The sequence below is a fragment of the Cimex lectularius genome, unplaced genomic scaffold, assembly GCF_000648675.2.
Source record: "Cimex lectularius strain Harlan isolate CLEC.00 unplaced genomic scaffold, Clec_2.1 scaffold320, whole genome shotgun sequence".
NCBI lineage: Eukaryota > Metazoa > Arthropoda > Insecta > Hemiptera > Cimicidae > Cimex > Cimex lectularius.
In genome coordinates, this window is record NW_019394176.1 from 353,403 (window position 1) to 458,633 (window position 105,231).

The following is a 105,231-nucleotide window of genomic DNA, read 5'->3' on the forward strand; positions in this document are numbered from 1 at the left end:
GCAGCTAGAATGTGTGTTCTTGGAGTTTCCGTTTTGCCTGATATTCATTCATTAGGAAAAATCCCATTTACAACTACACACTGACATTTTACAAGGTTTATCATTAACAAATTTACTTTTCTTTACATTGTAGAAAATTTTATTATTTCTGTTAGAGAATTTTGTTAACAACATATAGCGAATAACATTCGCTGGAATCTAAATGTCAGCAAAGAGTTCAAAATGATGTGGAAAAACAGGAGGAAATGTAGTTCATAGTGTTTAAACAAGAAAGTGAGCCTTGAGGAACAACATAAGGGACAAAAAAATCTTTTTTTTATCACTAAAGATAATTATATAATTTATTCAGGATGAATTCATGGAATATTTTATCTTGGTACTTTGGTTACTGAATTTTGTCAAGAATAATCGATGCATTCTATTGACATGAAGATCTATTGTCAATTAAGAGTGTCAAATAATGTGGAAAAACAGGAAATATTGTTTATAAAGTGTGTAAACAAGAAAGGGCCAAGAAGTGAGCCTGGATCTATACTTAGGATTTTTGTGGAAAAAACAAAAACGCCTAAAGACCACTGCCATGTAAATTTACACCTCAATCGGATATATTTACTATTTTTCAATATTTGGGCAATAAAGAGTAAATAGAAACTTCAAATAGTCTGAAATTGCAATAGCAAAGCCAGGGTCCAAACCCAGGACAATTTTGGTGCAAAAAAAAAAAAAATCTGCCCTAAAGACCCCTGCCAATCAAATTTATCCCTCAATATGATATAGTATTAGTTAGTTAATATGATATAGTATTGTAGATATTTTGGAATTGATAAATTATTGACTGTAATATGTCTACTTAAATATAAGAGAAAAAACAAAATTTGCATCCCTTGTATATGCAAATATATAATGCTTAAATACAATAAAATACTTTTAATGTATTCCTTGGAAAATGTACTAATATATTCCTTTGGAAAAATATATATTTGTTATGATATTAAGAACACTCCGTATCAAGGTATGGTCTTGAAGAAGAAAGCAAATTCAGTTGTTACTGCCAAGACCTATTTTAAAGTCATCATCAGTGCACAACTATATAAAATATTTCTACGGTTTGACTCAAGACAATATTCAATACTGTCCTTGGCAATGTTGGGACTGAGACATTTTTCAAAATTTGAGATCGCCTGTAAAAACTTAAATCTGTCATTCTGTTCACATATTTAAGATTGTTTTAGCCTGACGCTAATCTTAAAATGTCAAACTTCATTTCCTGCTCATAAGTGTACTATTATTGTTCTATTTGCTTTTTCCAATGTATTCGGTTCTGTAAATCATAATTTATTTAGAAACTGATCTTTTTTGTTTTTCTTCTACTGCTACTAATATCATGTCCTCCTAACTGTCTGGCAGAACTCAGAGAGTTAAAGTTTCAAATTTTATCTCCTTTTCTCTCTCAATTTCAGCTGGTGTACCCCAAGGCTCTATTCTTGGACCTTTACTCTTTTCTATGTTTCTAAATGATCTTCTGTTAGTTCTTAATTTCTCCCAATTTCATCTTTATGCCGATGACAATAAGTTTTACATCAAATGTCATATAAGCAGCATCTCTGAAGCGTGATTTTCATCCTCTCAACCAATTATTATTGCCAGCCTTCACAGAAACATAAAATGTGTTCTGCAGTCTCCTCCTCTTCTGCAGTGTTTCCTTGCAGCACAGCGTTTCTTCTGTCTGTACTCCTCGGTGCTTGTGCTTTCTTAAGTGGGAGTGCCCTGTCAGGAGTCCAACCAGAACCCTGGTTCGGTTGATTTCCAGTAATTGCATTGTAAGTTTTCCAGATGGTCCTTCTATGAATCTCTTCGCGTGCCTCATATCTGTGGTAATATTCCACCAGGTTTTGGACTCATTAAGGATCCATTTTAAGATGTATCCTCTTTTGTGGCAGGCTGCTAAGCCACAATAGTGTTCAGGGCCCAGAGACCATGCTTTGATCCGGAGTGAAAAACTGGTCGATATTTCTAATTCTGAAATTAGGATATCTTCCGTTAAATAAATTAATAAAAAGTGAAACTAATGAGGGAATTTATCAGTCAAAAAAAGAAAATGGCGAGCGGCCCCTCCATAACATGGATTTAGGGCTGTTCATGTTTTTTTATGAAATTGATTGAATTGATTGGTATTAATTGAATGTTTAAATTAATTTTTTTGGGGAATATTGTGTTAGAGGGAATTTAGTAAAAATGTACGTTAATGTTTGTCTTGAGTAGGGTTTTGAATTCGCAAGCAGTTTTTTTTTTAAAGATTTTGTTTTAAATAAAAGTTAAAGGGTTAAATTCTCTTGTGGTTTTAATAAAAAAGAAATGTGGGAAAGAGGTTTAAAATAATATTTAAAGGTAAATGTTGTTTTTGTAGTAGTTGGAGGGACGGAAGGGCGGTAGGTTGGCCAGACTGCTCGGTGTACTAAGTCGTTCGTCAACCAGTCGCAAATATGGCGTCGGTCGACTACGCGGATGTTGAGATTCAGCCGGACATCCAGGAGATCGAGATCGAGACGATCCCGGTGGAAATTCCGTGCGAGACGGTCGAGACGACGATCGAGTGCGTCGACGGGCCGCAGATGATCGCGCTCCAGGGCCTCCAGGGCGAACGGGAGGAGATCATCCTCCACTCCCAGGAGGAGATCGTCGGCGCCGTCGACCCCCTGGCCGTCTACGACCAGCACATCGTACCGGTCCAAGAGGCCGAGCTTTACGTCGACTCCAGCCCCGGACCTTCAAAACGTGGCGTTAAAAAGCCGAAAAAAGCCCAGCGGTTCCGCGCCTCGGACCAGTTCGCCGAAATCACAGAGACCAAGACGAGAAAGTGGGAACAAAAACAGGTGCAGATAAGGACTTTAGAAGGTGAATTTTCCGTTACCATGTGGGCTTCCGGCACAGACGACGGTGAGTGATCCATGGTTTTTTTTGGTCTTTTTAAGTATTTCGTAGGTGTTCCGGAGACGCTTTACGTCACGGATCGATATCCGGCCGAGTGCCTCTGGCTCGAGGGCCCGGTCCACGGTCCGACACCGTCTTTCCGCCCGGGCCGGCTCTATTATTTTGATTTCGGTTTGTTTTGGTTCTCGCCCTCATGAAGGCTATCAGGAGGCTGCCATTATTATTTTGCAATATGGCTCCTTTATAAAATGTAACATGGCCGCTTCGCCTGCCATGGCGGAACGCCAGGCGAACGACGCCATCTTGCATACGACCCAAACGGATCGTCATACCAGACGCTTTTCCCGTCGAAACAAATCAACTACTTTTCCAATGAGGAAAATTAAACAAAAAACATACAAAAAAATAATAATAAAGTGAACAACATATTAAAAAACATTAATAAGACAAAAAAAATCATCTGAAAAAATCTAAGCTAATCAGAAGGCATAGGGTGGGGGGAGAAACAAAAATTATCGTTATTTTATTTTTATGGGCCAAAAACCCATTTCTTAAAAAAAACAAAAAACGTACACAAGGATAAAAAAAATACAATACAGTGCTTGTAACTAACTCAACATTAATATAGAATAAAACATTATACCGTACATTTTTAGCTTTTTTTTTAACTAAATAAAATTATTATCGTTATATTAAGAATATTTTCTGATTTGTGAGGTGACAAGGAGGTACATAAAATTGTTTTTATTTTTACGGGTCAAAAATCCATTTCTTAAAAAAAAACAAAAAAATACAAAAGTAAAGAGAAAAAATATATGCAATGCAATGCTTATAACTAGCTCAGCACTAATAAAGGATAAAACACTATACATCAATGAAATCGTTATAAATAAAACAACATAAAGATTTAATATTTTCGTTTGTGATTGATCAGCCTTCTCAGCAAGCAATATTTTTCTTTCCAAAAGGTAGATTAGGGATGAAGCCAGGAAGACAGAAAAAAATTTAAATTTAAAAATTTAAATTTAAAAAATGAATGTTGTGTCTGTCTTCGTGGCCTCATCTCCAATCTACCTTTTGGAAAGAAAAATATAAAGATTTAATTAAACACCTTGACTATATAATAATGACTAGGAATTATACAAAAAATATATATAAAAAAATATGTATAATAAAATGTTATAACTACATATATCGTACATTTTTTTAGCTTTTTTGTAAACTAAATAAAATTATTATTCTTATATTAAGAATATTTTCTCATTTCTGAGGTAGCAAGGAGGTATATGAAATGATCGTTATTTTATTTTTACGGGTTAAACAACACTAATAAATAAAAATACACTAACATCATTGAAAATCCGTATAAATATGAAAATCAAAGATTTAATTAAACCCCCTGTCTATATAATAATAACGACTAGGAATTATACAAAAAAATATATGTAAAAAATATGTATAATAAAATGTAACTACATATATAGTACTTTTTAGTTTTTTTAACTGAATAAAATTATTATGCTTATATTAAGAAGATTCAAGGTCAAAAACTAATTTCTTAAAAAAAACATACAAAAGCAAGGAGAAAAAACAAGTACAATACACTGCTTATAACAAACTCAATACTAGTAATGAATAAAACACTATACTATACATCAATGAAAAAGAAAATAAAAATCTTATAAATAAAACAACATAAAGATTTAATTAAACACCTTGACTATATAATAATAACGACTAGGAATTATAAAAAAAAATATATATATATAAAAAAAATAAAACATAACTACATATATCGTACATTTTTAGCTTTTTTTTTTAAACTGAACAAAATTATTATGCTTATATTAAGAATATTTTCTCATTTCTGCTGTAGCAAGGAGGTATATGAAATTATCGTTATTTTATTTTTATGGGTTAAACAACACTAATAAATAAAAATACATTAACATCATTGAAAAAGACAATGAAATCCGAATAAATATGAAAAACCAAAGATTTAATTAAACACCCTGTCTATGTAATAATAACGACTAGGAATTATACAAAAATGTATGTAAAAAATATGTATAATAAAACGTTATAACTACATATATAGTACTTTTTAGTTTTTTTAACTGAATAAAATTACTATGCTTATATTAAGAAGATTCAAGGTCAAAAACTAATTTCTTAAAAAAAAAAAAAAAAAAAAAAAAAAAAAGCATACAAAAGCAAGGAGAAAAAAACAAGTACAATACACTTCTTATAACAAACTCAATACTAGTAACGAATAAAACACTATACTATACATCAATGAAAAATAAAATAAAAATATTTATTTAGAAATCGTGAGATGCGGTCTGGTGTGATGTAGTTTTCAGAAAAACATTTTCTTTATCGTGCCAACGTTTCGATCTTTATTGAGATCATCTTCAGGGCTCAAAGTGTTTGTCTTCTGTGTAATTGTGCCTCAACTCTCGACACGACACACAATAATGGCACAATTACACAGAAGACAAACACTGAGTGAGTAGAAATACTTTGATTGAATATAAAAAAATATATTTTGTATTGTATAAATTCACTTTTTTCCACTTCCTAAATGTATTTGTTAAATGTAAAGAATGTTTGTAAATCCCAGGCCCTGAAGATGATCTCAATAAAGATCGAAACGTTGGCACGATAAAGAAAATGTTTTTCTGAAAACTACATCACACCAGACCTCATCTCACGATTTCTAAATAAATATCGATTAACGGTCACTAATCACCACACATAAAATAAAAATCTTATAAATAAAACAACATAAAGATTTAATTAAACACCCTGACTATATAATAATAACAACTAGGAATTATACAAAAAATATAATAAAGCATTATAACTACATACATAGTATATTTTTAGCTTTTTTAACTAAATAAAATTATTATGCTTATATTTAAAATATTTTCTGATTTCTGGGGTGACAAGTTGGTACATAAAATGATCGTTATTTTATTTTTATTGGTCAAAAACTCATTTCTTAAAATAAAAATAAAAAAGCAAGGGGAAAAACAAGCACAATACAATGCTTGTAACTAACTCAATACTAATAAAGAATAAAACAATATACCATACATCGATGAAAAAGACAATAAAAATCTTATAAATAAAACAACATAAAGATTTGATTAAACACCCCATCTATATAATTATAACGACTAGGAATTATACAAAAATATTTAATAAAAATATAATAAAGCATTACAACTACATATATAGTACTTTTTAGCTTTTTTACTGAATAAAATTATTATTCTTATATTAAGAATATTTTCTCATTTCTGAGGTAGCAAGGAGGTATATGAAATTATCGTTATTTTATTTTTATGGGTCAAAAACTAATTTCTTAAAAAAAAAACACAAAAGCAAGGAGAAAAAACAAGTACAATACACTGCTTATAACTAACTCAATACTAATAAAGAATAAAACACTATACTATACATCAATGAAAACGACAATAAAAATCTTATAAATAAAACAACATATTTAATTAAACACTGTCATACATATATAGTACATTTTAAGCTTTTTTTTAACTAAGTAAAATTATTACGCTTATATTAAGAACGTTTTCTGATTTCTGAGATGGCAAGGAGTTACATAAAATTGGAGTTTATCAAGGATTTCTGGGGAATTTACACAATTATTAATGAATTTGATAATAAAAATAATCTTAAAATACTTTCTTGAACAGTTAAGATCAGAAATATGGAATGAATTAAATCGTATGGGAGACTTTTTTTTTATTAAAGAAAACAAATCAATACAATGGAATTAAACATATTTTTCAACATAATTAATCATTTATAATGAACTGCTCAAAAATGAACAGTGATATTGCCATAATATAATAAAGTATTATTACATACATAGTACATTTTTAGCTTCCTTTTTTTAAAACTAAGTTATTATGCTTTAAGTAACTGACATTTGGACGAGGAAACAGCAGTATTAAATAAATTAACAGTATCGCATGTTACATTCTATCATCATGCGATGATAAAAATTTGTTCCTTTATATTCAATAAAAAATATTTTATTATTTCTGAAGTGACAAGGAGGTCCCTTACAAAAATTCCATATTTTTGTTCATTTTATTTACATAAAAATAATTAATACTGTATATAATGTTCTCTGTTAGCTAAAAAAATAGAAATAAAATAAAATGAAAATAATAATAAAAAAATTAATAAATAAAATACCTGCCAATGTGATCCCTGGTTTGAGGGTTGTATTCCGATAACTTTTTTAAAAATTTGTTTTACGGGTCAAAAACTCATTTCTTAAAAAAGTAACAAGAAAAAAAATACAATACAATACTTATAACTAACTAACTCAGCATTAATAAAGAATAAAACACAATACTACACATCATTGAAAAACACAATAAAAACCTTATAAATAAAACAAAATAAAGATTTAATTAAAAAATATTTCTTGGAATTATAGAAAAAAAACGCATTATAACTACATACATAATACATATAATGCTTTATTATATTATAGTTTTTTTTTAGCTTTTTTATATAAATAAAATTATTATGCTTATATTAAGAATATTTTCTGATTTCTGAGGTGGTTAGGAGGTATATAAAATTGGAGTTTACCAAGGATTTCTGGGGAATCTAGACAATTATTAATTAATTTTAAACTAAAAATAATCTCCGAATACTGAAGTAAGATTTAATGGGAGCATGAGATGGTTTATCATTGTGACAGTTCAATTTGAAATATAATCTATGAAAGATGAATGAATTAAATCGTATGAGAGACTGGTAAAAAAAAAATATATATATAAAAATATCTAAACATGTTTTAAAGAAAAACAAATCCGCACAATGTAAATAAACACCTTTTTCATACACGACCGGATCGTTTATAATAAACTGGGCAAAAATGAACAGGGATGTTGCCAGTTTTGTAGTATTTACTTTCCCTAGCATTTTTATTTTATTATTATTACAAATTACATTAAAATTGATTAAAAATTGTTTTTTACTGAAGGAAAATTTAATTAACGAATTTGGAAAAAACAACCAATATTTTTTTAAGCAATTAATACCTTATATAATGTTCTTGTTAGCTAAAAAAATCCCTGTCAATGTGATCCCTGGTTTGAGGGATGTATTCTGATAACTTTTTTAAAATTTATTTATTGGGTCACATTTCTTTAAAAAAAAGTAAGGAGAAAAAATATACAATACAATGCTTATAACTAACTCAATACTAATGAAGAATAAAACATCAATGAAAAAGACAATAAAATCTTTATAAATAAAACAGCATAAAGATTTAATTAAACACCTTGTCTATATAATAATAACAACTAGGAATCATAAAATATATATATATATAAATAATATAATAGAGCTTTATAACTACATACATAGTACATTTTTAACTTTTTTAACTAAATAAAATTATTATACCTTATGTAACGGACGTTTTAATGAAGAAACAGAAATATTAAATAAATCAATAGTATTGCATTCTATCATAATGCGATGCATTGGTGAGGTAGTGAAAAATTTGTTCCTTTATATTTAATAAAAAATATTTTCTGAGTTCTAAGGTGGCAAGGATGTACATAAAATTGGAGTTTACCAAGGATTTCTAGGGAATCTATTAAATTATTAATTAATTTGAATCTCAAAATACTTTCTTCAGCAGCTAAGATCAGAAATATTGAAGTAAGATTTAACAGGAGCATGACAGGATTTGTCATTGTGACAGTTTAATTTGAAATATTAATATTCAGTATGAAGGAATTTATTTTGAACAATTTGAAAAAAGTTTTATATCAGTGCGGATTCCCCAGATGATTGAGGCGTATTCAATGTCGAATGAGTGAATTATATAGCTGGACATAGCAAGAAGGATTTTAGAAATGTTAGGCACTTTGGATGATCAAGACAAGCATTTTAAAGGAGCAATTTTTGATTTCTTGTAAATGTAGATTAAACGTAAGATTACCATCAATGATGGTTTCAAGATTTCTAATGCAAGTTGCTGTGTTTAACAAGCTGTGATTAAACATATAAGAGTGGAAAATAGATTTTTGTAAGAAAAAGTGACAGTAAAACATTTAGAATTATTTAAGAATAGTTTGACGCCAGTTGGAAAAACCTTTCCTTTTACTGAAAATATTTATAAGAATCAAAAGCAAAATAAAAAAAAATTCTGCTCCACAAGCCATAGCTGTTTATTTACTTTTTTAATGATTTTTTTTTTGGGGGGGGGTTATTTCTACTGGCAAGTTTTCGCCAAATCAAATTATTACTACTTATTTAATTTGTTAATTAGTTAAAAAATGCAAATAACCCAGAACAAGTTCCTACTGCTCTAGGTTTTTCCTGTAACTCCCTCAACCAAATTTAATTTAATTTTATTTTTTTAAATTTAATTTTAATTTAATTTAATTTTATATTCCCTAACCATCCCTAAACTGTTTTCTTTCATGAAGTCTGAAAATATACTTTAAAAAAATTGTGATTTTGAAAATACGTCATTCCTCTCATGAAAAATTAATTTTCCTGTGGACCAGAATGGGTTAAAATTGTCCAGAACAACTTGTTTATATTCGACGAGACCCTTTGCTATAGGGGGAAAAAAAAAAAAAAAAGATTGGTAATAATTTCACAAAATTTAAACTTTATAATACTTTTTTGTTTTTTCCTGCAAAATTTGAAAAGTTGGAGGGTGGCCCCTTTTCAAAATGACTGATTCAATTATGTCGGGAGCGCGCAAAGAAAATGTTGAAGTGAATGTGGTTACCGGGCAGCGTGGGTGTTTGCAACTTATAATAATAATAATAATAATGTGTAGTGATTAGTGACTGTTAATTGATAATTATTCAGAAATTGTGAGATGCGGACTGGTGTGATGTAGGTTTCAGAAAACATTTTCTTTATCGTGCCAACGTTTCAATCTTTTTTTTTTTTTTACATCCGACCGCATCTCACGATATCTGAATAACCAAGTTTCAATCTTTATTGAGATCATCTTCAGGGCCTGGGATTAACAAACATTTACATTTAACAAATACATTTAGGATGGGAAAAGTGAATTTATACAATGCAAAATATATTTTTTATATTCAATCAAAGTATTTCTACTCACTCAAAGTGTTTGTCTTCTGTGTAATTGTGCCATTCTTGCATGTCGTGTTGAGAGTGAAGAAGATGATCTCAATAAAGTTCGAAACTTTGGCATGATAAAGAAAATGTTTTTCTGAAATCTACATCACACCAGACCGCATCTCACGATTTCTAAATAATAATAATATCAAATTAATCCGTATTTGCTTAGTGGTCATAATTGACCATATTAATTATTCCAGTTAATTATTCTTTTTATCTAACGTTTTTGGTTTAGATGAAAAATTGGTGTTACGAGCGGGATTCCGAGGAGATAGAAGTCACAGTTAGAGCAGCAGCGACCGAAGGTCGTGGGTTTGAATTCTGCTCGTGACACTAATTTTTCGTTTCAACCGAAAACCTTAGATAACAAGAATAATTATTGAACTAATAGTTTATTTTGGGCAAAGTTGATTGTTAAAAGTAGTAAAGAGTTCTGTTTTTGTTTTTAGACGAAGCCAGCAATCCAGACCCAGATCCTGATTATGAGGATTATATGACAGATAGAAAAATAACAAGTGGACTTGAATCGATTCCAGGCCTCGATCTTTCAGACCCCAAGCAGCTCGCCGAGTTTGCCAGGTAGAAGCGATTCTGCCAAATCTACTAGTTTTTTGTGTGCCTCGATTGCAGAAAAAAATTGTCTTCTTTGTCCATTCCAGGCCCGGCCATAAACTCAAAATGAAAAAAGCCAACGACGGGATAGACAGGACGATCGCGTGTCCACACAAAGGCTGTACGAAAATGTTTAGGGACAATTCCGCGATGAGGAAACACCTACACACACACGGGCCCAGGGTTCATGTATGCGCCGAATGCGGGAAAGCGTTCGTAGAATCGTCCAAACTAAAACGCCACCAGCTAGTTCACACGGGGGAGAAACCTTTTCAAGTGAGTTGAAGGTAGTACCCTGTAGTTAATAAGTCGATAATTTTTTCCCCCCGCTTTTAGTGTACTTTTGAAGGCTGTGGGAAGAGGTTCTCCTTGGATTTCAACCTGAGGACGCACGTTCGTATACACACAGGTGACCGCCCATACGTCTGTCCTTTTGACGGATGCAACAAAAAGTTCGCCCAGTCCACCAACCTTAAATCTCACATTCTTACCCATGCGAAGGCTAAGTAAGAAGTAAAATCTCTATAATTATTGAAATAAACTCATTAAATTATTTTTGCAGGCCAAGAACACCGATGAGGAATAACACCACTATGCAGAGCATGATGTCTGCCGAAGATCCTCAGCACCATTATGTTAAAGTAGAAATGGCCGATGACCAACAACAGTTTATCGTTTACGCAGATTAGTGTGCGTAGTTGAAATTTAGATTTTGTAAATTTTATTTAAACGGGTATCCTTTGAGCAGGTTGAGATCGGAATTTTGCACACATCAACCAATGTACCTGCGCCAGGACTGCGCCATCCTGAAGGAGCCCTTCGTCGTCAAGCGGCCTCAAATCTATTCATAAGAGGAATATAAAAAAGAAGCAAACCTTACATTTCTCCTTTAGACTTTTAAGGCAAATGAAGAACGGGAATGATCTTCTTTTTTTATTTGTCAACCAAAATAAGAATTATATTGTGTAAAAAAAAAGTTTTAAGAAAGGATCCCTTCTATGTAAATATTTTGACAAGAATAATAAAGAAACGGGGATTAACTTTTTTGAATTATTGAATGGACAAATTGAATTTTGATGTTTTATATTAAAATAATCTAATTTGGATTACCATAGTACATTGACTGAATTATTTAAAAAAAGAGAGAGAGAGAAAAAATAAAGGATTAATTGTTTTTATTAAAGAGAAAGAAAAAAGTGATAAAACAAAGAAAAATCCATTTTATATCATAAGAAATCTATTCTTAAAAGTATGCACTTTTTTTATATATTCACACCTTCACCCCTAAAATTATCTTAGAATAGAATCCTAGAAATAAATCCTTTATTCTGCCCAGTGTGGATCTACCAAACAGACCGAACCTTTACCCCTGCAATCAATTGAACAATTTAATTAATCGATATAAAATAATTAAAAATATCAATGTTTCGATATTGCAGAACTTTAGCAGAATGGATATGGTTTTACTTTTTCATTCTATTATCCCGCTTGTGAGATTTCTCTGTCTTTAAAGCGAGTTATTAGAAACCTGGTCGTAACCAATTATTTCAGTCTGTTTAGCCTCGCTGTACAGTCAGATATTTTTCAACGTTTTTGCAATTTTCAGTTGATTTTTGTTTGGTTTGGGTTTCGTTTGGTCGAATAACTTTTATAAGTTGCATGGGAGGAATAGACCTAGTCTTCGGTATAGAGGGTTTGTTAGTGTTTATTATGGTCAGGGATGGTTACAGATTGTTTGGTACATTAGGGATGGTTTGTATTAGGTTAGAGATTAAAGTTGGTTTTGGGAATGTTAGAGATGGTTGGAGAATGTTACAGATGATCTGAAAGGTTAGTGATCATTTGGTACTATCAGGAATGAGACGGTTAAGGAGGTTCAATTATCGCTTGGCATTGTTTATTACAGAAGGTAATGAATGGTAAGAGGTGGTTAAGTTTAATCAGAGGTGGTTTGGTACTGTTATGGTCAGGAATGGTCGAAGATGTTTGGAACAAGATATTCTTCGATATATGGTAGATGATTGGCAAGGTTAGAGATGGTCAGGGTTAGTCAGAAATAGTTTGGTAATACCAGAGCTGGTTTGATACAGTCAGATATAGTTAAGGATAGCTAGAGATAATTTGGTACTGTTATATATTTTTGGTAGAGATAGAGTGGTCAGAGATTGTTCGATACTGTTAGAGATGGATTGCTATTGTTAGAGATGATTTGATACAGTCAGAGATATCTAAGGATATCAAGAGATAATTTGGTATTATTAGAGATGGTCAGACATGGTTAAATAGGGAGATATAATTTGGTACAGTTACATGGATGTTATGTGGACAGTGATAGTTTGGTGCTGTGGTGCTGGTTTAGTGGTATTGTAGATGTGACCAGGATAGGTTGAAAATGATAAGGGAGGTTAGAGATGGTTTGGTAATGCTACAGCTTATAATGAACTGTAGGGATAGGGATAAAAGAGGTGGCCACAAGACCTACTGCACTTCGACCTGAGCAAATCTACTGTGCTACACTGTTTTTTTTTTATAACAAAATGGCCAGCTTCAGGTTGTTAATCAACCTCCATATCCTTGACAGTGGCTCCTTAGAGTAGGATCTTGCTGGTGGCTTTTCCTGTCCTACTTGCAAGAACCTGCACCTACATAGACCTTCCAGAAACATAAAATGTGTTCTGCGGTCTCTCCTCTTCCTGGCAGTATCTGCACAGTGTTTCTTCTGTCTGTACTCCTATCCAGTACATGTGCTTTCTTAATTGGCAGTGCCCTGTTAGGAGTCCAACCAGAATTCTTGTTCGGTTGCAGTTTCCTTCCAGTATATCCTTTGTAAGTTTTATGGAAGGCCCTCCTATGAATCTCTTTGGCAATGCCTGTGGTATTGTTCCACCAGGTTTTGGACTCATTAAGGAACCATTTTGATATGTATCCTCTGGCAAGATGCTTGGCCACAGTAGTGTTAAGTACCTAGAGAGTCCATGTTGGTTCTCTCTTTGGCCAAAATGTCAACTTTTCATTGCCTCTATGCCCCTGAATGCCTGGGGACCCATCTCAGGGTCAGGTCATTAATGTCACTTCCGTCAGGGCTTCCATGCAGTTCCAAACACTCTTTGCCTTTGTCTCGCATGAGGCTTGGGCCCTAAGTGCTGTCTGGCTGAGAATATTCCTAGCCTTTTTATTTTGCTGACACATTGTTGAATCGCTATGATTTCAGACTGGAAAACTATATCATATTTACCTTCAGTTCGGTCTTTGAATTCTTCCCAAAGACTCCATCCCCCTTGTTGGTTTTGAGCCGTCAATGTACGAGTAGGAGTGTGCCTTTAGCCGTGTTCCATTGGCCCACTCTTCCCCTTCTGTTTTTCCTTGCATTTTTTTAGTAAAATTGTATTTTGGAATAGTGGCATTGATTGACTTGTCTAATATGGCATCTGCCTGTATCTACTCCCTCAATTTTCATTTTCTATTACATGGCCTATCCTTGCATCTAGTTGACCATTTATGTGCTTGTGGGCTACTACTCTTGCTTCTCCTTGGGTTAAAATATAAAGTGGTTTGTGTAGTGCTCGTGGCTCAAATGACACTGAGACAAGCTTGTTTTTGGGTGCCACTTAATAGCTGAGTGCTTTGGCCCGCAGAATCTTGGTCCACCATACCACTGACCCAAATGTCAACATCGACCTTAAGGCGCAGGTGTATAGCCATTTTGAAGGTTAATTCCCAGTGTTTGGCGCAGAGCCTTCTTCCACTCCCCCAGGCAATTTTGGCTATCTGGGAGAATTTAGGTAAATGTTGATTCCGTATAGCTGCTGGTCTAGTGTGATCCCAGGCTTCCTTGAAAATGGGACCGAGGTCTCTCATAGTTTTAAGGCTTCCTATTTTGTGGGGCTTTCCAATTTTTGGTTTTGTGGGGCTAATAGTATATAGCTCCTTCCTTTTGCACCACATATCAACCAGGTTGAGGACTCGTATGCGATCCATCACGATGTCTTCAAGACCTTTACTGCAAGGTCGTCCACATAGCCTAGACAATAAAATTCTTCTTATTCCAGTTTGTAGTTCATCTACCAGCGTCATCCACAGTAGGGATGAAAGAACCCCCCCTGTCCTAGCCTGGATGGTTGCACTGCTCAAGGTAATTGCGTTTATCCTGTTCCTCAGCTCCTTTTTCACCCATTGGCATATCTTTTCCGAAACCCCTGCTTTTTGATTGCATTGAAAGCTCCCTCTATTTTCATAAAACAGTGTAACAGCTATCTCCTTGTCTGTTCATGGACTTGATTGGCACAGGTCATCCAGGGCTAGCTGTGTGGATCACCCTGGTTGCTATGCGAATCGTCGCTCATTGAGAAGTTTGTCCTTCAGTGCTGTTTCTCGAATGTGGTCCTCTACCTTTTTGTTTTTAACATGAATGATGAGGTCTGCACGAGTTGGGCTCGTAGTCGATGGGTCATACTTTTGGTATGTACACCACTCGTATCTCTCACCATATTTTAGGAATGTAGTTCCACACTAGGCAGGCTCTGAATATTCTCATGGAATATAGGAATGGTTTGCTCTTTTTAAGGATCGGATCAAAACAGCTCACTTGAATTTTCGAATGGGCCACCAGCCAGGTGATGGTATCGGATCTTTTGATCCGCTCTTGAGCGGGGTTCCATATGGTCAGAGAGTTGGTTATGAACGGTAAGAGATGGTCAGAATTGGTTAGTGTTTGTCAAAGATTGGAAAATTGTTGAAGTTCGTTTGAGATGATGTGGTACTTTAGAGATGGAGGATCAGGACTTGGAGAATACATTCAGTAAATTCAAAATATTGGAAAACAAGCCCTTTTTCTTCTCTGCCATAAAGCAAAGGGTTTCTAACAAAAACGAGAGAAAAACATAAAAAATATTTATTAAACATTTCTTTAAACCTACAAACCACAGGAGTTAGTCCACATCGGCTTTCATAAATCAACAATTATTTAAATAAAATGACATTTATTAAATTCACATAAGGCGATATCACTATTCCAATAAGCGTTTTAACATTAAATTATAAAAAAAAAAATCTATAAAATATGACTAGACCTTATTTACATGTTATTCTTTTTATTCGATAAAGCGATTTTTTGTTCAATCACCGGGGTCAATTAATAACCTGAAAATAAATTTTTTAAATTTTTTATAAAATAAATAAGTGTCCTGCACTGTTCTTTTTTTTAGAATATATAATTCGAACAACATGGTTTTTAAACCAAATAAAATTTTAATATAGAATTTATTTTTCTTTCTGGCAGAAGCTTGGCGTCTGCCGTTTAAGGAAGTACTGGGATTTTCTGTGAAAATCCAACCTTGGTACTTGTTTTATGTACCGGGCTGATCTGAATAAAAAAACAAAATTCGGATTGTTTTTCCGATAAATCTTTTACAAAATATAACGTGAACATGCGATAACATCTTCTAGAAAATATTTACTTTTATAGTATGAATTTTTGTTTAAACATCTTTTTTTCCCCAATAGATAAAAGGTATTTTGTAACTAAAGCTCTTTTAAAGTCTCTCGAGACGGTTTGCTAAAGACATTAGACCCCCTAGGGTTTGGTGTTCTTTTTTGGTCGGGGAAGAGTTTTTGGCCGTTCTAGGGTTCAAAAATTGTCCCGAACTACGTGATTCGATTTTAGTCTAATATGCAGGCCAGAGCTCGGAAGAAATAGTCGAAAACGCAAGTTCCGGTGCACGTTTTCGACGAGCTCTCTTTGTCGTTCTTTTTTTTCTTCTTCTTGACCTCTTTCCACTTTTTCTTGTCCTCCGATTGCTTTTTTCCCAGTTGGATCCTCGACACTCTCGAAGGGCGGCGTTTTTCCCGGAACTTTTTCAGCCTTTCCTCCGTGATGGTAGCTGCCCAAAAAGAATGCATAGTTGAAAATTCGTACATTAGTCAAAACTAACGACTACCTGGGACAAAGGTGACCGGCATTTTGTGAAGGTGTTCGAAGAGGGCGGTCACTTCGGCCTTGGTCAAGAGGTTCCCTCGCATCGGCCCTTCGAAAAATTCCCTCTGGGTCATCAGTAAATATCTAACGGAGAAGAGTATTTCATCGCCGAGTATCGATCTCAAGTTGTCCGGCGACAGTTCCTGACATAACCTTAAAAAAAGCACAATCGGTTTATAAAAAGTTTTTGCTTAAAATTAAATTTTGTATAATTTGGTCGTTTCCGATCGTTTTTTGGTCTGTTTAGACGCGTTTCGGCTTCTCGCCATCTTCAACGCTGAGTCTTCAGGACAGCCTTCAGATTGTCAACGTTAGCTACTTTCAGCATTCGAGGACGATACCGTCGGCATGGACAAAGGTATTCCTACGAACTCCGATGACCGCCACTAACAGTGTCAAACCATCATTGATTAGTTATTACCCCAAGCACCTTTAACAGTACCAAATTATCCAACTATCACCAAACTTTCCTAAACATCTACGGCCATTCTTGGCCATATAATGGCACCAAACCGCCTCTGACTATCGATGTCCATCAATAACGCTTACAATCATCGCTGATCAATATTACCGCCCAACGCATCTCTAACAGTACCGAACCATATCTGGTCATTCTTGTCTCCATAACAGTACCACAGCATCTCCAAATCTCCTAAGCAATTGACCATTCTTGACCACATCTAATAGCACCAAAGTATCTTTTACAGTATTAAACCATCCCTAAATTTTCGTAACTATCTATCACCATTACTGGCCATATCTTGTAGCATCAAACTATCTTTTACAGTACTAAACCATCTCTAAATTTTCCTAACCATCTACCACCATTTCTAACCATATCTAGTAGCACCAAACCATTTTTGACAGTATTAAACCATCTCTAAATTTTCCTAACTATCTACCATCATTCCTGGTCATATCTAATAGCGCGAAACCATCTCTGACAGTACTAAACCATCTCTAAATTTTCCTAACCATCTACCCCCATTCCTAGCCATATCTAATAGCGCCAAACCATATCTGACAGTACTAAACCATCTCTAAATTGTCTTAATGATCTATCACCATTACTGGCCATATCTAATAGCTCTGTAACAGCACGTAACGATCTCTGATAGAATATAACCGTTGCTGCCTATACCTATCCATCTCTCATCAACTCTTACAACATAAAAACATTTCTGACAGTCTCAGACCTGGCCATGTCTAGTAGCATAAAACCATCGTTGACATCTCTAAGTTATCTTTAACTAATTCTAACCCGCTAACCGTTCTTGACTATCTCAAATAGAACCAAATTATCTTTGGTTATTCATAACAGGATCAAACCAACTCTGCACTACCGTAGCCATACATAACAGTAGAAAACTATACTACCATTTCTAATCATATGTACGTCAATCACACAGACCCGTCACCGAAGATGGCAAAATCAGTGAGGATTGTTAGATCGAACTACAGATCATCACCACGCAGCACAACACTCTAGACGGTTTAATTTCTGAGAGTATTGAACAATTTTCACCTTTTGCATTCTAAACTCGACCATCTTTCAATGGCGGCATAGATGATGTGCTCCGGAGCGTTGAGGGTGTCCCTTTCGACGATCTCCCACAGGGAGTCTTTCGGAAGGTCCTCGAGCCCTTCCTGTACGAGTATCTGTGCGGCGTTGTTGTCGATGAAAAGGAGGCAGTTGTGCAAGAGGGACTTGCACAGGGTCGCCATGTCTTCGAAGTCCTGGTCCGGGGGCAGGTCGAGGTGCTCCATCGGAGGCGCGCTCGCCTTCTTAGACTGGCCCGTGTAAAAACGTATGTGGACGAATATGAGGAGAGCGTTGTTCACGTCCAGCGACTGGTCCAGGTAGCAGATGCAGTGCCTCATAAGACCGGGGCACAGGTACTTCTGCGCAGCATAGAGCGTCGACAAAGCCGTCGACACGCTCTGTATATGAACGTCTTCCTTATACAAATACCTGGAAAAAAATTATTATTGAAAATGTAAAGCCATCAATAAACAATGGATAGCACTAAAGACTTCAACAAAGGCGGTGTACTTTCAGATTTGTAATTTTTTTTAACGAAAGGGGGTTTAGACTTAAGAGCAAACAGGCAATATTAATAATGAATAAGTCAAAAAGTAAACCTCAGCAACAAATCGAAAGCTTTCCCTTCTACGTCACCGATAGGGATCACTCCTTCCGGCGATGATGCGTGGAAATTCAGCATCGCTTTAAAAACTGGGTTCGCCTCTGACAAGACACTCCTGGAAACAAAAAAGTTCGAAATATTTTATAAAAGCGAATGGATCAGGGGAGGCGAGTTAGGCTAAACCGGCAATTCCGAAAGGTCGGGACGGCGAGTATCCCTTAGTTTTTCCTCCTTTTATAGAGTGTACGAGGTAGGTGCTCAATCCGTTGTACAATTATTAAATTAAACATTACCCACCTGTGACCGGGAAATCGCCACATGTCTTGACCGTGGCCGACGAGGAAGGTGACATCGCTGCCTGCCTCCCTGTCGAACAGTCTGAAAAAAAATTAAAACAATTAACACTAATAACACTTGTATAGTTCAAGTACATACCTGTTCTGCAGTGGCTGGAAGCTCGACGGATTCTCGCTTGGGCACATCCTTCTCCTCCGAGCGGTAACTAAGTCACCCTCGATGATCTCATTAAGGTCTCTGATCCTTGGCCGACACCTGAGGAAAAAAGAACACATCAAACCAATGTATTGATCCACTCGGCTCAAATATGATTAATAACATTTAAAAAAATGAAAGAAGTCAGACAAGGGAGAAACGAGTCATATAGTCAGATGTACTTTAAAAAAAGAAAAACCACAACCCTAAAAAATATTCTAATAAATATTATTCACACACCAGACTTCATTCAGACTGCCCTACTCAACGTGATATTCCTAGGGTGCCGATGGGTCTAGCCCCTTCATTCGCGCTAATAAATTCTTTCATTTATTGATATAACTAGAAAAATATAAACACGAAAATCTATACTACTCAATAAAACTAAAAATTGATATTAAAGCGAACACAATCATACCAAACAACTCTTTCATTGTATGATATCATGAATATAACCTCCACTTGGTTATCTTAGCTAGTATTCACAATCCATGAGGTATTGTGGGCTGTAAATGGAAGTTAATGGGCTTAGGTGTTCCCAACAATTGCCTAGGTTGGTGAGGATTGAAAATTCCGTGAAATGCTCTGGTTGGATATGAACTCCTATGACCATCGCAGAAACTAACAGCAGAACTACTAAATCTAGGACGTGAAAAAAAGAAAACCACACCCTACATAATATTCTAATAAATTATATTCACACCCCAGACTTTATTAACACTGCCCCAGGCTACGTGATATTCCTAGGGGACCGATGGGCCTAGCCCCTACATTCGCGCTAATAAATTATTTTTCAATAAATAACGACAAATATAGACACAAGGAAATCTATACTGCTTAAGAAAAGTAAGAATTGATATTAAAGTGAACACAATCGTACCAAACAACTCGTTCATTCCATGTACATCAGGAATATAACCTCCACTTAGTTATCTTAGCTAGTATTGCCAGGTATGAGGTATTGTGGGCTGTAAATGGAGGTTAATGGGCCTCGGTGTTCCCAAAAATTGCCTAACCAACAAATGCTCTAGCTGGATATGAACTCCCACGTAATCAAAGGACCATCGCAGAAACTAACATCAGAATGACTCAATCTAGGACTAGAACAATAGGTGGACTGCTAACTGGACACTGCAGACTCTGGAGTTGTTTAGAAAAAGCCTGTGCAGATATTGCCAAGAAGGAGAAGAAACAGCGGAACACGTCCTCTGTTGGTAACGAAGGCCTAGGTAGGCTGTTTCCTAATCCTGGGAGAGGTAAAGCCAGGGCCTGAAAGTTACACACGGGTTCCCTTGAAAAAGCTTTGGGGTCTGGTAAAAAGTCTCTCGTTAAACGAGAAGCTCTAAATAAATAAAAAATGGACCAATACTGCACAGTTCGTAAAGAGGCCAGATCCTATAAAAACTAATCTAATTTGATGAAGTATTGTGCATAGGTTATGTGTAATGTCGAATTTCTTTCTCTGCTCATTCAATTTTACACAAAGGGCATGGCCGTGTATTCCTGGTATGACCTTTTTAAATAAATTTATATATTTTTTAAATATCGTTTTTGTTATTCTATTTAAATTAATTGAGGTTTTTAATTGAGATAAAAAAGTCAGTGTCACGAGCGGGATTCGAACCCACGACTTTCGGCTAAATACGCCGCTACTCTACCACGTGAGCTATCGTGACTTCGATCCACTCGGACACTAACTTCCATCTCAACCCCACCTTTTGAATTTTCACTCCTTCTATTTAAAGTTGGAACTTTGATGAAGTTAGTTTTAACTTGATCGTTCCGTTTTGACCAATTGTCCATTGTAGGGTTTTTAAACGTTTCACACCATTGGCTCTTTTCAACCGGGAATATCGGCAATTTCCACGTTATTTTAAAAGATTGTTGGAAAAAACATTGAGGATGCATCAATGAACGGCTGGCACGGTATCGATTGCAATGTTGTGCACGCCCTCCATAGTGACCAATCAACCCAAAATCGCTACCTAGTTCAGTTTCGTCCCAACTGTATATCATTTTTTAACTCATCAACATAATTAAATTAAATTTGTAAAGCAATCTTTTCAATCGGACAGACTTGATTTTTTCTTCGTCCTGGTATTTGACTAAGAATTGTGCGATTGTGGGCCGGACCGAAAAGGAAAAGTTTTTTCACGGAAAACCCGGAAAATTGGGAAAAACTCGCGAAAATTTATTTCGGCCGAGACATTCCATCAGGTTATTGAATTTATTAGCAATAAAAAAATAATAAGAAAATGACAGATTATTGAAACGTAAACTAGTATGATTGTGTTATAAACCCGGTTTGGATTTTCGTCTTTAGGGCAGGTAAAGGTTTGTGAATGGGATTCAAGAGGGGGATTATCGAGTGAGTGTATTTCCGGGGTTCCACCAGGGCCTGGCGTGAATGGGACCCGGGCCAATTTCGGTTAATTCAACTTGTCTTTTTTCCCCCTTCACCTTTACCGGTGGAGATGACGATTCGGATCTTTTTTCCGTCGAGTTACGACCTGTGAAAAAAGGATCCGGTGAATTTCCTGGCGGTTTTCGACCAAAAACACCATTGGAAGTGATCGGTGGTGATAATGGAACTAAAATTTCTCTTGGATAGTTTGATTTGGTCTATTGATTTTTAGATTTTTTTTTGGCCTTGCCCATTTAAACCGATAACCAAGAAGAAATCTTACAAACAAGTTTGAAAAAAAAAATTTCTTATAAGAAGTCAATATTTTGTGTTGGCTTCTGTTCGATTTTTGAGGGAATTTGATTGAGAATTTAATTTTGGACAGCGTTTGAATTAAAACTTTCCATTGACGCAATTTTCTTACAGAACATTAATTATTTTTATCAGGTGTAGGCGGTTATTTAACAGGCAATTTTGAGAAATAATTTAAAATAATTTTCTAACATTTTCATTATAATTTTTGGACCAAGTGTTTTATTTATATTATCATTTTGCTGTAATTTCATCTCATTTTGGTAAAATGAAAGAGGCAAATTTTGGATATGTTATGTTTGGACATGATGCTCAATTCTTACCATGCTTTTTAATTTGGATCAGTTTCATTTGAAATAATCTCTTTGACGCAATTTTCATAAAACACACATGGTGGCGAGAAATTTAGCATTTTTGGCAATCAGGAGTTTATTTTCAAATTTTTGGATATAATTTTTTAAAAGAAATCCTTTCAGAGGAAATTAAGTTGTTTTGTTCAGATGAAACCGGCATTATTTTTAATTTGCTCCTATCGGTAATTTTTGAGTGAAATGCTTAAGTTTTTTTTTCTTAATTCGGACAAATCCTTTTTGAAATAGTGAGACATTTGAGTATTTTTGAGGTATAAAATACATTTTTTATCGGGAATTGTTTGGATACGCTATCTTTGATAATTTTTGGAGGAAATCCTCAAATATTTTTTATATTGTTTGGCTACCTTTGACGTTTTTTCTGAAAAATTCGATTTTAGCAATGGTTAAATTTTTGGAGATAGATTATGACTAATTTTTTGTCATTATCTTTAGTCCTTTTTTAGTTATTTGGTGGTTAATTTTTTTTAAAAGGAAATTAAGTTTTGTTCAGATAAAGTGATCATTTTTTGTTGAGGAAAATAAGTAGTTTTTCTCAGATGAAGCTGGCAAAATTTTGGATACGTTTGCATCGATAAGTTTTTGAAGACTCTCCAATAATTTCCGTTCCTTCTTTTAAATTTGTACCACTCAAATAAGCAATTTGGCGAATATTATCTTCGAGGTAGACAAGGTGTTTTGTTCAGATGAGGCTGGCTATTATTTGGATCTGTTAAAAACCGATAATTTTTGGAGAAAATTTCCAATGATTTCATTATCCTTCTTTTATAATATACACAAATCAAATCAGTACCTTGGCAGTTAATTTTCTTAGAGGAAATCAAGCTGTTTTATTCAGTTAAAGTTAGCTAATTTTAAATCTATTTCCATCAATAATTTTTACCGAAATTCTCAATAATTTTTAAGTTGTTTTTCTGAGATGAAGCTGGTAAAAGTTTGTATATATTTGCATCGATAAGTTTTTGGAGACTCTCCAATAATTTCCGTTCTTTCTTTTTAATTTGGACCAATCAAACAAGCAATTTGGCGAATATTTTCTTCGAGGTAGATAAGTTGTTTTGTTCAGATGAAACTGGCTAAATTTTGGATCTGTTAACTACCGATAATTTTTGGAGAAAATTTCCACAAATTTCCCCTCCATCTTTTTAATTTGGACCAATCAAACAAGCAATTTGGCGAATATTTTCTTCGAGGTAGATAAGTTGTTTTGTTCAGATGAAGCTGGCTAAATTTTGGATCTGTTAACTACCGATAATTTTTGGAGAAAATTTCAATAATTTTATTGTCCTTCTTTTCAATATGGAGAAATCAAATCAGTACCTTGGCAATTAATTTTTCAGCTTTCAGATAAAGTTTGCTAAATTTTGAATCTGTTTCTATCAATCATTTTCCCCGAAAATTCTCAATAATTTTCTTGTCTTTCTGTTCAACAGAACTTGAAATAGGTCCGCAGTTTTCTTTTTAAAAAAAAGTTAGTTTTGAGGAATATTTTGTACGATTTTTTTTCGGATTAGCTCTCGTCGGTAATTTGTGAACAAATCTTCGATAATTTCCGGCCATTATTTTTATTTTGGATAAATCCAATGCAGAAAATAAATCTATTTTGGTTTTAGCCAATGCTAGCGATTCGATACAAAATTCTCGAAGAAGCTTTTGGCATTTATCCTTCACTTTTGGATTTTTGGCATACACGACTTACAGCCAATTTGAATATACCGATGTTTGTACATTCCGATGAGTCCGATCCAAATCCGTGTGAAACGAGGAGAAGAGATCTTGGAATCTATTTTCTAAGTTTAGAGTGCATACCGCCTTGCCAATGCTGGCGAAACGTGTCTAATTTTAGACGGACAACTTCTCCCCGATAACTGGGTTAAAAGGATCGTAAAAGAGATTTATTTACAACCCTTTTCTGGGGTGAAAAGCGGCAGGTGCGACGGACGATAGAACGGACTATCAGCGATGTTTACTTTCAACCGAGAAAAAAACAATCATTCATCAAACAATCAAATTTAAAAAAAATTAAATTACATAAAGTCGTAGGAAATTTGAAAACGTACTGAACCTCAATTCTCTGGAATTTTCAGAAATTTTGAGGTTGATTTTTTTTTGATCCGGATTTTTAGTAGTTTTGAGCTTTGTTTATCGTTGAAACGCAAAATCGGCCTGTTTTTCTCATGATCTCCGACGTGCTAAACTGAAAACCCTTGAACTTGAGAGACCGATCAAATAAGTCGTGATCCGCCGTTTCTCACAGTCCCGGGTCCGAAATCCTTCGAAACCGAACCCATAAAAGGCACGTTTTCCCGACTCTGAAACACGTCCATTCCACGCTTCCAAGAGGGTGGAAATGTGTGAGATAAGACCGACTGTATCGGTATGTCCGGGGATTCAGCTCAGAAACGCCTATTCAGTTAATGGTACATTTGCTGTACGAGGAGTACCAAACGGTCTTTCGCTCTGCTACACCTCCACCGAAAGGGTTTTTAAAACCCAACCGACGGTGACTAACGCGGGGAGAAATCGCAAGACCGCTCTTCGGATAACGAGCTTTGGACTTTAAATCAAGCCCTCATCCCTGAGACGTTCCGACTCCAACGAAGTCACACACTACACATCAGACGTTTATTTCTACTTTCAAACAAATTGTTATATGCTTAAATCGATTTTTTTTGCCAAGTTGTTATAAAAAAAAACCTCTGTCCTGAAATCTGTATTTTCCCTTTTCCAACATTTGCACACATTACGCTTACAATTTTATTGTAACTCGATCAGAAGAAGATAGTTTAAGCCAAATTTTGGGTCCGTCTAGTCTTAAAAAGGAAAAAGAACACAACAAAAACGCTATAAACACGGAATAAAACACAACAAATCTACACCCACACGAACTCAACATACTATATAACTTAGCACATCAAAAAATACGACATAACACATATCCATACACACAAACACAACAAAAAATAAAATCAAACACGTATGCCCACACAATTACAACGCACATAAAACATACACACAATATAACTCAACACAACACACATCCACTCATACAATCACAACACAACACACTTACAAATATAAACACACTATATAACTCAGTGGAACAAAAATACAACATAACACAAATGCACCCATAGAAATACAAAACACTTACAAGCACATTCACGCAATATAACGCAACACAACTAAAATATGACACAACACACTCACAAACATATACACACAATATAACTCAACACAACACATATCCACCCATACAATCACAATAAACTTATAAAAGACATGAACACAATATAACTAAACACAACTAAAATAGAATGCAACACATAAGCACCCATACAAACACAACAAAAAATTAAATTACACACATCACGAAACATTTACAAAAATGTACACACAATAAAGCTCAATACAACACATATGCAATCATACAAAAACAACCAACTTACAAACATATAAACACAATATAACTTAACACAACACCCATTCATACAAACAAAAGTTACCTACAAAAACAAACTCAATATAACAACGCAACAAAAAATACAACCACACATATGCACCCATACAAACACAACAAAAATAAAATCAAACACATGGACCCTCACAATCACAACACACTTAAAACATACACACAATATAACAACACAGCACATATCCACCCGTACAAACACAACACACTTACAAATATACATACAATATAACTTAAGACAACAAAAAATACAACATAACGCATACCCATCCACACAAACAAAACTTACTTACAAACATATACACTCAATATAACTTAACACAACAAAAATACAACATAACATATATCCATCCACACAAACATAACAAAAAATACAATTAAACACATATGCACCCACAATATTACAACACACTTACAAAAACGTACACACGATATAACTCAACACATCATACAACAGAACACAAAACATATGCACCCATACAAACACAACAACAACAAAAATTACACACATATGGACCCACACTATTACAACATACTACAACACGTTTTTACAACACAAAAACGTACACATGATATAACTCAAACATCATACAACAGAACACAACACATATCTACCCATACAAACACAACAAAAAATTAAATTACACACATATGGACCTACACAATCACGAAACACTTACAAAAATGTACACACAATAAAGCTCAATACAACACATATGCAACCATACAAAATCTACCCACTTGCAAACATATAAACACAATATAACTTTACACAACATCCATCCATACAAACAAAAGTTATTTACAAAAACAAACTCAATATAACAACTCAAAATACAACAACACATATGCACCCATATAAACACAACACACTTACACAAACGTACAAAACATATGTAATACACATATACACACAAGCTTTCCAACGAAACATGCAATATAATAAAAAATATTTAAAATTCTAAAATTAATTTTAATTGTTTTAAAAATAAATCAAATGTAAACTTCATTTTTAATTTCTAATTGCTAATCAAGGTTACAATTACCGTTTTCTTGTGGTTGTTTTTTCCTTGAAATAAAATAACGGTGTAACTTGTTAATGAAAGTATATAGTATAGCAATATGGAGCATATTGCAAATAAAGTATTTCAGATGCTATTCAGATGAAAAACATACAAAATATATGCACCCACACAAACGACACACAAACACGTTTTGATCACTGGTTTTCAGTCTTACAGTGTCTTGGACAACACTGAGGGCAACACTGGAAAAGAGAGTGAGGTTGTTCAGTTTGTGGACAGAATTTTTTCATGTGGAGTTAAAATTTGGAATTGTGTATACAGGGTTTTTCCTATACGTTTCAGACAGAATTTGCCATCTTACAGCAATTGACGTTTTCATCCCTGGTTTTACATGCACTCATTCAACCTCAACGCAACAACACAAAACACTCATAAATAATCCTTACATTCATAAATAAAATTCAACAATGTATATTTTAAAATAAAAAATAATCTATGTAGGTGTATTATTGTTATAGGTATTGACGATTAATAATTAAATTAATTAAAAAATTCCTTCGATTGTGTGTAATCAAAAATTTCATCTCTCACCGAACCTGATCTCTCGTCAAATCTCTCAAACTAATCCTTTCTATTATTAAATATAATTGGGAAAAAAAATCCGACCCAGAAGTGAAAAAGCGAAGATGAGCGTACTCAGGGGATTAATTTTCCAATAGGTTTTTTACCAAGATTATTTATTTTTCCGACTGATAAAAATTACATATATCGTAGTACAAAACAGGAAACAGCGACGATATGCGTACCCCGGGAAATTTAATCTTTTAACGCCAAAATCATTACATTTTTCCTCGGAAGTATCTTCTTTTTTTTAATTTTCTCGATGCGCTATCTGCGGGATGTACTGATATTAAAGTTTACACAACATTGTAAATAAACATTTGTTAAGAAATACTTCTGAGCCAAGAAGTAAAACAAATACAGTGGGCAGGTCTAAAGATCGCAGGCGATCAGGGATGATTATATTTTATGAACTGGGCTTTCCACAGGGCTTAGATCACTTCTCTCCCTCGTAGACCCTCGTCTATTTCGAAACAGCCTTTTCAGCAGGCTTTTTTGTCCCTGGGTTACAAACCTCGTCGCCTTTTCATCCAGTCTTACGATAAAGATTGAACTTATTTATTATTCTCGAATCCCTTAAAACAACAAACAAAACAAAAATACGGAAACAACGAAAAAGGCAAGCCCATATGTCAGCTGGAACTTTTTTAAATAAAATTTCGAAGAGGAAAAAATCACTATCGACCAATGAATAAAATCAGTTTATTTAAAGATAAAAAAGGAAGGACTGGGAAAATTAATATTAATAAGTCAACCTTCGGAACGATAGTCATATCGATGGGTAAGAAAATTCCCAAAAATCAAATTTTCCAACAGAACAAAAAGTTGAAAACAATTTTTTTTCTTCAATATTAATCTGGAACAGTTGTACAAACAGTCAAATATTGACCAAAGCAGAAAATTGAGCAGTACGGACGAAGTGAATCGCGGTGAAAAGTATTTTATTTGTATAATTATTAAATTGTACGGTTTGAAAGTGTACAACTATTGAAATCAATTACTCCAATTGGTTCCAATTAAGAAATATCTATGGAAATCATCGTGATTTTCAGGTTTGGCTGATTTCTTCTTTCTCAAGGCGTTTTATTTCATTTTGGAAAAAAATTATACGTTATTACCGGGTGTAAACCATAGAAATGAGTTCTCCTCCAAGCCGAAAGAGAGTGAAGAAAAAACTTTTTCAAAATCTACTATCCTCTCGATTTTTTTTCCAAAAAGAAATGAGAACCAACAAGTTTTGGAACTCACCTCCTCATACGTACATTCAGAATGGTCCGAAAAATCCTGGCAGAATTTATTGTCTTACGGTGAAGGCCTTTTGGTCCTTTTTCCCACCTCGATCCTCTGTTTTCGACAACACTGGGGGCAACACTGATTCCGGGAAGTGAGGTTGTTCAGTTTTTATTGTTCGAATTTTTTTTATAGTGAGTTAAACTGTATATGCAATATTATATATACAGGGTGTTTCTAAAAGTTCCAGACATAATTTTTCTTGGTATTTAATTTTCACTCTATTTTCCCCTACTTTTGGTGTTTTAAGCGACACTCAGGGTCACTGATTACAGGGGACGAGATTGTGCAATTTAATGTATTGAATTTATTCATGAGTTAAAGCGTATTTGTAATGATATACAGGGTGTTGCAGGGTTAATGTCAATACTGCCACGGTGGATTCACTAAATAAATCATAATTCTATGCCATCAGAACGATGTCCCTATCTCGACTCTTACCCGAGATATTAACGTTTTTGTGATTTTTGTCTATTTTTTTAAAACATAAAATCTCTTTTCTTAACATAAAACATAAAATTTCTCAACTTTAGCGTCACTGAGTATAAATCTGACCACAAACTACAATAACTTTCCCACAAAAATTCACGCTTCCGAATACACCGCTGAAAAAATAACAAATGGCAAAACCTAACGTAAATTTATTGAAATTTTTCTTTTATTATGTACACTTTAAGAGAAGAATGTATCTAATTTTAGTTACCAACTAATAAATGTTTTGTAAAAAAATATGACATGTACGATGTTCCTGTGTTGCTACTTTCCTTTGGTTCAATATCACTTCTTTTTCAACCTTTCAAATATTTCACTGACCAAACTTCCAAAAAATGTAGACCAAGGTCGTTGCATATTTATAAAATAAGGCAATTTTGGTGAAATCCCTGAAAGATTTGACGGGAAAAGTCATTGCAGAGTCAAAACTGATTATGTCCAAAAAACATGGGTTTTGCGATTTCTTATCATTGAGCTAAGGTGTATTCGGCAGCGCGATTTTGTCAACTAAAATTTTATCCTGTGGGAAATTTAATGTAGTTTGTGACATAAAGATCGATTTCTACTTTAATGACATTAAAGTTGAGAATTTTATGTAAAAAAAATATGAGACAAAAAAGCGCAAAAATGTTAATATCTCAGGATTGAGTCACAATACTAACATCGTTCTGGTGGCGCTATACTACGTTTTATTTATTGAATCCAACATGACAGTTTTGATATTAAATCCTGTAACACCCTGTATACAGGGTATTTTCAAAGGTTCCGGTCAAAATTTCGTACGATTCTATACTTTCTTCTATTTTGCCTACTGAACCATCTCTCCGAATCATTTCCCTGTGTTCCTCAAGGGAGCATTCTAAGTCTGCTACTTTTCCCCGAATACACGGCGATCTTTACTCTCTAACACGCTCACCTTTTTGCTGACGTTATCTGTTATCTACAAACCTCGATTTTGTCCTAGCGGTTTGGTTAGCCATGGTTACATACTTCCGTTTGTCTGAAATTCTACTTCCTCACGTCAAATACTTGGACTGTACAGAATGATTGACATGGAATCCACATACGCGAAATAAATTGGCAGAATTGAAGCTAGGCATAGGTTCTATACGGCTTACGGTTCAAACAAAAATATACGGGAACCGTATGGGACGGATTTCTCATCTTACAGTAAACGGAGTTATGACCGCTGTTTTCTCTCCATCCAGCGTTTTGAGCAAGATTCCGTGTAATCATCTCGTCTTATGTACAGGTGTAAGATCTCTTCAAATAATAAAAAAAAAAAAAAAAATTGGAAGTGGAGTATGACAAGGAAGCATCCTGGGTTCTCTCCTATAAGCATAAACTGCTGATATCGCTCTAAATCCTAATACATTTTGACCAACAAAATCGCAAACGACACAAAAAGGAAATTAATACATATACAAATCTAGCCAAAGTATCCAGGAAGAAAACGTGTTTTTTTATACTTTAATGCAAATAATTCATTAACTATGGATTTTTTTTAAAGGTGACTAAGTAAAAGTTAATTAGAAGTAGCTTTTCTTTAAAATGAACTAAAATGAAATGGGTAAGGTTTTGAGGTTTTTACTGTTAAAATTGATGAAGTTTTCAGTGTTTAATTTCGGCATGTATAAAGATCGTTCATTTTATCATATGTGACGCTGTATTTTTAGTTTTTCTTTCTTTTACGTGTTTTGGGCTACACTGGGGGAACCCTGATTTGAGGGAGATTTTTTCAACAATGCTTTGAAATGTTGAAAGACCACCTTAGAACCATAAATGAAGAATAAAACAAAATGTCTTGGAAGCTTTAAAGGTGGTTCGTTTTAAATAGAATCTAATCCTCTACAAAATTTACATCGTTCTTTTTTAAAGAAAACTGAACAGCTTAAACATATGGAAAAACATATTTCTTGGCCTATAAAAATTAAGTATGTTGGTAAATTGGTGATCTTGTCTGTAGTGAAGGAGGAAAACCAAATTACTCGAAACAAGGGATGGTCAGTAATCCAAAACAGTCCGATTCATCCCTTAAACCTTTAATTATATAAAATAAAGAGTAAAATATATTAAAAAAATATATAAATTAAGTTGAATTTTCTTGTTTGTCACTTTGTCTTGTTTGTTTACGACGAGGGGGGTGACCCAGTTTTCCGAGTGTCCGATCGATGAGAATGGGGTGAATGAAAAGCCCTTACCTCCTTGGTTAGCGACCAGCATGTGTTCACCCGGACCACTGAGAGGCTCAGAAGCGAGGGAGAAGCGAGAGAATAGAAGCGCATGCGGACTTTGCGCGCTCCCCCACTACTGCCTTGCATTTATTTCTTGTACTAGTCTTTGTTTTTCTTTTTTTGTATTGAAATATCATGAAATTTTCAATTTGGAAAGGCTGGACTTTATGGTGGGAAGGATGGAAGTTCAGGGAGAGCCGGCCATCGGGCATTAAGCGAAGGGGTTGTACACCCCCGACCTAGCCTAATTTTAAAACAAGCGGGCTTCCCATCCCCCCATTATTCATACACCCGTATATAGACATTACATCAAAACTTGGCAACTAAGCCGATCTAAACTTAATTCAAAAGGTAGAAAGACGTTTCGATGTAGCTTAGACATACGACAAAACAACCGTGTTTTTTTCTATTAATTTTTAAATTAATTTTAATTATTCGACCATTTCATGCAAGGTGCAGATAGGTTACAAGGAACATAAATGGTGTGTTAAGCGTAAATGACATCATCGATGATCAAGCCATAAGGCGAAATCAAAATGGCATAAACCAAACGCTTAATGTGCGCAGTTGGTCGCGAGCCCAGAAGTTTTTTCCTTTGATGGTAGGCTGGGGGTTGTTTTCATTTTGTTATTCACCAATGGAACCATAGTTCTCAGGTGCTCTTGGAGGTATGCAAGGAAAGGATCGAGGATTTCTTTATTATCAGCAAAGGTTTAGAAAAACAGAAACATTTCAAGACAACTGAACGTCAGTCCCTGGAATCAGTGTTGCCTCCAGTGTTGCCCAAACCACGGATTTGAGGGAAAAACTATAACTACAAGTTGATTACTGTAAAACCAAGCAGTTATTTTATTGGTCTTGAACCTGTAAGTTCCCTTGTCCATGGTAATTTGGCAAGTTATCCTTCTTCAGTACTGACAAGGTCGCCAATTTACCAACATATTTCATTGCTATAGGCCAAGAAACATATTTTTCCATAATTTTTTGCAAACATCTCAGAAGCTGTTGTCAAAAAAGAACGAAGTAAACTTAGCAGAGGATTAGATTGTACTTAAAAGGAACCACGTTTAAAACTAGAGCAAAGCATTTCTTTGTATTTTTCATTTATGGAACCGTGGTTCTAAGATGATCTTGAAGAGATCCAAGGAGATGATAGAGAATTGCTTTATTGTCAGCAAAGGTTTAGAAAGACAGAAAATATTTCTACGCTTCAACTTGATCTCCCTGGAATCAGTGTTGTCTCCAGTGTTGCCCAAAACACAGAATTGAGAGAAAAATTATAACTACAGCATCAATTACGATAAAATGAAGGATCTTGATACAAGCCAAAATAAACGGTGAAGAACTTTATCAATTTTGTTAACAGCAAAAACCCTTGGTAAAACCTTAACCCCATTTCATTTCATTTTAGTTCATCTTTAAGGAAATCCAATTCTTAATCATTTTTACTTAGTGACTCTTAGTCACTTTTTTTTTTTTTAAACTCAATAGTTTCTTATATTCTTGCATCAAAGTATAAAAAAATCGTTTTCTTGCTGGATCCTTTGGTTAGATTTGCATAAGTATTTTCTTTTTGTGACATTTGCTTATGTGTTAGATCAAAAAGTGTTAGGATTTAGAGGGATATCTGCAGTGTACACCCAGGATGCTTCCTTGTGGTACTCCAGCTCTTTCACAGAGACACAAGCGAACACCCAGCATCAACTCTAACCCCTGGGTAGCTGTCGTGTTTAAAAGAAAAAGCCCATTTGTAAATACTTGGGTTTGGATTCAGGGCCGGTGAGCTTCGATGCAGTGGCCACCAGCCCTCAAAAATAAATTTATTATTTTTATCGTTAATACATTTGTTTTTTATGTTATGCGTACTTTTTCCTTGAGAAATGCTAAACCTAGAAGGCCAAGTGTCTCATCAGAAAAACGATGGCAACATATTAAAAAAAAAAAAAAAAATTAAAAAAAAATTTGGTCAGTACAAAACTTGCTCACATTTCTCAAAAACAAGAAAAAAGAACAACAATACAAAAACATTTTCTTTTTATTCAATATTTAGTCAACATTGATTTAAGAGAGAATGAAAGAAAAAAAAAGAAAGAAATGTGCAAACATATGATTTTATTACCTTCTTTTCTTTTATTAAGTCAATAATTTTAACTTATCTTTTAAAAAAATAGAACTATTTATTTCTTTTTAAAAAATATATAAAAATAAAAATAAAAACTTAGTCAGGGGGACATGACAAAAAGGATCGTCTGGGACAAGTCGAGTCACAGCAGGTGGAGATCGGAGTCTGTCGAAAGCGACGTTTCGATGAGCAACTTCCAAACGCCAAGAGAACACCGACATCACCGAAGAAGAGATAGCAACAGCAGAACTGTACAAAGCGATCCACGTTCAGACCCTGACAAAGAGAACAAACCGTCAAATCATTCCATCAATACAGTTGTGAGTAATATATTTTTATTTCTTAAAGGATTTAGAAAGTTTCTGTAAGATATGAAAAAAATATAAAATTTAATTGTTTTGCTTTCAGAATTCTTGGGAAATTAATGAAATCAACGGTCAAAATTCAAACAAAGACTCAATCGTGAGTAAACACAGTTATTTTTCCTGAAACAATATTAAAAAAAAAAAAATTTCTTGCAGAAAAGAAATAAGAAGCGACTCAAAAAGAATGAGATAAATGGTCAAAAGTTAAAAATACCCGTGTCAATACCATATCCCCTGAGACCGAAGATCATGGTGTCAATACCTTTAGAAAAAATAAGCGTAAATACTGAAAGGGTTGTGAAAGAAGAGAAAATCCCTCCGATTAAAGTAAGCGCATTGCTAAGGGAGAAGAACGTCAAACTCAACTCGAAATTTTCAGAGTCTTCAAGTGACGATTCTTCGTATTCAGAGTCTGAAAATATTGACTGCATAGGCATACTGTTAAAAGAGATGGAAGACTCTGAATACTCGACTTCGAGTGAGTTTGATTTTTCTGAGGAATCTCGAGTTGATTTCCCGAAGGAAGAATTGCCGAGGGTTTCCGAGACGAAGGTTCCTTTTATAAGCAGCTCCGTTACGATAACCCCTGTAGTCGTAAGAGCAGATGAGAGTAAGTTTAATTTTTTAACACAACAGGAGAGGTCGCCGTGGCCAATTGGAACTTCGACTCCACTCAATACACAAATTTTTCCGAATGAAATCTCTCCCGTTGTGCCTCTTAAGAGGCCCAAGCCTTCAGTCGTGGCAGAAAGCTCTCAGACCACATCGCACGATGTCAGATGTTTGTTCTCCGATTTGGACTTTTCAGGCCAAGCGAACAAGTTATTTGACAATCTGACATCACTCGAATGTGGGGAAACTCCTGTCGACAATATGCTCATTAATGAAATCGACCAACTCCAACCGTCGAACATGAACGATTTCGACCCGTTGCGCTGGAACATCCAATTCAACGATAATCTTAACCTGCCGATTGAATCGGACAACTTCGTGCAGACTTGGCTCTCGACGAGCAACACGGATAGCGGCATAACGTCGACAAACTTGGAAAACTCAAACAGCATCGAAGGCTGTGTCACACCGGCGACTCTGGAAAACTCGGGTGCCATTGGCGCTTGGCCGAACCCGCAGTATGGCGCCAAGATCCTTCAAAACGAAATCCTGATGCTGGAACAAGGATCGCAGACCAGCGCCAACTCTGGAAAGCCTTTCACGAGGAATTTACACTGGTGTTGCAGTTGCGATAAAATCTGCCACTGCAGCTTCCAACAGCATCACCACTGCTGTAAATCGGTCCACTGCAGTTTACATGCAAACACAGTCAGCAGATTAGATGCATACACGCAAACCTAAAAACTTCCGAGCATCGTTGCCTTCTCAAAAGGGATATATGTGAATATTTTAAACTTTTTTTTTTACATAAATAAAACTAGTAACAAATTAAATTTTATTCTATTAATTAGTAATTTAAGAAATATAAACATCTGTATAAAATTAATAAAAAACGGATATACCTGAGAACAACAGACTTAAGACCGTAACACCAAAAGCACCATCACTGACGACGAAGAGCAAATCAGCCGAACTCAATTCTGTCACTTCAAACACTTTTATTCCATGCACCTTATTTTTAACTAGATCAAAAAAAATGTTAAACAAACATATGATTTACAATTAACATGTGTTCTATTGGTGGTGTGCAATGGCCTCGATAAAAATCTGTTCTTGTGTAACTACAGCTACAATATCCGTGTTCTGTACTGAAAAAATATACAATTTAGACAAACAATACATAAATAACAATGAAATCTGACGAGTAAAAAATAGATAATCTAAGGAAATGGTAAAAATTGATTTTATGGTGAATGAACGTGGCTGTCTCAATATAAGTTAAAATTAATAATAGAGAAAATATTTTTTTTAAAAATTTTGTACTCCAATGTTTTTTTGTTAGGCTGTAATTGGGAAAGCAACAAAGTTTAACTCTCCTCCTCAAGACATTCACTGTGTCAACATGATTGACAAATATGTATCAGAACATTACATAATCTATCATTGTGCAGATAGTAATAAATATTATAATATAAATAAATTGGATATATAAATATAAGGAGTTGTAATAAATGAGATGATGCCTCATGAACCCAGCAGGAAACATGCTATAAGGAATTTATCCAAAAATCTGTAGGATTTAGAAACACAAGTGAACAAATAAAAAATAAGAGTTATTTATTAAGCAAAAATTTTCTTATGAGGACATGGCTCATCAAGTTAGGATCACAATAAATTTTGGATCACGTTGACCAGATTGGCTTTTGTGAGCCGACACTGCAGGACAATTGACAAGACAAGGGGCTGCTTTGAAGCTCCCCAGGAATTATGGGGTGTTGCAAGAAATCAAAGCTGACCCTCGAAATAAGGAGTTGACTGAGACATTGAGGAGAGGATTGTACACGCAAGTCATTGAAGAAACAGGGAGAAATGAAGTCGAGGAGGCAATGAGGCTAAGGAGAGTCGAGACTAAAAAGTTAAGTCTAGGATAGTCGATACTGTGTAGAGCCAAGACTAGAGTAAAAGCAAAGAAGTCAAGGAAAATCGATTGACAATATCGTCCCAAAAAAGAGAAGGAAAACGCAGCAAGAGACTGCTCTGAGTGTCATTTATAGTTCTTTTTGTAAATAAGCTCACCCCTAGAGTTACTGCGTATGTAAATGTAAATTAATTAATATGTAGGGTATGTAAATTGATCAATACTTTGACGGTTTGGAGAAATGTATCAATAAATGCATATCAATATCTTTCTGGATTTTTATTTTTTGGATCGGTTCCTTCCAGAGAAAAAGTAAACGAGCTAGTACGCTAAACATCCTCGACTCTTTTAGCGATATAGTGTATGCTGGTTACAGGGTCGCAAGTCTTGATTAAAAAAATCCAATAAATAGAAATGGTTTAGAATATATTTCAGAGATCCAGCTTACAAACTTAAAATTTTGGATTCCATTGATATTTTAACTTAGGAAGTTGTTAGAAAAGAAGACTTGTCCTCATCTTCCTTTATTAACTTATGTTCCCAAACTCTCCAGAAACATAAGATACTGTTCATACCACCCATAACACAAATTAAAAAAATAAAGTCCCACCAAAAGGTTAATACACACAGCTAATGCTTATACACCTCTCATACCATGATATTAGCATTTTTAAAATCAATCAAAATTAATTAATTTCTGCCCTCATGATATAAATGTTTAGATCAATTTATGCACTTTTCATATTTTATGTAGGTCTCATTGTTCTGTAAAACATAGCTCTGTTTAATATTTTCAATTATATATTGCTGAATTACTCTTATGCTAGTTACCTTGAATATTACTAATAATTATCTTTTTCAGTTGTTTTATTTGTATTCTATCAATTTTGTCATATTCACAGCTGTTTTATTTTATAACAAATAATACATACGTCCGATTATTTGTTATTGTATGTAATTCTAATTCTTGTTTCTTTAATTAACTATTGGTATTTTGTAACGAATGTCTTTATTAGCTCTCTTATGTATATTTTGTAACTATTTTATAATTTTAATAGGCTTTGCCTGTAAAATAAAGTCCCTTATCACTAGATAAGGTTGAAAATGGTCTTATCTTGATTTACATGTTCGTAATGTTAAGCCAATTTTTTTTTACGCACTTGGCTTAGGAGTTAGAAATACATGGAGCATAAGCAGAAAATAAAGGGTGATAAAATCTCTTTTCTTTAAATAAGCAGTTTTAACATAAAAAAATGCGTCAAATAGATATACAGACGCCGGGTTGAGTAGAGTCCGTAGAGTCTACAGACCCATGTCGGTTCAACGTATGGTCGTCGACTCGCAGACCAACATACTTCTTAAATGTATTTACTGTATATAAGAGTGTATAAAAGATTAACTTAACAGTATGTTTTAGTTAAATGAGTGCCCAATTATCCATACTGAACAGCCAGCTGCGTAGATATCGATACGAGTGAATTTCCACACGGAAGAGATACCTGGCTTGTAACTGAGGTATCTCTCCCCCGTGTGTTACTTCACAAGTAATCGTCCTCGTTTAGACCATCACATCCTTGACAGAAATTTTTCGAATAAAAAAAATGTGTAAAATGAATATGATTGTTACAATAAATTTTTCGTTTTCGAAACAATCCAGAAAAAGGACTGAGCATGCAATAGGACGATGAATTTATTGGAGACTTGCTGGAAAAGAAAAAGTCATGTGCTTCATCTAGTTCGAACTGTCCGGAGATTTTTCCACCATTCTCTTGCTCCCTCAAAACTAGGCCGGACTGCAAATTCAGCATCTGGAAAGAGATGAAACACATATTCGTACAATGCTGTTCACGTTGCTCGCATGCTTTATGCTGATTAGTGATTACTCTAGTTAAGAATGGAAGAACTGGGCGGGGAGGTTACTCCTTTTCGCGGACTGTTACATGACAATGATTCATTCCAGTCAATTTCCCTCGATTTTGTTTTACTATTTTTTTTATTAAATTATAAAAGGCGATCAACCGCTTTGGGTCATTTTCCGCCTTAAAAAACTTTCAAGCTGGTGAGTGGGCCACAGCTCAGGAACCCCCCCAATAGCGGAAACTAGGGCCCCGGCAGCATCACACGCCCCGGACACCCCTTCACAACCACCACCAGATGGGCACCCAAATCGCACCCCAAGACACCCCCAACATTGTGTGGATTACAGATTATTGCATACTGAATGATTTTGTATTAAATTATTATATCATTTTATCTTCATTTTCCGAAATTAGTTTAGTTTTTTAAGGAAAGTTACTAGTTTGTCTATTTGGTCGAAGTTATCACCAAGCGAGTCTTTGATGTTGGTTGGAATTTCCAACCGATGTCTTTCTTCTACATATTTTTTGCAATTTGTCAAAATGTGTTTGACTGTTATTCTTTCTGTGCCAACATCATAAGTCGAGATAGAAGTGAGATAAGAATGAGTAAGCCTACAATGACCAATTCTGAGCCTAGCAAGGACAGCTTCTTCGTGCCTGGAACCTCTATGAGATGAGGCCCAAGGTTTTACAGTTTTTTATCTCTCTAAGTTTGACATTAGAAGTCGTTTCCCACTCTGCCATAACTGCCAAGACTTTCTTTTATGCTAAGATGTCACATCGGATTTTGGTGTTTTTGTAATTTAAATCCATTAAGGACGGTCTGCTTTGCCAAATGGTCCACCTTCTCATTGCAAAATATTCCGCAGTGTCCAGGAATCCACATGAAAACTACTCTATTTCCCTGATTTTGCAGAGATTCAATGGTAAATAGGATGTCTTGTATCAATGGATGTACAGAAAAGTTGTTTTTAAGGGCCAATAGAGCCGACAAAGAGTCAGTACAGATGACAATCGTTTCCCTGGATGGGGCTAATGTAGTTAAGCACTTTGCTATTGCTATAATCTCAGCAGTGTAGCTGCTATAGGTGGTAGGGTAAACATATATTGTGCATTATTATTATAAGTGAAAAAGGCAGCACCTGTCCCTACATCATTTTTTGAGCCATCTAAAACATAGTGCGGGATTAGAAAAGATATCTATTATTTTATAAAATTCTTGACTGTACATGTAGGGGGAGTATTCTTCTTAGAAACTTTAGTAAGGTCTAAGCATAGATTAGGTTTTGGAAGCAGCCAGGGAGGTTTAGGCGAAATTCCAATTTTATAGAGAGCATTTATTAATTGTAAATGTCTAAACTGGACTATGGGAGTTGTGCATACGGCTCTGCTAGTGACAGAGCATTGTCCATGATTGAACCGATACAAAACACAGGTTTGCGTCTAGCCATAGGTGCATTTAGATCTAGTCCATCTATTAGTGTGCATGCTGAAGCCGGAGAATGGCCCCTCAAACATCGAAGATTAAGACTTGATTTGAACTTTGCAGTTAAAATTCTCTCATGCCCTTCCCATCCTATAGTGTCCCTTTTTCCATGTGAAAACTCTATTCCGTTTGAAGATACCCTACGTTGTCAAAGAAAGCATTTTCCATCTAGAGTGGCCCTCCAGATTAAAAAAAAAAAACAACGAAATTTTCTTCTGATAATTAACGGATCTTTTTTCGAGCATGAAAAGACAAACGATAAATATCAAAATCCTTCGGAAGAGCACTGACACGTTGGTCTAGACAGACTAGAGTAACAAGGAGCAATATGGAATTTTAGATGGGATAAAAGATCCAGACACAGGCTGGGAATTACAGCAATAGGTATAAATTTGGGTACAGTAAATTTCATATTGGCAGTGTCGTGAAAAAAAAGTCATCATGAATGCTAAGCATGCAATAAGATTTGGTGTTGAATTACAACTCATTAAGCCTGTATCGAAGTGATGGATGTATGGCCATTTTTGTAAACTTAAAAGCATCGGCATATTAGACATACCCGCTTCCCACGGAGAGTCTGCAGAACCTCTGGCCGTCTATCAATCGATTTTGGAGGTGTTGGAATGAACCTATCGATGAACATATCGTAGCAATCTGCCACTTAAACTGGACAAACTATACACGGAATGACCAGCTGTATCACAAACAACTGTCAACAACAGCGGGCGTTCACGTGGCATACGCTCTTACGGCGATACACCAATAGTCATGTTTGGGTGTATTAGCCACGGAACTTAACCAGTGGCCAATACCTGCTGAAGTGGCCACTTGTAGCTACCACACGTTACCGCTAGATGCCACTACGACTTATGGAATGTTCTCGCCCTCCCCTCTGCAGCCAATCAGAGTAGAGCTCTTCCCTATATAAGCAGGGGCACTGCCTCGCTGGAGGAGACTCGTCAACCCGACGAGATCTCACAAATCACTAATGTAACCGACATCGGCAACAACGACAGCAGACTCGTCAGCCCGACGAGGTCTCTTACATCACTAATAATCGACTACACTAGACTCGTCAACCCGACGAGCCATACTAAAGGATCACCGTCGACGACAGCAAGTGCTCGCAGCATTAGCCTGATCTCGCCTTCTAAACTGCCAACTTGGCCGTAAACGCCAACTGCTGCCCCTCGGCTGATTGCTATACTCCAATACCTTCGGCCTCTGTGGAGTCAACCGACTCACGGCTCCCGGACCTCAGCCAACGGTTTACTCATGGTCACAGACCACCACCAACGGCGCCACGCACACGGTCTCGGCCTCGATTCATCGTCACGCCTCTACACAACACCGACCCTTTTCAGGGCCACAAAACTCCGTCACTAAACCTGCATTCGCTTCGGAACCATCCAGAATAACCCCTGCCGGACGAAATGACGCTACCAGTTACACGATAAAGCTATTCTTAAGATAGTGATCAAACCGTTCAAACTTACTCTTGGTCATCGCTCTGTATGGACGGTAGACTCAGGGGCTGAAAGCGTATTTCTCGGCAAGATGCATGAGTTGCGGGTTCCATCGATGCTTATCGGGGCCATACACATCACGTTCAATCTGCAGAGTCCTGACAGGCGTAGAACTTAACGAAGGTGGCTCGTCTCCAATCTAGTGTGGCGACGAACCCAGTATATGGTTATTTCCCTGTCTGATAATGGTGAAGTCAACCTGCATCTGCTTACCAGGTTCAGGCTCAAAGCGGACAACGTCCTCAATACCGGGTTGCTTCATAGGATGGAGAAAAGCGGTTAGCGTGCTGTAGCTGCCGGTGTATCCCTGCTCCTGAATCTCCAGTAACAATACGCAGGCAGCTGTCCCGTTAGGTCGTCAGGTCTAGCCGCGCTTACCCGTTCCAGTGGGGGGCCAATAAAAGTCAATAAAATTGATGCAACTTGTAGAAGAAGAGCAGAACAATGTTGAATCTGTGCGTGTATAGTCAGTCCAAGATCACCAAATACTCCAGTCCCCCATTGGACAGCATCTGAGTCTTCAATAAGCTGCTTCATGTGTGCTGGTCGTACAAGGTTTTTATATGGGAAAAGTAAGGAATATTTATTTGTTTACATTTAGAATAAAGGAGAAGTCGAAATAAGAAGTTTGTGGCATGGGCGATCGAAGTCACAGTAGCTCAAATTAGGCCAAGGTTGGTGCAGAGGCGTATTGAGCCGAAAGTCGTAGGTCAGAGAATTTTCATTTCAAAAAAATTCTGTACAACTGAGAATATTTATTTAATATTACTTCCACAGTTATAGGATACAGTTGAAACTATTGGCTTGATGAGAATATAATGTAGTTTTTTGATGTTCAGTAAAATTAGCTACAGTTTGACTTCAACAAAATATATTTAATCGAAATAACTTCCATTACTATCTAAGCATTTTTGCCAACGCACAACCAATGCTTTAATCCCAAAAGAGTAGATCGTAGTAGGTCTCTGGGATCGACGAACTCCCGAAATGCATTTTCAAAGTCAGTCTGGCTTCTTAACCGTTTCTCGCACAAAAAGTTGTTGAGATGTTTGAAAAAGTGACAATCTGTTGGAGAAAGATCCGATGAGTATGATGGATGTGGTAAAGCCTCGTAACCCGACTCATGGAGCCGTGCCATCCGTTGGGCGACGTGTGGGCCTTCCATTGTCGTGAGGAGGATAGGTTTACGGTTCATCTCATTAATTTCATTACAGTACTTTTCAATAATGATGGTTCCCGGATTGGGGAAGCATGTAACGAATGAGAGATGACCACCAGACAATGGCCATAATTTTTTTTAATGTAAGCTTGGCTTTGGGAAGTGCCTTGGTTTTTCACTCTTATCCAGTCACTGTCTAGGACGCTGTCTATTGTCATAAAATAGCCATTTTTCGTCACACGTTACTGTGCGACCGAGAAATGAATTATTTTTGTTGCTTAAGGAAAGCATTGAACAGATTTCATACCTGCGAGCCTTTTAGATTTCGCTCATGCAGGACCCACTTGACGAGCTTCTTTGTTTTCCCAATAGCTTCCAGATGGCGAACGATGTGAGCCTTGAGAGACCAAATATTTCAATATTCCAGGGGCAAAATATTTTTTGTAGACTAAAGATGACATTTTAACACCTTGTGTTCTCCCATTTACATTGGAATGAAACCATTTCAGGAGAGAAAGCGTAGGATGTGAAGTCCAAACACGAGTGCTTACTAATCAGTGTAGCAGCGACCTCCAGATATTCCTAGGGGTAAATGGGACAACCCTTCCATCACGCTAATAATTCCATTCTCACATTCATTCAAACTAGACTACCAGACCATAAAGAACCTCAGTAAAAGCCCAAAAGGGGCAAGGTGCGGCACAATGCAAAAGACCGGTGTGGGTGACCCTTATAATCGCGTTAATAAATTACATTCACATACCAAACTTCGTTCGCATTGCCCCAGAGTACTCGATATTTCACTAGACAGGAGTAAGTAAGTAACTGTTGTAAGTAATTGAATCGCATCTCAACGGCAACGTTCTAAAAGGGGCAAAGGGTCCTTGTCGTCGATCATTCAGCAGCGGAGCTCACGCGCCGTCAATCTCCTTGTAATTCCGAGCTAACAGGTTGAAATTGATCCCATTTGACCCCTAACAAACTATCAAAATAGCACGGGGAACGGATTTAAATTGTACGCATACGCACCGAGGGATTTGACGAGAGAATAAAACCGAAGGGTCGTTTCGCCATCGGCATCTCCGATTTCCATTCACTTCTTTGGCAGTACGTTTTCATCTTGCTTCCTTTATATTTTTCCATTTCTTCCGCCCATATTTGTCGCGTTCGTCCAAACCAGACGATTTGAAATTTTAGCCTCCACTCTCTAAGACGTTAAAACGGTTTTGAACTCTATAGACATACCCCGATCAATTCGGTTTTAATCTTCTAGGTGTCCTCACGACTTTAAAGGAAAACGCTTTCTTCTTCTAAAATATTATACAAATTCGCCCACCGAAAATTCAGGAATCAATGTTAACACAAAATACCCCGATCGATAATTATGTCTCTTAAGACTGTCATCACAGCCTGTGGAATAATATAAGTTACTTCAAGGCGCCATCTTTTCTTCTATAATGACTCCGTCAAACAGAAGTCGATGAACAAGCAGCCCACTTTTATTTCGATAGGTGGGTTGTCACAATATCATTCACTAATGGAACAAGCATCAGAAGAACAGCTCAGTCGCATACATCGTTTACCCAACAGCCGCTTCAAAGGGCCACTAAAGCTGTTGTGAGATTTCCTCTTGGGGTCTGTAGTGTGAAAGTGCAGTTGCATCATCGCTATTATGGCCTGACAGTTGGACTTTTTTCCAGCTTGAGAGCTGGACCTGTACAATACCACATCCGTGATCATCACGAACCATCATAACTTTCTCTACCCATTCCAAGACCATTCTTGACCACCATCAATCTTCTAACAATTCCTGATCTTCTTACAAATCCCTAACAAACTCTAAATATCACTAACAATACATCATCCTTCTCGGCCATTCCTTCTCACCTTTCACGAATTCATAAAAGGGGCTGGACTAAACGGAAATCACACGTCTGACATGCCAAAACCGGAAGAATAGGCACAAGGTCCAAACAACAAAAGGTTTGAAGGAAATGGTTCTGTAAAATTTTCCAACAGATCAACCTCAGACGGAGTGTTAGATAAAGATGAAAAACATGGGACACTAAGGACTTTTATTGGGATAAAATAACGTACTATTTTGATAACTAGATTGATTGTAGTTCAAGACCAAAATGCCTATTCAACAATAGATTTAAAATTGTTTCAAATTTCGATTGTTTTTGTATTATAATTGCAAAAATGTAATATAGAAGAGTGGTTCCGACAGGTCAAGTTCGCCGACAGTTAGCAGTAGTTGGCACCTCATCTCTAACTGCCGGCACCTGGGTACTTCAGGTAGAGAACATTTTCACCTCCTTTAAACATAATATTTGGGTTTATTTAAATAATTATAAAGCAAACGTTGAAGGACTCCGAGAGAGCGCCCCGAGCGTTGGCTGGGGACGAGGTCGCTCCCACTTTGACGCAATGCGAAGGAGTCCGCGGGTCGTCACAGTGGTCATCGCATTTCAACATATTTCAACGTCCGTCCGGATCCGATCGGAAAACTCAGCCGAATACGAAAATCCGGGCCGTTTTCGAATTTCCCGGCCGAACCCGGGTGCAATTCCACGATGATCTTGAGGACCGTCGTCATCGCGGTTGTCCTCGGTGCAGCAATCATCGGCGTCCTGTCCACAGACCTGAGACAATTCAAGTAAGATTAACAAAATAAGACCAGCACTGGACTAACTTTGGTTTTATTTTTCTACCGACTACAATTGGAACAAAAACGACTATTGTCCCTAGCGACCTCGCTCAGGTTTTGCATTACGAAACATTACTTTCTCCACTTTCACTCTTTGAAGAAGGATTATCAGGATGTCGAAAATAGTGCTGCAACAAATTTACAATGATAATTAAACCGGCTGGAAATTTCAAATGTACGCCTTCTTTACAGTGAATCATCGTATAACGTACAACCATCCTCTAATTGGGCTTAAAATGCGCAACATTGCCTGATAAATTTTCTCTCTCTACCAGATAACCAAGCGTAACAATCAAATTTATTTGGCACGAATAAATTTTATTTTGCATAGTGTCCGTTGGATCTCACCTTGTCAAAAATTACCCAAAACCTTCGTTTTAGTATGGTTTCTTGGGGGTTCCGGCTTTTTCTCGCTTAATTGTAAAAAAAAAAATATCATTCGTCTTGTGTTGGTTTAAAGTTTTGACGACTTCCATCAGTCGAAATTTGATTTTTAACCTTCTTTAAAAAAGAACTTACCAATAGTGCCCTTCGAACCATTTCTAACTATATACTTATAAATATTCATAGTCATAAGCGATGATATTAAATCTGTAACAATAACCCACTACCTACAACCATCTCTAATCATTCCTGACCATCTTTAACGATAAAAAATATCTCTAAGCTTTTCTAGTCTGTCCTGGACACAACCAATCATATCTAACCACTACTAACCATTTCCAACCATCTTTTACCGCTTCTTACCATTCCCGACCATCTCAAAGCTTTCCTAATTAGTCCTGACCATTATCAAACTATCTCCAATTACCTTTAGCCATTCCTGACCATCTCTAAATTAAAAAACTTCAGCCTTTCTAATGCGTCCTGACCACCACCATTCGTCTCTAACCGCTTCGAACCATTTCTGACACTCTTCAACAGTACGAAACCATCCCTGATCAATAATACAATTTCTGACAATCTCTAACAGTACCAAACTACCTCCAACCACCTCCAATAATTCCTGACCATCTCTAAGTTTTCCTAATCCGACAATCCATCTCGAAGCTTTACTAACAGTACCAAACGACATTCCTCCAACTACCTCTAACCATTCCTGACACCTCTTACAATAAAAAAAAATCTCTATGCCTCTCTAATCATTCCTGTTTCTCTAAAAATACCAAACTATCTCTAAGCCGTTCTGACCATCTCTAACACTATCAAACTATCTCCAAACACCTGTAACCATTCTTGACCATCTCAAACCTTTTCTAATCTGTCCTGACCATCTCTAACACTATCAAACTATCTACAACCACCTGTAACCATTCCCGACCATCTCAAAGCTTTTCTAATCCGTCCTGACCATCCCTAACACTATTAAACTACTTCTAATCACTTCTAACCATTCCTGACCATGTTTAACGATAAAAAATATCTCTAAGCCTTTCTAGCTTGTCCTGGACACAACCGATCATACCTAACCACTACTAGCCATTTCTAACAATCTTTTACCGCTTCTTACCATCCCCGACCATCTCAAAGCTTTTCTAATCCGTCCTGACCATCCCTAATACTATCAAACTATCTCCAACCACCTGTAACCACTCCTGACCATCTCTAAATATAAAAATCATCAGCCTAAAATACCTGACCATCAATAAGTTTTCCTAATCCGACAATCCATCTCGAAGCTTTCCTAACAGTGCCAAACTACATTCCTCCAACTACCTCTCTAATCATTCCCCTTTCTCTAAAAATATATACCAATCTCTAAGCCTTCCTAATCCATGCAAATCTTTTCCATGCTTTTCTACCCCCCCCCCCCAAACATCTCTAACAATATAAAACTACCCCTAATCATTCCTGACACCTCTTAAATACGACATCATCTCTCAGCCTCTAACATCCCTGACTATCTCTGTCATTACCAAACTATTTTCAACCACCTCTAACCATTCCTCTTATTATACGAAAAAACATCTCTCAGCCTCTATAATCATTCCTGACCGCTCCTACAATATCAAACATTTATGCCTCTATAAAATTATTTCTGACCATCTTTAACAGAACTAAACTACTTCCAACCTCCCCTAAACCGTTCCAGACCATCTCTAATAGTATCAAAGTTACTTCTAAGCCGTTCTAATCCTTTCGAACCATCTCTAAGTCTTTACAATTCGTCCTAACATTACAAAACTATCTCTATCTTCCTGGCACCTCTTATAACATCTATCTTTAAATTTCTATCATCATTCCTGGCCATCTTTAACAGTGCGATTATGAAAACATCTCTAAATGTTTCGAATCCGTCCTAATTATCGTTAACTGTACCAAACTATCTGCAACTATTTCCAACCATTCCTACCTCTTACAATATGACATAAACATATTTAAACTTCTGTAATCATTCCTGATCATCTCTAACAAAACCAAACTACCTCCAACCACCTCTAACCATTACCTAAACTACCTCTTACAATATCAAGTAATCTTTAAGCTTCTATCATCATTCCTAACCATCTCTAAGTCTATGAAACCGTCCTGACCATTTCTAACAGTACCAAATTATTCCTAACCATCTCCAACCATACCATAACCTAACCTTCCTAACCTCAAGCAAGTTCCAGTCCACCCACCTTTCACGAAATTACGAAAGGGACTCGATTAAACAGAAATCACGTGTCTGACAGACCAAACCTGCGATGACGGTCGGACAAAAATCATCAACGGAACAACAAAAAATACCGCAGGCCCTGTTTATGTTTTAGAATTTTCCCCGTTTAAGAAGAAATCTTTTTGTTGTATAAAGAGTAGACTATAAAATTACAGTTTTTATCCTATCGTCAATTTTTCCCCTTTCATTTTTAACAACCGCGTCTGCCAAGGGCAATCGTTACCCGCCTAATAAATTTAAAACATTTATCTTATCTCGTTTTTCCAACTTTCCCCCGTCTTTATACGGTAAAAGCGGCTAGATTGTCTCTTTACTATTGCAATGAGTCACTGCCTCTTTTTCAGTCTAGTGTCTCCTCTCGGGTCGAAGTGCTCTGGACGTGAGCAAGAGCAAAACATTCGGACGTTCATCCCATCGAATTGTTTATGCCGGAAAAGGACGAGAAAGTTCGCTTAAAGTAAGCTTACAGCGTTTTTATTTACTAAATCTTTATATACCATATTAATCGTTGTTTATACGAGTAAGAGCCTCCGCTGTAAAAAAATAAGCTATCGCACGTAAGTTTGTGTCAGCAATTTATAGCTGCTTGTTGTTTCGTTTCTTCTTATATCTGTGTATATGTGCGCTTTTTTTCTTTTTGTCCGTCTCTATCTCTCCTCCGGTCCTAATTTTTTTAATATTTAATCTGTATGTACTGTCGTTGTGTGGTCTAAGCCATATAAGAAAAGTTAGTCAAATAATTAAAAAAAAAAAAAAAACAGATTTATTAATAAAAACAGTTTTCAAATTTTATAAAAATACAAATCAATAGAGCAACACATACATTCATTTAACTGGTTTACAAGCCTTGACGTTGGCCTTACGAGTTGATATATTTCTTCTTGACCGTCCTTCTTCCCCCCGAGCCTTATTTGTCGTCAATTGAGCCATCCTCACCGACCGTTTATCCTTGATTTATCGCCTCACCTAAAGATATCGATGACTTGTGAATGATCTTTACTCGGAAATCGTGACAGTTTTCATAAATTGGATCACGCAATAACACTCGAGATATATACTTTTATGATTTTATTACTGGCAAATTGATACAATGTTCACCCGGCAATGTAATTATGTTTAAAGAGTAACAATATATCAACATTAAAAAACGTTTAAAAGAAATCCTTTGTAAACTTGCTTCCTCGTATAAAAACAAATAAATATAAACTTTCGTTATAACTGTATTATATAATGAGATAAAATTTTTTGATAAAAGGAGTTCCAGTGGATCTTTTGACAATAATAATAACAGAAGAAAAGGGGATAAGAATAGCGGGTCCAGACGGACCAATGAAAAATCTAAACTAGGTTCGTAAAGATCGATCCAGGTCATACGTGACGGTCCTTTATCGTTTTGAACAAACAAACAAAAAACGTGATAACGTGACGTTTTGACAAAAAGGGAAAAAATAATAAGCGGCATAACTCGACATACATAAAATTGTGTGAAAAGTAAAGAACACAAGAATTTTTTTGTGTCTGTATGGGCCTTGTTTTGTACTAGGCTGGTGTGTTTCTTTATCCATGTGTGTTATGATTTTAGTATGTGAGGGTTTTCTATGTGCGGTTTGTTGATTTTTTGTATAGGTGTGGGTGTTGCTGCTAGTTTTTTGTCCTGACCATCCCTAACAATACAAAACTACCTCTAACCTTCCTGACATCCAACACTACGACATCTCTCAGCCTCCTTAATCATCCCTGACCATCTCTAACAGTACCAAACCACCTTCAACCACCTCTAACCATTCCAATTCTAACAACATTAATTTATCTCAAAACCGTTTCAATCTTTCCGAACCATTTCTAACCCTATTTATTCCGTCCTGACCATCGCCAACAATACAAAACTACCTCTAATCTTCCTGACATCACATAAAATATGACGTCATCTCTCCAAAATCATCCCTGACCATCTCTAACAGTACCAAACCACCTTCAACCACCTCTAACCATTCCAGACCATATCTAACAACATTAATTTATCTCAAAACCGTTTCAATCTTTCCGAACCATTTCTAACCCTATTTATTCCGTCCTGACCATCGCTAACAATACAAAACTACCTCTAACCTTCTGACATCCCATCCTACACTACCACAAAATCTCTCAGCTTCCATATTAATCCCTGACCATCTCAAACAGTATCAAACTACCTCCAACCCTTTAACCGTCTGGGCCTTTTTGCCACTCTTAAGCCATATCTGGCTCTTTGTTCTTGTCTTGCGCTGCTATGTAGCTTTTTGGATTATAGACATCTTTCTTATTTCTATTAGACGGTCGCATCTCTACTCCACCTGGCGAGCTCTTTGTCACAGTTTATTTCACTGCGACCGGAATAGGCCTCGCGGAGACGGCTTGCTCGGGATGTTCAGGTGGAGGAGGTATAGGCATGTCTGATTTCACATTATAGTCTTTTAGTCATGTCTGCCATCCTTTATGTCTCATAACACTTTTCCTCATCTTTTGTGTTACGTTGAAACCCGCCCTTGGCTATCGCTGTTTGCTCTTTAATCTCGAAGAGCTAGCGTACACGGGGAACGATTTGGTTTTCGCATCTTAGTAAGACGTGTTCCGCCGTTTCTTCTTCCCCGCACTCGCACATCGGGCTGGGTTTGAGTCTGAAGGCATGGAGTTTTGCGGCAAAATATCCCTGTCCTGTCAGTAGCTGAGACATGTAATGGTCAATAAATATTTCATCTTCAGTCGATCTTCTATGTTAGGGAGGAGCAGGTTCGTGGGACGTCCCTTAGATGAATTGTCCCATCTTAGCTGTCATTCCCTCACCATCCACTCATCTGCTTCGAACACGATAACCGGGATGCAAGGTGTGCGTCCATTCTTTATTTCCCATTTGGTGCACATAACTTTCGCTTTCAGGTCGATAGGCGGTCGGCCAGCAATGACTTGTAGGGCTACCGTGGAACCGGCCTGTCCAGGATGACGGAGAGCAGGGCTGCGCGCTGGGCACACTCAAGCATTCGCCCGCAATTCACGAGTCCACGCCGGTGGCGCGTACAGTATTACAGACTCGCACAGCGCTGTGTAGTAGACCTGTCTCGTTTTGAACGAGACTACGTGGCACCACCTAAGGAGCGGGTAGCTGCGATCCTTGTAGGCACCCTAGCTTTTGCGCTCAGGGCATTTGCGCCAAACTTTAGACCAGGTGTCATTCTTACTCCCAGATACGACAGGGTTGCAGGGCTCTTTATGGTCTCACCGCCTAGACGAATTCTTCAATAACATGTCCCACCGTCTAACCGTTCCAGACCATATCTAACAACATGAATTTATCTCAAAACCGTTCCCATCTTTCCGAACCATTTCTAATCCCATTTATCCCGTCCTGACCATCCCTAACTATAAAAAAGTACCTTTAATCTTCCTGTCACCACTTACAATACATCATCTCCCAGCCTCCATAATTATCCCTGGCCATTTATAACAGAACTAAACTACCTCCAACCATCTCTAACCATTCCAGACCATATCTAACAATATTAATTTATCTCAAAACCGTTCCAATCTTTCCGAACCATTCTAACCCTATTTAATCCATCCTGACCATTCCTAACAATACAAAACTACCTCTAATCTTCCTGACATCACATAAAATATGACGTCATCTCTCTAAAATCATCCCTGACCATCTCTAACAGTTCCAAACCACCTCCAACCATCTCTAACCATTCCATACCATATCTAACAACATCAATTTATCTCAAAACCGTTCCAATCTTTCCGAACCATTTCTAACCCTATTTAATCCATCCTGACCATTCCTAACAATACAAAACTACCTCTAATCTTCCTGACATCACATAAAATATGACGTCATCTCTCCAAAATCATCTCTGACCATCTCTAACAGAACTAAACTACCTCCAACCACCTCTAACCATTCCAGACCATATCTAACAACATCAATTTATCTCAAAACCGTTTCAATCCTTTCGAACCATTTCTAACCCTATTTAATCTGTCCTGAGCAACCCTGTAAATACAAAACTTTTTCTAACCTTCCTCTTACAATTTCAAACAGTCTTTAAACCTCTATAATCATTCCTGGCTATCTCGAACAGTACCGAAACATCTCTAAGTTTTTCGACTCCATCCTGACACATCCTTTCATATTTTTTTGTATTTCCATAATAAACTATAAAATTCACGGTTATAGCTGGTTCTGCAACAAAATTGCCCCGTTTAACTGTTCTATTTCCACTATGGCGCCTGAGACATCCCAATTATTGTGGTGAACTGTCTGGTCATAATCAACCATCGCATTGATATCCTTTCGAAATAAGAAACAAACGTTTTAATTTATTTACTTTCAGAATTATGAGCGTTATATCAGCTATAACGTAAAACGCATCGTACGATATAGTCCTGTAGCGTTTGGTCATCCTTATTGAGGATAAACTTTAAACTCTTTCGAAAACCCTTACATTGCCCATATCTGTGAGTAGCACTGGTACAATTACGCCGTCATACATCTAAATGCTTCAAGTCCCAGGCTCTAATCAATTTTTGTCGATCTTAATAGAGCCTTACTCATTTTAAATCTAATTGATAATTGTAATTGATACCTAAGGATTGTAAATATTTACCTTTTTTAATCTTTCTCGATCTAAAAATATTGATATATCATATAGTGTTATTGTACAAATCCAGTAAATTTGATTTATGTTTATCACATTTATATTTTTTTAACCTCACATTAATTGCTCGTGGTGTTGCATTGAACGATAATCGCAAGATAAAGTCAATATTATCTTTCGCGTGTACTAGTGATAAATAATGCAAAAGCATGTGTGTTTTTTTATGTAGGTGGGGTGTTGGTACAGAGTGGAGGGATTGATGTACAGTTTAGTTTTAGAAGTGAATCGTATAGGATTATCCGAAAACCACCCGCATGCTGAACCTTGTGGACAGCCCTTCACAATCGGTACTTTGTTTTAAAATAAGTTTTTGCTATTATTGGGTTGTCCGGAAAATAATGCAGGATTTTAAGTTTTCATTAAAAAAAATCTATATAAAATATTCTGTTTACGTTTACAGGATTACTCATTTGTATGAATGTCAACACTTATTAATCCTCTTCCAAATGATATTGTTTGTTTACCTCTGTAGCATTCCGCTACTTGGAAATAATTCAGTCATCCTTATAATGTCAAAGCGAGAATTTCGTACGATTTTCTTTTACGAGTTTAAACTCGGCCGAAGCGGAGCCCAAACGGCTAGAAACATTAACCAAGTCTGGGGCGAGGGTTGTGTTAATGAGTGCACTGTGCAAAGGTGGTTTAAAAAATTTCGGGAGGGAGATTTCAGCCTTGAAGATGAAGAAGGTCGTGGAAGGCCTTCCTCTCTTAATGATGATGTTCTGCGATCAGTGGTGGGTGCAGAGCAACTCAAAGTCAGTAAAACGACCGTCGCTGACCACCTCAAGGCGATTGGAAAAGTGAAAAAACTCGAAAATTGGGTTCCACACTCATTAAACGATCGCCAAAAAAATCAGCGCTTTGATGTTTGTGCATCACTTCTTTGTCGAAACAAAAATGACCCATTTCTGGCCAGAATTGTTACATGTGACGAAAAGTGGATTCTCTACGATAACACTAGACGTTCTGGACAGTGGCTCGACAAAGGAGAAGCTCCAATACATTTTCCAAAGCCCCCAACTCATCAAAAAAAGGTAATGGTTACGGTATGGTGGGCTTCATTTGGTTTAATACACTACAGCTTCTTAAATCCTGGCGAAACCATCAATGCTGAATCATACTGTAACCAAATTAATACCATGCATCAGAAATTGGCAGTAATGAAGCCCTCTTTGGTCAATCGGAAAGGGCCCATTTTGTTGCATGACAACGCTCGACCACATGTGTCACGTGTAACGTCACAAAAATTATTGGAGCTTGGCTATGAAACTTTGCCTCACCCACCCTACTCTCCGGACCTCTCGCCTACTGACTACCATTTTTTTAGACACCTGGACCACTACTTAGAACATATAATATTCAAAAATCAAACGGAACTGGAAAATGCATTTATTGACTTTATCAATTCTAAAAATTCTGAATTCTACTCAGACGGAATTAATAAGTTACCAACACGTTGGGAGAAATGTATTGAGAGTATGGGAAATTATTTTGATTAAAGAACATTGCTTTAAAGTAACTAGTTTCTTTTTTTTTGTTTAATACCAAAATCCTGCATTATTTTCCGGACAACCCAATATAATAACTTCTTTTTGAGAAAAATAAATTTTTTCTAAAATTAGATTGTTCGAATACGAAACGAAAGGCCGTCAAGCAGCATTAAAATCTAAGCAATTAAATTAAAATGTTCCTTTTTATCTCTCCATCCAGTCTACTGGCCAACATGACCATATAATTGTGTTGTGTGTTTACTTTTTATCCATTTATGTTTCTGTTTTCTTCTTAGGCGTGGATGTGGCTTCTGACTTTTTTTGTATGAGAGTGTTCCATGTGTGTTGTTGGTGTTTTTTTTGTATATATATTTGATTTTTTAAATGTATGATTACGAGTGTAAGTGTGGTTTATGTGCAGTTATGTTGTGTTTTTTTTAAGGCGTAGATGTGGCTTCAGGTGTATTGTTTATTATGTGAGTTCCATGTATGTTGTGTTTTATTTTTATGTGTGTAGGTGATGTGTTGGTGCGAATGTGTTTTTTTGTTTAGAAATTTTTATATGGGTGGTGTTTTTTGTTCATACATTTGATTTTTTATGTAGGATTATGAGTGTAAGTGTCGTTTTGGTGCAGGTGTATTGTGTTTTTGTTAAGGTGTGGATGGGCTTCTGACGTATTGTTTTTTGTGTGAGTGTGTGTCATGTGTGTTATTAGTGTTTTTTGTTCATACATTTGATTTATTTATGTAGGATTATGAGTGTAAGTGTGGTTTTGGTGCAGGTGTATTGTGTTTTTGTTAAGGTGTGGATGTGGCTTTAGACGTATTATTTATTGTGTATGTTCCATGTGTATTGTGTTTTATGTTTATGTGTGTACATGATGTGTTGGTCCAAATGTGCTTTTTGTTTATACAATTTGTGTTGTATCTTGTGTGTAAGTGTTTTGTGCGTGTTGTGATTGTTTATCCATTTGTGTTCACATTTTTTGTTTAGGTGTTGAATATGGACGGTTCAGATGTTGCGTATGTTCCATCTGTGTGGTGTTTTATGTGTGTAGGTATTGTGTTGTTGCAAATGTGTTTTTGTATATGGGTTTGAGTGCAAGTGTGGGTGTTGGTACAAATGTGTTGTGTTTTGTGTTTGTTTACCCATTTGTGTTGTTTCTTGTGTGTGATGTTTGTTTATCCATTTATGCTTACATTTTTTGTTTAGGTGTGGAATGTGTCCGTTCATATATTGTGTATGTTCCATCTGTGTGGTGTTTTATGTGTGAAGGTGTTGTGTTGTTGCAAATGTGTTTTTTGCTTTGTTGTGCTTGTTGTTTATCTGGATTGAGTACGAGTGTGGATATTGGTACAGATGTTTTGTGTTTGTTTATCAATTTGTGTTATTTGTTGTGTGTAATTGATTTGTGTGTGTTGTGCTTATTTATCTATTTGTCTTTTTCCTGAGTAGGTATGGCGGTTGGTGCAGGTATGTTGTGCATGGGAGTGTTTGTGCGTTGTGTTCTTTTGTGAGGACTACTACACCTCGATTAGTCCAACAGCCCAGATTTCATATGTAAACTGCAAAACTCTGGAAATAGATCTGGGGTCGCGGATGAAATTATAAATACATATTACATAAATTGTATTTCAAATCAAACCATGACAATACTGCTTTAAGAAGCACGACAATTTATATGCAAAGAAGCCTACGATAAACAGTTTATGATTTATAAAGACTGAAGGCCAAATATTATTTATTATTATTATTAACTTTAGTTGTCTGATTGGTAAATTTGAATTGATAAAATTTTATTTTTGACAGGATTCACATAGCAACTTGGAACGTGAACGGCCAATACCCACCGGAGAAGATTGACCGACTGCTCGGCTTAGTAAGTCCTTGCTTTGAACATATTATATGCTATATTGTTTAATTACGTAGCCGTTAAAAAACAATAAACTTCAACCCTTAATGGTTTAGGAGGCGATTAAAGAAAGCGGCAAACCGGACTTGGTCATAGTTGGAATCCAGGAGATATCCGTTTCTGTGCGGGACTACTTGTCAAACTTGGTCTCGGGGAACAAATGGTCGGGAGTGATCACAAACACTCTCTTGGAACATGATTATTTCAAGGTGAGTCAGGGAAAAACGCACAGACACAAAACAAAAGAAACTGAAAGAGTGTAAATGGAAAATTTCAATGTCAAGAAAGTCGGGGACCGCGGTAGCCGAGTGGTTAGCATGAGAGACTCTCACGCCGCGGTCGTGGGTTCGATTCCCACCGTCGCCTCTTAACCCCCCCCCCAATTTGTACACACATAAGAATTCATCACCATGGCTAATATGCATAGATCATAAAGCAAAAAAAAAAAAAAAAATAGCATCGCATTGTTTGCTTCGCTTTGAAAAAATTTACAGTATTTAAACCTCGTTAGGGGCAACGTTTCTGTATGTGCCAAATCTGTCAGTATTTAAAGAACCAAAAGAAAACTTACTTAAATTTTCAAGAGGAACTTTGTNAAAAAAAAAAAAAAAAAAAAAAAAAAAAGATACCAAGCATAATTTAATTTAAAAAATAAAAACATAAGATAATATTGTCGTTCATTTTCTACTGATAACTTGATTTTGCTATTTAAGTGACATACACAATACAGCACAATAAACGCGCAAACACACAACACACCCATTAACACAAAAAACACTACCTACAGTTATCAAAAAACAATATATTTGAACCAACAACCACTTTTTAACAAAAACACATCACATAAGAAACACACCCATAAAACATCACACTCACTAAACACAACAGGTATGAAGCACTCATACCAAAAACAACACCGACTCACTACACAACTCACCCTTTCAAAACACATCGTATTTCTAGACAAAAAACACATTTACAAAAAAATACATCTGAGCCTACATCCACTCTACAAAAAACACACAATAGAAATGTAACACGCACTTTAAACACAGTAACACAGAAAACAACACAAACATACACAAACACTTAAAACAGAACACAGCACATCTGCACCCACGCCTACACATACACACAACCCACATTACGAACCCACCCTTACAAAAAACATCGTATTTCTACTCAAAAAAATATATTTACAAAAAAAAAACATTTGAGCCTACTCCACTCCTTAATAAAAAACACATAATCTATGTGGTACTCCCTCAAAATATAACACACACATTAAACATAGTAACACAAAAAAAACACACAAAACAGAACACAGCACATCTGCACCCACGCCTACACATACACACAACCCACATTAAGAACCCACCCTTACAAAAAACATCGTATTCTACTCAAAACAATATATTTACAAAAAAAAACATCTGAGCCTACATCCACTCCTTAATAAAAAAAAAACACAATCAGTGTGGTACTCACTCAAAATATAACACGCACATTAAACACAGTAATACAAAAAACAAACACATAAAACAGAACACAGCACATCTGCACACACGCCTACACATACACACGACCCACATTAAGAACTCACCCTTACAAAAACATCGTATTTCTACACAAAAAAATATATTTACAAAAAAAAACATTTGAGCCTACTCCACTCCTTAATAAAAAAACACAATCAGTGTGGTACTCACTCAAAATACAACACGCATATTAAACACAGTAACACAAAAAACAACACAAACACACAAAACAGAACGCAGCATATCTGCACCCACGCACAAACATATACACAACCCACATTCAACAACTCACGCTTACAAAACACATTGTATTTCTACACAAAAAAATTCTGAGCTTACATCCACCAAAAAACACACAATTTATGTGGTACTCACTCAAAATATAACTCGCACATTAAACACAGTAATACAAAAAACAAACACATAAAACAGAACACAGCACATCTGCACCCACGCCTACACATACACACAACCCACATTAAGAACCCACCCTTACAAAAAACATCGTATTTCTACTCAAAACAACATATTTACAAAAAAAACATCTGAGCCTACATCCACTCTTTAATAAAAAAAACACAATCAGTGTGGTACTCACTCAAAATATAACACGCACATTAAACACAGTAATACAAAAACAAACAAACACATAAAACAGAACACAGCACTTCTGCACCCACACCTACATATACACACAACCCACCCTTACAAAAAACATCGTATTTATACTCAAAAAAACATATTTACAAAAAAAAAAAACATCTGAGCTTACATCCACCCTTAATAAAAAAAACCCAATCAATGTGGTACTCACTCAACATATAACTCGCACATTAAACACAGTAATACAAAAAAACAAACACACAAAACAGAACACAGCACATCTGCACCCACGCCTACACATACACACAACCCACCCTTACAAAAAACATCGTATTTATACTCAAAAAACATATTAAAAAAAAAAAATCTGAGCCTACATCCACCCTTAATAAAAAAAAACCCAATCAATGTGGTACTCACTCAAAATATAACACGCACATTAAACATAGTAACACAAAAAACCACACAAACACAAAACAGAACGCAGCAGATCTGCACTCACGCCCACACATATACAAAGAAAACAATACACATTAAACACACTGACACAAAAACTTACTTATAAAACGCTTAGGAGTACTACCAGTGGGTAGTTTCTCCACTCTTGTTTTCTTAATTACATATTCATAAACTATTACTAGATACCAAAATGAAGATAGTTGTAATATACAATCAAAAGAAAAAAAAAACTTATAAAACGCAACATACCTGCACCAATAGTTACACCTATACAAAACTATTTCAAACAGAATAAATGAAAAATTAGATTTTGTCGATGTCATAAGCTGTATTTTGTTTTCTTCGTTACCATACTTACTTTTTTTAACTGGTGATTAATTAATTCTGTCGAATAGTAATTTTTACAAGGAATATTTTGACTCAATAGGGTTTGTTTTGGCGGAATATTAACTACCCCACAGACCCACCAAACAAGGTTAAGATGTTGAGCGTTTTGTGTTCTTGAATGATTGTATTTATTAGCGTGAATGGTTGAGGTATGGGTGGGCTTCCTTCAGAAAGATCGCCAGAGGCTGGAGGGCCAATACTTTTCGTTATTTAAAACAAAAGATAAGTGAAAAATGATAGTAGCAAACCGGCTGAAAAAATAGGTCTTGTTTTTATTTATATTTATGAGGCATTGTTTTAGTCGGTTGTCGTTCAGTCCAAACTTGGGAGGGCAAAAGAGAAAAGAAAAACAATTATTTATTTGATGAGATTTAATAAGCTTTATTTTCCTTGTTTGCCCTCATGGGAGTGCAACATTTCTACGCTTACACTTAATTAAAAAACAATTGAATTGTTTAAGATTTAATTAGGGTTTTCTTCTGTTTAAAGAGTACCAATTGTCAACAATGACATTTTATAAATTCCTTTATGAATTTATAAATAAAAAACAATTCAGCAGTTATTCGGGAATTTTCATTCGATACTATTGCTTTTCTACGAGCTTGTATCTGAGCGGCGCATCTAAAAATGGGCTTTTGAAATTTGAAACATAAATTAAGCTTAAGATCGCTTAGAAAATAGTAAAAATTGGAGCACTTTTTTGGAAAGGAGAGTAGAACTTTTCTTTTTTCTTTTGAGTTCTCTCAGGTTATGGACTAAACTAAGGACGGACTTGACCACAATGTAGATATCACTACTTCGATGGTGTGACTTATTTACTTTTTGGGGAGGGAGTCTGGAACTTTTATCTTTTCTTTTGAATTCTCTCTGGTTACTGACAAAAAAAGATCGGGCTGCCACAGTGTAGATATCATTACATTGATAGGTTATTTTTTTGGAGGGGGTTAGAACTTGGCTCTTTTTTCACGGTTAGGTTTTTGTTGGGATAATTTGTACAAAAACAAAATACAGCAGGGTTTTAATTTTATTATCAAAAAATCCTACTTTACAAGGAGCTTCCTTGTTCTTTTTGCTTAAGCTTCCTTTCAATTGTCTCTAATATCTTATCTCTCAATTATGAAACAATTTAAGCTTCTTCAGCCTTCCAATGATTGAAATACAGATCTGTTAAAGAGTTATGTAATTCGCAGTTATGTTTTCTCTCTAGGTGAATTCTTTTACGATGATCGGCATCGGTCTGTACGTGTTCGCCCTGTCCAAACACCAGTACGCCCTCGACGTGACGAGCGTCGAGGAGATCAAAGTGAGGACCGGCTTCGGCGGGACCCTGGGCAACAAGGGTGCCCTCGTCCTCAACTTCCGTTGGTTCGAGACCGACTTCTCCGTCATCAACGCCCACCTCCCGGCCCACGACGACGGCAACGCGAAGAGGATCGAGGACTTCAAGACGATCGACTCGTCCCGGAAAAGTTCCTGCAGGAAGCCGGCCGACTTCCTATTCTGGCTGGGCGATCTCAACTTCCGGCTGGACGACCTGGAAAGCCTCGACGCCAACAGGATACAGCACATGCTCGCCAAAGGACAATCGGCGGCCCTGTTGGAGAAGGACCAGCTGAAGACGGCACAAAAGGAAGGGGCTGCGTTCGTCGGCTGGGCCGAGGACGAGATCTCTTTCAAGCCCACTTTCAAAATGGTACCGCGAACCGGACGGTTCAACTTGAAAAGGAGGCCTTCCTGGACGGACCGCATCCTGTACAAGTCCGACAGCCTGAGGAACATAACCCAAATCTCCTACGAAAGTTTGACCGACTACGTCCTCAGCGACCACACTCCCGTCATCGCTCAATTTTACATCACGTTGGATACTGATCGATTCTAACTTGTTAATAAAATTACACTTTTATTTATTCAGTCATTTAATATATATTTTTTTAAATGTACATATTTATATTAACCATTGTGTTCATAGAAAATTAATAAACGTTATTGTTCATAATTTATTAATAACTAGTTTTTCCATCATTTACACTAAACCACGGGAGTATCATCGCGTTGCGCATAAAACAATCATTTGTAACATGGATATAAAAATGGACCTGGAGGACATGCATTCAATATGACGGATTAAGGGGCATGGTGATTGTGATGAGGATACTAGGAAGCATGGTTTCTGCTCCCCAGGCACTGCAACCTTCTGGCTTGTTATACCTTCCTTGTTCTCTAGTTCAGTGCAATAGTCTCAATCCTTCTTCTTACAAGTATCGGGTCATTGACTGTCGCTGCTACAATTTCATCCCCTAGGGTTTTACCGTACTTTAGGTTAAATCTCCATTGAGCTGTTGCTTCGCATTCGAAGATGATATGTGTCGGTGTTTTTTCCTCCTCATTGCATAATCTGCAGAGGGGTTCATCGTTATGCCCATGTTTTGTAGATGTTTTCTCAGATGCCAGTGAACGGTTAATAGTCTTAACACTCCTCTGAATCTAGCCCTCTCTAACTGCAGCAATGAGTTTGTCTGTTGTCAGTCTTGGTGAGGGTTGTTTTAACACAGGTTCACGGTGTCTAGCGCTGACAGATTTTATCCAATACTCCTTTTGTTTTAGTTGGATGTATTCTGCGATGGAGGATTCTACATTTGTTTTTATCTCAAGTATAGGTTCGGGACCTACGTGTGTCTTGCAGATCCTCCTCTGGCCAGAGGGATATGATGGTCTCGAGTTCATAGGAGACGTGATAATTTCTAGGGATGGAAAAGAGTATAAAACGTTTGGGCAATTAGGTTAGGATGGATACAAAAGTTTGTGTGGAAGTTTTGGAAGCGGGATCAGATCACCTCGTACAAAAGGAAGGTAGAGGTCATGGATGGAGCGGTTAGCGACGTAATAAGGACAACTTGTCTGAAGTCCGATTGGCAGGATTCGGTTGCCTGGAGGAACTCCACCGTTCCGTATGTGTTAAGTGGTCGCAGTTTTGTAAAGAGTAGTTGAGATTTGTCGTATCAAAACAGTTTAGTCTTAACTATCTGACTTGAGTGGAAGTCGTTCCTTATTGTAGAAGTTCAGCTTTTGATAAAGTCCGTGTTTTTTGAAGTTGGTAGTAGCTTGGGTAGGATTCAGGTTAGAAGCGGTAACATCTGGATAGGAGGTACTGATGGTATTGGGGTGAATAGCATAAGACAGTGGAATAAAGGTACAATATGAAAAGAAAGAAATATACTGACGCAAGGAAAAATCACACGGAGGTATGAGGTTTGGTTGACACGTCACAAGTACGAATGCCCCGATTCTGGATTGTCCTAGTTCATTCTGACCTACCTACCGCTGGTGTTTTCTTTCAAACGCGTATTGTAATCTTCACTACTGATTCTGTACCATACTTAATCATTCCTGGTCAACTCCTATCATTCCTAAATCATCTCTATCTATCAGTACACAATTCTAACCACCTCTTATCAAACCTGGAACCTGGAGATCTCTAACCAACCATGCCCAATCTTCATTATGCCTAATACCATCTAAACATTTAAACCTCCTTTGAGGTCAGACCGTTCCGGTCGTCCACTAGCAAAAGGTCTGACCATTTGGAGAGGGCTCAACCTAGACGACTTAAAGGGCAGATAGTGGTGTCGTTTCTTATCAAGGATACAAGTGATAACGTAGCAGACTTCAGGAAGATATTTCCCGACATAAAGTCTTCCTTTTTTCGTTTTCTTTTATTTCGAGAAAATGTTGAACGACTATCCAATTCCCAGCTTGGAATATCTAAAAAGTGATTGTTCAATATTTAAAACGTAAAAATTGTACATTTGTGTGCGCAATAATTGTCAAAACACATTATTTGGCGTAGGTCTTCATGAACCCCGCCCAGTATTTGCTTTTGTACGATACAATTCAAACAGTATAATTCAAAAGCGTATTGTGTAGTGTAAATTTTCCAGATTTTACGTGCATGCCTGTTTCTGTCTCTTTCTTTTATACCGTAATTTGTGTACACAGTTGTAGCCAGTGCGTTTGTCTTCCTGTGAACCCAGGTGTCGAGTACACTCACATATAAGCTTTGACGGGAAACAGAAATACAGTCATTTTACAATGCATATCGTAACGATTTTTGTTGCCAGCGAGTTGTTAATCGGTGTGTTATCTGCCACCGTCACCGAACTAAAGTAAGTCGATTACTTGTTCAAGAAAACCAACATCTCTTAGTTAAATATTTTCTGTGGTTTGTTCGTTGTGAATTGTTTAAAATACAATTAGACTTAAAGTAAAAGAGAAATCATGGAAATATCGTTTCTTTAGAGTTCACGTTGGCACTTGGAATGTGGACAGCAACGAACCTATGGAAGGCATCGATGACCTGATCGGCCTCGTAAGTCGATTCTAATAATAATATATAAAATGTAACAACCGTCTTACTTGTAGAAACCTAGTCAACCAAATCAACAAAACGATCTGATCCTACTAGGATTCCAGGAGATGGTGAGCCCTACGGTGAGTGGAGCGCTTCAAAAAGTCGTTCATGGAGAAAAATGGACCGGCGATCTGGAAAATAAGTTCAAAACCAAAAATTATATTAAGGTATGTTGGTTCTGCGTATGTTTGAAACATTGTTTACATTACTTTTGCTTTTATCAGGTAAAGGGACAAACTATGTTTGGTATAGGCTCTTATGTATACCTCCTGAACACGCACAAAGACTCACTGGACAATTCCAGCGTCAAGGTGGAAGAGGTGAAGACAGGTCTTCTCAAGCAAGTCGGAAATAAAGGAGGTATCGTTACTTCTTTCAAATTGTTCGGAAAGGGGTTCACAACCATCTCAGCTCACTTTCCCGCTCATTACGAGCAGAACGAAAAGAGGATCTCCACTTACAACCGGATCCTGACCAAGACCAAAGGGCTGACGAATGATTTCATGTTTTGGTTAGGCGACCTGAACTTCAGGGTGGACAAAGAACGAGAGGACATCGTGAAGAAAATCAATGAAAACAAATTGTCTGAACTTTTAGTCCACGACCAACTCAAGGCATCTCAGAAAAACGGCACGGCGTTCAAAGACTGGAACGAAGCGGAAATCACCTTCAAACCGACTTTTAAATACGAAAAAGAGTCTGATACATACAGCGACAAAAGAAGGCCGTCCTGGACCGACAGGGTTTTGTATAAATCGGAAACCCAGAAAACCATTACATCCAAAAAATACCAACGCTTGGAACACAAGTACAGCGACCACAGGCCTGTCACTGCTGAGTTTACTATTAAGTTGTAGATCAAAATATTATGTAAAAAAATATATTGTCATTAGTTGTTTCAATAACTTTGTGTTATATTCGACCATCGAATATTCAGAAACACTTCTTCAGAAACCAGCGGGGCAGGTCGGACTTGACTTGGCAGCCGACTTACTATCAACTAAATTTATCAGTGTTCATAAAACGGCAGTGCAACAAACGAGATCCGAGATCCCTTGCAAACCTCACCTACAAAAGAAAACAGGTAAAAAACTTTGTTCCCCCATTTACTCTGTGACATTATTATCATAATCACGATTATGGGTTATTTAACTTCTCTCTTAAACTTAATTTTTCTTACCCCTTTATGAGGGAGATTGGCAAACAAACAAACTAATCCAAGAATACCAACAAGAAAGTGCCCCAATACCAGGCATTGGTTGTAATTTACCGATAACCCTAAGAATATCAATCTACAAAACCAATCTGGCCCAAAGACTGGTTCACCACATAAAACTAGACAGAAAATGAATCGAGAAATTGAAAACTCTATCGGCATCGAAAATTGCCATGGCTCAACCCTCAGTATATCCAAGGTTGCTGGTGATAATGACACAACACGTCCGTCAACCTCCCATTTTACCCCAAATATCAAATCGCCAAACAAATTGCAATCGATGACGAAGAGCCATCCCAAAATTCAAGACAGACCTCCAACACCAGACCTGTATTAAGAAAGCTCTCCCTGGCCATTTCATTTATCCCCGAGAATCGAATAGATTACACGATATTTGAAAATGGCAAAAAGGAGGGAAAATTCGAAAGGTGGGGTTGAGTTGGGAGATTAGTTCCGAGTGGATCGAAGTCACAATAGTACAAATGGTAAAGCAGCGGCGTATCTAGCTGAGGGTCGTGGGTTCGAATCCCGCTCGTGACACTGACTTTTTTATCTCACCCCATACCTTACATAAAAATTAATTAATTGAAAAAATTATTCGGTCAATCGGACCACGAACTCTACTGAATTATGTATAAATATATTGCCTTCAATAATTTAGTATTATATTTAAAATCGATTATTGAATATTCAAAAATGCGTATGATATACAAACCAGCGGGGCAGGGCGGACTAGCCGGAGATAGCCGACCTAAGTTTTTTCAATTAAGTTCATCAGTGTGAATTTCACTGTCAAAGTAAAACTAACATAACAGACCTGAAATTAAAAACGATTGATAATTACATAAAATTCAAACTTGAGTTGGAACAAGGGAACAACCATGTGATTACCACGCGTACCAATTAAAAATGGAACGTGCGTGCATAGAAGTACTCACAATTCTCCATCTTTCGATTCCACTTGAAGAAATCAAGGAAGAACTGGAGGATCTTAGATCCTGTTTGTCCTTTTACCGGTAAACAGATTGTACTATCTCTTTAATCCTTATTAACTCAGGGAGTATAATATTATTTTTCGTACCGAAATCATTTTCTTTTTACACCTACTTTTCAATTAATTAGAAGTATTTTATTTTAATTTTTCAAACTTTGCTTTATTATTACTATTGTGATCCATATTAAAAACTGATCCCCCGGCCAAAGATTTATTTATAAAAACTAAAATGAAAGGATGAAGAAAATTTTTCTGATGTCCTTTTAAGTTCTGTTGTAACCTGACCATGTTGGTAGGTCACGGATTAGAACCAATTTTTTTTAGTGATTTTATAGTCTTAAATAAGGGACCGTATCCGCCACTTCTTGTGAATACTCCATTTTTCTGCATATTTTAACAAACAATCTGTGAGCAAAGTACGTCGAAAATTGCCAAAACTTGGATTTGACCTCATGGTAGTGATTCTAGCGTTATAAAAACTTTTTTTTTACGAAGATTCGCAACAGCAGAGGTTATATCAACCCTCGGGGTGGCGGTGTTTTTGATACAAAGCCCATTTGTAAGTATGTCGGGTACGAATGCAGGGCCGCTAGATTCGAACCCGGGTCCTTTATTTAACACAGCGACGAGCGTTGTGTCAACGCCTACCGTTGCGGCCACCGACGGCCCCGGTTTTTTCCCTTTGGGCAACCCTGGGAGCAACACTGGTTCCGAGAAGTGAGAACCATTTCCTACATTTTTTCAAATATCTCCAAATATATTGGACTTATTTGAAAAAAAGTAAAAATTGTAGATAATTTTCTATAAAAATGAACCCCTCCAGGAAATGAAGCGGTTAAGAATTATCCAGTGGTTTTTGGTTGGATTCAGGAGTGAGAATAATCGACATTGTGATCATTATTTTTCCCTTATCCTTATCCTTATAGCATTTTACAGTACTTTTTATGTTGATTGCAATAAATATATAGTAAAAGCTATCAAAGTTTATCATAACCGAAAAATTTTTTAAAAACCAAATTTTTTTCAAGTAAACTAGGTTGTAATTTTTTCATGAACCAATGAAACTCTAGAGATCCCTGAATATAAATTTTTGTTTTAATTTAAATTTATCGATTTTTTTAACTCCTAAAATGTTTCACTTTTGAGAAGTCGCTATCGGAAAATCTTAATGAAACTGCAAAAAAATTTTAACGGCAAATATACCGTTTGAAAGAAGAGCTTATTAACGACGTATGTACTATAAAAATATATAAAATATTTTTGTAAGAAAATATTTGTGTCAGAAATTAACCTCGTTTTTCAAATGGAAATAATTCCGTCGGACTTTAATGGTTGATGCAGTTAAACAATGCACTTGACAATTTCTTTAAAACGAATTCTCATCCATGTAAATCGGTCTTCCAGGGTTTGAGAAAAATGGTATTAGAACTTCCACTACGAATGTTAGTCTGGAAGAAGTCGAAATTATGAGTTAAAAAATTAATTTAATAAGATTGGCAAACAAACAAACTAATCCAAGAACACCAACAAGAAAGTGCCCCAATACCTCACCCCAGTCAGTCAAAACCAGACTCACCTCAGTCAGTTAAAACCAGAGACTCACCCCAGGCAGTCAAAACCAGACTCACCCCAGCTTTGGAAATGCAGAATTCGTGTTCACGGTTGGGCCTCAAAGACCGGCTGGATAGTTTTCTCCACGAGGACACCAATGTTCCGGGAGATGATCCAGCAGAGCTCGGAAGTAAACTCACCATACGAAGTATCCCGCGACCGTTTGTTCGGACGCGATGCGGATTTCCGAATTCTTCAGTGCTTACATAACCTAATAATTGATACATAACCATTCTTGACCAATTACCTACTCTACCACCTTTAACAATTCCTGACTATCTCTGGCAGTGCAGGAGTATTTGGACCTGGAACCAAATATTCAGAACCCATGGGAAATTACACCAGTATCTTCCAAGCTGAGATTCCTGCAATCGAAAGATGTACCCAACTCAACCTAAGTAAAGGGTACAAAAACAAGAATATAGCTATCATGTCAGATAACCAAGCAGCCATCAAAGCACTAAGCTCAAATATCATTAGTTCAAGGATGGTGCTGAACTGCAAAACCAAACTAAACATACTAGGTACGCAGAATAAAGTCAGCCTCTGCTGGGTCCCAGGACACATGGGAGTAGAAGGCAACGAGAAAGCGAACACCCTTGCAAGAAAAGGGGCTACTACACCGCTGATAGGACCTGAACCCTTCTGTGGCATAGGAACCCACTCTATTAACGAGTATCTCAGACAGAACGACAAAAAGAAAATGAGGTAACTTTGGAATTCACTCATTGGACACAGACAATCCAAGAATCTTCTAACCAATTTTGGAAGGAAAGAAATTACAGAATGTATCAAGGGAAGCAGGAACAAACTGCGAATCCTAATAGGATTCCTAACAGAACACTGCAAGTTAAATGGACACTTAAAGAAAATTGGAATAATCCAAGATGGCACATGCAGATTCTGCAAAGAGGCAGAAGAAACACCAACACACTTACTAACAAACTGCGGAGCTACATTAGCCCGCAGGAGGAAGTGTTTTGGGATGTACAATGTGACCATAGAAGAACTACAACCACTGAAACCGGGCCTATTAATCAAGTTTCTTGATGAAATAGGACTCACCGATGTGCTTTAGGCAGAGCACGGGGGATACAATAGCTCTTAAAGAGCGCAGTATACTAAACCCCGAAACTATATCTACATCTACATCTCTGTCAGTATCGAACTATGTCCGACCTTCTCCAATCATTACTAATCATCACTAACTTCATTAGAGGTTAGACCGTTTCGACCATCCGTTAAAATAGTCTCACCATTTGGAAAGAGCTAAGGAACGAAGGCTTTTTCATCTGGACGACCAAAAAAGTTGATAGCTGGGTCGTTTACTATCATGAAAGACTGTAAACCTCAGGAAGGAATCTCACAAGTGTTCTTTGTCCGTTGTCTTTTATTTCGGGAAGACGTTGAACGGCTATCCACCGAAAAATCAAGTCTTGCCGTTTTGAAAGGGCTATGGAACGAATGCCCTTCCAGCCTAGGATACCTAAAACGTGACTGTTCAATATTTTAAAACGTAAAATTTCTGTATTTGTGTGCGCAACTATGTCAAAACACATTGTCTGACGTAGGTCATCATGAACCCCGCCCAGTATTTGTTTTTGTACGATAAAATTCAAACAGTATAATTCAAAAGCTTATTGTGCAGTGTAAATTTTCCAGATTTTGCACGCCTTTTTTTCTGTCTCTCTCCGCTATTTCGCAATTTGTGTACACAGTTGTAGCCAGTGCGTTTGTCTTCCTGTGAACCCAGGTGTCGAGTACACTCATAAGCTTTGACGGGAAACATAGAAATACAGTCATTTTACAATGCATATCGTAGCGATTTTTGTTGCCAGCGAGTTGATAATCGGTGTGTTATCGGCTGCCGTCACAGGCAAGGAGATAAAGTAAGTCGATTACTTGCTCAAGAAAGCATCTCTTAATTAAATATTTTCTGTGTTTTGTTCGGTGTGAATTGCTTAAAATACAATAAGACAGAGTAAAAGAGAAATCATGGAAATATCATTTCTTTAGAGTCCATGTTGGCACTTGGAATGTGGACGCCAAGGGACCTAGGGATAACGTAGATGAGTTGATCGGCCTCGTAAGTCGATTCTAATAATAATAAATAAAATGTAACAACCGTCCTACTTGTAGAAACCTTCTAGTCAACCGAACGATCTGATCCTACTAGGATTCCAGGAGATGGTAAGCCTTTCCCTCACTGGAGCTTTTAAAAAAGCCATTCAAGGAGAAAAGTGGACCGGCGATCTGGAAAATAAGTTCAAAAACAAAAATTATATTAAGGTATGTTGGTTCTGCGTTTGCTTGAAACATCCTTTACATGACTTATTCTTTTTTCAGGTAGAGGCACGCACTATGTTCGGTATAGGCTCTTATGTATACCTCCTGAACACGCACCAAGACTCACTGGACAAATCCAGCGTCAAGGTGGAAGAGGTGAAGACAGGTCTTCTCGGCAAAGTCGGAAATAAAGGAGGTATCGTTACTTCTTTCAAATTGTTCGGAAAGGGGTTCACAACCATCTCAGCTCACTTTCCCGCTCATTACGAGCAGAACGAAAAGAGGATCTCCGTTTACAAACGGATCCTGAACGCGACCAAAGGTCTGACGAATGATTTCATGTTTTGGTTAGGCGACCTGAACTTCAGGGTGGACAAAGAACGAGAGGACATCGTGAAGAAAATCAATGAAAACAAAACGTCTGAACTTTTAGTCCACGACCAACTCAAGGAATGTCAGAAAAACGGCACGGCGTTCAAAGACTGGAACGAAGCGGAAATCACCTTCAAACCGACTTTTAAATACGAAAAAGAGTCTGATACATACAGCGACAAAAGAAGGCCGTCCTGGACCGACAGGGTCTTGTATAAATCGGAAACCCAGCAAACCATTACATCCAAAAAATACCAACGTTTGGAACACAAGTACAGCGACCACAGGCCTGTCACTGCTGAGTTTACTATTAAGTTATAAATCAAAATATTATGTAAAATAAATATATTGTCATTAGTTGTTTCAATAATTTTGTGTTATATTTACAATCGAATCGAATATTCAGAAACGCTTCTGACAGACAAACCAGCGGGGCAGGGCGGACCTGGAGATAGCCGACTTCCTATCAACTAAATTTGTCAGTATTCATAAAATCGAAAACTCTATCGGCATCGAAAATTCCCATGGCTCAACCATCCGTATACCCAAGGTTGCTGGTGATAATGACACAACCCGTCCGTCAACCTCCCATTTTACCCCAAATATCAAATCGCCAAACAAATTGCAATCGATGACGAAGAGCCATCCCAAAATTCAAGACAGACCTCCAACACAAGACCTCATGTATCCATTGAGAATATTTTTGACTATGCACATTCTACAAATGCCTCATTCAACTACTGGGGAAAAATGAATTTGACTGTCAAACAAGCACTAACATAACAGTCCTGAAAGTAAAATTGAAAATTACAGAAAACTCATACGTGAGTTTACTGAACAACCAGATTACCACACGTACCAATTAAAAGAGGAGCGTGCGTACATCACAAATCTCCATGCTTTGATTCCACCTGAAGAAATCAAAGAAGAACTGGAGGATCTTGGATTTAAAATGCGAAATGAGTTTGACATCCAATCTATATCCCCTAATCCTACCATCTCCAATCATTCCTATCACAAACAATCTCTAACGTATTAAACCATCTCCAATCTTTCATAACCATGAAAAATCATTCTTAACCACCTCGAACCATTCCTATCACAAGCCATTCCTGACAAGCTCTGATAGTACCTAACCACCAATAACCATCTCTAACAACAGCAAACCATTCTATTCTCAACTCTGCCCAATTATAACAAACAATTCACGCATAGCTCTAACATTTCCTTTCCAAGATCCAATGGGTGTGGGTATCCACCACTGTAGTGGGAGTCTGTTGCAAGCAAAGAGACTTGTGCGTCAGGCAGCCAGTTTTGGGAGGACTGAATTACAAAATTACATGGGAGACAGGCAGAGGAAAAAAATGGTTCGTATATTGTCGACTAATTTATTAAGAAGTGTAGGAGGCTGCAACTCTAGGCATTGTCACAGCGCTTATTACTATCTTTATAGATCTACGGAACCTTGGTCTATATTGATTGAACCTTTATATACATCTTAGAACCTGCGCTATTTCTTATAAGACTAAGATTTTCCTTGGTGCTTCTTTGTGCTAATGCTTCACATTCACAAAGGATATGTGCTGATTTCTCTCCTCTGACAACATCGGCTTGTTTCTATCTCTGCTTGTCCATCTTCTTTAGGTCATAGTTAAAAGGGCAGTAGCAATATAGAGGCCTATAATTTTTCTCAAATCTGCCTGCTGAGAGAGGGGAGTTCCTGCCCCTTCCATTTTGAGAGATTTATAAATCTCTTAGCTTGCCTCATACTTGGTGTTTTTGCCCATTGCTTAAGTTTTTATTTCTTAAGCCATTTTTCCATTTCTAACTTAAGCACACACTCAGGTGCACCTAGTTATGGTTCTGGTACCATGGGTGAGAGGTTGCCCCTTTTTTGGCTATTTGATCAGCCTGTCCATTTCCTTCTATACCTTCATGTCCCGGAACCCACGTTATTGTCGTTTCCTGGAGCCATTACGTAATTTTGGCTCTCCCAGACAAGTTTGATGTTGAAAGCGTACGCATTTAGAGCCTTTATAGCTGTCTTTTTGTCTGAGAGTATGTAAATCCGTGCACCTTTCATATTTTTTTATTATCTCCTGAACAACCAGATTACCACACGTACCAATTAAAAGAGGAGCGTGCGTACATCACAAATCTCCATGCTTTGATTCCACCTGAAGAAATCAAAGAAGAACTGGAGGATCTTGGATTTAAAATGCGAAATGAGTCTGACATCCAATCTGTTACTAGAGAAAAACTGTTGTTATTTTGTTTAGATGCCAGCTCCTAACAGCAAAGACATTTTATGATTACTAATTTATACAGTTGTCACATTAGAGTGGAGGGGCAGTACAAAATCCTAAAGTTGGCACAGTGCAAACGTTGGCTGGAGTACGGTCACACCCTGCACCAAGATGTGTAAGTTACTTGGGTTTTCTCTGGAGTGATCCATGCCCAAAACCATTAGATGTAGCCCATTGTAGCCTTTACAAAGGAAACCAATTCTGCAAACTAACGTGGGTGCGTGACTCATAAGGAGCCCCAGAGGCTGAGAAGATGAGACTATTGGTGGGTAAATCTCGAGGCCTGCCTTTATTCGCCTTCTATTCATTGTAAATAACAAAAGCTAGAATTGCATGTGGACTTCGATAAGTGATAGGAACAACTCTATACTCTATTACAATTAATTAAGATTTTTAGTTGAGATAAAAAAGTCAATGGCACGAGCGGGATTCGAACCCACGATCTTCGGCTAGATACGCCGCTGCTCTACCTCTTGAGCTATCGTGACCTCGATCCACTCGGACACTAACTTCCCATCTCAACCCCACCTTTTGAATTTCCCCTCCTTTTTGCCATTTTTCTATACTCTATATATATTCTATACTCTATATGTACACGCGTGCGCAAATTTTATATAAATCAGTCACACGATGATAGCAATAAAACCTATAATTAGTAACAACCAATACGGTAGCAGAATTATAAATGATTGTGCTATTTCACAAAACGATCTACGGGGTGATAAATCTGAAATTTGGTTAAAGATGGTTAGGCATGGTTTGCTAATGTGGGAGATAATGATGGTCAAGAATGGTAAGGATGGTTACTGACGGATAGGAACTGTTAAAACTATTCATGAAAGTTAATGATGGTTTGACATAGTTTTGAATAGTTAGTCATGTTTAAGGATGGTTTGGTATGCTTTGAGATAGTTGAGATAGTTTGCTGTAGTTAGAAAATGCCAGAGATGGTTAGGTACTGTTAGAGCTAGTAAGGAATGGTTTGTGATAGTTAGGAATGGTTGGAGGTGGTCAGGAATGATTTTTTTTATTGTTATGAAAGATTGGAGATGGTTTGGAATGTTAGAGATGGTTAGGCATGGTTTACTATTGTGGGAGATAGTGATGATCAATAATGGTTAGGATGTTTAATAATGGATAGTAACTGTTAAAGCTATTCATGAAAGTTAATGAAGGTTTGTCATAATTTTGAATAGTTGTGCTATCCTGCCCCTTCCATTTTGAGAGATTTATAAATCTCTTAGCTAGCCTCAAGCGGCCCATACACGCTCAATATTATTGCGCAATATTTAGGTTTGTGCAATATAGTTGATCGTGTGTAGTCGAAATTGAAAGGTTGTGCAATATATTGTGCTAAATTCAAATCCTTGAAAATATATTGTGCAAACGGGAAAAGGTTGTGCCGTCTGTAGGCAATATTGCGCAATATCCCATCAGTCAGTGGTAGAGTACGCGTCGTCATGGCTGCCAAGGAAGCTGATAGGCAATTCATTTTCGAATTGATTGACGTTTATCGTGGCCTTCCAGCTCTGTGGGATGTGAAGTGTTAGATTATACTAAGATTATACTAATCGTAACTTTTCCCTATCAATTAGCCACTGTTTGGTCCATTTTCTGCCTTTTTGCGAGCTCTTCTTCTTTTTCGCACTGGCACCCACAGCGATAATCACACAACACACATCACTATCACTCAACATGGCTTCACTACATGAAATTCTTGTTGGAACTAATTGCACAATATGTTGCCTTGAAGGTTGTACGTCTGTGCTCGCGATTGTGCAATATATTGCACAACCATCAATATTGCCTGCATACGATACAATTTATTGCACAAATCAAAATATTGTGCAATAATATTGAGCAGTGTAGGGCCTCCGTCAAAATATTGTGCAACTACATTGTGCAATAATATTGAGCGTGTATGGACCCCTTCATACTTCACCTAGTTGTGGTTCTGGTACCATGGGTGAGAGGGTTGCCCCTTTTTTGGCTAGTTGGTCAGCCAGTCCATTTCCTTCTATACCTTCATGTCCCGGAACCCACGTTATTGTTGTTCTCTAGAGCCATTAGGTAATTTAGGCTCTCCCAGACAAGTTTGATGTTGAAAGTGTACGCATTTAGAGCCTTTATAGCTGTCTTTTTGTCTGAGAGTATGTAAATCTGTGCACCTTTCAAATTTTTTTATTATTATCTCCTGTGCACAGAGTTGTACTGCATGGACCTCAGCTCGGAATGTTATTGAGATTAGTCCAAGGGGCTTTGACAAGGTATAGTTAACCCTTTTACCCCCAACCCCTTTTCCATCTTTGATCCATCTGTGTACCCTTCTTGAAATTTGAGGCTACCTTTCTACCAAGGTCTCTTCTATCTGTGACCACTTGGAAGGGCTGTCAAATGAGTGTTTTTATCATGTCAGGTACTGATATGATCTTATTTTGTGGTGGCTCCTCCTTAGATCTGGCTTTATTTCCTTTTATCTCAGGAGTCTTTTCGCTCTCTCAAAACCCACCTTTAACACATAAAAATGTAATTCACTATTTTTCGTGTCTGCTTGACCAATAACAATAAACCATATACCAAACTTATTTTAAGACATGGAAATTCATAATTTATACAGAAGATGGTTGGCCTGTTTCAAAACTTTAAAAGTGTAATGCTAGTATTGATCATCAATAATTTTATACATATACTAGTCCGAATCCATCTTAACTTTCTGAATCCATACCACACTACTGATCTTAAAAAATGCAATGAAAAACACGATTTAAAAAATAAATAAATAAAGATCATTAGGTCATTATTAAAACTAGATTCAAGTGATGGCTGAAACCACTAGGGTAAAAATTAGGCTGAAAAAGATGCTTGTATGTATAGTGGTTGGTAAATGGCATTCAGAGGGATCACTTTCACCTGACTAAGAATAGGCCATACAAGTCTTGACAAATAAACTTATAGATTAGGCTCAAGTAGGCTGAAAATTTGGCTGAAAAAGAAGCTTGTATAGTGGTTGGTAAATGGCATTCAGAGGGATCACTTTCACCTGACTAAGAATAGGCCATACAAGTCTTGACAAATAAACTTATAGATTAGGCTCAAGTAGGCTGAAAATTTGGCTGAAAAAGAAGCTTGTATGTATCAAGAGTGGTTGGTAAGTGGCATTTGGGGGGGATCACTTTCACCTGACTAAGAATAGGCCATACAAGCCTTGACGAATAAACTTATATATTAGGTCCCAGTGCAGGTTGAAACCACTTGGTTTCAAACCATGATGCTAAAAAATAAATAAATAATTGGCTGAAAAAGAAGCTTGTATGTAACAAGGGCGGTTGGTAAGTGGCCTTCGAACAGATCATTTCACCCAAGACCAAGGATGTGTACAGCATTTGGTGAAATTTTAATTTCACTTTCTGTACAGGATGATGCAGTATCGCGCATAATTGAAGTGCAAGATATCGAATGTCAATGTGATTAACAATTTTGAAAACAAAAGCCAAATTATAACTTAAAAAAAAAAGAGAACCTACAAACAAAGTTCAAGTTTTAAGTAATATATATTTATTTATAATTGTGTTTAAATAAAATCAAATTTGACATGAGATAATAAGCGTGTAAGTGGGTAAAATGGTTTCAAAGGTAAAAATAAAAAGCGGTAACTATAATTATAGGGACGGAATCAATCGAGGCCGATGAGTGTGGCGACCTTAGGTTCTGAAACCTGAATCGGCTTCATATCTGTGATGAGCTCCTCAAGATATGATTCTTTCTGTTCATCTTTGTCTTCTTTCGTCTGAAACTGGCCGTCGATCAATTGGCCTATTGCAGGCTCTTCTTTCACCTCGACACCGTCCTGAATCAACTCATCATCATCATCTTCATACTACAATTTAAAAAAATATAAAAATAATCTTGTTTCAAAATTAATAAATTTAAAATAAGCACTTGGATCTGCTGGTTTGTGCTGCTGTATTGAAAAGCAGATCTAGCCAGGTCCATTTCTATTGGGAATAAGCTGTTCTGTGCAAGGGTTTCTTTGACTTCTTCATAAAACTTGGCAAAAGAAGATGCAAAACGATGCAGCTGCCTTACGACATCTTCGACATGTTTGGAATCGAGCAGTTCAAGTTTGACTAACACATCTGATCTTAAACGGGCAAACCTAGCTCTCGCATCTTGCCTGCATCTCAGTATCAATCTTAAAAAAAAACATAAATAAATAAAAAGAAAAAATAAGACAATAAAAAAAAAAGAAAAAAAAGTTTTAAAAAGTCAACCTGTATTCATAGTTGCCAGTCTCAACTCTGTACAAAGGTTCCTGTAGCTGCGCATATGAGTACTCCTCATCGTCCATTTCCTTTACTTTCAAGCAGTATGAGAGATATTCAAATTTGGCATCTGCATATTTACGTATTGTCAGTTTTGTATCAGGAATTGCTTTGTTCAAATAAGTGCCAAGGTCGGATAAAATCTGTAATGTACAATTTTTACTTACTATCGTGACTTAGTGACAAATATAGAGTCAAAACGCTTCATTTTAATTATTATATATCAAAAACATGTTTTTTTCCTTTATATTTGTTAATACTTCAGCAACTAGTAACTTTAAAAAAAAAAAAAGTGTTACAGTAAATGTAGAAAAATAATTTCTTCAAAATTAGAGACTTTTTTAATGAAAGCATTTCAATTGTCATATCATTCCATATATAAGTCATGTCACCAACTTTATTTATGTAAATTTTTGTATAGTATAATTACTGGTTTTATTGTTTTAAGAGTTTGAACGCCGTTCTTCTCCATTAATCTGTGATAGTCCCCAAAAGCCCTGAATGCTTCACTGGCCCTCGGCTGCGGCTCACGCACACCGATTCCGGCAAACGCATCTCCAAACGCTGAACAGAATATTGTTAGTTGACAATCAAATTTACATTTAAGGAAAAAATTGATTTAATTACCATCTATACAAATGTATACAATACATAATGAGATACAATATGATTTTATCGTTTAAAAACATCCTGAGGGGAGCCAGCAACCATTGTTAACTCTCAGTTACTACATACTATTCATAAGGAGGTCCCAGGGCCATCTCCGCTTCGTCACCTTACTGGATTGTAAGGGATAGATAATGTTGGATCGTTTTTCGTAAGGATGTGAGGATAGTTTTTCATATTATGTAAAAAATTAGTTGAGGATTAGATTTTTAACGAAGGATATTTGGAAGTTATTGTGAAGGGCAGTGTTGTAAAAATAGTAGGAACATTGGCAATGGTTCTTTGGATTGGAAGGATTGTATTTTTTGGATGTAGGAACACTTAGTGGTGCCCCGGGCTTCAGCGATGTCTTATAAATTGTTAGTTTGTTTTTCATTGATACGTATTCTTCTTGATAATAAAGTACTCTGTTTAATTCTTTTCTTTTAGTGTGGGTATATTGGTTCTAGGTTGGACGAGAGTCTCAATAGAATCCAAGGTAACACATTCACTTTTAGAAATAGGAGTATTACTGAGGAATATTGTATGATGGGTTATGTTTCAGAAGGTAAAAGCAATATGGGTACAATTACTTTTGCTTATTTTAATGTGTAAGAATTTGCTCCATTTAGCTATTCGCAATTTGTGTGCCTGGAGCAACTCTGAAGTATGGGGGATATCTGAGGTACAGATGAGATACAAGATTGATGCGAGGACCCTCCCACTTCCAGAAGGAAATCTGATCCTTGACAAACTCGTTAGAATAGTTCTGCTATGTAGGAGTGAAGGATTGGGTATAAGATATCTGGAAGGACATGTGGAAGAAGACCTTTGTGTGACATGCAATCAAACGTTTGTGACATGCCACGTAAAGCCCCGATACAGTACTGTTTACACTCAAGGGATGAGGACATATGATCCATAACACAAAGAAGGAAATGTGGAATGTTCAGAAAGAAAATCTGATCTAGTGATCTAGAAGAAGGTTGAGGGAGTTTAGTCTAAGTATCAATTGATTGAGAAGAAGGGAAATAGGCTGATTGGACGGCTTTTGGAAAAAAGATGCTATTGAAGTATTGCCAAAGGAAAGGGAAGTTAATGGTGTAGAAACTATTGTAGATATATGTCAGTAGGATGATGGGTTTTTTTTGGGAATTCATATAGGATGATGAGGTCCAATCCAGGACTTGATTTGGCATCCCATTCACGATAAATTTTACCTCTGAAGGAGTAACCGCTTTGGGTAGTTTTGTGTATTGTGACAAAAACATCGGTTTTGTCAAGAGTGGACATTAGTCGGAAATGTGATGCTTCAGGATTTTTCTTGCTAACCACAAGAACCTATCTGATGTTAGGTTTCACAGGTAGGAGTTGAAGATTTGTGTATTTTTGAGGTATGGGATAATCAATTGAGGGCTTGGCGGAGGGTTGCCGAGGCCTTTGCCAATAGGCTCTGGTTTGGTGTTTTAGGGGCTGTAGGTTTAAAATATGGGGAGAGGTTTGGATTTTATAGGGGTCTTGTGTGCTGTCTAGACAGCTTGATGTATGGCAGTGGTAAAGAAGTTCGCGGCCTTGTTGAGTTCTGTGGTTTTTAAAAAGATACGGAGGTTAATGGAATTTTCAAGTTGGGTGCACGTGTCCCAATAAGTCCTTAGTTAATTAGGTTTTCTAGGCTATATTTCAGAATCGGATTGGATAAAGTTAGGAGAATAGGACTGTGGCCTGGAGAAAGATCATGGAGGGTGGACTGAACTGTGACATGGAGTGATGTTTTTTAAGAAGAAGAATCTATATTGGGGATGTCTATATTGGTGGTATATATGGCAGGTATCTAAGTGTGTTAGGGGAAAAGTAGAGGAACTGAATGTGGAGAGAGGCTCCCATCAAATTTACAATGAATTTTCACAAAGATACCTTTATATACTTGTAAAAGGCCATAAAATGCTTTTAACACGCGCTTCGTGTGATCAACCAGGCCCCTATACATCGCCTCGGTCCCATCCAACTCCTGCAGCTTTTTGACGAGTGTGTCGTTGCAGAGTATGGCCCTAGAAAGGCCGAGTGCGTCTGCTGTTGACGTGCTCATGTTTTCAACCAACCTGTGTTTCACCTTTTTCAGGACGATGTCGAGTGATTTGCCTTGAGTGGGATCGGCATGAAGCTTGTTGTATTTTATACTGACTTCATCCTGAAATTACAATTGCTGTCTAATGTTTTGATTTGTTGGGGTGTTAAATAGTTTAAATAAAATTTAATACTTGCCTTAGAGGATTGTATCATTTTAGCGACTTCGACTTTCGTTTTACCCTTAACCGATTGACCGTTGACACCGACAAGCTCATCTCCGCTCTGCAACGTGCCTTCTTTTGCTGCTGGCGTGTTATCGAAAACCTAAACATAATATTATTTAAAACATAAATAAACAAAAATAATTCAAGGCCAATTGTTAGTGATGTTAGTAACCTGGACGATGTAAAGGCAAGGGCAAACTGGTGCACCACCGCCTATGCTTATCCCAATTAAGTTGGAAGTATCTTTTTTAATCGTCGTAACCCCGGATGTTACTGTCATTCCCCTACAACAGTTCAGTTTTTTATTGGCATGCAATGTTAAAATAATTTATCATATTAAAAAATATATATATTTGTCTATGTAAAGGAAAGGGCTACAATGATTGAAAAATAAAATAAAAGAAGCTTTATTTTTATCTTTCTGGTATAACAATACAGGGTGTAATAACAATATCATGCTGATGTTTATCAAAAAAAGAAATAAAAAGCACAAGCTAGTACAACAATAACAAAAAACAACTAAAAACTATTTTAATTAGTTTTATTATTCAAGGTGGAGGTGATCATCAAACTAATGTGTCTACATTTGCTATTTTGGTGCAACTATTTGTGGTGTTTTTCCTGCAACAAAAGGTAAAGAAATTAAAAATCCAAGGACACAAATGGAAAAAAAGCAGGTGGTTGTGAGCCATCGACCGTACTTACAGGCTGTCTTGAAACATGTAAAGGCTCTGCTGGCCTAGCAAGAAGGCATTCTCAGAAGGAGGCTCCCTGATTAATAACTCATTAAATTTATAATCAAAAATAAAGAAAAGAAAAAAACAATACAGTGAAGAAAGAAACTTACTTGCCTGTTGATGTACCCTCGGTGAGAACGCGGTCTTCTTCGAGGGATTTTTCCAGCGGAACGAGAGGCAAAGGCTTGTGTTGAGCTCTTCAAAAAACAAAAACCCTATCACATCTAGAACTTGTTTCTCATCTGTATATTTTTTTGTGTTATTCGCATTGGTAGAACATCAAAATATATTGGAAATTATTTGCAATGTTGGCACAATGATCAACTGAAGAAATCAACCCTTCATCTAAAAATATTCTTGGTCAACCCCTAAGCGCATTTCGAATTCTGCTTAAGCTGACATTTCACATAAATTTATTTGGTTTTTTTATATTATATAGGTCCAGATAAATTATTTTTAGGGATCTATTTATAAAATCACAGTACACAGAGAATCAAATCAAACCCCATATAGAAAATAGAGTATCCGGACTCAAGTAAACGTCTGACAGAGGTATAATGTAAGGAAATCTGATGTGTTGCCCATTTGGTTGGGAGAAAAGAAACGTTTCCCACAAACATGAAAGCCAAGGAGTAATTTGAGAAGGTTGCCACAGCCACAGTTAAACAGCAGAGGAACGCCATAAATTTTGGGTCATATCAGCCGATAGGCATTGTACACTTGCCGTATGTCCATCAACATGGGAGAAGGCTGCATAATAGAAACTCCTGATAATTACGATTATCGTGTGGCCAACTCTTACAAGAAAGAAGTTGGCCACCTGGCACAATATTTTTTACTTTTCCTTTCCTCCTTTACCCTGGCTGGAGAACCCATATATGATGATTTGAAAAGCAAAGTCAGCCAACCTGAGAACTCAGTCAAGCAGCCATACTCGACGGGACTCAGTGGGAGGACTCAGACAGCATGAGTCTGCAAGGACCTAGCCATTGCGACAAGTTGAATAGAATCGACTGTTGACAATCCAGGAAACTGTATGAAAAATATCCTGGAAACGCTACAAGCTGTGGAAGCTGGTATTGGCGAGCATCGTTTGGGGTAATAAGCTCAGCCCCAGAGCTAGAGTTGTGGTTGATTTGCCTTGTTTGTTTGACTTTTTTTGTTGTTACTATATTAAGACGGTCCGGTGTATAAATAATTGTTTCTGAACCCTAGTTCTCCAGTTTGTTGTATCTTTGAACCCTATCTTCCCTTTGCACAAAAAGTGGTTAAGTGGTTCTCATTGTTTAGCACTGACGCGTACTTATAATGTAATTGAAAGAAATAAAGTGTATCTAATATATAATATGCATATACTGCAAATATGTATTCAAGTATGGTACATACACCTAAGTTCCTTAATTATTTAAAATAAATCATTTACAATTTGCTTTTATATTTCAAATAAAATTAGCGGAAATTCTTCAAAGATCGACTTTTCAGTTTGGTGAAGAAACACTGTTTAAGTCTCGACTGTGTGTACTGGCATGAAAAAGTTCAAGGAAGGACATGGTCAGGTGGAAAATGAGGAATATAATCCTCATCCTCGGACCAAAATTACAGAAAAGAATACTAGCACAATTCATCACCTTCTTGAAGGCGATCAACAACTTACTGCAACCAAAATGGCAGAATGAATTGGAATAACCTATAGGGGCAGTTAAAACACCATGACAAAGGACCTGGGGTAAAGTCTGTGCCACATGCCTTCACCTTTTGACAGCAGAACAGAAGTCGAGATGTTTGCTGGTTTGCCAAGAGCTTTCAGCATGCGTCGACCATTCTTCTTTTGGTCCTGTGATTTTCACCTCTTTGGGCCTTAATAAAAAACACTAGTACGACAGTGAGCTTTGAGCAATTGGCTCTTGGAACACCCTCTTTTATTAGGCCTGAATTTAAATTCTCCCAATCCACTGAAAAAATCTATTTCCAATGAGGGAAATTATCTTGAAAAATAATTTATCCATGGTTATTTTATAATACCAGAAAAAAATCATTTGTTGTAATTTTTCTCCATGTCTGCAGGGTGATGAATCACTGAAATTTGACCATTTCTGATTATTTTGGCCTGGCATGTCCGATGACCACAGTTATTGAAGGTAAACGACATTTTAATAAAACCAAAATGTCAGAACAAGTCTGAATAAGATACAGGGCTCTCAAAGAACAAGGCAAAGGACCTAGGATTTTGTAGTCTTTGCCACATTCCCACACTTTTTGGCAGAAGAATGAAAGTCAAGATGTTTGCTTAGACCATCTTCCCTACAGACCTGCCATTTTAACTAATTTGAGAACTGAAAAACCACTAGGATGACAGAATTCTGAGACAATGCAGGGCCTTTGTGAGCAATTGGCTCCTAGCATGATCCCGTTCATTTTATAATGATGGAACTTCTAAAACCTCCCAATCCACTGGAAATAATGTATTTCCAGACGGAGAATATCTTAAAAAATTATGGTTGGTTATTTTATAACACAAAACAAAAACAAAAAAATTAAATAAAATAAAAATCTCGTTATTGTGACATTTCTCCATGTTTACAGGGTGATGAACCTTAAAATTTAGCCATTATCAATCATTTTGGCCTACCATGTCTGGCAACCACATTTCTTAAAGGAAATTGACATCTTACTCTAATTGCAGAACGAGACTGAATAAGCTACAAGGGCTTAGGTAAAGTGTGCTAGATTCCCCTGACTCTTGACAACAGAACAGAAGTCAAGATGTTTGCCAATCAGGAGCTTTCTACATGCCTTAACCATTCCCTTTGGTCCTGTGATTTTCAAAGCATTGGACGCTTAAAAAAGCACTAGGAGGACCAGCGAATCTGAGACAATGTGGAGGAGCTTTTATAGGCAATTGGCTCCTGCCACAACCCTTTTCATTTTACGATGCTGGAATCTCTAAAATGTCCCCGTTTCGGTCCTGACTAACAAAATATACATTAAAAAGATCATCAATTGAATCGCTTTCTTTTATTCATTGTAAGGCCAATCTCTCATGACCTTTGACTTGAGCTGGTTTGAAAAGCTTCTCAAATTGCTGTTCTGATTGATTACATTTATTAAAATAAAATGCGAAAAATTTGTATATTTAGGAATAACGATGGGACTGTGGGTCATTAACATGTAAGAAAGCGTTTCCATATGGAAGCATTTCCGATTTATTTAGTTAACAGCAAATGTTAGAATTTCAACGATGAGGTTCTTAGCTTATATCTGAATGGTTATTTTTGTAAGCAATACAGCTAGATTTTATGATTAGTAATAAAAAAAAAAGTACATACAAAGTGTCTTCAGGAAAGAACATCCCTGTACATAGTTGGTCAAAAACTGGCAAAGGTGTGTAATTGTTGATAAATCCTTTGTCCATCTCTTCGGTTAGAAACTAACGAGAGGAAACAACAAACGAAAAAAAAATTAAAAAACTAAAAAAAAAAGAAAGAAAAAACAGAAATACGAAATTAAAAGGCCAGGAAAACAAAATAAAATCGAAAATTTTTAAAATAAGAAAAAATAAAATAAAAAGGGCCCTTACAGTTTGTCCTCCTCTGGGAAGTAGTCCTCATCCATGTCCAACATACTAAGCCCTTTTCGTCAATCAATTTGCAAGCATTAATGCAAAAATAAACTTAAAAATAAATAAAAACGGCACTTTATCGCAGATTTTACTTCGTGTCTACTTAAAAATTGTACAAGATAATGTTGTCAAGTTAAGAGTTGTCAGGAGTGGTTATCAAATGGGTGGCAGACCAGCCAGGTCCAAATATCCCTTTTTCCCCTTTATTATTCAATTTATTTTCCCTACATTACAAATGTATAATTTAAATACATAAAATATACAATTTCTTACATAATTATACAACACTCTGACAAAATGTTCTTAACAACCACAAGGGTAAAAATTACGATGAGATATTTGTTCTTTGCATACTGAGAATCTTTATGAATTTAGTTGAAAAATACTTTTCTCGAAAGCTTTCATTATAAACAAATTATTTATTAATTAATTTATCTTGTATTTTGGTTAATAATGATATTCAATTTTTGGGAAAGTGGTTTGCACTTTTAGGTTTTGTTACTTGAATGACACTTTAGGACAAGCAATCAACTTTTTTTAAGCATCAGCATATCTCGATTCTGCACTATTAAACATAACATCCTGCATTGTTCATCTATGGTTTTGATCAAAGTATCAATTATGTGTTATTTCAGGCTCGGTAGTGCATTCATAAAAATTTTACAAAATGTTTGACAAGTACTTACTTTTTAAGGACTAATTGTAAGACTTTTTCCATGACAATACTGCTGTTACAGTATCAAGAATATTTGAATATATGCTAGAAAATTTAGGTTGAATTGGTCATTTCGCCATGATTTCTGGAAACTCATTATCACAAGCAATTGTCTTTCTTTTATGTTTGTTAAGCCCTAGCATATATCGATAAGTCATCAAGTTACACCCTACATCATTCATCAATGGTTACAAATTATCAATTATGTGTTACCTGAGGCTCTGTAGCTCATTCTTAAAATATTTTACAAAATGTTTGTCAAGTACTTATCTAAGCTCTAAGACTTTTTAATAATGGATGACAACCAAATCAAATCGACTTCCCTGTTCTAAACCTGGTGCCACAGATAAGAAGAAAGTAGAAACTACTAGGATAAATAACAATAAATTATACCTGGTGAGAGATCAACAAAAGAGGAAATAGAAATAGTGACTATACACAAGTACCTAGGTTCTCATACCATATCTCTGCCGTCTAGTGATAGACATGACATATGTCACTAAGCTATGAAGGAAGTAGCTACCCAAACATTAGGCTATATACAAAGACTAACAAACCTATGTATCACAGGGGCAATGAGAACAACCCCTACAAATGCATTAGAAACTCTGCTAAACATACCTCCACTGGAAATATTTATACAAGGAGCGGCTAGGAAAAGCTCACTTAGGCTTCAGAAATAATTAAATTGGATAGAACTAAACACTTCGGGCGTACAACCATAATCAACAAAATCAGATACCCATTATTAGAAATGGGGACTGACTATATGATCCCGAAAACATTCTTTACAACTTCCTACAAAGTCTCAACGGACTATAAAGAGAGGAAGAACACAGGAGCATCAGATACAATGATATGGTATACAGATGGCAAAACAAAGGAACCGGGTCGGGTGTTTTCTGCACAAGCCCAAAACATGAGCAATCAAACTCATTAGGGAAGTACACTTCGGTCTTTCAAGCAAAAATACGTGGCAGTAATGCTTGTGCACTGGAAAATCTAAAAACAGGTTACACTGGCAAAAACATCCTCATAAGATGTGATAGCCAAGCAGCCATTAAAGCATTAGCATGTAAAAGAATCACATCAAAATTAGTCAGTGAATGCATCCAAAATCTCCAAAACCTGGGGAAACACAACAACTTAGTGATATCTTGAGTGCCAGGGCACAGGGGAATTTTGGATAATGAGAAAGCAGACAGTCTGGCCAGAGGAGGATCTGCAAGACCATACATAGGCCGCGGGCCTATACTTGGGATAACAAAAACAAAAATAGAATCCTCCATCGCAGAATGGATCCAAACAAAGCAAAAGGAGAAGTGGATAAACTCTAGTGGCACAAGACATAGTAAACTTATGATGAAAATACCCTCACCAAGGCTGGCAAAATCATTGCTGCAACTGGAGAGGGCCAAACTCAGAGGAGTGGTAGCACTACTAACCGGTCACTGGCATCTTAGAAAACATCTACACAACATGGGTATATACAAAGATTATCCCATTTGCAGATTATGTAACGAGGAGGAGGAAACAGCCACCCATATCATCTTCGAATACAAAGCAATAGCTCAATGGAAAAATTTAACGAAATTAAGAAATTTAACCTAACGGAAAAAACTTAAGGAATCAAATTGCAGCAGCGACAGTCAATGACCTGATACTTCTAAGGAGAAGGATTGAGTCTATTACACTGAACTAAGAAACTAGGAAGGTACAATAAACCAAAAGGCTGCAGTGCCTGGGGAGCCATACCCCGCTTCCTAATATCCTTTTTTACCATACCATACCATACCAAACTGTGAAGGCTAGATGGGTCATTAGAGATGGGTCAAGGAGATGCCTTATCTTCTCCAATCTTTTGATCCAACCAAACTTTTGATGGGTTGTTTTTAGAAATTTTTTAAAACGAATAATTAGCTTAATTTTTTTAAACAACCGCATATCTAAAGGAAATCTATTGATACTCCATGTTATTGTTAGCCATTTCCTATAGAGAACAAAAGAGCATTCTCTCTTGTATACTTTTGCTCGTTAAGTGTAAGAAAGGTTCATGATACCTAATTTTGCCAGCTTTTATAAATAAAATATTCAATATTCAATTAAATTCTCTCTCTCTCTCCCCCTCCCTCCCTCTCTTTCCCTCTCTCCCCTTCCCCCCTCTCTCTCTTCTGTCTCTCTCTCTCTCTCTATATATATATAATTTATGTAAGCTGCCATTTCCTATAAAATCTAAAATTTTTGCACTGATTTCTCGCCTGAAAGTAATGGAGAAAAATTAATCTAACCAATAAGCTATACAGCATTCGTTTTTCTACTTGATGTAAGTTGATCAGAGTTGAAAGAGACATTTCCATTTATGTATGTTTGCTAGTTTCACAACTTTTGAGTCAATTTTTTGATAAATTACTTAGAACAAGCAATTAGCTTTATTTTTTTAGTGACATCACATCTTAAAGACTATCTATTAATACTCCAGTTGTTAGACATTTCTCACAAAATGCTATATGATTGGGTCTTTATTCATGGAGTTTCTTGGAAAATTTTAGATTTTTTGCACAAATTTCTGGCCTAAAATGTACCTACAATAAAATTGCCAATTTGCAGTAGTGTTTTTTGTTATTAAAAGTCAATAGTTAACGAGACAATTGCCCTGAGGACTTGTTTTTAGAACCTTTGATAGATTGTGTTTCAATGTGTCTTTTATTTTTTTATAGCTTTATTTTTAAGCATCTTCTATCTTTTTAAAGGCAATCTGTTCTACCCTGTTTGCTGTTAGCCATTTCACACTAAACTAATGAAAGAGACATTTCCACTTATGCATGTTTGCTAGATTCATAACTTTTGAGTCAATTTTTTGATAAATTACTTAGAACAAACAGTTACTTTAATTTTTTTTAGTGATAGCATATCTTAAAGACTACCTATTAATACTCCAGTCTGATACATTTCTCATGATGAAGAACTTTAATGCTTGAAATCCAGATAATTGCAATAAAAAAATCTGTGAAAGGACATCGGGTGACATAAGGTAAGGTACTGGGATCCAGTGGGTCTGCATTAGAACTTGACAACTCACAAATGGGCTTTTTATTCTTCAAAAAAACACTGGCACCCTGAGGGTTGATATGACGTTTGCTGTTAAAAACCCCCGTTTAAACTTTTAAAAAATCTCTGAGTAGAACCACATAATCAACCAAACTTCATCATTGCTATTAGCTTTAGTTTTATGATTCAGCATAAAATTAAAAGCCATCTGCTGATTCTCCAGGTTGTGTTAGGCATTTCCCACTAAATCTGAGAGTTTTTAAAAAGTAAAATTCTACCATTTCCCGTTTTATTAATTAAATAGACATTTGTATTTGATAGTTTCATAATTTTGGAGTCAACTTTTGACAAATTACTTAGAACAAGTAATTAGCATTATTTTTTTTTAGCAACAGCATATTGTAGACTATCTATTAATACTCGTCTGTTAGTCATTTTTCATGATAATAAGTTTTAATCTTGAAATCCAGATAATTTTATACAAAAAACTGAGAAGGGACATCAGGTATTGCAACGTAAAGGTACCGGGTTCAATTCAGCGGCACCACATTCGAACCCGACATACTTACAAATCCATTATGTTTAGTGGTCTAATTAACCAAATTACTTATTTAATTATTATTTTTATGTAAGGTCAAGGTTGAGATGACAAAGCTAGTGTCATGAGTGGGATTCGAACTCATGGCCTTTGGCTCAATATGCCGGGATGAAGTCACGATAGCTCAAGTGGTTAGAATAGCGGCTTAGGTCGTGGGTTTGAATCGCTCTCGCGACACTAACTTTTTCATCGGGTTTGTTAGTCATTTCTTATGATAATGAGCTTTAATGCTTGAATCAGAAATTGTAAACAAAAATTCTGTGAAGGGGAAAGTGGGTGTTGCCAGGTAAAGGTACTGAGTTCGAATTATGTTTTAAGGTTCAGCATAATATCTAAAAGCCATCTGCTGATTCTCTAGGTTGTTAGCCATTTCCCAATAAATCTAAGATTACTTGGTACATCCAGTTGGCTTTATTTTTCAAGCATCAGATATCTTAAAGGCCATCTGTTGATACTGCAGGCTTTTTGAATAAATTTATGTCCTACCAAGTAATCAAAATAATGTTTTTCATAGCCAAAGTTTGTTACGGAATTTTTTTTTCAAAATAAATCATGCTAATGCGAGGAAGATGATTGCTATCGTGGAAGGGTTTATTCGAGGGCTTTGTTTGATAATTCTTAGGTCTATTTATTTACCTTTTGCCGTAAACATTTTTCAAGGGCTTTTTGACCAGTTTTTAAAATAAGTCGGAAAGAAAGCTTGGAAAAAAATATCCATTTGCCTTGTGTTGGTGGGGGAGATGTTTTGACGGGAAAGGTCAGGATCGGCTGCGTGTCGCGGGGAGGGGGCGGAAATCTGGGTCAAAGGACATTAATCGAAGTCTAGACGTCTAGACGTCAGTTGGCAGCCCTGGTCGAGTTTGTAAACTAAAACGTAGCCCGATAGATAACTAGTTTCCAAATCACCTTTAGATAATAAACACGGATGATAACCGAGTCGGAAACCGGGGTCCGACGCGCCCTCGTGACTTCTACACCTCTCTATTATTGAATTTAAACAAGTTTCCAGGGTGCGAAAATGTTCGATTCCGGGTCTAAGGGCGTCCTGGAACTGATGAAGAAGCCAGGGAACGACGTCTGTGCGGACTGCGGGGCCAAAGGTCAGCCTTTTACTTTACACATTTACCCTTCTCTCAGGTGATTTGAACATCGAAGTAACATTTCGACGTTGTCCGCTACTGGAAAAAAATAATAACAAACCCAAAACACCTAAATTCTTATAATTTCTGCACAGGAAGAAAACAAAAAACTAGGCCTAATCCTACAAAAGCCGTTTTTTCAAAGTCGATGTTGGCTGATGAATCGACCACCTTATCCTACTTACGAATCATCAGGATCTAGATATAGTCAAACCGCATAGAAAAACACTGCCAATTTTATTTTTTTGTCATAAAATCCGTTTGTCTACATGTTTTGCCTAAGTCTGAATGACCGCCTAACAGTTTATTAACCAAAACGCCTACTAAAAAAACGCGCAATAGGCATTTTTTTAAAGAGAATCTTTTAAATTAATACGAATAATCTATCTTCAGACCACTTCGAATGTACCCTGTGTCATAAAAGGTCAAAAAGATCTCATGCCTTGAGTGAAGTAACCTCAAGAACCTCCCCGAATATTGGCCATTTCAATTCAAAACAATAAATATTTACGTATACAATTTAAGTTTATAACAGATGAATTGATGATTTTGAAAGTCAAAGGAAACATAGAATTGTTAATACGAAGTAAAATTTATTCTTGGGCGGTTGATGAAGCGTGTCGTTTTAGATCATCCTCGACTGTTCGGTCTGGCACAAAATCCCTCAAACCTCTCATTTCTGAACTAAAACCATTAAAATCAATCATCTGTTGTTTTAATTTTTTCAGATTGATGAAGATTTTCTTTACACGTTGAATTGTCTTTCGTTAGGTCTGTCTACTCCCGCGGGTCTACATTTTGGTCAAACTCGTTTCGGCTTTCATGCCATACTCGACGAGCTTTCCTCATTATATTCCGTTCCAAGTTCCTCGTTGAAGCCAAAGCGCATTTGAACTTCACAAAGATCATGCATGTATTCATCGACTTGCAGACCAACATCCAACTTTTTCTTGACTTTATTTTTAACATTTTTATTGCATTGGTTAAATATCCGGTTTGTACAACTTTTTACGCTTATTATTCTAATTAAATGAATTATTGGCAATTTTTATAGTTTGCATTATTTATTGGGTTGATTGTTCAAGAGTATCTTCCGGTTCATCAGCTTATCCCTTGAATTTTCATGTTATAAATGACAGTGATATTACAATCTGAATGTTTATAAAAAGTATTTTGTTTTAAAATAATTATTAAAGTGTTTTCCTCGATTAGAATTGTATAATTAAAAACTTTTCTGTTGTGCTTAAAGTAAATTGATAAAACATTTGTTCTGTTGAGCCAGAGGACACGTGTTAAATTAATCGACACTTGATCACTTTGTTTACTTTTCTGTTTTGTGTGTTTATTTTCAGTGAGAAAATTAAGAATGAAGTTGGGGCGAAGAGGAAAGGAAGCTATGACTGTCGCAAAAGTGATCGAATGTCGGATCCGTTTTAGCATGTTTATGTAGATGGCAATGAATTTTTCTTGTATTCTTAGTCCAAAAAATAATTTACAGAATCAAGCCTTGAATTCTGATCATAAATCTGCAAGGCTTGTTCTCATTCATTGCAGAATTGTGCACATTTTCGCCACTATGAAGTCCATTGAGGTCTTGACTTGTCAAGAAACGAGTTAAATTTCTGTCTTTATTCCTTCCCCCTGAATATCTTTCAATAAAAATCTTGTATGGAAAGAGAAATGCAGTTTTTTTATAGGCATTTCAGATCTTTGAGCTAAATTATTTCATATAGCAGCTTGGCTAGGTGACTGTCTTTAATTGAGTCATTCTTTGCTTTGAAAAACAGTGGTTAATATCTGTAGTCTTTCATTTGCAATATACTGACTGGTCATACCTTCTCTGGATTTCAATATTCTTTCAGATTATCTAGGTAATTCCATTCTTTAAGACAAATTCTCATCATGCCCATGATACTCTAACCGTGAAAAGTTATGTGTATTGTTGTATATTTAATGCTAAATATTTTATAGTTTTAGTTTATAGTAGAAGTATAGTTATTTTAGTAATCTATGCTCCGGTGGGTTTTCGGATGTGCACAACAGTCTGTATATATGTATGGAGTTGTATATATTCTATTGTTGACTACCTGAGGTAGAAGTGAGATATGTTAGGCAAAAGGCAAACAAATAGACCTAAGAATTATCAAAACCCTCAAATCCATCCACAATAACAGTCATCTTGGTCACAATCAACTTGAATTTAAACAAAAGTTCCCTAACTTTGGTCATGACAAAACATTATTTTGATTACTAGCTGGGCCAGAAATTTATGCAAAAAATTAAGGTTTTTTAGTTGAGATAAAAAAGTCAGTGGCATGAGTGGGATTCGGACCCATGATCTTCGGCTTGATACACCGCTGCTCTACCACTTGAGCTATCGTGACCTCAAGTGGTAGAGCAGCGGTGTATCAAGCCGAAGATCGTGGGTTCGAATCCCATTCGTGCCATTGACTTTTTTATCTCAACTGAAAAACCTTAATTAATTGTAATATATTAATTGGTCAAGCGGACCACGAAATTAGTGAATTTGTGCAAAAAGCTTGCAGTATCAATAGATGGCCTTTAAGTTATCTGATTCTTGAAAAATAAAGCTATCTGTAAAGTCTAAGTAATTTGTCAAAAATTTGACCCAAAAAATATGAAACCAGCAAGTAGAAATGTCTTTTTCATAATCAAATTGCTCTTGCTTACTGCTAACATTAAAACTTTATTTCAATTAAATTTTAGGAAAAAAAATCTAACCAAAAAATCTTCGTTTTAGTATAAAATGGCTAACAACAAACAGGGTATGAACAGATTGCCTTTAAAAATTAGAAGATGCTTAAAAATAAAGCTAATTGCTTGTTCTAAGTAATTTATCAAAAAATTGACTCAAAAGTTGTGAAACTAGCAAACATACATAAGTGGAAATGTCTCTTAACTCTGATCAACTTACAACAAGTAGAAAAACAAATGCTTTATAGCTTATTGGTCATGTTAACACTTTATGTCAGTTACTTTTTAAGCGAAAAATCTATGCAAAAAAATCTTAGTTTCAGTGAGTAATGGCTAACAATAACCTGGAGTATCAACAGATTGTTTTTAGAAAGTATGCAGATGCTGAAAAAATAAAGCTTAACAAGCACACACAAGGGCAATTGTTTCAACTATTGACTCCCAATTAGAGAATCCACTCTATTTCAAATTATTAATATCAACACTTTATTTTGGTTAGTTTTTTTGTACAAAAAATCTTGAATTTGGTATGAAATTCCACATTTCACTGGTTCACTGGTTTGTGAGCAACGACTAACAGCCTGGAGTATCAATAAGCGTTTAAAATATGCTGATGCCTAAAAATAAAGCTTTTTGTTCTGAGTAATTTGTAAAAAAATTGTAAAAACAACAAAAATTGTCAAGACAACAATGGAGTTGCATAACAGATCGATACTGGTCGTGATGCACGGGTCATAAAGAGGCCGATTCATTTTCTAATCTAATCTAATTTAAGACTTGGGCAATACGCATTGTCTTTCAGGCAGAGACTGAAAAGGCTGAGTAGGCTACTAAAGACTGCCATAAACTCAACACTTTAGGCCACTACCTCCTCGGTAGTAAAGTCCAAAGCAGTTTGGGATTTTATAATGCCGTGCCAGACATTGGGCACAACAAGAAAATTACCTTTGATTGGGCATCAGGGCAGAGGGGCAAAAAGAATTGGAAAAGTTAAGTTCAATTAGGACATCTATTGCCCCTGAATCCTTTTGTGGCATACCAAACTGCCAAAACCCTGAATTGTAGGCATGTAAAAATGTGTGTCAAAGGGCCATTGCAGAAATTAAAAGTATATATACTTGGAGTGGCAGGAACAAGAGTGCCAGGACAACGGAACATGTCCTGAGTTGGTGCAAAGGCTTATGCAGGCGAAATTCAAAGGCCAAGGCATGAAGGATACACACAGGGGTCTTTGAAAAAGGTTTGGAATTTGGTAAAAAGCCTTAAACTTAATGAGTAGCTTTAGATAATAATGGAGATCGCACAACTGGCCAATATTGTTGATGGCTCGTAGACCATGAAAAGGCCAACTTCTAATCTAAATAAAATCTAGGAGATGGTTAGGAATGATTTGGTATTGTTAGAAATGGTCAAAAAATGGTTAGGGGTGGTTATAAATGGTTTGGTACTGTTTGAGATGGTCTGGAATAGTTAGAGCTGGTTTGAGTCGGTAGGGTATTGTTCAGACCCAGCACTGTTGATGTTGAAAAACCCGGGCTTGAAGGATACACACAGGAGTTGTTTAGGAAGTGTTGGGATCTGGTATAAAGCCTTAAGCTTAATGACAAGCTCTAGACAACAATAGAGATGCACAATAAATGAATAATCATCCTCTTTCTTAATCTTTGACAAGTGTTATTTTACAAGTAAGAAAATAGTTTTAGACTTGTATAGCTTTTTTTTTTTTTAATTGAGTGGTATGTTAAGGCACCATGGAAAATCCAAATTGTTAGAAAAAATATTCTGTTCTGTATCATTTTATTTCATTACATAGTTCTGTTAGTTGTTATTATTTAATGTAAAAGTATAATTAAAATAATAATAACATGATTGACAGGGCGTTTGTAGGATCTCAAAATTTTTGCATTTCTTGAAAATCTTATGATAATTAGTATTATTGAATTTGGCCACTGGTAAAAAAAAAACATTCTAGAATAAATCATATTTTTGTAGTGGTCAACTTCAATGAAATCATCTCCGTGGAACTGTCTCTCAGTTTCTAAAATTGCAACGATCAGCCGGCCAGGTGCAGTGTCTGCTGGCACTTTGCCTCTCCCCGTTTATCAAGAAGGACAACATTTGGCCTTTTTTTGGTAAATGCCGCATTGGACGTTGTCCAAATGACAGAACGAGTTGAATTAAATGTGGTGTAATTCTTTTGAAAGTTAATAAATCACTTGTTGCATTAAGAAGCTTAAGAATTTTTCGATTTTGACTAAAGCGACATAGGGAGGTTCACGAAAATCGTCCCTTTTACAATAGAAAGTAAATATAAACTTGTATTTTTTTTTTTTTTAAATTATGAAAATATTATTAATGATTGGACTTCTTTTTGTATATTTATGCCTGAAATTTGATGAAACAAAATTAGGTCACTATAATCAACACTGACTTTGAACAGCAAGTTTTGCCATTTTCATTTGACTAGCTTTCTCTGTTTATAATGTTGTTTGAAACCTAAAAATGCTGTCGGCTTGTTAAATTATCGAAGCGTGTCACGACCTGAAAAGTTATCTGACATGACCTTATTTTCGACCTAAATATCCTATTTAGTCATTGCCAAAAGTAAAAACAATCAACAGTGGGGGTGTTTACAACTTTTGTAATACCATAAACAATAAAAGTCAAAGTAGAATAGATAAATATTGCTAGTTTTAGGGTTAGTAGTTTTAGTGGTGCATTTTTGTTTGTATATACAATACAACCATTTGTTTTTATAAGTCTTTAATCTTTATGACCAGATAAGGTTTCAAAATTTACGTTGACTTTTTTCCCAATATTTTATTACAATTTGCAATTTCTGATACAACATGTAATTTGATGATTCAAAGATATTTTTACATTGAGGGGAGCAAATAATCGATATTATTCTTCCACTTCACTTCATTTTATTAAATAAACTGAACTACCTACTCCTTAGAAAGGAGTACACTTGTGCCACATCAAGAAAGGCTCCCATGCTATGTTATTTTAGCTCAAGGGAGGGTGATATATGGTCTACAACAGTGATCCCCAATCTGTGTGCTGGAGCTACAAGGATGCCGTGAAAAAATTCTATAATAAATATTATTTTTCTATTTATAAAAAAGTCTAAAAACCCCCCTTTATATATATATTTGCTATTAAGAGCGTAATCACTTTTCAAAAGGCAAGTTTTTCAATTTCACAGGAAAGTCAGGAGTTTTGATTATTTATTAAATAAAATTGCAGACAAAATAAGAGGTTTAGACATATCAATGCTTTTCTGGATTGGAAATGAATTACTTACTACTACTATCATAAAGATAGACAATTGTTTTGACTTCAGGCGCCGCAGAAACATTCTGATATATTAAGGGTGCCAGAAACAGAAAAAGTTTGGGAAGTGCTGGGTCTACAATGCAAAACTGTGGAATAATGGGGGCAAAACCCAAATTGATGGTATGTTAGAGAATGTTAGAGGAGTTTAATTTTGGGAATAGTGTCTTTTAAGGAAAATAAAGGTTTTTTTAAACTGATTTGCCAGGTTCCAGGAAGTGGATGTAATGTAGGTTTATGGTATCTTTTATCCAGATACCTTCTGAGAGGAACAATAATAAAAAAAAATATATTTAGCAGGTCCTTGCGCAGTGAAATAATAGAAATAAAATAAAACACGAATTACAATATAGAAGTAGAAGTTGAAGTCATAATAGCTCAAGTAGTAGAGTAGCGGTGTATCAAGCCGAATGTCGTGGGTTGGAATCCCGCTCGTGACACTGACTTTTTTATCTCAACTTAAAAAAAAACAACACCTTAATTAAATGTTATTAATTGGTCAAGCGGACCACGAAAAATAGTGAATTTACTTTGACATAAAATAGAAAAATCTCAAAAAGAAACAAAAATTTTTTTTGCCAACTTGTTAACTGTTTGATTATACAAGAAGTAGACACCATGACTGCTCTCAAGCTACTACTTGTTATGGCAAGAGCTTCGCTAGTTTTTCTAACAATTTGTTTGGCAAATGAACTATTTACATTTTTATATAATGAAAACAAAAATAACAAAATTTTGTTGACTTAACAAGTTTAGACTAATACAAAGTAAGACTTTTTCTAAATAAATAATTGTTTGTTTGAAAATAAAATAATATTTGCTTCATTATAAATAATAATTTAACTTTAAAATTACAATATTAAAAAAATAAAAACGGAATGTTAATCAATTAAAAATTGTCGTGACTTTCATGACGAGGATGATGTTCGAATGTTTCTAGAAAAAGGGAAAATGAGTAGTGCGGAATGTAGAATTGTAGGTTTATGTAAAGAATACAAATTGCTTTTTGAGTGAGTTGGAGAATTTGGGATGTAATTAGGTCAAAACCAGGACCTTTGCAGTTCGGAAAGCGTAACAAGATACATTTGACCTCAGTGGGAGTGACAGCTTTCAGGTAGAGGACGTAGGAAGGGGAGATATATTGAAACATTGTCAGGCTCAGAATGAGGAGTGAGGATTTTGAGGAAATGTTGAACAAATATATCAGCTTTGACCCATGATCCATTATCTTGAATGTGGTGTTTCAAGGGTCTTTTCATGGCTGTCCAGAGTGATTTATAAGAGAGGGTAAGTTTGGATAGGTAGAAGTCATAGTTTTATTGCAGCGGATTTTTAATCAAACGGGATAATTTATTAAAGGATTGGAATTGGTCAGAAGGATGCCTGGTGTTTTAGGTAGGTTTACAATGTGTGATGGGAGGGGTTTGGATAATTTGGGGGTTGAGTTGTGCCATCCTAACCGCTTGCTGGTTAGCAGTGGTGAAGAGATTCACAGCCTCAAATTTTCTACTTATTGACAAGTTTTATTTTTGTGTAAACAGGACCAGAATGGGCGTCTTACAATATAGGCATTTTCTTGTGCTCTCGGTGTGCTGGGATACACCGGGGCATGGGAACGCACATCTCAAAGGTGAAACACGTCCGGCTGGACCGGTGGGAGGATTCACAGATACAGAGGATGAGGGAGGTAGGCAATCTCGTCGCGAAGGCCAAGTATGAAAAACGGGTTCCTCCGTGTTATCGCATCCCAGTAGAGGGCGATCAAGAGTAAGATAAAATCCGAATGAAACTGTTTATTTTCTATTTATTTAAATATATGACTGATTATATTATTTTAGATCTCTTCTTGAAGAATGGATCTGCGCTAAGTATCTCAGAGAGGAATTTTCAAGGCCGGAGCGTCAAGCCTTCATGGCAGGCCACATGGAAGGCTTCCTCATGAAACGGGGCAAGGAAGATCCTAAGTATTACCCAAGGAAGTTCACCCTTTCTGAGGTCGATGACACCTTAAAATATTATGTTGATGAGGTGCTTCTAGTTCTCAAATAATTATATGTTTCAGTCCTATTACATGGTCACGTTTGTGCAATTGTGTGATCATTTTTGTTTTCAGAGGAAAGACCCGAAAGCCGTGATGCGAGTGTCTGACATCAACGTCTCTTTCTCTCCGGCAAAGCTTCAGAAAAAGAATTCATTCCAAATCAGCTATTGGAAAGACGGTTCAACAAGGCACTTGTACGTGTACCACGACGACCCACAAACCATTGTCAATTGGTACAATGCAATCCGATGTACCAAATTACACCGATTGCAGATAGCGTTTCCCACTGCAAGCCAAGCACAGGTATAAGAAAAAAACGGAAAAAAAGAAGAATTTTAATAAAACTTTTTTTTCCAGCTGGTTAGTTTTCTTACAAAAGACTTTCTCCAAGAAGGCTGGCTTTGGAAGACGGGGCCTCGTCCAACTGACGCATACAAGAAGCGCTGGTTTACACTTGACCAAAGAAAGTTCATGTACCATGAAGATCCATTGGTATTTTGCAATTATTTTTTAAAATTAATAATTTGTTTGTTTTTCGTATGGAATATGGAACATTTTTTATTGGGAGTTTTTCAGTGTAAATTTTATTTTCAGTCAGCGCATCCAAAAGGCGAGGTATTCCTAGGGCACATGTCAGAAGGTTACTCGGTCCGCGTCGGCGTCCCAGCAGGAGTACGTGACCAGGGCCATTCGTTTACACTTAGGACGCCCGGCCGTTGGTACTACCTGGCAGCCGAGGAGTCCTCGGTCAGAGATAAATGGATCCAGACTATCAGTTCAGTACTGGAGATCCCCCTGTCCACTCAGGACAATGCATGTGAGTGATTATTTTTTTCTGCTCTACTTTTCAAAAAAAAAATGCAAAAAAAAAAAAAAAAAAAAAAAAAAAAAAAAAAAAAGTATTTTGTTGTTTATTTCAAATTATATGTATTTTTAGTACTCGCTTTGGCGGTACATATACTATATGTATTTTTATCGTTATATTGGACCAGAAATTCACCAAAAACCGGAAAATCATTTTAGTAATAGATTAAAATTTAACTAATAATTTATTGGACATCTATCATCGGTCAAAGCATCTGCCTGAGCGAAATCTTATTGTCTTAACCCCACTTTTGAGAAAAAAAATTTATTACTCAAATTTATTGTTTCATCTCAGAAAACAATTTAAAAAAACCAATTAACTCACTCGTCAAGTTGGCTCTGGAAAACATAAAATTGAACTGATTTATTTTTAGTCAAAAGAGTGTAAAAGGGTTAGTAACACTGTACAGGTTAATAACAAGTTATTAATGTTGTGTTTATATTGTAAGTGAACTATTATTCTTTATACCTATACTTATTTTTTTACATTTATTACTTATTTTATATTTATTTATATTACATCTTTATTATTATGAAAAATGAACAAATAAATACGAGTGTTTTTGTTCTTTTAGTATATAATTTAAAATAAATAAAATAAAAATGGTTTTTTGTTTGTTTTAAATTAGTTGCAGCTCGTCTCGTTAGAAAACGAGGAGTGACAAGCAGCCTGAACATATTCTCGTCCAGATGACGGCGAAGCAAATTTCATCCCGTCGATCACGTCCTTCGATTCAATCCGACCCAGACGGCGGGATCTGTAAACAAAGTCGTACGTTTTCTAGTTGAAATGAAATTCCCACTGTGCTATAGCTTTACTATGTTTTGATCCCCCTAAAAAAAATTAATAATTATAAATAAATTAAAAAAAAAAAATTCACCGTGGTCTTACGTTTCTGTTCAACTGACAGTTTACACATAGCATAAATTCTGTTTTGTCTATTCCAAAGAAGGTTTTTCTGTTTTAAATGTGAAAATGAATTACATTTACTTTTTTTATTTCTAATGAACCCCTTTTATCAAATCAATTAAAACATTGTAAAACTAATTAAACTTTATTACGTACTGTACACACTTAATGTTTCAGTTTATGCATGACAATATGAAATGTAATATTGAATGACTAGTAATTAAGAAAGATTCATTTTAAATATAATACGTTTATTTTTAACTCAGCACTTCTAGTGATAGATTTTTTTTTTTTTTAAATCAAAGGACGTCACAGTTATAATGTTCCTTTGTAATAAACTACAGTATTTTAAAATATAAGGATATCATCTTATGCTTAGTCTAGATGAAGTCGTTCCTAAACAAATCAGAAATGATTTTTCCTGTAATACCGTTCGACGTCATTAAATGAGGTTTGAACATTTCTGAATAACTGGGGTTTTAAGTGTATATTTGTTACTTTTAATGTCGTGTGTTTATTATTTAATCGCTTTTTATTATATTATTTTTTTTAACCTTTCTCTTTGGTTTTAAACCCTGTTGGTAGTTGAAATCTAACTAGGAATTGTAAAGAAAAACCGACCATGACATATTAAATTAGAAAACATTCCAATGTTTCGTTTCTTTTCACTTTTATTTAAAAAACAAAAACAAATGGAAGTCTATAGAGGCTATAATATCCTTTTAATTTAAAAAAATGTTAATCTGCTTGTTTTTTCTTTCTTAAAGCAAGGACGCTTTGGCCGTTTCGGCTGGTTAAACGAGTAGTCAGAATCTGCTCGTATACATATCTTTTTTTATTACATTTTCTCTTTTAATGTTTACAGATGCTTTTACTTTATTTCTTTCTTCTCAAATTATAATAGCAAAATATTATTTAAAATGTAATAAATGTGTTTTAAATATATTGTCTTGATGCTTAAACTTGTAATTTTTATTCAAAAAAATATTTTTTATTTGTCACCAGTTTCTTTTTCTTCAGTTGTTACATTTTCCTTTTCCAATTTTTCCTTTTCTGTATTGTGTAAATTAATCCACAAAACATGTTGTGTTGTAACTACAATAATACTCTATCGTTTTATAGTATTTGGATTCTTAATAATTTATATAATATTTAATTTTTTTTTTTTTTAATCAGACATTAAAATCAGTACTAAAGAAATTCCGAGTCCATCCCCAGGGATTGGTGATGAGTATCACACCATTTCTGGTGGCAGTGAAAGGAATCAGAAATAGGACGGTCTCTGGTTTTACATTTCTGGTAATGATCTGGCATAAGTCGGGGTATCAAACTGTGAGGATGCTGGTCCTTCCTTGTCAAAGACTGTGTGCACTTTTGCAGATTGAAGAGTGCTCGTAACCTGCCTCAACTTTGCTGGGGAGACACGCAGCTATGGTTTTTGGAAAGGGTACAGTTCTTAGTCTCATTTGCAATGAAAAGTTGGCGTATCAAAACTTGAGAAGTTCATTACAGGAAAATCCTTGTGTTACTAAATTGCGCAAAAATAAATAGGGATATTGGTAATTTATTCTGATTATATTAATTTTAACTAAAGTAACTGATATATTATAAGAATATATTGATTAATTTAATTAATTTTAATTAAAGTAATAAGAATAAATTACAAATATCCCTATTCATTTTTGTTCAGTTTATATTAATTACTTCAAGTCGGAAGCTGACAGGGAGACCTTACAGAAAGTATTGGAATCGTTGCTTTCCTTGGGTGCTTCAAATCACAGTAAGATGTCTAATAAGTGTATTGGTGTAATAAAAAATATTTATATAATAATAATTTATGACAAAAAAATATGTAAAAACTTACATTCTTACAACTTGGTGAGGGGGTGGAGTTTTATTATAGGTTTAAGCGCTGTTTATGTGTAGAATGAATTTAATAAACAGGGGGATAATTATATTAACAGAATAGGTTTTTTAGATTTTCCATTAAAATCGAAGCAACTTTGATTCTGGGTTTTAAGCCGTTTTGTTTTATCGTTGAAAAATCTTGTCAGGATATTTAGTGAAAGATTAGGATCACCGATAATATCTATATTTTTTATAGTCCATTTATGTTTAGATGGTCTGATTGACGATAGTACTTATTTCAATAAATTATTCTTTTTTTTGTAAGTCTCGGTTGAGGTGAAGTGGTTAGAGCAGCGGCTTGAGCCGAATGTCGTGGGTTCGAATCCCACTCGTCACACTAACTTTTTCATCTCAACCAAGACGTAACATAATAACAATAATTAATTTTTGATAACGTTAATGCATAAAAATGTGTCTGCCTGAAAAGTGTTTCGGTCATGCCTTAATACTAACATGCTCACTAACCTGACTGCCAGCAGAGAGAGTTGACTTACGTTTTGTAAATCCACCTGAGAAAAGAAAACAATTAAATTAACATCAAAGAAAGGCATACAGCATTCATGTAAAGTTGAAAATATTTAAATGACATTTACCCTCTGATGGCAACAATCCTCGTAATCCTTAAAACAGCAATGATTAACCAATTAAATCTTGACACTGTTTAAATAAAATTTAAATAAAAAATAAATAAAATAAAACTGAGAAAACGGAAAAAAGCATTTTAATGACCTTATGAGCTTGCATGTTGACCAGAATGCGATTCCAATGATTATTTCATCTTATATAGTTGGTGGAAGAGTAGTGTGAAAAAAAGGCCGGGGCCATTTATTGAAAAAAATCGAACCCACGACCACATGGTCTACGAGCCGAGATCACACTAACCACTAGGCTACATATGCCTTGTAACATATGTGGCTTCAGCCGTATTTTTTTCATCCTGATTTGAAGTGGACAGCACAATCACTAAGTCCAGAATGGATCTTGTTAAATCGTTCGTGAATTGTCTCTTATATAGTCGGAAGTTGTAGTTCTTTATGTATCTGGTTGTTCCTCATGTACTACTCAGCATTTATTGCCAACCGCATGATTTTATTTTGCAATATTTGCCGCCACTTTGTTTTGTATGAAGACACTGCTCTTCATATTTCGCACCCATAAAGGACCAGGGGCCTTATGATAGATTTATAAATCAGCATAGCAAGTTTGGGCCTTATATTGGATTTGCGGTTTATAATAGGACATAGCAGACCCAGACAAGCATATCCTTTGGTCACCTATTTATTTATGTGGTTCTTCCAGGATAGCCTTCAGTCTCCTGGCAAAGACTGTGGATAGGCTTCAGACTCCTAGGTACTTCATAAAGCCATCAGGAGGATTCCATGAAATATCGTTTCCTAAATTTGTAAGGCTGGTGGGTCTCATGGTAAAGATTTTTGTTTCACACTTTGAAAAGTTTATCTCCAGTTTCCATTTATCACAATAATTTGATGTATACTTTAAAGCATCCTGAACTGCTTTTTGAGTCTAAGATGTTTTGATTGTTTTGTCTGCGTAGACTGCTACATTTACACCAACTACAGAGGGAAAGTCGTACGTGCACAGATTAAACAGGACATTGTAAGATGCATTTTCAAAAACATTTCCGTTATCGTGCCAACGTTTTGATCTTACTGAGATCATCTTCAGGGCTCAAAGTGTTTTCTTTCCGTGTAGATGTCTCATTCTTGTCTGTTGTGTTGAGAGTTTTTCTAAAACCTATGTCACACCAGACCGCATCTCACGATCTCCAAATAATCATTAACTAACAGTCACTAAACACCATATATTTAAACAGGATTGATGAAAGGACTGATCCTCTTTCTATTGCTGTAATAAGGCAGGTATTCATTGCCCCTGTCATATTGAGACACACTAGTCTTTTTAGACTTGAAGTTCGGTCTGTGTCTCCTTGTTCGGTGTTTTTGGCCACCTTGCTAGAGCTCTATATGAGAACAAGGATCTGACCATTGTGGTGTACAACCAGAATGCCATTTTGGGGTTTATTCCCCAAATTTTTACATCATAATCTCTGGCCAATGTTTAGTAGAGCCTTAGCGTGTTGCAGAATGTTGCCTATTCCCCATTTGAGCCTTTGGTATACGGGCATACCAAGGTACTTTGTTTCTTTGAAAAAAGCTAAGGCTTCACTCTTTATAGTGAAATCTTTTATATTGAGCTTCATTCTTTTCATTAAAGGTATGAGTTAGTTTCTTTAAGGTTTACATTTAAACTATTTTTCTCATACTATCTTCCTACATGACTGGAATTTACTTGTGCACAAATTATGTGCAATGCCTTGGTAGCTGAGTCTCTAAAACTAAGAGCTGAGTCTCTAAACTCTCGGCTCATAGGCCCCATGGTGTTCATGGTGACCTCTAAAAGTTTAAATCAAACATCATTTCTCTTGCTAATATGAAAAACATAAAACCATTAATTTTTTTTTTTGCTAATTCCCACACCAATGGCAATGTGTACTACAAATTTAACTCAATTAGATAGTGTTTTGATAGTGTCTAATGTTGTGGAACTCCATAATTAGTTGATTGGTAAGAAATAAATGGTCTTTTCCACATAAGGTGACTGACTATTGTGGAGAAGACAAATTATTTCTTACCAATCAACTTAATTATATAGAATATTTCTACCTATTTCTATATTTTTAAGAGATATATATTATATATAATTCTAATTCTAGTTTACTGTATGTAGACTTCCTAAGTATCCATATTCATCATCATCATCGATTGACCATTACAATATTTCAAGGTGGTATCACTTCTTAGTTGGCACCCCTGAAAAAAGAACAATTTGACAGCTGAGAGTTTAGGGTTAGTAAAAATGGAGCGTTATACGATACAACAACGTGTTTTCATTATTGAACAATGTTTCAATTAAGTAAGTTTTTCTATCAATTCTTTTCCATGATACCGAATTGATGTTCCTGGGTTTTTACCAACACTCTCACGCACTGCTTCAATATTGACATTTGAACGGCTTGTTTTTGGACGACCGGTGTGTTTAACGTCTCCAACTGATCCAGTCGCCCTGAATTTTTCAATTAATCATTTCAGAGTTGACGGGGTTAAAACACTATTTTGGCCATATTTTGTATAAAATTTTCGAACTGCGGCCGCCAAACTTTCATTATTTTTGAAATATTGTTCCGTCCTGGTTTCAAAAATGGCGGCGAATTCAAATCGTTTTAAGGCTGGCAAACTACATTGTTCATCGCCAGCCCTCAATTCCCTTCCTCTCTTTTTTGCGTTTTCATCCTTCTAATTTCTTTCAATGTTTTTTCAGCCAATTATAATGTTATATGATACAATGGTAACCGACTCTCTCTTTTCTTTATTTTAATGATAGCTTCACCTCAGGTTTATTTCATCCACATCAATTGTGGATAAAATAACACAAATATCAGACACATACACAAAACATAATAAATAAAACAACAGTCTGGTTAGCATTCACTCTACCTCAGAGTACCCGATATTTTTCGAGGTAATCACGGATAAGTTCTCAATTCATACTAATGAGTCACATTCACACACCATCATTCATTTACACTACCCCAAAGCAGTCAATATTTCTCAGGATATTTAGTCATAAGCCCTCTTCCAGGCAAATAAATACATTCATTTCAGTTTGGTCAATTTTGATGAATTTTGTCCAACTTTCTCAACGTTTTCAATTTAATCTTTTGTTGTACTCCTTTTCTCTCTTAGTATTCGTCTATTCTAATATTTTATAAATCTATTTTAAAGTATTGGTCTATTTTTATACTTCAATTTCCATTGTACTTTCGCTTTTTTTCATTATCTATTATTTTCTCTCATATTATTAGTCTTTCTTCCCTCCAATTTGGTCTTTTTTTGAGTATTTTGTTATCCCATCTTTCTCTTTCACTCTCTCTCTCTCCCCCTCTCCCTCTCCCTCTCCCTCTCCCTCTCTTTCTCCTTCTCCCTCTCTCTGACTCTCCTTCTCTGACTCTCCTTCTCCCTCTCGCTCACTCTCTGACTCTGCTTCTCTCTCTCTCTCTCTCTCTCTCTCTCGCTCTCTCTCTC

General features: G+C 36.2%; 8 protein-coding genes across 11 annotated transcripts; 6 read left to right on the plus strand and 2 right to left on the minus strand.

Annotated features, from left to right (window-relative positions):
* Positions 1 to 2,483: 2,483 nt before the first annotated feature.
* LOC106663245 (transcriptional repressor protein YY1-like) lies at positions 2,484 to 11,747 on the plus strand. Its single transcript, XM_014387934.2, has 6 exons — positions 2,484 to 2,937; positions 10,548 to 10,677; positions 10,758 to 10,986; positions 11,047 to 11,216; positions 11,273 to 11,400; positions 11,459 to 11,747. The coding sequence occupies exons 1-5, from the start codon at positions 2,484 to 2,486 to the stop codon at positions 11,397 to 11,399; spliced, it is 1,110 nt and encodes a 369-aa protein (XP_014243420.1). The 3' UTR covers position 11,400; positions 11,459 to 11,747.
* Positions 11,748 to 15,586: 3,839 nt separating this feature from the next.
* Positions 15,587 to 31,673, minus strand: LOC106663219 (BTB/POZ domain-containing protein 2-like). Of its 2 annotated transcripts, none has more exons than XM_014387888.2 (7): positions 31,512 to 31,673; positions 19,267 to 19,383; positions 19,129 to 19,209; positions 18,827 to 18,946; positions 18,210 to 18,656; positions 16,644 to 16,837; positions 15,587 to 16,589 (listed from the first exon to the last, which is right to left on the minus strand). In XM_014387888.2, exons 2-7 carry the CDS (start codon positions 19,311 to 19,313, stop codon positions 16,369 to 16,371), a joined length of 1,110 nt encoding a protein of 369 aa, XP_014243374.1. In that variant the 5' UTR covers positions 19,314 to 19,383; positions 31,512 to 31,673; the 3' UTR covers positions 15,587 to 16,368. The 2 variants fall into 2 exon arrangements, with proteins under 2 accessions (XP_014243374.1, XP_014243375.1); XM_014387889.2 differs by having other exon boundaries at positions 16,647 to 16,837; positions 31,512 to 31,618.
* A 2,015-nt stretch (positions 31,674 to 33,688) lies between these two features.
* Positions 33,689 to 35,486, plus strand: LOC106663244. The gene is made up of 3 exons (XM_014387933.2): positions 33,689 to 33,986; positions 34,075 to 34,128; positions 34,188 to 35,486. Exons 1-3 carry the CDS (start codon positions 33,777 to 33,779, stop codon positions 35,382 to 35,384), a joined length of 1,461 nt encoding a protein of 486 aa, XP_014243419.1. The 5' UTR covers positions 33,689 to 33,776; the 3' UTR covers positions 35,385 to 35,486.
* A 9,515-nt stretch (positions 35,487 to 45,001) lies between these two features.
* Positions 45,002 to 60,954, plus strand: LOC106663234 (phosphatidylinositol 4,5-bisphosphate 5-phosphatase A-like). Of its 2 annotated transcripts, none has more exons than XM_014387917.2 (4): positions 45,002 to 45,250; positions 55,958 to 56,027; positions 56,117 to 56,269; positions 60,255 to 60,954. In XM_014387917.2, the coding sequence occupies exons 1-4, from the start codon at positions 45,168 to 45,170 to the stop codon at positions 60,924 to 60,926; spliced, it is 978 nt and encodes a 325-aa protein (XP_014243403.1). In that variant the 5' UTR covers positions 45,002 to 45,167; the 3' UTR covers positions 60,927 to 60,954. The 2 variants fall into 2 exon arrangements, with proteins under 2 accessions (XP_014243403.1, XP_014243404.1); XM_014387918.2 differs by lacking the exon at positions 45,002 to 45,250 and adding an exon at positions 48,284 to 48,420.
* A 2,129-nt stretch (positions 60,955 to 63,083) lies between these two features.
* On the plus strand, positions 63,084 to 64,357 carry LOC106662978 (inositol polyphosphate 5-phosphatase K). Its single transcript, XM_014387439.2, has 4 exons — positions 63,084 to 63,210; positions 63,344 to 63,413; positions 63,467 to 63,622; positions 63,680 to 64,357. The coding sequence occupies exons 1-4, from the start codon at positions 63,137 to 63,139 to the stop codon at positions 64,310 to 64,312; spliced, it is 933 nt and encodes a 310-aa protein (XP_014242925.1). The 5' UTR covers positions 63,084 to 63,136; the 3' UTR covers positions 64,313 to 64,357.
* Positions 64,358 to 68,900: 4,543 nt separating this feature from the next.
* Positions 68,901 to 70,304, plus strand: LOC106662979 (inositol polyphosphate 5-phosphatase K). Its single transcript, XM_014387440.2, has 4 exons — positions 68,901 to 69,165; positions 69,293 to 69,362; positions 69,416 to 69,565; positions 69,623 to 70,304. Exons 1-4 carry the CDS (start codon positions 69,086 to 69,088, stop codon positions 70,253 to 70,255), a joined length of 933 nt encoding a protein of 310 aa, XP_014242926.1. The 5' UTR covers positions 68,901 to 69,085; the 3' UTR covers positions 70,256 to 70,304.
* A 5,468-nt stretch (positions 70,305 to 75,772) lies between these two features.
* Positions 75,773 to 84,014, minus strand: LOC106663203 (PRKCA-binding protein). Of its 2 annotated transcripts, XM_014387861.2 has the most exons (11): positions 83,813 to 84,014; positions 83,562 to 83,662; positions 80,346 to 80,432; positions 80,204 to 80,269; positions 79,671 to 79,782; positions 79,470 to 79,598; positions 79,122 to 79,395; positions 76,993 to 77,126; positions 76,512 to 76,705; positions 76,180 to 76,432; positions 75,773 to 76,117 (listed from the first exon to the last, which is right to left on the minus strand). In XM_014387861.2, the coding sequence occupies exons 2-11, from the start codon at positions 83,645 to 83,647 to the stop codon at positions 75,914 to 75,916; spliced, it is 1,539 nt and encodes a 512-aa protein (XP_014243347.1). In that variant the 5' UTR covers positions 83,648 to 83,662; positions 83,813 to 84,014; the 3' UTR covers positions 75,773 to 75,913. The 2 variants fall into 2 exon arrangements, with proteins under 2 accessions (XP_014243347.1, XP_014243349.1); XM_014387863.2 differs by lacking the exons at positions 80,204 to 80,269; positions 80,346 to 80,432.
* Positions 84,015 to 89,020: 5,006 nt separating this feature from the next.
* On the plus strand, positions 89,021 to 99,300 carry LOC106663223 (arf-GAP with dual PH domain-containing protein 1-like). The gene is made up of 7 exons (XM_014387893.2): positions 89,021 to 89,315; positions 96,947 to 97,172; positions 97,244 to 97,433; positions 97,519 to 97,749; positions 97,804 to 97,938; positions 98,041 to 98,263; positions 98,940 to 99,300. The coding sequence occupies exons 1-7, from the start codon at positions 89,234 to 89,236 to the stop codon at positions 99,002 to 99,004; spliced, it is 1,152 nt and encodes a 383-aa protein (XP_014243379.1). The 5' UTR covers positions 89,021 to 89,233; the 3' UTR covers positions 99,005 to 99,300.
* Positions 99,301 to 105,231: the final 5,931 nt, after the last annotated feature.

Bases quoted from the DNA above. Each gene is read 5' to 3' on its own strand.
- LOC106663219 (XM_014387888.2), bottom strand. From the start codon at position 19,313: ATGTGCCCAAGCGAGAATCCGTCGAGCTTCCAGCCACTGCAGAACAG. The intron at 19,210-19,266 runs GTATGTACTTGA...ATTTTTTTTCAG, and splicing joins TTCCAGCCACTGCAGAACAG to ACTGTTCGACAGGGAGGCAG. The intron at 18,947-19,128 runs GTGGGTAATGTT...TTTTGTTTCCAG, and splicing joins TGGCGATTTCCCGGTCACAG to GAGTGTCTTGTCAGAGGCGA.
- LOC106663223 (XM_014387893.2), top strand. From the start codon at position 89,234: ATGTTCGATTCCGGGTCTAAGGGCGTCCTGGAACTGATGAAGAAGCCA. The intron at 89,316-96,946 runs GTCAGCCTTTTA...TTGTGTAAACAG, and splicing joins TGCGGACTGCGGGGCCAAAG to GACCAGAATGGGCGTCTTAC. The intron at 97,434-97,518 runs GTGCTTCTAGTT...TTTTGTTTTCAG, and splicing joins TAAAATATTATGTTGATGAG to AGGAAAGACCCGAAAGCCGT.
- LOC106662978 (XM_014387439.2), top strand. From the start codon at position 63,137: ATGCATATCGTAACGATTTTTGTTGCCAGCGAGTTGTTAATCGGTGTG. The intron at 63,211-63,343 runs GTAAGTCGATTA...TCGTTTCTTTAG, and splicing joins GCCACCGTCACCGAACTAAA to AGTTCACGTTGGCACTTGGA. The intron at 63,414-63,466 runs GTAAGTCGATTC...TCTTACTTGTAG, and splicing joins TCGATGACCTGATCGGCCTC to AAACCTAGTCAACCAAATCA.
- LOC106663203 (XM_014387861.2), bottom strand. From the start codon at position 83,647: ATGGACAAAGGATTTATCAACAATTACACACCTTTGCCAGTTTTTGAC. The intron at 79,783-80,203 runs GTAAGTACGGTC...GAACTGTTGTAG, and splicing joins TACATGTTTCAAGACAGCCT to GGGAATGACAGTAACATCCG. The intron at 79,599-79,670 runs GTTACTAACATC...TATTATGTTTAG, and splicing joins CTTGCCTTTACATCGTCCAG to GTTTTCGATAACACGCCAGC.
- LOC106663244 (XM_014387933.2), top strand. From the start codon at position 33,777: ATGACAAAAAGGATCGTCTGGGACAAGTCGAGTCACAGCAGGTGGAGA. The intron at 33,987-34,074 runs GTGAGTAATATA...TTTTGCTTTCAG, and splicing joins ATCATTCCATCAATACAGTT to AATTCTTGGGAAATTAATGA. The intron at 34,129-34,187 runs GTGAGTAAACAC...AATTTCTTGCAG, and splicing joins ATTCAAACAAAGACTCAATC to AAAAGAAATAAGAAGCGACT.
- LOC106663234 (XM_014387917.2), top strand. From the start codon at position 45,168: ATGATCTTGAGGACCGTCGTCATCGCGGTTGTCCTCGGTGCAGCAATC. The intron at 45,251-55,957 runs GTAAGATTAACA...TATTTTTGACAG, and splicing joins ACAGACCTGAGACAATTCAA to GATTCACATAGCAACTTGGA. The intron at 56,270-60,254 runs GTGAGTCAGGGA...TTTTCTCTCTAG, and splicing joins TGGAACATGATTATTTCAAG to GTGAATTCTTTTACGATGAT.
- LOC106663245 (XM_014387934.2), top strand. From the start codon at position 2,484: ATGGCGTCGGTCGACTACGCGGATGTTGAGATTCAGCCGGACATCCAG. The intron at 10,678-10,757 runs GTAGAAGCGATT...TGTCCATTCCAG, and splicing joins CAGCTCGCCGAGTTTGCCAG to GCCCGGCCATAAACTCAAAA. The intron at 11,217-11,272 runs GTAAGAAGTAAA...TTATTTTTGCAG, and splicing joins CTTACCCATGCGAAGGCTAA to GCCAAGAACACCGATGAGGA.
- LOC106662979 (XM_014387440.2), top strand. From the start codon at position 69,086: ATGCATATCGTAGCGATTTTTGTTGCCAGCGAGTTGATAATCGGTGTG. The intron at 69,363-69,415 runs GTAAGTCGATTC...TCCTACTTGTAG, and splicing joins TAGATGAGTTGATCGGCCTC to AAACCTTCTAGTCAACCGAA. The intron at 69,566-69,622 runs GTATGTTGGTTC...TTCTTTTTTCAG, and splicing joins AAAACAAAAATTATATTAAG to GTAGAGGCACGCACTATGTT.